This window comes from Ostrinia furnacalis, unplaced genomic scaffold (assembly GCF_004193835.3).
Source record: "Ostrinia furnacalis isolate ACB-3 unplaced genomic scaffold, ASM419383v2 OfSCF1726, whole genome shotgun sequence".
Lineage (NCBI taxonomy): Eukaryota > Metazoa > Arthropoda > Insecta > Lepidoptera > Crambidae > Ostrinia > Ostrinia furnacalis.
Genome location: NW_021131965.1, coordinates 154,974 through 299,152, shown reverse-complemented (window position 1 = coordinate 299,152; position 144,179 = coordinate 154,974). Strand labels below are relative to the sequence as shown.

Below are 144,179 nucleotides of genomic sequence, written 5' to 3'. Positions count from 1 at the left end.
GCGGTGAGCGTGACGGGGACGGGACGGGGCATGGTCCCCCCGCGGCGGCCATCTTGCTGCCGTGCCGAGCCACCGACTCTCGCCCGTGGCGGGCGCGTAGCGGGAATTCTTATGGCGCAAGTATACTATGCGTGACGTAACAATGTGAACAGCATCTCGCTTACTTTCTCCTTCCCACACCCGTGCGTCGCCCATACTACCCGTTCGCGCTAAGTTTGCCGGTCCGTGGAATGCGCTTCCCTTCCTCCAACCGCGATTAAACGCAATTTGTTAGTGTTTAAACGCAATTAAGTGTTTTATTTTACACAAATACACAATTTTTATCAATATTAATTAATAAAAAATATTTTCAATATAGTTTGCTAAAGTTATAGACGCATTCCTTCGAGTGACGTCATAATTATCGCCAGCGGCAAACTTATCGCGAACGGATAGTACTTTGGTGTGCGGGCTCGCGCTTCGTCTCGGTTACTTTTCTGCATAGTGTACTTGCGCCATTAACCTATTTATTGCTAGGTATAGTATGCCGTGATGTTTTAGTAGTGGTAGTGATTTGTTTGATCGTCGCGGGTTCTAGTCCCAGTTGAGTCAGTTTATGGTATTTATGGTACGCTCGATTAAGTGAGAGAAGTGAGATAATGAATTTATTATTTTGTTTTGTCATGCGTTGTTTGCAATGCAAGTATTCTTACCTAGTACTGAAGTATTTAGGTTATAAAAATAGTTATGCAAAAACTTTAAGGATGATTTCGAAAATCCGTATTATAATTATGAGTGATTCTGTATTTATTTACAAAATAAAATCTAATATCGTCTTTTTCCGCGAAATTAAAAACGTTCGCAATGTTCCTAATTAGACGAAGGATAAAGGTGGGAAAAGAAATAAAAATACTCATTAATATCCATTAATTAATATATTATAATATACGTGACTTAACAATAATATTATGTATTTATTCGTTATTGCTCTTTTTATTTATTGTACTTAGTTTTATTATAGTGGATCCGATTTTAGCGTCCCGTGATATGAACAGTTGAGAACTATGATAATCACATTCTGTTACTTTTAAAAAGATTGTTACAAAAAATCTTATTATTGCAGTGATTTATCAACAATATTATTGCTCTGAAAATCTTAACAAACTTAACAACTTTATTATCTGCGCGAATTTTAACTACTAAGCAGATTTAGTAACATTTAACAAATCGAACATTTAAAAGCTACCCGAAATAGCAATTTTGGACCATACTTAAGGACATTAAAAGTAAAATCTATTAAGGAAAATTGTAATTTAATGGATTCCGTAAAATCAAATCATAATATTAAGTACAAAATACCAACGTCTCTATTTTTCTTCAACAACAAACAAACAAGCCTGAAAGATTAATAAAAATTCTATATTTGCTCAAAGCACGGTGTATATTATGTTGTAACATTTCAATAAAGTATTCTTTCTCATTATTATCGATATTGTGTGGATAACATCGTCTAAAAACAATATTATACTAATTAAAAACTAAAGTTACCTATATTGTGTTGTTTTTATAGAGCGATCTGATAGAAGAAACAGCGACTACCAAATAAGCTGGACTAAACAAAAATCTTAAAATTGGTACTTCAATATAGCATGGAAAGTTGTACTAAAAACGAAATATAAAATATTTTTGTACAATCTTTTTAAACCACTGAAAATATGAATTTGTATCGCTAAAATAATGAAGGTAAGCATCTCACTGACAGAATAGGATCTTAGTAGATTGCAATATGAAAGTATATTAAAATTTCCTTACTCTAGTGTCTTAGTAGAGAATTAGCCTAATACACACACAAGTCAACAAGAAGAATATAGAATTATTACTATTAGCATTTAAAATATCTATTATTCCAATAACAATATCACATATAGTAATAACTAGACAATAATAATTATTATAATTAATAATAACAATCAACAATTACATTCGATGATACAATGGTGTAATTATTAAAGTATATCTATTTATTATTAATTCGTATATTATTATTATTTGTATGTGCGTAATGATTATTATTTTGATCACGATAGCACTTTCTAATAATATAAATACACTTAATTTAGTACATTTCTCCTTTTAAGTCACTATTGTATGTTTTTTTTCATTTAGATTTTACTATATTATTTAGTTAGCTTTTCAGAAGTTTAGTATAAATAACGGACCTAATATTATTATATTATTGTGGACACCGATTTCACGTTTTTGACAAAGCAATACCAATTATGATAGACACTATATTCGACCTAATACGATAAAATAGATTAATTTAAGGTAGAGTTTTTTAGAATAAGATCATGTTTACATATAATATAGTAATACACACAGAGTGACATCAAATTTCGCTTTTATAGTCAATACATTATCTAAACCACTCATTTTATATATTTTATTTAAATATATCATTTGTTACGTCTACTGGTCGATTACAAAAAGCCGTGTAAGAGGCGTAGCGCTCTAGGGAATCTTAAAAGTAGTTAACAATAAAAATGTTTTACGAAATATTCTACATGATCAACAAATAATAACATCCATTTGCCTCCTTATATGCATCTAAAAGGGTAAATATAACAAAAATCTCACTATAAACTTGTAAAGGTTTATCAAAAGTGCATTTTCCTTTTAAGTGACAAAACCCAAGTGTTTATTGATTTAACGGAATAAAATAACAGAAAACCAAATATATTTATTTATTAAAACGATCGACAGCAGGATCGGTACAAGGCAGTGATTTTATAGATATTTACTAAAATACAATGACATCTAAAGTGACCGTTTTAATCATCTTAAAATTTTAATAAGACATTAAAACATCTTTGTTACTTCAAAGAAAAAATATTCAAAATTGAAAAAATATTCAAAATTGAAAATATATTAAAAAGGGTTATGCATTTAATTTCGCAAATTTTGTGTTAAGTAGAGTTCATAATATTATTATTATTAACAATACGAAACGAATTTAAAACAACAATTAAATAAAATTATATTTTGTAAAATATGAATAATATTTTTAGGATTTCATCATAAAATCTGTAACCTGGACAAAAAATGTAAATATTATTTTGATATATTTTTATTTAAGTACGCAGTTAATTAGTTAGCAACTCATTATTTAAGTACAACAATATGAACTCTTCATAACTAAATAGCGGTAACGCTTTAGACAAATGCGTGACAGCTTTTTGGTTTGAATAAAATTAAATAGAGTTTGACCAATTAAATAGATAATTTCTGGTAGGCGTAGTTTAGAATATGTCAAAAGCTTTTGTTATATTACAAGTCGTTGTATAGAAATAAGGAAGCCCCCATTTAAACTACCCGCCGAAGAATAGTGCATATAAAGGTAGATTCAGACTTTTGAGGCATACACCGTACACGGTGTAAAACGAATGCCTCTGTTAAAGGTGCTTTTGTAAGCATACCAGCATTATCCTTTGCGTGAAAAGCAAGCAAATACAATCTATCTACCTGTATGTCATTCACGTAAATAACTATGTTCCAAAGAGCATGCTGATCAGATACTCTACTACTGCATAGTTATGCACAGCTCACACCGAGGCATTTTGATTGTGAAGCATTTGCTGAAATAATAATGTAGGTTCGTTTCACAAAGTATGTATCTGTCACCGGAAAATAATAAGACTCGTAAGTTGATCAATTTTCTAGGTAGTTGATCAACTCTCGGAAAATAATAAACGGCATTTGAAATGTACTATTTAACGTATGTATTTTAGTAAGTTGATTAATTTACGGCGTCTTGCCGTTAAATCATCTGACAAAGGCAAGGTGCACGTTGATTGGTTAAAAGACTCGCGTGCTTTTATACCGCTCCCCGCCACCCGGCCGCCGCCATTACCGGTTTAAACGTAAACAAATCTATCTATTTTCTTTATTTAAAGTAGTAAAATTAGCAATTGTTGTTTTGTGTGGTAATAATTTTAATTATAGCGCGTCATTTTATTTATGATGAGTGAAATGCAGTCTGTAGTAGTAGAAATAAACAAACTTAGTTACTTGTTATTCATATAACTTACAATAATAAAACTCTAAGCTCCAATTTTTTTTTTTAAACATTTTTCATTTATTTAACTATACAGGGTGTTACTTTGCATTCTTGCCATATATACAGAGGTTACTATATTACTGATACTGAACACAAATCCGTAAAAAAATAATGCCCGAAAATTTTTTTTTTTAATCTTGAGTATTTTATTTTATCGACAATGTGTTAAACACACCACTAATTATCGTAACGCATGCACATCACTTGTTGGCGATGGCGATGGAGACTTTTTTACTTTTTATTGTATTTTTAAATATCTATTGCAATCTATTGTCTTTAAAATGTCTTTTTGACATTTGTAAAAAACTGAGAAATCCATCAAACACAAATCACGTTATAAATAATACAAAAATGACTGAAGTGTATTCAAACAACGAATAATTTAATCAAAATGGTGCTTGGAGTGTCTGCAAGACGTCTTAGACGAAATGCTTGATGACGTACCCTTAGCGTTACACCAAATGCTCTACTACCAGCAGGATGGTGCTCCCCCACAATAAGGACGTCAAGTGCGCGAATAATACGTTTGGTGAACAGTGGATTGGACGAGGGGTCCAGTAGCTTGGCCACCACGATCCTCGGACCTGACACCAATGGAATTTTTGGAGTGACTTGAAACGACTGGTATGCGCAGAAGAGATAAACAGTGTAAACGCGTTACATGAAAGGATTGTTTTAGTGAAACTGTGATACAAAACGTTTATGTGTTGCGAAAACTAAAGCGAAAAACCTACGCTTCGCCGTGCTAGACTGTGCCTTCATCAGAACGGAGGACACTTTGAACACTTGCTTCGCAGTACGTAAACTTTGTAAGTAGGAACTTATGAATAAATAATTAATTGTGAATAAGGTCAAAGGTGATTTCATTTCATACTTAATTTATTAATTTGTAAAAATAGGGTAGGTACAATGTTGTAAATTAATTGAAACCCTAATAATTATTACGTATTTTTGACGGTCCTAAGCCCGTAAAGTAGAAAGGAAAATCTGAAATCAACTGAAAAGTATTTTAAAATAGTTATTATGACTGGATAAAAAGGCTGGTACCCAAAGCCATAAAATTAAGAACTAGGCCACGCCCACTAGGTTTATTCCACTTGCACCTGTAGAACGTGCGAGATAAAATTGGTTTATTCCAATTTGTACTGAAAAACCAAATTTACTAAAATCTTAGTGTACTTTCTTTATGGGAGTCTCTTGTTTATCTTAAATAATAGGTACTGCTACCTACTTTTATCTCTGTGAATATGGCAAGAATGCAAAGTAACACGGTGTATAGCATAGACGAACTTTAATATCCCTATCTGTAAAATGTAAATATTAAAACAATATAATCTAAGTGTTTGTAACTCAATGAATAAACACTTGCTAAATGCTTATAATTAATGCTGTCGACCAATCAGAGAAAAGTGTATTAAGTGACGGATAATAGTGTACCGTCAAATAGTACTCTGGGCAACGATTGGTCCATTTGTGGATGATTTTACTTGTAGCAATATAGTTAATTATTAAATTACGGCTAGGTACCGTAAGTTGACCAATTAGCTAAAATTCGATGCGTTAAATAGTACATTTCAACTGCCGTTTGTTATTTTCCGAGAGTTGATCAACTTCCTAGAAAATTGATCAACTTACGAGTCTTGTTATTTTCCGGTGACATATCCACCTTAATAATTATAGGTACCATCGAGATTTAGAAATAGAATTTGAACAACAACATGAATGTTAAGTTTTTTTCGATTGCTTTTTTGTTTTACAATTTGTAAATTAATTAACTACTGAAAAAGTAGTCATTTTAAGCCTTTTAGGTGACAACCATAATATAATTTATTAATCAACTAAGTAATATTGTTAAATTATGATTTATTAATCTTGCTAATAATGATGCTATTTTTAACGGATGACATAACACACAGTTGATATTTAATATCAACATGGTAACAACATTACAATTAAACAGCATACATTCTGCCATTGCGAAATGTAAACAAAAACAAATTGGACGTTCATTCTTCTCAGGATTACCAACTACTCAAAAAGTGTATTTTTTCTTAACAACTTTTGTATATTGTCATCGTCCCTGTATATACATATAAGTATAAATAAATCAGCGGATATTCAGACGGATTTAGATAATATTCTATGAAATAACAAAAATAGAATCAAAGGTGATATTTGCTGGTGTGACTGCTGCTTTTTTTGTTCAAGTATTTTGGTAAACGGATTCAAAAAAATGTTTTTGTTTCAAGTTCTGAACGGCTATATTATATGAAAATTTGAATATTATTAACAGTTTTAGCTAGAAAATAATATAAAGTACGAACAAAATTAAATATATTAATGATAATATAATATAAATGACAGTTTAAGCTATATTTTATTAAAGACGTGTCTGCAAAATTTGACTGCTAATCTAGCGATATCTGAGGAGGGTAGCTTCCCTAATATACTTTTATATTTCTTACACAATTTAGCAACATTTAGATATTCAAAACTTCTGAATCACAACGTTTTCTAAGCCTTTGCTAAAAGATATAGGAGTGATCCACTTACACAGAATATAGACATAGATTACACTATATTACTTACCTTAGTATTTTTCCTAATATAGTTTAGAGTAATATTGTCTAAATTACATCATTTTAATTTCACGAATCTAATATATCTAGCGAGAGATTATATACAAGACAAGTTATACAAAAAATAATATACTATAGCATAGTGATTAATTATCCGATATGTCAGGCAGTTGTCACTAGGCCACGCAATATTGGTAGAAAAGGCCAATACCATGAATACATATGTTTTTTACTGATATAAACTACTATTATAAAAACATCAAAATAATTACTTTAAGATTCTATATCTTGCATATTATTATTGTAGCTAGAATCATAAATTACCTATAACAAACTCTTATCATGCCATCAATACACGAAATTGATATTTTTTTCCATTTAATACGGAAACTTTACTACTATAATGCTTGTAACAATAATGAGTATTACTAGGTACTTTAAGTTGAATAATATTTAAAGAAATAGTAGAAAAAAGTTGAAGAGAAAAGATAATAATATAAACTCGGCAGTTTAGACAGAATAAAATGAAAAAGTTTTGTTTGTCCTACAAATTTTGCTATTGATACCACATAAAGAAATAGACATACATATTCATGATAGAGACCAAGCAGCGATAAGTGATAGATAGAGTTTCATGCTTAATAATAACCTACAATAGCTCGCATATAAAATATCTTGTACTTCACATAGCACAGAAGAGACTACGAGTTCACAACACTTTGCATCAACAGAACATGCCGAAACATCCATGACATCATGATAGTTATACGACCACAATTAATGGCTATGCTTTCACTTTGCTTTGAAATAATAAAACGACGATTTAACTATACGATAAAATAATACTACTTATGGTGCTTGACCAGGCTGCACACAAAGGCGCATCGCTTTGTTGTACTCAAACATATTATTATGAAATCTTAATCGAGTGTCGATAATGGCGCCCGTACGCGTTATATGTTTGACGCTATGCACCCGTCTGTGCAACCTGGCCAAGCACTTAGATTTCCACTGTGATAATTAAGATAAAATTTATTTTAGAGGATACGGCCATACCATCACATGCTGGCCAGAGAAAAATCCATGCAAGATCAGATGCGACTATTTTTGAGTGTGTACATTCAATTCCATTTACCAAATGCTCCAGTGTCGTTCCTAAAGCAAAGCTCACTAGCCAAGTACTAGCATACATTAAAAGCTGAAAAGAAAGCTTTAATTGTAAGCGCTGTGAAAACATAGCCCAAGTTGCCAAAAGTGTACCAAATAAATAAAACAAAAAAAAAGATAACACCTTGAGCACAAAAGCATCGCAAGATTACATAATATACTAGACTTAGAACTAACAATAATAGTCATAAAAATCCAAAACGACAAATTGACCGCATTTCCAGTAATACTAATCGTATATGATGTAATATAATAATTGAGATAAGCCTTATTACTAAGGGCAGAGCAAGAATTTATTGCTTGTACGAGCAAGCTAGTTCTCGTGATAAAATTTTAATAATACAACACAATTTGGAAATGTTGAAGAGCATCGGCTCTCTAGGTCTACAGGAAACTCTATTAAAGAGCTCTAAAAGTGACGAATATAAAAATTATCAACACCCACTTACAACGAATTTACGTATTAAGAGACTTTGTGACTCACTACTACAGGTGACCATTTGCACGCTTCTGCGAATGTCTTTGGTCCTATTTTTCCGAGTGATAGACAAACGACGTTATTTAAAAATGTGTTGAATCTAAAACTATTAAGTCTTCTAACAAATAAAACTAATGCTACGTTATTGAATATCCCATATCACATCGTTGACGATTTGTGTACTTCGATCCATCAAAACTTGTGGACAACGTAATAACAACTAACATTACACCTAACGTAAAGTAGCCATCAAACTGTCTATAAAATAAACCATGTTGTTTGGTAAATAACGATGAAGCTCAGAAAAACAAGAAAGACATTACAGTGTAACATTTTTAATAGAATTCGATATAACTAATCATATTAATAAGCGTTCCTGACTTTGCAATTAGTCTTATGAGAACTATAACATCCTGGTCATCTATTTATTTACCAAACAAGCAAATAACAACGTCAAAAGGATTATTAACACTGCAACAACTATTGTATATCCGAAACAAAGTTCTTATCGTCGTCTTTTCAACAAACATTCATGTGTAGAAATATAAACATCAAATACACCACAGACATCTGCTAAAAGAATTAAGTTTCAATGTTTACATGCCTTCACATTTGGACCCCAGATTTAATAAAGTGACAATCAACAACATGTAAAAACTAAATTTATTAAAAAATAGGTTTATATCTCTGTCTATGTCAATTGCTTTCGAAAACAACCTTACACTAAGGTAAACGAAACTCCTTTTCAAGGATAACAAGCTAATACAACAAATATGTCTTTTTCCACGGAGGTAACGTCTTCTACATCTAGCAACATAGCCGTTTTGTGCTATGAATCGTTGTGCTCACTTTGCACTTTATTATCTAACACCCATCTTTCATAGATACATAAAATCACTTACTTCATGTTTTCTTTTGCCACAAAATTCCACTTCAAAATGACCAATTTCTTCAATGATTTTCGAATTTGAAATTAATTTTAGAAATTAATCATCTTGTGGTACATGGACTTGCTAAGAACAACTCTGCACATGGTGACAGATAAAATTCTCTTGCAAATAGAAAATTTCCGTCAAGTAAAGAAGTTAAAATGATTTTATATATCTATTATCATTGCACATTATTATAGTACTGATAGCACACGAACCCACAGTTTTTACACCGATTGTACAGCTAACACTTAAGTCTAAAAATAAAAGCAACCAGACTACGTACAGGAGACAAAACGGTCAAAACACACCAGAAAGTTATACCTACCATGAACACTTTCAACACCAGATCTTTCACGTTTCCCAATCAATTCGAAATTCTATAAATAGGGTAATGGAGGAATTTCTTCAGGCAATTTTCTTGTGGCATTAGGGACACCTTTGTATTGAATAACATCAAGTAACTTTCCTCCACTAAAGTGGAGTCCAGCAGTAGACTGTAAAGGGCTGTTGGTGATGATGATGATATTAACTTCATTGAAATATTTCACACTTCATTAGCAAGATGATAAAACATCAGGACTCAGGATCATCATTATAAGAAGAATACAGATCACCTGATGTTTCTTTCGAAGAAGTTTGCTCTATAATTATTTCAAATACAGCAAGATTTAATATTACAGCTAGTTTTACTCTAATAACACAACAAAATCGCCTGATTACAATGGCTTGAACTAATGGAAGTGAAACAACTTGAGCATGATAAAGTTGGAAGACTTGAGCAAAAGGAACAATTTGGGAACAACCTTCAAATGAAACTAACCTAAGAAACCAAACCTTAAGGAGAGGAACCATGTTTAATTACCAATGGGGGAGTGGTGATAGACAATATGGAATTGGGGTATTTAGGAAGCTTGCAGACGATGGAAAATTTCCCATCGATTACGTTAAAATTCACGTCATTTTTATTCGTCTTCTGATAAAATTAACGAGGATGCTCTCACTGCACCAACCAGTTCTAGTTTCTGATGACGATCCCCTAAATACACACTTAAATATCTACTTAGATTAGTTTCCAAAAGTGTACGTCATCGTTCTCAAATATCAAAGCCAGTGACTGGAACATTATGCGATAGATATAAAACGCATAGTGAACAGGAAACTGGTCTACTTGAGAACTAACGAAAAGGTTCTGGATTCTGGGAGCATTGATTTTACAAGGCTTGAGTGCTTATTTCCTGAATTTCCAAGAACTTTCAAGAGGCATTTTGTCCTTTACTTCCTTAGCATTACTTCTTCCAATCTACTTAACCTGAGAATTTATTGCTTTTAATTAGTCTACTTCCTTAACAATTCATTCATCAACAGTCCTATCCTTTGCATTCGGTTACTTTTCCTTTACGTCCAACGAATCAAAGCCTCTTGAAAACTTCACTTTGCTATCGACGAAATCATAACTTTCATCAACAACCTTATCCTTTGCAGTCGTATTTCTTCATCTTCAAAGGAATCAAAGCCTCCTGAAAAGTTTACTTTATAGAAACCTGGAAATTCCAAAGCAAAAACCTTACCAGCTCCCAGACCCAGGCTTTCAGAAGACACACTTCTGGAAACTAATGGCCCTGGCCTAGTAGATGAATGCGGGATGCAGAGGCGGCGGCGGGATACGGGGCTGCTTGTCGAGGGGTGCACAGCAGGCTGGCTCGCAGCAGGGAGCCGAGTAGGGGGCCGGGACTAGCGTGTACTGCGCTGGGGGGCCGTATATTGCTGGAGTGGCTGGAAGAGACGAAGTTGGTGAAGATTTATAGAATGATTTGGTTAGTACCTTTAAGAGGAGTTTTCTTAATATTAATCTAAAACAAAGCTAGATCTTCTAATCAGAACTTGTCAAATTAAGTACATTAATTCTAGGCATTCGTATGACATAAATGCTCCTTGTGAATAAAGGTGCAAGTTTGTAGCCAACGACACAGCAGCAGAAGATGACGTCGCTAATAATGGTTGTTTTTTCATAGAAATACATAGAAACCAGTAGTGTCGCGACGCAAAGTGGTGCTGCTGTGAACAATAGAACAGCGGCACCTATTGGGGCGCTGCCTCCGAGCCCAGGAATGGAGACTCAACGACTGACTGAATGAATTACTATCAAATGGCAGAGGGTACACCACAACATACGGCAGGAGCGCTAATGGTGGCGCGCACAGCAACTGGTAGCACAGAGGCGCTTGCAGTGACGCTGCTTCTCAGCCCAGAACTATAGAGGAGCCTAAACGACCTGATGATGAAGACTTACTGTCAAATGGCAGAGGGTACACAGCATATGGCGGGGGCGGCAGCTCGCACGGCGCGCAGGCTGGCAGTGGCGCAAGCGGCGGTGCACATAGCAGCTGGTAGCACAGCGGCGCCTGCAGTGGCGCTGCTTCTGAGCCCAGCACTATAGAGGAGCCTAAACAGCCTGATGATGACGACTTACTGTCAAATGGCAGAGGGTACACAGCATATGGTGGGGGCGGCAGCTCGCATGGCGCACAGGCTGGCAGTGGCGCTAGCGGAGGTGCACATAGCAGCTGATAGCACAGCGGCGCTTGTAGCGGCGCTGCCTCCGAGCCTAGCAGCATTGTAGTGGAGACTAAAGGACCTGATGAAGACTTACTGTCAAATGGCAGAGGGTACACAGCATATGGCGGGGGCGGCAGCTCGCATGGCGCACAGGCTGGCAGTGGCGCTAGCGGAGGTGCACATAGCAGCTGATAGCACAGCGGCGCTTGTAGCGGCGCTGCCTCCGAGCCTAGCAGCATTGTAGTGGAGACTAAAGGACCTGATGAAGACTTACTGTCAAATGGCAGAGGGTACACAGCATATGGCGGGGGCGGCAGCTCGCAGGGCGCGCAGTTTGGCAAGGGTGCCAATGGTGGCGCGCACAGCAACTGGTAGCACAGCGGCGCTTGTAGCGGCTCTGCCTCCGAGCCTAGCAGCATTGTAGTGGTCTCCGTTCAATGCGGTCCAGAGGGAGAAGCTGGTACTGTAGTACAGGCCAAATGACCTGATAATTATTACCTAGCAGACCGCACAACGGCACCTGCAGTGGTCTTAAACACCTGATGAAGACTTACTGTCAAATGGCAGAGGGTACACAGTATATGACGGGGGCGGCAGCTCGCGTGGCTCGCAGTCCGACAGCGGCGCCTACAGTAAAGGCCAAAGGACCTGATGAATACTTACTGTCAAATGGCAGAGGGTACACAGCATATGGCGGGGGCGGCAGCTCGCATGGCTCGCAGTCCGACAGCGGCGCCTACAGTAGAGGCCAAAGGACCTGATGAATACTTACTGTCAAATGGCAGAGGGTACACAGCATATGGCGGGGGCGGCAGCTCGCATGGCGCACAGGCTGGCAGTGGCGCAAGCGGCGGTGCACAAAGCAGCTGGTAGCACAGCGGCGCTTGTAGCGGCGCCGCTCCCGAGTCCAGCACTGGTAACTGGGTCATCTGGAAGGAGAATACCTGGAGATTAGGTAAGATTTTATCTCTTTGTGAACCGAGGCTGTGGAGGTTAGATTAGATTTTACCTGTTTGACTTGGGACCGTAAGAAACCCTACGTCATTTGATACTAAGATAACTCATAATAATGGTGCTTTTTCTAAACTTTCAAGGAAAACTATAACCGTTAATATAGATCAGTCAGTTTAAGAGTAATAGTAGTTTAACTCTTGTATTATAAAATTTTATATCTAATAAAAATTCCTTAGAAGAAAATATTAAAAGTGACTCTAAATGAAGTAATTGCTTGCTTCTAAAATATATTGTGATGACGACGGACAACTAACGGAACCCTACACTGCGCGTGGCACGACACGCACTTGGCCAATTTTTGTACTTTCGGCCAAATCGGAATTTTATAATTGTTTTTTCCAAGCTTAGCACAACTTATCTGAACGTGCGCTATGGAACTTATCTTAGTATCAAATGACGTAGGGTTTCTTACGGTCACCTCTCAGAGTAATAGGCTTTCTTTTCTTTCTTTCAGACATTCAAGTTTAAATTCAAGCTTCCAATCTTCTAATAAAACGGGTAAAATACACACTGTGTATGTCCTAACCAGGAATCGAAATCAGAATCTACGAAACGAGAGAGTTTTATTCTCATGACACTGGATCATAGAGGCTTTACAGGCACAGAATATGACTAAAAATCTGTATTTTTCTGCTAAAAGTTCGTCTTATTTACGAATAAAATACCCTTTTAAAACGATCGCCATTTTAACTGTCCATCGTTCAAACTCTGCTGCAATTTGTCAATGCATGTCAGCATCATCAATCAAGTCGGCCGTACAAAATTGATAGGCGGTCAGCAGCCCTCATGCCTCTCGTATCGGTTGTCGGTTTGAATCCAGATTTTTTCCAACGTTAAAGTACTGTGAACGTGCAATAAGGTTTAACTGTGGAACTGGCAATAATAACGAATTTAGTATACATTTATCATATTCTAGCTAGACACCATAAAATATACTGTGCATTAAAGTAGTAAACTAACTAAAATAATAGTTGGATGGTTCAAACCAAATCATTTTATTATGATTAAGATGAAAATAATACCTGACTTACGAGTACGTCGCTAACTTTATTCTTAAAACGTTATCATAGGATTTATCAATTTTGGTGATAAGCAATCAACACTTCTTCGTTATCACACACCAGCTGATTTCATACGCAACAAAAAGTTTATCACAATAACATAAGAAAAAGATAAGATTTTTATGTAAAGAATTACGAAAGATTCGAGATTATGAACACTTCATTTAAAACATACCCCATTGACGGGGCCAATAAATTAAAGATAATCTTGCAAACAAAATTAAATGAGATGATGAGATAAAGTAGCCTAGCCAGTATGTAAAACACCTAATACTCTTACGCCCGTATTCACAAACATTACTATGAGGTCTCACAGTGCGCGTGGACGCACAGGGTGACACACGAACCAATCACAGAGCTCTATTTAACGCTGTGCGTTCGAGTTGCGTATTCACAAACATTACTATGAGGTCTCACAGTGCGCGTGGACGCACAGGGTGACACACTAACCAATCACAGAGCTCTATTTAACGCTGTGCGTTCGAGTTGCTGCTTCACTTAAGCAAGTATATTTTGTAAATACAGGCGTTACTTAGCTATAAATGCTAGAGTCACCACAATTTTTAGTATTAATCCACACGATTAAATAGCTAAAGCTGAAATGCTACTGGGCTGTTCATATTTGCCACAGATAATAACCATTATCCGATAGGACTGAAGGACTATCGAGTTAAGACCGCGACTTGGCAAGCACAGTGTGAAGCGCCCTTTAGCTCGATAGAGCTGAAAATGTATACAGTGCACACAGTAAGAGAACGTAGTTTGTAGGGTAGGCCTACGTATAGCGGTTGTGATGTGAAACAAACCGTCTCGACCCAAAGGTCGACCAAAGTCGAGGGGCTTGGTTCCCGCTTTTCGACATGACGTTTGTGCCATGTCGCGATTTTTGCTGAGCAGGCGCCTTTCCAGCATATTTTTAAGAAATCATGTCTACTCTTGTCTTGTCCGCCACATTGTTATGATGAATAAAGATTTTTTTATTCTTGTTCTTATTAAAATGATGGTGGACGAGGATTGAGATGGTGTGTCTATGGTCTAGTCACTAAAACCCAGGAACTAAGCACTAAGTGGTATCTTGATTTGACAAACATAGAAGAATAATCAGAGCGCTAAAAGAAATACATAGAAACTTATTTCAGCTAATGATGATGATGGATAGTATTTACCTGCTTTCTGACCGCCTGTGCTACTCGGAGACGTCCCAACGGGGAGAACATGACTCCGCCACTCTGAAAATGTAAAATATTCAATTAATTTACACAATAAATTATACCGCCTGGCCTATGAAAGTCGTTTATTTTTGCAATTAAGACTTAAAACAGTTTCACACGCTCCTAATCTAGGTACGTTTAAAGACAACAAAATTAAAAGGTCCAGTGCTGAGAAAAAAGAAAGAAACTGGGTCACCTTCTCAACATAATGGGGTTGTTAATCCCACCTTTCGATTTATGGGGGAACATCTAAACCCGATTTCCCCATGGATTTTCTACGGATGGATCTTAAAGGAAGAATCGGCCATTACTTGTTTGCTAACTCCAATACTTAAACTTTATATAATAATATGTACTTGAGTATATCAAGAGTTTACCCTAAATGCAAAAACCTTACTGATTCCAATTAAAACGATCTTAAAATATACATCTAATATATGTATTCATGTGTACTCTAAACATAACCGGGTTAAATTCGCATCTCTCATCATTAAGGGATTCCACTCGCACCAGCGGAACCCTAAAAACCCATTATACGCCACAAACGACGTTAACAGCGAAAACCAACAGCGCTCATTTATAATTTGATTTCGCCCCACCTGAACCGACCGATAATACAACAAAAGCGCTTCCCTAGTGAGGTGAATTGTGAAAATATTAGTGATGCAACGAATACGAATACGAATATTCGTATTCGCCGAATAGTAGACATTTACCGAATATTCGGTGAAATAATCTTACTTTTTTTAAATTTTGTCACACACGTGTGTGTCTTCGAACACTATAACCACAACGACATGACGGGAAACCCCCGGTCAGTATGTAACAAAGTAGTAAGCAAGTTCTCTTCCGGAATTTGACAGACAATAGCAAGTCGATTGTACAAGTATTATTTTGTTTTGTGATTAGTTACAAAGTAAAGTGATACAATACCAAAAAAATGCCAATTTAATTACTAAAACTAATTATGGTTAATATAATAAAAATATTTAAATTTATGAGTACCTTCATCATGACTATGTAGAGATATTCGTTTTCGTATTCGCCGAATAGTAATATTCGTATTCGTAAAAGTAGTATTCGTTGCATCACTAGAAAATATTCGAAAATACTCGAGAATGTGAACGGAATGTTTTCAAATCATTGTTGTGAATACGAATAGGTTTCCGAATTTAGGCACCAAGGTTGTGATTTACCCAGTCGTGCTTTTGATTTATAAAAGAAAGTGAGTTACTGTTGCTTTCGCAGACTGGTAGAATAGATCCTAACTAGGATTACGATTAACATCGCAACTGCAACGAATTGAAAGAAAGAAAGAAGAATTAATGTTTATTCAGTACCTACCTATCATCGACAATACACTTGGTAGGAATTGCTTAGTTTTTCCGTCTATTTTCTTCTCTGTTTTACATGTTAAACATGAATGCTAATACTAAAACGTTTATTTTTATTTGTATAGAGAACAATAGTGTCTAAACAAACCTCAAGAGGATTTAAGACACTATTTAAATCAAAGATGTAATGGCTAAATAATGTAATAATAAATATAAAAAAAATAAATGTACCAATGTCCGTATGTCATGTATTTCGCTGTTTGTGTTGTCCGAATTTAATAACTAAACTTTCCTTTTTTGAAGCACTTGTACGAGTAAAAGCACTTTTGAAAGCTTATTTGCAGAAAATTCATAACTTTCCCTCTAATATTGCTGTTAGCGGTTAAGTTCAATCTTCTACTTGTCGTGTCGACAACAAACCTACACAGTGTCAGCCTAGAACTCCGCTACAAAATGGCGTTGTCAACAGCATTAATTAAAATCCTCCTGTGTGCAGTTGCTTGGGCAATCAGGGTACGACATCAATGCTTCATCGACTGGGCAACAAAACCCAATGTTAAGTTCAATGTTTGTATACACATAATGCCTGTCCTGCTCTCAGATTATTATACGAAAAAGGAAATAAAAATTGGAATGCGAATATTCGCCACATCACTACCACCTGTACGTGTGTTGGAACCTTGCCGTTTAACAGCCTTGACCGGAAGCTTTCAATGGGACCTCAGATTTAGGAAGGTGAAATAGCAAATTCTAGTATGTTTGCGGAGAAAATGTTCTTTAATGCGTTTTTACTTTGCCATTGCATATTTGGTTTGAAAAGCCGTAAGTTTTTGGAGAGTCTAGGTTAAAAGTGCTACAGGAAATGTGTATTTTTCAGGCATTCGCATTCTATTTGAAAACGCATTCGCAAACTTCACATGTTATGAAAAGACTGTGTATTTTATTCTACCAGTGGGGGCCTCGAAAAGAAGATTTTGATGAAAAAATATGCCAGGAAAGCCTTATGACTATAACTTTTTATCATTAAAAGCCTAAGGCAACAGCTGTTGATGTTACACATCCCATATTCAATGAAATCATTTGAAAATCTTATAGGGATCAAATTAAGTAGAAGCAGTATAACTGCTTCTAACAAAACTTTGTGAAGCAGCCGCTTACTATCTACTCTGTAAAAAGTAGCACATCAGACCATAGCTACATCATTATCGTTGCAAAATAGAATATTTGCTGTCTACCTTGTGTTTGTCTCCGCCCAAGATTTCAAGATTCAATTCCAAGCTCCAAGATCCGTCCCATTTTTCATTCGAAGACGGATGGATATTTTTATCAGGAGGGAAGTTCGCAAATACCTTCACATTCTTAGAGCAAGCACACAGAGTGGAATATTATACGAAAATAGGGAATTGTAATATCGGGCGACGTGACGTCACCTTATTGGACGGTCTTTGTGGGGGATTAACATTCGAGGAAAGGCAGACGAGTTTGTATTATTTGAGATTCACGTACATTCATTTTGGGACATTTTTGCGTGAAAGAGTGATCTGGAGGTACCTTTAACCGTGTCCATTAACACCCTTGCAAAATAGGCTGACAATAGTGACTGGGTTTCTTGCGCTACTTCTTCTCAGCACTGGCCCATTTATTGTCCCAGAGCAGTGGTAGGGTTAATACTGGGTGGGACATGTAAAAGAGCTACATAAAAGCCTATACAGGGTGGAATTTTGTAATGCCACCTGGAGGGAAAGTACTCTAAATATTGTAGATAGAAATTTTTTCTCAAATAAAACATTCCTTTATTTTTGAAAAGAAATAGAACTGCATTCAAAGATTTCCAAAAATTTGCTTGTCACATCCGGAAATCGAATCAACTAAAATCTGTTAAAAATTACACCCTGTATTTTTATTACATCGATCGTTAGGGTTAAGTAAAAGGATGAAAATCTCTCTAACAAACTTGATAAATAAAATGAAAGGAAAACCATGAACTTTTAAATTATTTTAATTATGTTACAGATAATTGTATGGTATGGTAGTGAATTTTCGAATTTTTTTCGAAAATCTTTGAATGCAGTTCTATTTCTTTTCAAAAATAAAGGAATGTTTTCTTTCAGTAAAATTTTCTATCTACAGTATTAAGAGTACTTACCCTCCAGGTGGCATTACAAAATTCCACCCTGTATACTTGCAATAATAAAATTAATATCATGAGTTTTTATACTAAGCCAAAAGATCATCCTAGAGGCAGGTCACGGTTAATTCAAAGCTAATTTCTATGTAAGAAATTTGTCACTTGTGCTCTCCAGTCAGTTATGAAAGCGAGTCATTTTAGTAAAGTTCTGTGAACATTAGTCGCCCATATTATAAATCATGCATAGATACATTTTCTTAACGCGTTTCTTCGCTATGCTATTTTATCTTTATTATGTCTACATAGTTCACAGACTTACTACTAAAAGCTATAATTTTGCTAGATATCGGTAACATAAATCAGCTGATAAGTAAGACAATAAAAATTTGAATTTCTACCTCCCTTATGTACACGTAAGTTGGGGATTTTTTTTTCTTTTCTATCCCTATCTGGAGTGTATTCTTCAGCTAAAACTGCATTCATTAAATCAACTTTAAAATCTTTCAAAGCCTTACAACCAGCTCCTTTATACAGGGTGTGTCTAAGGCAGCCTCATGGTATTTATGGCTCGTGTCGCCGCCATGCAAGCGGCGGCCATGTTGCCATTACAACGATTGATGGTGAGTCTGTGCCAAATGACATAGTGTTGTGGCTGTGGTCGATGATGTGTCGATAGTATTTGGGTGGTTAGTAACATGGTCTAACCTCGTGAGGTAGGCTGGTATACGCACGGTGTGTGATGCGTAAGAAATCAAGTAATAACCTTGGTACCTACCTGTCTTGAAAAGGGTAGGTACTGTAATCAATCACGAGTTTGAAATGTCTGATTCTTTGTTTATGTAGGTTGGTACTGCCTGTTTAATACCGACTCTATTTTTGTAATGATTTTTATTTTGTAGCCTGTTAAAAAGTATTTCGTAAATCAACCTTACCAAACCTTAAACGATTATCATAATTTAGAAAAAAACTCTAAACAGTTCACTAGTCATTGATTACCTACTGTAATTTCTCTGAGTTAAACGTAGAGAGAGGTTTCATTTCTTTATCGATAAAATGTTAAACAGCCTACCACAACCCTAAACCGTGTGTATAATAGGGCATTTCCCTTTAAATGCGTAATTAAATCATTTTAACTGACGTAATGTGGCAGTTATTAGTTAAATTTACTTAGGAATGTAATAATATTGTTTGCCGAAAGTTATTTACTTCTAAATAAAGTTCTGATACACAGCGTGATTACCTGTGCGTGATATTTCCATAAAAACGGGAATTATTTGTACTTAGGTCTCAACAATGGAAAGCTTTTTTAACTTATCTAAATGACTTCGAAAATGTTATTTATTTGCATAGATCCAATCTTCAAAGTAAACAAGGTTAAGCCTGCAATAAAAATAGATGATTCGACAGTTTTCCATGGGTTTTACACAATGCCCTTACAATATCACACTTTTAAATGGCAATATCAAACAGCGATTACATCTATACTAATATTATAAATAAATAAAAATAAAATAAAAGGTATTTATTTCAGGCACAGCCCATAAAAGTGTTAGTAACAAAGTTCTTATAAACTATGTTTAGTAAATCACACAGTAGGTAACCTAAACACAATTAACGAACGACAATTTGTAAAGCTGAAGAGTTTGTTTGTTTATTTAAACGCGCTAAGCCCAGGAACTACTGGTGCGATTTGAAAAAATATGTTTGTGTTGGATAGCCCATTTGAATTTGAAGGCTTGAGGCTATATAACATCACCTATAGCCAATAGGGATTGCACATATTATTCAAACTATTTTCACGCGTACGAAGTCGCGGGCAGAGCTAGTTTTCAAAAACCGAATTTTCAATGGTGTTTGTAGTTCTAGGGCGGTTACACTTCCTTTGATTGATAACATCTAATTGTGGGGTTGATTGATTGCCCAATTGCTACCCACCCTTAGGTAATCAAAAGGTTTAAGGGCCACTTTCAGTGGAGCAATAAAATCCATCAGTTTTCCGCCGGTAAGGTATAAGGCTTTTTTCGAGCAATTCGTAACCTTTTAACTTTAAAGTTGACCAACGATTTTGATACCAGCACACACTTAAGTAAGAATAAGAAATGAATATAAAAGTAAATAAAGTAGATTTAAAAGATTATTACTTACAACAGTTTAGTGTGACTCTACAAAATAAAACATGAAATTGTTGTGTTTTTACTTAAGTAGCAAACTACACTAAACATCAAATAAATCGCACCTTTCGCAACACGAACTTTACTTTAGCAGTGCGATTTTCTCTGACACAATCATGGCGCCCCAACAACATTGAAATCCCAATAAATAAATAAACTTAAAGAAAACCACATTTAATTCAAAACGATTAACATACGAGTAGATATACCATAAATGTGACTTGAGAAAAGACCTCACTTGGGGCTCAACTCTGGGATCAATTAGACCAATTTTTATGGTTATAAAACCAAATAATGATCTCACGTGTCCTCTTTAACAGATGGATAGCGATTAATCCCAATTTAACAGTTTTATAGCCATAAAATTTGGCTCAAGCGTAACTACCTATATGTATTTTGAAGAAGTGACTCGGAATCCTTCTAAAGACACATTTTCGGGGTAACCTTTCCTTTAATTAAATGAAGTTTAGATCTTGGCTTTTAAATGGTGCCAATATTGGTGGGAAGTGGGGATGTATAATATGTTTGAAAGTGCTTGTCGCGGGAGGTGCGATTTATTTGATGTCGAGTGTAGATTTTAATCCAACTAAATGTACATAATAGTGGGCCACAGTTCTAGCTATCCATTTCTGTTTTTTCTCTCGATCACATCAAATGGTGATTTTTTACGATAGAACGAGACGAAATGACTGAAAATGGGTAGCTGGAACTGTGGCCCATAGTACTATATTAATTGTATTAATAAGTATTTGGACCCAAATAGAAAGTGATTTTAGGCATGATCCGTTCAATACTCGGCGCCTAGTATAACGATAATAGACCAAACTTTACTAAATAGAGCGTTGACTTCCACAAACAACATAAATCAGCCTTTGACATAGGATGTAACGCTAGTCTGGCCCAGCTATTCGAATCTATCATAGCAGGTACAGTCTGCACTAAAAATATTTGCTTATGTCAAGTTTTGCGCAAAATATAACAGTTAAAAAGTCTCAGTGTGCTAACTCTACATTCCAGTTTACACCACATCACAACTAAATACTTATCTTTCAGTATTCTTGGTGCATTTTTATGTTTTCTTTTACTAATTAGAGTTGGGTTTTGGATTTTATAATAAAAAGCCTAAAGGGAAAGTAAGAGCAAAAAGTTACTTTTTTAATTATTATTATTATCCAGTTCGAATGTCTATAAAAGCTCAAGGAAAGAATGGCAAGCGAAAATGCAGCTCAAAAAAATCTGTTTTCGCGAACAAAAAAATATTTTCAGCTAACAAAATTAATTAAATTATAGCAGCAATAGTTCTAATTATGGAACACGTTGTTCTAATCATAGAAAAAAAAAGTTAGAAACTGAAAATTTTTATTTTTCACTATTGCCGCTGACTGTACCCGCAGTCAAATGACGTCGGACACCATCCATCACAAATATTAAACAGGACAGGGTATCAATCTGTATCGATTCGCGAAACGTGCGGTGGGGACCATCAGGGATATTATAAGGGTGTGGGTAAGGATCAGCGGGTACCTAATATATTTGATGACGGGTGTCATGGACGAGATCAGGGTATAGATCGTTTCATCCACGAAGACGCGCCCCACCATTCTTCTGCTAATGTTTGAGTGTTATCGGTACACGCTAAATCATTCATTAGTGCACACGCACACTACAATAATGACGCTCGGATTGCTCGGATCAAACTCCCCGCACCCCGCGCTTTCCTCGACCAAAAATTGGTGGGGCGCGTCTTCGTGGACGAAACGACCTCGTAATTCGTATACCTACTTGGTGAAGGATTTGGCTGTCGCAGAGCACCTATAACTAAACAGTCAGAGCTATAATATATTCACTCGACCCTCTAAATCCAGATTTAATTGTTAATTAAGTCCGTCTCCCATTCTGTTGACCACTAGCGCCACTAGCGCTTTAGAAGAGCCACGGTGAAAGAAAAACGCACAAAGAATCAATGACATTTTCCTACTACTTACTATAATTAAAACGCAAGCTGGAGGTCAAGCAAGAGATCATCAACCTTCAAGTTCAGTGTCAAGTTTAAAAGTATAATTTACAATTTTGGCACGATGTAAATACGTAGTGCTATACATAATGTTATTCTTCATATTATATGACAGCGGCTTTCCCCTTATGAATATCGTCCTGTCGCAGAAAAACTTTCATCAAGCGCAAGCGCACGTTACCACAGAATAAGTAATAGTACAGGTAGCGTTACCCTCCTTTCAAAATCCGGGATTAAAAACTATTCTTTGATTTTCCTTGGGTGTCAAACTATGTCTTTACCAAATTCTATTTAAATCAGTTCAGGATTCTCCATTAGGGCAAAAAGAAGACTATTATTATTTTTATGCTTATTTTGTTCACCAGAGAATAGTAGTATTTTCACTATGTTACAGTAATATTTCCAATCGGCCGTGACTTCTTATTATAGGGAGCTGTTTTCAGTATTAAGCTCTCTACATTAACGTTTTCATATATCGTGAATAAAAAATTAAACAAAATTTTCCATGTTACTCGTCGTAACAGTAAAACAGACAATAATTATGTATAGTTGTAGGAGGCCTAACTGTAAATCCTGACTGTACAGGAGTTTCAGACTTCATTAGTGGAAACGAGATTAATGTGGATAGGATAATCAACAGCTTTATTTTGTAATAGAAATATAATTTACCTGAGTACTAAAAGCACTAAAATGCTAGGTAGAGCAAGTACAAGCCTTTAATATTACTTGTGGGACACTATTTGAATTTCATGAAAATTTTTAATGTTGAACTTTATGATGAGCCAACTACAGCCTTTTCTCTTGTGTTAGGTAATATTCCAGTGTAGCCATTCAGACAGGAGCTTGTGTTGGTTATTTTATACTTCCCTTCGTTGGGAATTAATGGGCGAGAAAAACTAGCTGGAAATAAACTGAAGTAGCTAAAGTATCTCTACAATAACCTAACTTACTCGCAAAAAGTATTTAACGGAAGCGTTGTCGGTTTCAGACATGTACTCATAAGTAATACGGAGCTCGTTCGTTGTTTCAGCCAAATGACGTCCACTGCTGAACATAGGCCTCCCCCAATGCTTTCCATGTTGCCCGGTTGGTAGTGGCCTGCGTCCAGCGCCTTCCTGCTACCTTTGTGATGTCGTCGGTCCACCTTGTGGGTGGATGTCCCACGCCGCGTTTTCCGGCAAGCGGACGCGGTTGCGGTTTCAGACATACTCATAAGTAAGTCTCAGCTAAATGACGTCCACAGCTGGACAAAGGCGTCCTCCAAGGATTTCAATAACGACCGAAAATTTAATTAATTGAATTCTCTTACGTAGTTTAAAACATTGAGCCTTTAGTTAGACAGTCGGAGATACTTTTATTTAACTATGTATAGTAAAATGTACTAACGGCTATTGACACCCTTATTCCCCTTGCTATGTTACTCCTAATAATTCTGGTATTGCCAAAATATCAAGTCAAAGTTTAACCAACCAATCCAACAAATAATAGGGATATAGGTAGCTAGTAAAGTACTCGTATAATACGTAGCGCTTATCAGATTATATCACATAACATTCCACTCACTTTTTTCATATCAAAAGTATGCTCCATTAACAGAAAACTCCAACTGGCTGAAAAAGGCTGTACAAAGGCCCAGTTTTCATCGAAAGCCCACGCGCACGAGCTGTGTCGCAGACGAAATATTTTTAATAATGTACAATCACTCCCCTTATAATTAGGGACCCTTTCACTGTCGGATCTGGGTCAACGCATAGCCGGGGTTGTACAGCCTGCACATTGTGTGAAATGCTTAAAACTAAATTACGATTTTTCCTGTCGAGTCTGATGGTTAAATGGCCTTAAAGCGAAAGGTCACTGACTGACTCACTCATCACGAAATCTCGGAAAGTACAAGTACTAGGAGTCGCAAATTTTGCATGGGGGTTCCTTTTAAAACGTAGGTGCTCACTAAGACGCGATTTTACAAAATTCAACCTCTAAGGGGGTAAAACAGGGGTTAAAAGTTTCTACGCGTACGAAGTCGCGGAGCGCGTCTAGTCATAAAAATAGTTATAAATAAATAACTGAAAACTATTATTTTTATTTTGTTAAAATGATAAAAAGTAAATACTGTTAATCTCTTCAAAATGGCGGAGCGATATTCTCATGTTATGTTTACCAGCCATCCGGGAACGGAGGGGTTGCTGAAAATCAATGTCATAGCGTTTGCCACAATAGTATGTCACTATTAATAAATTAATGCTAAGTAACAACACAATGATTTCTGTTTAGCAACTATTTTCAACCGACTTCAAAAAAGGAGGAGGTTCTCAATTCGACCCGTATGTTTTTTTTTAATTGCGTGAAAACCGCGCGTGACTATAACACTTTGATTTGACTCATTATAAGAAGGAAATGGTTTGTTGCTTCTATTAGTGCTATGGCATTACCAAAATGTTGTGGGGATGGAAGTACGGGGTTGGATCAGAATGTTTAGATAAATTGCTTTTATGTATACGAGTTATATTATGTATAGGTTAGGGTATTACATTAACTATTCAAATGTGTCCCAAATCCAGCACGTAGGTACCTTGTGGTCACTGAAGATATTCCTTCTGGCAAATTCTATGGTTTTGGTCAATGATGACGATATATTTATTTAACTGGGCCAGGGGATGTAGTAGAACGGACCCTTTGAAACGCTATTATAAACCTTTGGTACACACCCGGTATGTATAAGATATACCTACTGAGGTTTACTGCTGGACAATGGCCTCCCCTAAGGATTTCCACAAAGACCGGTCCTGCGCCGCTCGCATCCAGGCACCTCCCGCGACCCTCACCAGATCATCGGTCCACCTAGTGGGAGGCCCACGCTACGTCTTCGTGGTCGTAAATATTAATCTCAGAATAAATCGTCAGTTTCGACATATTTCCCATACTGAAACCGTCAATGTGCCAGTTATACCAGGAGTTATTCTCGGATAAAAATTTGGTCGAATCGGGCCTTAAACCTGTACAAAAAAACGTTTTTATATTTCTCCTATTAATAAAATACCTTGCAACGAGAATTCTATTCCGTTTCGAGATTATTTCCATCAGGATATTAGGCATCGTTTTTCCTTATCAGCATCAAGCGCCGCCGTTCAACATCAAACTTTATGGCGTAGACTTAAAGTCATTTTTTGTGGAACATCCGCGTTTCGAATCAGGGTGTGTTGGCACGCGAACTAATAACAAAACGTTTTCATTTTGTCTGGACGTATCGAGCTCGTATCGAGTACAGTCGGAGTGGTAAAGTTGATGAACTTGGAAGGAAGATATTATTAGTTAGTAAATTGTTACCAGGAAAACTACCCAAGTCGGGGATATTCCAGGAAGTGTTCCCCAATAATTCCACTCAATGGTAAGATTCGGAATTATTATTCCCAAAATCCTGACCCACCGAATATTATCTAGAAATGAACTATTAGGTAAATTATGTAGGTATACCTACTCACAAACTTTTAATATGGTACTTTGTATTTTGTAGATGTAGTATCCTACGATGTACCTATTAAGAACAAAAGAAACCTTGTTCTTGTTGCAGCTATTACAGAGAGAAGGGGACTACAATAATATTCTAAAACACAAGTTTACATCAGAAAGTTGGATTACCTACTATCTAAACTCGACACAATCTTGTAAAACGATTGCCTAACGACGACTTACGATTCTTTAGGTATCAGTTAAGTCCTTTTCAGGGCACTTCACACGTCCCAATAAAGCTTGCCCTACCACAATTTCAGGCCAACATATCGGTTGGTGCTGAGAAGTGGCGAAAGAAACTCACGCTCGTATTCACAAACATTACTATGAGGTCTCACAGTCCACGTTGACGCACAGAGTCACACACGAATCAATAGAGCTCTATTCAACGCTGTGCGTTCGATTTGCTGCTTTTGTTTGTGAATACGGGTGTAAGTCACCAATTGAACTCACTTATCCGCGGCTGACTGTACATTCCGGTGTCATGTCGATGAATTATGGACTGAAATAAAAAGGAATGTTATGAAAGTGTCGACGGCATTATTAAATCCAACGTCCCCACTTCATGCTCTGAATGTAGGTCGGGCATTATCCCTTAATAGTGTGATGTGTGTGGGAGGAGAAAAAGTCGAAGTTCGCTGCCTGCTGTGTCTTTCCTGAACACCATAATCCGGGCCTTTTCAAGGCGAGAGTGAATAGGCACTTACAGGGCAGATAGTACCATCCTGGACGGCATCTTACTTAACATCAGGTGCGATTGCGGTCAAATACAATATGCCTATTGTGAGTCAGAAAAAAAAGTGAACGGCACATCCGGAGAGTATTTAATTTTATTCTTATCTATGATCCGGAGTGATTCCTATCCAGACTTGGAAAATAATATAAATTACTCTACCTATATTATGGGAGCCCTAATTTCCTATGCCTGATAAGTATATTTTTGTATTTGGCTGTTTATATTCCAAAATTCATTCCAGGTCAACGATAAATTGGATTACCTATTATGATTTAATTTTACGGAAAATATTAACCGTCGGAACATTTTCGGAACATAAAGAGTGGTGATAGCAATATTTATCCTCTAGATTTGTCCATATTCCTTCATGTTTAAATTACAAAAAATACTTACCTAAATCTAGATCGCACGATAAAACCTGAAAATCTTTCTACATGTATGAAATCTTCGATCTTTTATTTCCATTTTTCCATTGTAAAAAGTCGACGTATATAGCCTTTTGAAATCGTAATGTCAGGTAGAATCTGAGAACAAGGAACACGTCGCCGCTATAACTCATGGGATCCTGTGTGGAACCATTTGTCCGCTTGAGAGGGTTCTTAAGGATTTATTGCACCCCCGATACATGGGAATCAAACGGAAAGCTAGAGGTGTGGACATGTGAGCATTTACATTTGGTCCTTCGAGGCTGGATAAAATTTTAGTGGCATGCGTTGTGCTCTGGGACTGGTGCGATATTGTTTGCGGCAAAAAATCGACGTCAGCACATAATTTGAAGTAGCGATATTCGTAATAAAGTCATAAAAACTAGTAGTTATAGGTCTAGTAGCTACTACACTAGGTCACTGTGGTTTAAAGCGTAGAAATAGTTTTTATTTATTTAGCTGGCATGTAAAATTAAAGTCCCAAACCTAAGTAAGTCGAATTTTCAGAAAAAAAGTCGTGATAGCAAAAATCGTTCGCAGTAAAATCTAACTAAAAAACCACAGTGACTTTTCACGTAAAGTGAAAAAAACTCTGTCGAAAACCTTCCTAAAAATGTCATTGGAACCCGCGCGCCTCTCAGAGGTTTTGCAAAGAAACACGAGTGCTCTTGGCGAGAGGGGCTATCGAACCGCCCTCACTGGGTAGGGTTCCCATTCGTACTTAGAAAAAATAAAGAAATTTTTGGTAATTTAATGCTTTAAAAAATATGGCATTGTCTTATTGGTCTCAAGCTTTAGGTAAGCAAAGAGTCCATGGCCAAAAAATAACACTTTTTAGTAATTTAAAAACCACTCTACTTTCGAGAGAATGAGTAAATTCTAGCTTTGTACAAGATATCGTTTGCGTATTAGTTTGTCGCAAGTTTCATGAAAAAAAAGGAGAATGAAGTTAACTAGTTTTATTAAATAAACACTTATAAATTAGGTACAAAATGTGAATAGCTCTCAACTGGTGTTACTGATTTTTAAAATTCTTTCACCAGTAACCACGAGTGGCAATAGGCAATATCTTTCTGTGGCTATAGCAGACCGAAATTCACGTGGACCAAGCCGCGGTCTAATTGAAGTTGTCAAGAAACATTCCGTTTTTAAATCAGTTGTTTAGTTTTTGGTCATTTTGCACGGCCCTAGCAGGGTCTTGGGATCCCGAGCAACACTCCATTCGAGAGCTTTAGACAGTAGCACAAAGTTGTCAAAGCTCCGAAGCTCCGAGGATTCGGATTGTTTGGCCGGGGAAAGGGCGGAAGCACTTTTTAGAAGAGAGGATAAGAGTTATTAAACTCGGCTATACCGAGTTCGACCCGCAACTTCGTACAGTCGACCGACTAAACACAATTCTTGGAAAATCGCCCCTATAACTAACACATAAAATGCCGCAGGGTTAATGTTGGCTGTACCGTTTATACATTTAGGCATTATCTCCTCTTTTATTTAATTTGATCACTTTTTTGTTGAAGAAATTTTTGGCGCTTTACATTTTCAGTGTAGGTAACTAAGTAGGACGTCAACAGAATCATCAAGATAAACATTGCATTGGTACCTATGTTATTCAGTAGTAATAAGTAGCTATGCTATTTTCAATAGAAAATCGTGTAACTACCTACCTACTTATTGACATAAAAGTTGTTTTATTTTTATTAAAAAACAACTTGGAATCAAACCCGGAACCCCCTACGCACAGGTAAGTCCCTCCCCACTACGCCAACGTGAGCTTACGTTATATTATTGTTTATTGTTTGAATAACATTGAAATTTTACGACGTAAATGTGTAGCATTCAGTTCATTGTATTTTGTGCATATTTCCCATAAATTGCCGGTGGATTCCACGAAATGTGGCAGCGAGGTATTCACTGAGGTCCGACCTCACACTGTTTGAAATTTTTGACCCAATACCGAAACTGTGTCAAGGTTGCCGAGCGATTTTCCAAACTACGAGTAAGTAAGTATGTTCCTCTATTCGAAAACCATTGATGGATGTTTTTCTTATGGAATTTCACTATCTATGACGAGAGGAAAGATAAAAGATGTGAAATCTTATCTAAGTTGTGATACCCGGGTGTGTTGGTTAAAATTAACATGATAATAATAGCGCTTGAGATGAAAAAAGATTTTTCCTGTTTAATAAACGTGGGGTTTCTGTCATGTTTCATTGTTATTATCATTCAAATTAATTTTATGAATAACGTCTAATTATGATGCATAAATAATTAACTAAATCGTATATAAATACTACCTATTTTCATATAGCTTGAAACACTTTAAATCTCAGCAGCAACAAAAGGGCCTCATAAATGTCAAAGGTCCTCAACCAAACAAAGGACTAACCTGTTTCACGATCAGCCTGGCGACCCGGGGACTCGCGAACGTCACGAACCCGTAGCACTTGGAGACTCCAGCTCTGTCGTAGATCACCCTCGCCGCCGTCACCGTCGAGAACCCAGAGAAGAACTTCCACAGGTCTTCATCAGTCGTCGTCAACGAGAAACCCCCCACAAAAATTCTATTATGTATCACAGTTCCGAACTTCGGGGCATCCGTCGGCGGCAACGAGTCGTCCGTGTCCTCCTCAGGCGAGTTCAGCAGCGCTTTCAATTTCTCGTGGGGATCCACCACTTTTCTACAACTCGCTGCACTCTCCTCAACCATATGCGCGCAGTTCGCTGAATCACTCCTAATGTACCTCTTTACTGACGATTCCATTATTAATTTAACATGATACTTCTAACAAAAACGCTAGCGGACTAAGCGAGCACTAAATTCGATGGAAAACAAGTCGACACTGAGACGGACGCTGAGCTATCGATTTTGCGAGGTGTACATGGGTGCGCGGAGCGGCCTTACGCACTCCACATCTGTCGCCGAAACAACAACCAGATAAGACTGTATGCTTTCAGATTTAAAGATACGCACTAAAAATAGTGTTTGAGCTATTGTCGACGGCTATTTTTAATGTACGAGGGATTTAGGTCATGCGTTCACATCGGTGTATCCTATGGTTCGTTTCTGAGTTTAGTTCCGATTTTAGGATGCGGGCGGCGCTGCCGATCGCTGTGCGCGGCGCGGCGAAATAAAACTTCCAATAAAGTACGATTTTTTATAGGTTCAAACTTGGTTAAACATCAAACATCTCCGTATGACTAATAATGGAGTAGTTAAATAGGATTTATGTGATTCAATGTTAAAATTAAATAAGCTAACAATACTGCATATACTGTAGTGTGTTGTACCTAGGCAAGTTTGTTATCTTGTTTTCTTTGAATTATGATAAATCATTCAGCATCTAAAGCCTTAAAAGTGAGTAAAAGGTGGCACACAATATTATTTTGTAACCATCAAAATACTTTCACTTATTAAGTAAATGGGTATGGGTAGGTCTGTTTATATTTTGGATTCATTTCAGCTTTTTAGGTCTAGTAGATAAAATTAATAAAATTCAAAATAACGTAGGTAATAATAATTAGGTACTACTAACTTGTTGATGCTTTGCGATCTTGGTTTATGGGTTTTGCAACTGAGTCTTCTTATAACTCTATTCCAGTATTCTTTATCAAATAAACCAGCCAAAACTTTTATCTTACACCAGCACATATTCAAATAATTATGATAAATACATTCACTCCTCTGAAAACTGAAATTAATTCTATATTTTCACATAAACTTTCACTTTGACAAGTTCACAACAACAAGATACACATTTTTTTCCCGCCTTTTTTTTTGTTTTTCTTCTTCTTCTTCTTTGGTTTATGGCGATGAACTTGCGTTTTTTCGCCACTGAGGGCACACTATTCCGCCAATGTCACGTGCGCAGCTTTTACACAGTGTGGTTATAAAAATAAATAATTTTGTAGCTGCAATTTAAGCAAATTTAAATACCTAAAACAAACAGACATCACAAATAAGACAACACAATACATGAAAATAAAATATCAACAGAACAAACAATAAAATTATGGGAGACAAAAAAGGGATGTTGTTGTGTCAATTTAGGGGAAAAAAAAAAAAAAAAAAAAAAAAGGAGTCTCTAATCTGTTTGATTTTTGTTTTTCGCAATAACAAAACGCCTTTGACGTGAGGTCATAATGTTGCCAACAATAAGACTTTACTACTATTATTTCAAATTATTTATTCGACGTATCTTTTAATGTGATAGACAACATTGAAATAATATTGTTTTGTTTGTAATTTAAAATAAGTTATTTATTAAAATCATAATTTTAGTTTAATACGTGTTATCTGACATACCAAAATAAAACAAAAGAAATCATATAAATTAAACCAAATACATTTTTAGATACTGCAATATAAATTACAAGAAAAAATTTGCTTTCATTTTGAAAAAGTAATTTAACTCATTGCAAAATGGCACGATAAAAATTAGGTAGTATCTTTTACAGTAACTAGGCTGGTATTATAGTTTCCAGCTGCCACTTGTCACTGTCACTGTCATGATCGGCCCAAATGACAGCAGCTGTCAGACGTGTTTGCTTAAACAACTGGAGGACCGTGATTGACCGTGATACTTTTTGTTTTCCACTCCTTGTGCTAATTTCGTTTATCCATTACAATGTATTGTGCACTGCAAAAACAATAATTCATTCTTAAACAAAACATTCCACTGGAATGCGTTCGGAAAGTTCTTGTGAAATTGTGTCGAAAGTACAAGTGTAATTCAAGGAGTTTTTAATTTAATTAGTTTTCATATTCATTGGTGAGTATTTCAGTAATAATCCTCATTATTTTAGCACCAGGAAGCAATTAGTTGGTAAGTTTAATGTTTGTGTTACTTGTTTTACGGGTACCTGCAGTTTCGTAACTATATTATGTCGGCTAGTGTAGGTATGCGTATGTTACTGAATTGGGACGTAAATAGTGTAATAACTGGTTTGAAGACGAGCCTTCCCAACGTCTGTGTTGTTCTACTATATTTGCACCGGATATGCACCGGCCAGATGGCGTTGCATGAATATATTAATGAAAGAGAAACTGGATTTGGATATTTATATTTTAACAAAACAAGTAACAGGCCTTTGAAGGGTTTTGGAGGGAATATAAATAGTTATGTTAGGCTTATTTGCTATTATTTTTATAATAAGCAATGTTAAATAACTTATAAATCTTAACAGAAGTAAAATAAATCATACATAAGTTATTTCCAATAAGATAATGTATGAGATAGATTAAAAATATTAAAAAAACCTGATTATTTCAAGACTGATTATTTATTAACTTAAGAAGATCTGTAAAAAAATATTTAAAGTTAATGCTGGACAATTTTTATACGATCATTGCCAGTTCAAATACAATCTGGAGTAGTTTAACACATTGAACGCCAACGCGGTCAATGTTGTCCGACACTGCACTTTCCTACCAGGCCAAGTAAAAATTTCAATTTTTTTCAATTTTCGTCGATTGTTTTTTTTTGTTAAATCGTTACATTATAAACATAAATAAAGGATTTTATTAACATATAGTTGTTTTTGAGTCTCTACATCGAATTATTAAGCGTCGGACATCATTGATCCCCATGGCCCCAGCGAGCGAAAATTCGAAAATCCGTTCCGTAGGGCCGCGCGGTCATGTTGTCGACCATCCCCGCTCGCATCCAAAAAAAAAAGGAGAACAACCAAAAAAATAAAGAGTTGTACATTGGTAGGTTTTTGATATATTATATTACGCATAAATAGGAATATTATAAGGTATAAAATGAGAAACGAAACTAGCAGGATAAGTCTTAAATAGTGATTAAAAATAATAATAAATAAATCGATGATACCGTAAAAGGAACGCTAAAAGTGATTTTTTTCAAATTGTTTTAATTAAAAAAGGTTTAAATTTTATTTAAAAAATTGAATTTATCAATAATTCGTATAAAAGTTGTCCAAAACTGAGCCGTCCCAGCTATGGCATTGCCAGGAAGGCGCTACTATCAATACTGAACTATTAGTTCCCATTTTTGTCTCGTTGGACAGCCATAAAATTATGAAATTTACAGGAAGGTGCTACTAACAACTGGGTTATTAAACCAATTTTTGCGACTTGACGTTTTAGAAATTGTTTAGACTTTATTTTGAATTTTTCATCCATCACTGTAGTGTCACTTTCGATCGGTTCTTTTTTCAAAACAATATTGAATTGTCAATATATCTACAAATAATATTTAAAAATATACTTAAAATTAAAAATAATTATAATGACATAGCTGATTTAACATGCCAATACTTTGACCAACATGAATAATAAAAAAAAGTTCTAGAATAGAGTATTGATAAGAGAAAAAATGTTTTTTTCATACATTAAACAAATCTATTTTTCTCGACAATCCTGCTAGGTGTAAGCATATAATAAGTACAATAATTTATGCCACTAATAAGGTTTTAAATGGCATAATTTTTGTAGCTGTACAAAGAACTTAGTACCTGTACCAACCCTTCATACAAAGTGGTTGTTCAACAATGAAAGTGATTTTTTTTATTGTCCTGCATATTATAAATTTTATAAAATAAGTAAACGATATGTTTTAATTAATAAACCGTTATTATCTTGCTAAAAAGTTGATAAATTTGCAAAAATGCATTGTATAATTACCATGTTTCATTGCGCTACCGTTATCCACATTTTTTTTTTTCTAAGTCCGAGCTTTACCTGAGAACCAAGTGACGTACACTAATCTTGGGAGCCGCGCGGGTCAGCTTATATGAGAATTATTGAAGAAATGCTGTCCATCGGCTCAATACAGAGGTTTAAACATAGGTCTGACTCGCGGTCATCATTGTCCGACGCGGCCCGAACGGAAAGTTAAAGTGTCGCCCATCATTGTCCCCCATGGCCCGAACGGAACAGTGCCATTTTTAGGATGGCAGCGAAGGTGTTAAGAACTGGTTGTTTACACAGTAGATCCAATATTTGTCATTTGATTTCTGGAGTTATTTTTTTAAGATATTTTGGCAGTTATTTTTTAGATATGTCAATATTTTTACGGGTTCGAATTGGTTTAGAATACATAGTGCAAAACCTCATCGATTATTCACTTAATTATCTATCATGCTGATTTTGAGAGTCCTTGTTAATACAATTGGAATAAGGTTGTGTTGTGATTTTTTTGGGCAACTTTGGGTGTTACAAACTATTCAGTGCTTACTGTTACTTACCTATTTATTGACTCAAAAATATGGCTGATCACCATCGGGTCATGTAAAAATATAATATTATGTCATAGATATTTTGTATGGATATGGTCACATCGAGCTATGCATATCATCTTACCTATTATGTGATTTATTTTATTTATTTTATTTTATTTGTTTAACAATGTTTCAACAGCATTAAATTGTACATAAATGTGCAGGAAGATACAACTTGAATATTGATAGCTGCTATTTTACAGCAAAAAATTATTGTCCATAAAATTTTAAAAAATTAACAACTACAAAGTACTAATTGTTGTCATCTCTAAAGCTATAAATAGTAAACTTTATGGTAGATCATTATGCACAGTTGAACCACTGTTAGAACATTATCAATGGGAAAACCCCATACTCTGTGTCTGTATGTAAATTAATGTGATAATTATTCTATTCTAATAAGTTGCAAGTTATAAATTTTCTTAATGAATGTTGAATAGTTTTGAAGTACGAGTATGTTAGTGATCATAAGCATGATGTCATGTCCTGCATGCCCAAACAACTGCACACAGGAAGATTTAATGAAGACTACTGACAACGCCATTCTTGTGGCGGAGTTTTGGGCTGACGCTGTGTAGGTGTGTTGTCGACACGGTAAGTGTGTTGTCGACACGACAAGAAGAAGAAGAAGCAGATAAATATAATTATTTAGTTAGAAAAAAACAAGTACATTATTTCAAAAACATTTAATGATTCACATTAATTTAAAAATTATGAGTAATTAGTATTAGATCTGTATTTAAACTCCATTATTTACTATCATAATCTTTTGCAGAATAAATATTTTTCTAAACAGCATTGTTATCTTTGCTCCTAATTGCTAATTTTGTCATCAAATATTGATAATGACTAAAAAAGATTCTAAAAGTGCATCTTATCTGTGTTTGTATACTTAGCAATCACTTGCCACAACCGTCACCTACATTACCGACAATGGGCATATAAATAAGTAAATAAATATTTTATTATTTATAATGCTGACGCATGTTTACTGGCAATACCAAGGTAATTGCCCTTAGGGTTATCACGGGTCTTTGCGGATGCAACTTTTTAGCACGGACTACTTTCCTTGGGTTGCTGTTGCTATTCTAAATAGAACTCAAAGGTGACTGACTGACATAGTGGTCAATCAACGCACAGCCCAAACCACTGGACGGATCGGGCTGAAACTTGGCATGCAGGTAGATATTATGACGTAGGCATCTGCTAAGAAAGGATTTTACGAAACTCCACGGGGTAAAACGGGATCCACGCGCACGAAGTCGCGGGCGGCCGCTAGTTGTAGGAATATGGTAAAAGACTTTTCACGTGTAAAACTCATAAAAGTAATTTTATTTTGCAAGTACGCTTTTCAAAAGCACTTTTACACGTCCCAGTATCTGCTTCGAGACAATAAATGATAGATCATGATGTGTATGTCCACCTACAAGGTGGACCAACGTATTGTAAAGGTAGCGGGGAAGCGGTGGACGCAGGCCGCGACCAATCGATCAACATGGAAAGCATTGAGGGAGGCCTATGTTCAGCAGTGGATGTCCTATGGCTGAAATGATGATGATGATGATGAGGATGTGTGTGTGAGTGTGAGAATTAAGCGAAATACCGAACAATCGGACCTTCAAGACCCCTGTCCCCGCCGGCTCAAGAGCTATGGCGCGGACTTTTGATATGTTCACCTCCTAACTAGTTTAAATAAAGTCACGAAGTCAGAAATTGTGTTCCACACATTTCCCTCTTAATACTTTATTGACTGGACTATTAGGCGCAGAACAGACGGTGAAACGCAACTGCAACGAAACTGCAACTTTCTGATGATTCTTATGAATGATACTGAAACTGAAAGTTTCAAACTGGTCGCGTCATGTGTGGTCTCTCAACGGACGCTATGGCAAAAGTAACTAGCAGTTGCAGTTTCGTTGCAGTTGCGTTTCACCGTCTGTTCTGGGCCTTAGTGTTAGTTCTTACTCATAATTCTTTGTTAGAACAGATAAGATAAACTAGAGAGCAGCCAGCATCGTCATATCACTGGATTGAAAGATTTTGATAAAGAACTGGCACAACCAAAAAAATAAGCGAATGGTCAAAAAACCAAGTATTCCTAGGCATTTTGAACTTTCGCGTTCCATTTCAATTAAAATAGTAAGACACCGCTCAAGCAGACTGCCTGTGACCACGGCTGCAGCATCGCAGCCGAAACGTCAAGCCGTGAGTACATAATGTAACTCATTAGTAAACGTCGCGTTAAGACCCGTGTCTTACTATTTTAATATTCCTAGGCAGATGCAGAACACATTATTTTACAAGTGACATATATGGACATCCGATAAAATGCCTTTCCTATTGACCAATAGATCAGAGTGTCAGTACTACCAATAAAAAATGGACGCACTATAGTTCAGTCGGAAGACACTGGCATAATATCTTATTTACTTTGTAATAGGCACTATTTTGCGATAAATTTGCTGATCTGGGGTGCTCTCGGGTCTATTGTGGAGCTATCACAGTCCTTGATAACGATTTCACATCGTCATTACGTATAAAACGCCGGGATGTTTAGTAAACTAGTAATTCGTCGTAGGCACGCCATTATCATTCTAATATGTGGGCGGGAAAGACGAAAATTGCACGAAAAAATTGTCTAGCATAAAGGTTGACTTCTAGTCAAAGCATTTTTTCTTTTGATAAAAAGAGCAAACGGCCTTGTTATAATAGAAAGGTCTCCCTCAATGTCGTATAATCCCGTTGACTCCCACCATTTCTCCCCGACTGGTAAAAATTTTATCGTTGGACTAATTTTCCCCGTTGTCCGCCAGTAGGGCCAACACAAATGGTGAAAGACAATCAAATGAGAATACACCCTCAATGTTATTGATAAAATGAGTACCTATGTATTTGGTACCTATGGCAACTATGTTTCATGATATGCCTAGATAATAATATTTTCTTGTAGGTTAAAGCCTAGGTTAGCTGATAATCAATTTTATCGTTAAGTCAGAGTTTAGATATAATATACAAATATGCGGCATGTGACTCCCCTCCATGACCTTTGGATAATCGTTAACGGCCAGATAAAGTAGCTGTTTAATTAGTATATTTACGGAACTAGCTAATAGATCTCTAATTGTCTTAGTTTCGAAGTCCTGCGAGGCTACAAGGACGTATTTTGGAACTGCTATAAAGTCATAAACGAAATGGCATATAAATTCGTGGCACATAATTTGAAATTATTAATGTTTTTCATTTTACGGGGCAGTAGGAGAATACTTCGAACTAAAAAGGTAAGAAATATTATATCATTTACTAATTTGATCCAACCAGGAAATGAAATTGAAACCCAATAATTTCAAGGCGATTCAACCCTCCAAGTCACAATGACATCGAATCGTTGAAAACCTATAAAAGTTACGTTATGTTTTGACCTTGTTGATTTTAAGGTAACATTTTTATCTGAAACTAGCGGCCGCCCGCGACTTCGTACGCGTGAATCCCGTTTTAACCCATTAGGAGTTGAATTTTGCAAAATCCCGTCTTAGTGAGCACCTACATTCTGAAATTTGAAACTCCTAGCACTTGTAGTTTCTGAGATTTCGTGATGAGTGAGTGAGTCAGTCAATCAGTGACCTTTCGCTTTTATAGATATAGATTTTCGCTATCGCTTCGCTTTTTATCGAATATCACCTAATAATTGCGTCTTTACATAATATGCGTTTGATAATGCCACAATAATGCGTAGTTGGTGTGCTGCGAGCTGTGACTCAAAGTGACGTCATGGTGAACCTCTTTTTGAGTATTTTAATAATTATGGTAAATACCCTGATGATTTTAAATAAATATTCGCGTTTCTTGCGAGGCTTATGTTATGTAGGGTGGAGTTCAGAGAAGCCCTAAGCACAGGATTTAGTACTTCAATTGAATTGCGGATCCCATATTATGCTAAAAGTTTATTTTTATGCTAAAAGCAGTTTAAAATTTGGCTTTAAAACCAGTTACAATCTCCCAACGTAGTACAAGTCACCGTTTATTTTTTGTTGAACCGATGTCGCACTTTTGTATCTTTTGACAGTTTGATAAAAATGATTATTTACTTGCGAAACAGGATTTTTGGCTAATAGTCACTATGGGTAGGTTTAGTTTTAACATTTTAACCCTCCAGTGCGTTTGTAACAAACTTGCTGAAGAATGTATTTAATTTTACTCGTACGTGATTCAGTAGAACCTTAGAAATGTCGTCACGTGTCACGGTTTTCTAATGCATTGTACAGTCGACCACACTGTACTATACTTTTTTGTAGCAAAATAACCTCTATTACGACTACATAAAGATGCGGTGTTTAGTTTGATGTCTTCTACTATTTCTAAGCTCAACAAAATGACTAACGCTCGTATTCACAAACGATGCTTGCTTATGAAGTGAGTGAGTAAAAAGTGCAAGTGAACCAGCAAATCGAACGCACAGTGTTGAATAGAGCTTTGTGATTGGTCCGTGTGTCACCCTGTGCGAGAGATCTCATAGTAAAGTTTGTGAATACGTTACGGGCCTAACCGGTGAGGTCACCGGTCCGCTAACAATGCATCGGCGGCTCGGCGCCCGCGCATTCGACGTAGTTGTGACAAGCTGTTGCAATCTGATTTACGTTTGATATCAAGATAATATTATCCTGTTATTCGCCAAGTTGGGAATGGGGTGGGAATAGTCCCGTATGAAGAGATTAACAAGATGTTGCCCGCGGGTTCGCTTCCATTAAATAAATCTATTTTTCACGATTTCATTCATACTAACTTTGTACCCCCGTTTCTCCCCTTTTGGGGTGGAATTTAAAAAACGTTCAAGAAATGTATTGTTAGCATTAATTAAAACTAAATTTCATATCACCGGCTTCAAAAATGACGGACTTCCATACATTTTTCTTCCCCTTTTTCACCCCTATAAGTTTGCATTTAACAAGTGTCATTTTTTATAGTTACTTTTGTGAAGCCTCAATGTAACCTTGTTGGTGATCAAATAAATAAATAAAAATAAATAAGGGATTAATCTCGAAAAATCAGTTCTAATCCCTTCGCTAGTCTAAGTACGTCATAAAAAAAGAGCTTCATAGGTCCAAGGGTTTAGACTGGATGTTGAAAAGTCAGTGAGTCGCGACTCGATGTTGAGCTAATGAGTCAGAGATTTAAAATTAGTTTTCCTCAAACTACTATTTATTATATTTATATTTACTTAAGGACCTCTAAAAACTCTTGTGGGTCCTTATTTACGAGCAAATAATCTGAGGCATATCGCCAATAGGTCACGGCCATTTTGCAGTTAAATAACTACTACTTTCTTTTATCTTTCTCTACTATCTTGTTGTTTTGCTCCAGTGTTTGATATTATGTAAGTTTTATTATTTACCCTTGAATAAATGTAATTATCTTGCATTTCTCAACCGACTTCAAAAAAAGGAGGAGGTTCTCAATTCGACCCGTATGTTTTTTTTCTATGTTTGTTACGCGATAACTCCGTCAATTATGAACCGATTTGAACAAATCTTTTTTCGGCGTATAGGTAATACCTCAAGGAGAGGGTGGTCCCATTTAAATTTAATAATAAAAAAACAACCCCCAAGGGTGGAAAATTAGGGATGAACTTTTTATACGCAATATCTCCGCCGATTATGAACCAATTTTAACGATTATTTTTTTTTGTTGAATAGGTATTATTCAATTTTTTTTAATTTTTAGTTTTTTTTGTGTTCACGCATTTGAAGTCGGTTATATTTTTTTTTAAAGTTAATTATTCTTCTCAGCACGGGCCCATTTATTGTCCCGAAGTAGTTTTTTTTTATCCACAACGAGGAAGCTCTTGGCCTGATGGTAAGTGACGATCAGGCCGAAGGTGGAAGCGAATTTCACCCGGAATCTTCAACCACGGAGGAACTGGTTATCTTACCTCTAACTGCCGGAACACAACAATGCTGTTAACATTGTTGTTTTAGTGACAGACTTAGGTAAGATGGTGGTAGCTAGCCAGGCGGACTTAGAACAAGCCCTACCACCAAACAAACCCAACAGAAAAATCTGCCCCCACTGGGAATCGAACCCGGGACCTCTGCGTCTGAAGCAGGTGATCTTCACTAGACCACAGAGGTAGTTAAAGTTAGTGGTAGAGTTAAAGTACTAATACTGCACTGGGGCGTGTAAAACTTCCTAGTATTGATAAGCCTACTTACAAAATAAATGAATTGAAAAATGATATCGGACCTGCGTGGTGGTCAGACGACCTAATTTATTGAAGCCATTGAAGTGTGTGCAGTGATCCGTTCATACTTATCCAATGTGACACCAAAAATCGATCATGGTCAGCTATGGACTTTTCCTTACAAAGTAGGTACTCGTAATTGTTTGTTATATTTTGGTATAAGTTCAAAATACGGTTCTTCTAAAAACATCCATTTTGTTCAGGCTTTCTGTGTGTTAGATATACATACAGGGTGAAATTTTGCAAACATTGCTAGAATGCAGTTGTCTTTCTTTTCAAAAATAAAGGAATGTTTTCATTGAGTAAAATTTTCTATTTACGAAGAGTACTTTCCCTCCGGGTGGCATTACAAAATTCCACCATGTATTGCAGAGTTATATTACAGATACCACTGGCCTATTTTCGACCGCAAAACTTTCTACAGACAGAGTGTCGATGACATTATCGTTGTAATTAATTTGCGATGCTTTATACGCTTGATCATTGAACTCACAAGTCGGGCCTAGTGATAAAATTGAATAACAATTACTCGTATGTAGAATGGAAAAGTTAGAAGCTGTGGTAGAAGGACAAAAAAGGCTACTCATGTCCATTCGATGATTTGACACGCGGTCAAACAAATACAGGTTGCTGGTTAGTTTTTGAGCGTCCGCAAGTTTTTTTGTGGAATTTTAAATCTAAATACAAGGACATAGAATTCAAATGAAATCAGTTTATTCAGTACATAGGCCCTAATCCAGGGCACTTATACACGTCCCAAATAGTCGTATAGCAATAATTCAAAATAACGTGGTTACTTACTATCTTTGCATATTTTATGACTGTTTGAGTGTACTTAGATATACATTCCTAACTTACGATATTAACGATACTTCCTACTGTAAAGTTTCATCTTAATCCGTTCAGTAGTTTTTGCGTGAAAGAGTAGGTAACAAACATTAAAGAGTAACAAAGTTTGGATGTCTGGCATCCACACATCCAAACTTTCGCATTTATAATATTAGTAAGATTTCAGCCACGAAGACGCGGCCCACCATTATTCCGATAATGTTTGAGTGTGATCGGTACACGCTAAATTATCCATGAGTGCACACGCTCACTACAATAATGGCGCTCGGATTGCTCGGATCAAACTTGCCGCACCCCGCGCTTCCCTCGACCAAAAATTGGTGGGGCGCATCTTCGTGGATGAAACTGGACAGCTCGAGCAGTTAGCCAGGGAGTGATCAACATATACGGACCGCTCTTGCAGTCATAGTCAATTAGCTAAATTAATTTCTCTATAAACGGGTATTCCTTGCTGCTAACCGCCCGAAGTAGTCACAACTGCTCGAGTCGCAGCTTGAAGTTGTCGTCACTAGCTGCTTCAATCTGACCGTGTATGGCGGACCATAGGATATCGGAGATTTCATCACGTTGTGAAATAGGCCTCTGTAAGCTCTTGTTGGTTGGCAGGTTAAATCGCATGGTGACGTCATGGCAGGCGGCGGCGCGTGGTCGCGGCGCGTGGCGGGGCGCGCGCGCACGCTACGGGGGCTGGTGCGCGACACGCAACGCGCGTTGCACGACGTGGCAGACATACTGCACTATGGTGGGTACAAGCACAGAATAATAATAAGTACTACGTACAGAAGTTTTACTTCGCGAAGGTATTTAAAAAAATGAATGCTCAATGTCATTAACAATATGGTGTAATTTAGCCTGTCTCAAGAGTCAAGCACCATTTTGTTGACAAACGTCAGTGATCGGCACTGCGCCGAAGCTAGGGCTGACTTCGGTAAGATGATGTGACGTGGGTGCCAAACGGAACTACGGAAAATGGCGGAGGAAATACATGATTTAGCATGAATTATCATGAATAATATTAACTACTTATTTACCTCTCAGTGTCTTAAGGCAACTTAAAAAAGTACATTCTGTGTTTTTATTATTATTTAGGCAGTTAAATACTGCACAGTATTTCGTACACCATTTTCTTTATTTTCTTCCATCATACACAAGAATACGCGTGCGTGAGTCAATGTTCGCTCGTATGTGAGGCCTTGTCGAATAGTATCCTGTAGGTGGGGCCATCGTGCGTGTTTTGTTTTCGATGTAAACTCGCGGAGATAGAGGCAGAAGAAGAGGCCTGGTACAAGATTGACTTACTTGACTTAAGGTCCTATGTCCCCTAGATGGGGCAGAGGGTGTCCACAACAGTCCTCCATCCCGTTCGGTCTTGAGCTTCTCGCTTGAACTCGCTCCAGGTCTTGCCGATTTTCTTCGACTCGTCTGCTACAGTGCGCCGCCAAGTTTGCTTGGGGCGACCACGTTTCCGTCATCCTTGGGGGTTCCATTCCAGAGCCTGCTTAGGGATGTGATCGGGGTCCCTTCGGAGAGTGTGGCCAATCTAGTTCCACTTGCGGCGCTTGATCTGCTGGTCGATTGGAATTTCGTGGCTGAGTTACAATAGCTCGACGTCGGTACAAGTCGGGTACATGATTACCCTTTTGTAATGACGTCCACTGCTGGACAAAAGCCTCCCCCAAGGATTTTCACAACGACCGGTCCTGCTCTGCTCACATCCAAGTGTTTCTTGCGACCTTCATCAGATTGTCAGTCCACCAAGTGTCACCTGTCTCACTACGTTACGATTTGTCCCTCAGCACTGCAAAGAAGAACAGATTAACTTTTAGTTTTGTTTTTTATGCAAGACAAAGCAGGTATTTGACCGCAATCGCACCTGGTGTTAAGTAAGATGCAGTCTAGGATGGTACATAATATCTGCCCTGTAAGTGCCTATTCACTCTCGCTTTAAAAAGGACCGGATTATGGTGCTGTTTGGTTGTAGTGTAGTTGTTCTGATTTGTACACATTTTTGTACCTGGTGTGAATTAGTCTGAACATAGTAATATACAGTACTGGTAATTTTTCAACCTTTAATATCTTTATTGCGTTCATAATGTACAGTTATTATGAAATCAAAAAGATACTATGAATCGTCAATATATGCATGCACTTTCTTCTTGATATTGATTCTACGACGTATTCAACACACATATTTTCCCATCCAGATCCAGAAATCTTAACAGCAGTGCAAGAGATCGGGCAGCTGTCCAGCCGGTTGACAGCGCTGGTGGTGCTCGGAACAACTGCAGAGGCGCGGGCGCGGCTGCTGCACTGCTTGCTGGGCAGACGACTGCTGCCGGATCGACCTCCCATTGGATGCAGATGGGTAAGTCAAAGCCTGACTAAGTTCCTTATTTTCCAATTAGGAGTTCCATATGATTTTCGTTGCTATGGACAATTAATAAAATCATCAACATCAGCGACGCTTTCGCCCATCTGATAATGCAATCGGACTGAACTCTCGGTCTCCAGAAGGGTGTAAATGGGTAAGATCTTTATTTCTACCACTGCCAATGCTGGATGTAAACCTTCCCTAAGGATTTCCACAAAACACGAGCTCTTTTAATCTTTTTGAGATTATTGGTCTATCGAGCAGGTAAAATGAGAAAGTCCTTGATGTTACCTTCTTTAACTGGTTGCGCAGTTTGTTTGGGAGTTCCGACTCCAGTTGTTTTAGACGAAATTAGGATTACAGCGAGGCAAACTTTGGCGTTTGGGGACTTAGTGATCTTACCCAGGAACAAAATAAATACACCCTGTCCTCCAACTTGTCACAGATCAATTTGATAATCAGTTTAAACTTTTTTTTTTATATTTCCAGTTGCGTATCCAATACGGGGCCACGACCCAAGTTCACCTTACCCTTGGGAACTCCGAATTCGAGCTGGTTGAGGACTTGGAGTGTAATAAGAGACCTTGGGAGACGCTGCCGATCCAGGTGAGAAAAACTAATAAAAATGACTCTGATGAGTTACCTAAATATGCAGAATACCAGCGTTATGTTCTAGGTTCTACATATACCCTAGCTAGAGCATCATGACACAATGCTTCGTTCGTTTCAGCCGAATGACGTCCACTGCTGGACAAAGGCCTCCCCCAAGGATTTCCACAAATACCGGTCCTGCGCCGCCCGCATCCAAACACCTTCCGCGACCTTCACCAGATCGTCGGTCCACCTAGTAAGAGGCCTGTCCACACTATGTCTTCCGGCTCATGGTCGCCACTCGAGAACTCGGCGAGCTATGTGCCCCGCCCACTACCATTTGATTTTAACGATTCTGCGGGCAATGTCAGTCACTGGCTCTCCTGCGGATCTCCTCCTGATGATTTTGAACTAAACAAACAATTTTTATTTCAAAACAAGGTTTTGAGAAGGCCGATAAACCAAGCGCTTTACAAGAAAATTCTTAAAAGATTGTCTTTCTTTTAAGATCGAGTTTGACAGATATTGGACCTTGGAACTTGCTTAACCTCTGTATGCCCCCGCTTATCAGCATCACACCTGTACTCTCGCATTATCTTAGACCATTACATCATTAATTCAATTTAACTATTTCAATTATAAACATCATTAAGGCCTGGTTCAGACAGCGATAATCGCGCGGTTGCTGGGCTGTTCTCGTACATTTGCACCAAACCGTAACCGCACGGTTACCGCATCAGTGCCTCGCCAAAGAACCACCCAAAAACTGCGCGGTCATCCCGCGTGTATGAACAAGGCCTTATGCCCGTTTTCACCATCAATCCCTAATTTTTAAGTGACCCCATTAAAAACAATATTCCTGTTGAATTACCATAGGGGTCACTTAAAAATTATGGATTGATTGTGAAAACGGGCCTAAGACTAACAGTTTTTACCATCCCTCTAATTTTCTGTTAGGGACCATAGATCTAGCGGTACTCAGTCAGTGCATGAGGTATGGCAGCGGCAAAGGAGGGTGTTTATAAGACGTCAAACGTCCGCTTCAGATTTGTATAGATGTCCTACACTGAACTGTCCCACCCCCGACATTAACAGGGGGGCGCCACCGTCTATACCGGATCGCTGGTTCCGATTTTTTCCACGTTGGACAACCAAATATAATGTAGTATGCGCGTCACGCACGCACACACTCACATCCCTTACATAGTATATAAGGTTATACACTATTAATAAATGGGCTCTTAATACGCAGTCAGTCTACTTATTTAATCGTCCCAACGCCCAACGTTGCAATAATATGACATTATTGGAGGGCGCTAATATCAGTACTGGGTTAGGTTTTTTATTTTTGCCACATGACGTTACAGAATCGTGGGACTATAATGCTCTGTCACGTCATATTATGTCAATGTCACCCCTCCCGTGCCGCTTCCATACCTCAGACACTTGAATTTAGCGCTAGCCCTATAACTATGCCCTAAAATCTACTTTGTTTTTTCCAGGACCTCGTCCGCCAAGACCACACAGACTTAGCCACGATGCTGGAAATAGAACTGAACAACCCCTTCCTAAAAGACGGTCTTCGCATCATAGTGCCTCCAGACATCGACCACGACACCTGCCACAACCTACAGACTTTAAAACACTTACATTCCGAATTATACTCGAAAAGGGACTTAATACTTAAGAATTTCAATCCAGTGTACCTTTACGCGGTGGATAGAATCGGCAAGAATGTGTTCAGTGATAGTTTTGTGTCGAATATGGTGACGTCACGGAGTGAAGAGGACTTTTGGAGTTCGTTCAACTTGTATAATATGACCCGGTCGAGTTGTGACAGTGGGGAGAACGGGGAGGGTGGCGAAAGTGATAAAAGTGAGGTGGTGGAGGAACGGCCGTGGAAGGGGGGCGGGGAGCCGGCTGTGTTTACGTCAGAGGTATGTATAGTGTTGCCAGACTAAAGTATTTTAACTTTACGGTTTTAAAAGGTACGATTTTACAACAAACATTTGTAGATTTTGGTGGTGGTCCGATTGTACTTTTTTCCTGTTGGTTCGATTAATCGTACTACAAGTAATAGCAATTCCCTTTTAATTAAAATTAGCAGTTCTCTAATCTCTGATGGCCTAATAATAAGGTCTAATACCCGTGCAAAGCCGCAACGGGTTGCAAGTTACAATACAATTTTGACAACCATGACACCAGGACTTAAAAGTCCTGGGAATCGAGATAACTTTTTCCAAAAGTCCCGGGATTCGAGACTCGACACGTCCCAAGACGGGACGTGTCGAGTCTCGAATCCCAAACCCTATTAGCACATAAAAGGGACCCAAACCCTATTAGCACATAAATATTAATTTACAAGACTAAGTGATTGTTCCACTCCTCCTACATTCAATAAAAATACTTTATTGAAAACAAAATATACTTTTATTATTAGACACAATGTAAAGGAATTACTACGTTAGATCTAGTGATTAACTCAGTGCCTAAGATATGAAGGCGGCAAGGAAGGGGTGACATTGACATATTATGACGTGACAGGGCATACAAAACTTTTTTTTTTAAACAGATTTAATGGCTTCGGATAGTATCCTTAAGGCCAAATCTTTAGTGAGATATTTCTTTCTTTGTATTTTCACCCATGAGTACTTTCTGAGTGTTTTCAATGGATTTGGAGTTTCGCTGACGTTTGACCTTCACAAAATCACTCCCGTGCCGCTCCCATATCTTAGGCGCTAAATAAGTTAAGTCCGGTCACCGAGCAAGTAGAATTTTGTCCAATGACCCCAAGCTACCCATCCTTATTGCTCGCGCGTATATTGCTGTCGCGACTGTGCGACGGGCGGCCGCAGTGAGTGTGCGAGCGTGACAGCAACATAATTACGCGCGAGCGATAAGTATGGATAGCTTGGGGTCATTGGACGAAATTCTACGTGCTCGGCGACCGGACTTTAGACCTATTGTAATCATTCTATTCTTTTTTTCCCCAGAACTGCCTAGACCTCCACCAAGTGAAAGACATCAACCCGCACTCCCAAGTTCTGTTCGTGCTGTTCTCTGACAGCAGAGACATCAGAGAAGGGAACAGAATGGAAGACAGAGTGAGGGTGTGCATAGAAGCCACGGAGTCCACGGAAGACGCCGTGTACTCCGCTGAGGAGTTGCCCGAGTCAGACCAGGAGCTTATAAGGTATGGGGTAGAATATTACATATGTTAATTTTTTTGAATATTTAATTGTATTTCAAAAGCGGAGCGTAGGACTTCCGGATACCTAAATAGACAAAAGCGTATATCCTTTGTCTGAGTAGTGTAGTGTCGAAGTAAAGTCATGTCGATATTCAGTAGTGTCGGAGTAACGTAATGTCGAAGTAACGTTTTTCGGGGTAAAAATTTCCACCCAGGACTTCCACCCACAAGGTGGACCGACGATCTCATAAAAGTAGCAGGATGGCGCTAAACGCAGGCCGCTACCAACCGGTCAACATGGAAATCATCGGGGGAGGCCTAAATGCTGTGACGTCCTATGACAGAAAAGATGATGATTGCATCCATGTTAAAATTAAAGGATTGTTTTTATCCCGGTTTTTGAAATAGGGACCTTCGTGATCTTTTTTTCTGTGACAGACAAAGTAAACGCGGGTGTAGCCACGGGCAAAAGCTAGTAAAAAAAAGAATAACAATGGATGCCTATTTATTTATTTATTACAGACATTCCGAAGAATCTCCGCGGCCAAAGAAGAAATCGACTGACAGCAGAAGACTGAACGAAGAACAAAACGCATTCATGAATGATTTACTTGATCAATGGGAATTAATGTGTGAGTATTTTTATAGAAACACTTGACTGGCAATAGAAATAATATACAATTGGGAATTAATCTATACTTATAATAAATCTGTAGAGAGGTCAATTCTGTACATGAAATATATTTTCAAAATAACTATCAGGGGGTGACAAGTGATCGATACTGATGCCAAAAATGCAATCAGTAAAATTTTTGTCTGTCTGTCTGTCTGTCTGTCTGTCTGTATGTTCCTTATAGAAACAAAAACTACTTGACGGATTTTAACGAAACTTGGTACAATTATTCTTCATACTCCTGGGCAGGTTATAGGATACTTAAAAATTCCCACGGGAACGGGCATTAGCGGGAAAATCCTATTGTATGAAAAATCTAAACCGCTTAAGTTAGACGCTTGAAATTTGGCATGTAGGTACCTTATTAAACTTAGAGCTTAGTTACAACAAGGAATTCCCGAAATTCTCACGGAAACGGGAACAAGAGGGAAAATCCTTTTGTATGAAAAATCTAAACCGCTTAAGTTAGACGCTTGAAATTTAGCAAGCAGGTACCTTAGTAAACTTAAAGCTTAGTTATAACAGGATATTGCAAAATTCCTACGGGAACGGGAGTTAGCGGGAAAAAACATTTGTATGAAAAAATCTAAGCCACTTAAGATAGACGCTTGAAATTTGGCATGCAGGTACCTTAGTAAACTTAAAGCTTAGTTACAACAGGATATTGCGAAATTCCAACGGGAACGGGAGTTAGCAGGAAAAAACATTAGTATGAAAAAATCTAAACCGCGTAAGATAGATGAAGGGGGTAAAACGGGTTCCACGCGTACGAAGTCGCGGGCGGCCGCTAGTACAGTATAAAATTATTTATTGATCAACGATTTAGTATAAGGATACTAAATACTTCATATTTTGCCGATATTGACGGAAAAGTTGGTTAAAACATCAGTACCTCTAGTAGGAAAAACTTTCGAGTTCGTTTCGTTGCGTATTCAAAGTGTCATCGAAAAATTTTGTATGAAAAATTAAACAGCGCCCCCTACATTATAGCCGCCCTAGGGGGCGCTGTTTAATTTTTCATACAAAATTTTTCGATGACACTTTGAATACGCAACGAAACGAACTCGAAAGTTTTTCCTACTAGAGGTACTTGTATTAGATGGGACTCACTGATACAAGTTCTTGTCATCGCAGGCATTGAAAATTTGATTTGAATCAAAAATATTTGTTCAAGTTTGACTACTATTTTGGCACTTATGTATTTCCACGTTAATAAAAAAGCGTAGCCTTAAGGGGCACTTATCAATTAACAACCACAATCCTTTCTCTTTACAGCCAACCCCACCCCAAAACACTACGTAAAGAGCCAATCCCTAATAATAGACGACAGTGAAATCCTGCGCACATCAGAACAACGGCCTTTAGCGCCGCCGATCGCAAACGCCATACTCAACGCCGACTCCAGGAGTAAGCGGGACGGAGAGAGCGATCGGATAGTGAAGAGCAGGACGGCGCTACTGAATAACACCGTGAAGTTTGCCACGGATTGTTTGCAAAGTTATTTGCTGGAGTATTGCACCAGGTTGAGTGAGGTTTGTAGATCTGTTTTATAGCTTTAATACTGTACGAATACTAGCGAAGTAACTAGCCAATTTTAAAATGAAATGAAACTAACTGATTTCTTGCTGTGACATAATAATAAAAAGGATCTCCCTGTATCTATGTAGTACTTAAACACCCTACCCAGACATGAGTTAAAATCAGTCAACAACAACAATGTAAAGTTCTAAATAAATTAGAAAAGGTGGCCGGCTGTCATACGGCTGTGTTAGAAAATAGTTATCTTACTTTACGCGATTTTAAATTAACAACTTGAAAAAAATCGAACTGCCTAAGGCGGGAATCGCACGACCTTTCGCTTGCCAGTTGACGCTTGCTTTACGCGATTAAAATAATTAAAAAAATCTTCAGTTAGTCAACTTAAAAATTGGTAACTGCTTTACATAACCCTCATGTACATTCCAGAACCACGTCAAACTGCTCCAGCAGTTCATCCTAGCATCTTTCGACATGGCCCGCGAGTTGCAAGTCGTTCCCAAGAAGATACAATACGTGGCCACTCAAGAACAGCAGTTATACGAGACTATCAACGAGAAGTTCTCTGATGGGGATAAGAAACAGGAATTGCTGCAAATTATGCAGGAGGTTCTGCAGGAGATGAGAGCGGAGGTCAACAATATGGACTGGAGTGTCGATGGTAAGTAATGAGTAGCATGGAGTAGACTATAGCCCGCTTAGGTGGACCGAGGGTCCTGTTTCACCAGGATCGCGAGGAGAAAACCTCTATTCAAACAACTGGACTTGAGTTTATTGGGACCCTCGAATCCGGAGAGGCTCATTCAAGAGCGAGCTATCTATATCTGATAATCCCTACTGTAGGAAGGCGATCTTAGGCGAACACAGTTTCCTGTTTCACCAGGACCGCGAGGAGAAAACCTCTATAAAAACAACTGGAGGGATGAGTAGGCCCCTCGAAGCCGGAGAGGCTCATTCGAGAGCGAAATAGCCTGAGACGGAGCTGCGGACGAATGTCCAAGTTAGGACAGTAATTCGCGGCTCTATTTCTTTAGGCTCCAGTGGACACCATCAGGTTTTAGTAGACCGTCCTTTTGGCGATGACCCTACCACATAACAGACATAATTTTTTGACGTAAAAAAGATAAGGTTAAGATCCAATACGTGGCCACTCAAGAACAGCAGTTGTACGAGACTATTAATGAGAAGTTCTCTGACGGGGATAAGAAGCAGGAGTTACTGCAGATTATGCAGGAAGTCCTGCAGGAGATGAGAGCTGAAGTTAATAATATGGACTGGAGTGTCGATGGTAAGTAATGAGTAGCATGGAGTAGACTATAACCCGCTTAAGTGGACCGAGGGTCCTGTTTCACCAGGACCGCGAGGAGAAACCTTTTTTTAAACAACTGGACTTGAGGTTGGTGGGACCCTCGAATCCGGAGAGACTCATTCAAGAGCGAGCTATATCTATCTATATCTGATAATCCCTACTGTAGGAAGGCGACCTTAGGCGAACACAGTTTCCTGTTTCACCAGGGCTGCGAAGAGAAACCCTCTATAAAAACAACACAGTTTCCTGTTTCACCAGGGCTGCGAAGAGAAACCCTCTATAAAAACAACCGGAGGGATTAGGAGGCCCCTCGAAGCCGGAGAGGCTAATTCGAGAGCGAAATAGCCTAAGACGGAGTTGCGGACGAATGTCCAAGTTAGGACAGTAATTCGCGGCTCCATTTCTTTAGGCTCCAGTGGACACCATCAGGTTTTAGTAGACCGTCCTTCTGGCGAAGACACTACCACAAACATACATAATTTTTTACCTTGCCCCACCCTAACCAGATGGTTTAGTAATAGAATTATCGTCACTCTTTTCACCATCAGGTCATCTAGTTTCGGTTACTGGAAGACGCCTTTCTAATTTATCAGAGATAAAAGGGAGGATACCAATCGATCAACGTGGAAAGCATTAGGGGAGGCCTATGTTCAGTAGTGGACGTCCTATGGCTGAAATGATGATGATGATGAAAAGGGAGGATTTGGCCTGCAGTCCCCACGCTCTGTCCAGACGAGTGGAGGAAACCTAAGGTATGCATAGTTATCGTTTAGTCGGCTCTTATGAGATCCACGTAAAGAAGAGTGGGAGTATAACTATTCCATTCTGCTCGAAGCACACGGTTATTTTGGAAATTGTCGGTAAAAAAGATATCCCCTAAAAACTCTTTGTAATGTCTTCTTATGGTATCTTTAATTTCTTATGACCTCGACTCACTGAGTCATACATAAAAGACATGCATGAAAATAGTACGTGCCCCTGTAAAATGCTTAAAATATCTTATATCAATTCAACAAAACCATTAATGTATACTTCCAGACCTGCCCTGCCACCAAGACCGTCGCTTCGTGATATCAAACTCGGTGTTCTACTCGTGGTCTCCCACCAGTCCGGGCCGCGTCCGCCTGACCGAACCAGCGGATGCCGCAACATCCGCATCCGCATCCGATGGGGAGGAGGCGGTCTCTTGCGACAGCTATAATTTTGAAGACTATGAGATTATACAGGAGACTGATGAAAGCTTGAGCGTCAGCGAGTCTTTTAGGAAGGTGAGTGACACTCCTGGTCTCTTAGTCCAGGCCACGTCCGCCTGACCGAACCAGCGGATGTTGCTGCATCCGTATCCGCATCTGATGGCGAGGAGACGGTCTCTTGTGATAGCTACAACTTTGAGGATTATGAGATCATACAGGAGACCGATGAAAGCTTGAGCGTCAGCGAGTCTTTTAGGAAGGTGAGTGATACTCCTGGTAAAGGAGTGCAAGATAAACTTAAACTGTCATAATTACTCACCATAGGTAGTTTTTGTGCATCTTTACTAACATTTTGCCACGTGTCTGTGACTAGCATCTATGGAAGATTCCCGTTTTGTCAACTCAATAAGGACTATCATTTTAGCGTTGGTGCCACTTGTAGAGTAACGCCATGTCACTTGCTTAGTGCCTAAGACGCACTCACCAAGATCGCGACACTGTAGAGTATGGTACTGTCACTGGGCAGTGGTGCCAACTTTCAAGCGAGAGTGAATAGGCACTTAGATATGTGCCATTGGGCAGATATGTACCATCCTAGACAGCATCTCACTGAACACCAGGTGCGATTGCGGTCAAATACCTGTCTTGTTATGCATAAAAAAACTGTAGTGCTCTTTGACTTGAGTGTCAACTACCCTATTCTAAACAACACTTTATCCTTACAGTCCAAGCAAGACGACTCGAGCCCAGTCTCGTCCCAGATCGGCTCCATCCGCATCGAGAATGAATCGTCCAGCTGGGGCTCGCCGCGTTGGAGCGCCGGTGCCGTCTGCAACAACGACAGCAACATGTCGCTGAAACAGGCCTCTTTAGACGTGCAGCAGACTGGTAAGCAGCATACAACAGTATCTTTGGGTTGTCTACAGGAGTGTAGCGAGGTAAAAATGAACCAATATGGAAGCAAAAACTTGCATTTCTCTTCAGTAAACAGAGAGTTGCAAACTAATTTAATAATTCACACAAAAGGGAGGATCGTAGGCGGGGAAATCAAATGATAATTGGGCGCTCGAGGCCTCACAAAACAGTTTGCAACTACTCTGCTCCGCATACTTCTCCGTTCCGCTACCTAGCTCCGCGGCTATGGACAGACACAGTCCGCAACTCCGCTCCGCTTGACTCCTTTAAGCTGTCATAGGAATGGAATGAGATGATGCAGTGGAGAAGCGGAGCGGAGAAATCGTGAGACGAAAACACAACTAGCCTCCGCACACTTTTTTGCTCAACGACAGCAACATGTCGCTGAAACAGGCCTCTTTAGACGTGCAGCAGACTGGTAAGAACAAACAACAGTATTTTTAGGTTGTCCACAGGAAAGTAGCGAGGTAAAAATGAACCAATATGGAAGCAAAAATCTGCATTCCTCTTCAGTAAACAACGAGTTGCAAACTAGTCTAATAATTCATACCAAAGCAAAGGGAGGAGCGTAGGCGGGGAAATCAAATGATAATTGGGCGTTCGAGGCCTCACAAAAACAGTTTGCAACTACTCTGCTCCGCATACTTCTCCGTTCCGCTACCTAGCTCCGCGTTTGGATAACCAGTCCGCAACTCCGCTCCGCTTGACTCCTTTAAGCTGTCATAGGAATGGAATGAGATGATATAGTAGGGAAGCGGAGCGGAGAAATCGTGAGACGAAAACACAACTAGCCTCCGCACACTTTTTCGCTCCGCATACTTTCTCGCTCCGCTCCGCTACCTAGCTCCGCGTTTGGATAGACATTCCGCAACTCCGCTTGACTCCTTCCATCCGCATCGAGAATGAGTCGTCCAGCTGGGGCTCGTCGCGCTGGAGCGCCGGCGCCGTCTGCAACAATGACAGCAACATGTCGCTGAAACAGGCCTCTTTAGATGTGCAACAGACTGGTAAGTCGTTTCAACTAAAAGACGTCCATCGTTAGACCAAAGCCTCCCCTAAGGATGCATCCAGGTCGTAGAAATTCACCAGATTGTCGGCCCACCTAGAGGGAAGTTTGCCCACTTCCTTGATCGTCGGTCCACCTAGACTAGCCTAGAGGAAAGTTTGCCCACACTACGTCTTGCAGCCCGTAGTCGCCACTCGAGAACTTTTCTGCCTCAACGGCCTGATGGCCCTGATAGGCACTGATGTGCCTACTACAAGCTAGCGGCTCTCCGCTACCTAGCTCTGCGTTTACGGACAGACACAGTCCGCAATTCCGCCCCGTATTTCTCCCTTGTTCTGCTTCAGTAGACAGGCGGCTTTAAGATGCTTTTCCGAAGCGGGCTTCAGAACGCAGCGATAGCACGTGCAGTCGTGTCCACTGCTTCACAAAAGCCTCCCCTAAGGGTTTACTTAACCAACGGTCCTGCGCTACTCACGTCCAGGCGAGTCCCGTGACCTTCAATAGATCCTCGGTCTACAGAGTGGGGAGGCATGCCCAGGCCCACACCACATCTCAACTGTGACGTCACTTTTTTAAATTATTAATATTTTGTCCACAGTTCTGTCGAAATTGAGTCGCAAGATCAGCCTGAAGTTAGTGAAATTCGTCGACTGCCTCAAGGATACGTATTTTGGAACGTTGCAAAGGTAAGCTAAATTTTTAGTTATCCAATAGAAATTGTTATTCTACCTTCTTCAATATTTTTTGACTGCGTATGTTGTTACGAGTTATAAAGTTATGTTAATTAAATAACGCACGTATGCGCTGTGACATAAAGTTTGTTTTCGAATGGTTCCACTGAGAAGTGTAAATAATAAACAATTTTGTACAAAATCAACGATCAAACGAAGATATGCGTATGCTTCTCATTGACTATTTCAGCTTCTTCAAGATCTTTTGCGTCTGTATTTTGATACGAGGTATGAAGTTATGTTAAGTAACTGATGCACGCCCGCGTTGTAACACAAGTTTACTCTAAACGGCTTGTTTTTTACACTAGTAAGAATATCTGATGGTTGCAGATGCCTGGATTCTCTGGAGTCTTCATGCCGCCAAGAGTTAGGCGGGCGGCCGGCCAGCGAGGCCATGCGACAGTTACTGTCAGTGGCGCGCCAAGTGGACTTGCAGCCATGTGCTTCCTTCTCACTGCTGCGTTCGATGCTGGATTCGCTTCGACGGCTGTTCTCCAGGTGAGTAGACCCTGAGTGAGGTTGGGATACAATCAGTAGGCCGTCTACCAGGCTGGTAGACCCTGGGCGGGGTTGGGCTACCATCAGGAGGCTGTTCTCTAGGTGGGCGGCCGGCCAGCGAGGCCATGAGTGAGGTTGGTCTACCATCAGTAGGCCGTCTACCATGTTGATAGACTCTGGGTAGGGTTAGGCTACTATCAGGAGTTTTCTAGGTGGGTAGACCCTAGCAGGGTTGGGCTACCTTCAGGTTTCTTCAGGCGGGCGGCCGGCCAGCGAGGCCATGCGACAGTTACTGTCAGTGGCGCGCCAGGTGGACCTGCAGCCCTGTGCTTCCTTCTCACTGCTGCGTTCGATGCTGGATTCGCTTCGACGGCTGTTCTCCAGGTGAAAAGACCTATCGTAATCTCCAAAGATATGTTTAAGACTTAAAATTAGCTTTAACCTCAGGCGAGGTTGGACAATAACTCGCAGTTCCGTACCAAAGACTTTGTAGGACACCGTCAGGTATAGTGAGTAAGCTTTGCCCATCTGGCAGGGAGAGCCTCATAATCCACTGGTTCCCCGGGCCAGTGGGTATGCAATATCATGCATTTCCTGACGAAAAAAAAGGTTAAGCTACCATCATGAGGCTGTCCTCCAGGTCGGTAGACCATGGGCGGGGTTGGTCTACTATCAGGTTTCTCTAGGTGGGTGGATCCTTAGAAGCGAGGATGCGCCAGCTGCTATTGGCGCGCCAAGTGGACTTGCAGCCCTGTGCTTCCTTCTCGCTGCTGCGTTCCCTACTGGACTCACTTCAGCGGGTGTTCTCCAGGTGAGTAGACCCTGAGTGAGGTTGGGCTACCATCAGAGGGCTATTCTCCAGGTGGTTAGACTCTGGGTGGGGTTAAGCTACCATCATGAGGCTGTCCTCCAGGTCGGTAGACCATGGGCGGGGTTGGTCTACTATCAGGTTTTTCTAGGTGGGTGGATCCTTAGAAGCGAGGATGCGCCAGCTGCTATTGGCGCGCCAGGTGGACTTGCAGCCCTGTGCTTCCTTCTCGTTGCTGCGTTCGATGCTGGACTCGCTTCGGCGACTGTTCTCCAGGTGGGTAAACCCTGAGTGAGGTTGGGCTACCATCAGAAAGCTATTCTCCAAGTGGTTAGACTCTGGGTGGGGTTGGGCTACCATCAGAGGGCTAATCTCCAGGTGGGTAGACCCTGAGTGAGGTTGGGCTACCATCAGAGGGCTATTCTCCAGGTGGGTAGACCCTGGGTGAGGTTGGGCTACTATCAGGAGGTTTCTAGGTGGGTAGACCCTGGCAGGGTTGGGCTACCATCAGGTTTCTTCGTGGGTGGACTCAGCGAGGCCATGCGGCAGTTATTGTCAGTGGCGCGCCAGGTGGACCTGCAGCCCTGTGCTTCCTTCTCACTGCTGCGTTCGATGCTGGACTCACTACGGCGGCTGTTCTCCAGGTGGGCAACCATCAGAAGGCCGTCCTGCAAATTGGATGGAGCCTTAATGTGACATGTCCCTTACTATGTCCCTTACTAAAGCTTCAGCCAAACTAAGGAGCTCAGCCTGAGTTCGCGTTGGCATATGGCGATCAGACGTGTTCACATCGACGCATCCTCTGATTGGCCGCGGCGTTCGGTGCAGCGTCTGCATGTGGTGGTGGCTATCAGTTCGCACTTATCATTTTTACATTTCTACTTTTCAAAATGGCGGCTTTTTTCCTGTGAACGTCTGGAATGGGAACGCGACAATTGTAAACCAGTGATCGCCATCGTGCACGCTATCGCGGACGCAGACTGAACGCGTTGGTTTGGCCGAACCTTAAATCAGCTTCCTCCAGCTTATGTGTTATCCCACTGACACCCTGATATCCAGCAGTTGAAGATCCTGCTATAGCACGGCCTTTGTCAATCCTAATAGCAGACATTTGACGTCAAATCTCTATATTCCTCCAGCTTATGCAGCAACTTATGTGTATTATGTATTGTTCTAGACTGCGGATAGTGGGCAGCGAGGGCGAGGAAGCATGCTGCGTGCTGAGTCCCGTGTGGCGCCGCCAGGTGGCACTACACACGGCGCACTCGCTCGGCCCGCAGCGCCTGGCCCGGGTCATCTCTGCACAGGTGAGACACGAGACTGCTACCTCTCTCGCTCACTCATGTCTCACCCGGTTGGATAGTACCGCGCCGAGGGCGGAACAGTCACCCGGTTGGATAGTACCGCGCCGAGGGCGGAACAGTATTGTCAAAGTTGTGCCAGGCCTGTTCTCCCCTAGTAGTCATCGAAAACAAAACACGCGCGGCGGCCACGCCGGCATGGCTAATCCGGAATTCACGATCGAGCAGTTACTGATCGCTGAATTGGTTTAGTGTATTTTGAATCGAGTTCTCGACTAATAACAGTGAAAGGACATCATCCACGTTTCATATATTTTTGGTCCAAATTCAAAAGTGCCGGCCAACAAAAAAAAGTGCTGTATTCTGACAGAATACGTCTGCCTTAGCATTTGTTACTATGGCACCAAAGCCGTAGCTCCACTCTGCGTCGAGTATTTGAGATCTAAGAGTCATCGACTATTCATACATTACGATGCACAGTGGTGCTACAGCTTTGGTGCCATAGTAATAAATGCTAAGGCGGACGTATTCTATCAGAATACAGCACTTTTATTTTTTGGCCGGCACTTTTGATTTTGGACCAAAATGGATGATGTCCTTTGCTTGCAATGGATTACTCTAGTGTGTAAACGAGACGGTACTAGACTCTGAGGCAAGCTACATTACACCATGTTGACGGTGTTGAGTAGACATTTTTTTAAATACCTTTGCGAAGAAATTCGACGAAGATCTTCTTGTCATCAGAGAACACGTTTTTGGGATGTTAGACATCTTCGGTAGTGTCTTCGATTGAATGCGTAAGCGGAAATAATCGGTTTGCTTTAGACGCCTAAAACAGAACTTTATTTTTGACCTTGAAAAAAAACTAATAATTTTCTCGATTAAAAATCTTCATTGGGCTCTACGACTACCGATATAATAACAGCTTCCATCCTCCATTTTCATCATCACTTTCCATCAGATGAAATGCAGGCCAAAAGTTTCCCAGTCTTTTTGTGGTCTCCTAATCGAAACCATTATTTGTGAATCCATGTCTCTCCACTAGCGCAGATCTTTTTCTCACTTTTCCAGCTGTATCAGTTTATTAAAGTGCTAATAATAATATATTTCTGTCCAGATATTAGAGAGGTTGAGCGATGCCCACGAGAGGTACCAGTCAGCTCTCACGTCTCTGGAGTCGGCGCTGGCCAACCGGCTGCATCACACCGAAGATATTAAGCTAGCTATTAGGAAAAAGTAAGTCTACCCTCATTTCAGATTTCATGAAATATTTTAATGGCTTAGAAAAATATTTGTGGAAGGCCAAATATTTACCTTGTCCTGCTTAAGAAAATCAACTTAAAATGTTTTGAAGGTAGAAACGTAAATTGTGTTTGTTTTTAAGAGCAAAACTGTATTTTTTAAAGTCTTATTAAATTTTTTTTCCTCAATATTTAGCGATTTGTAATTACTATTTAAATTTGCAAAATAAAGACATTTTTTTACTTTGTCTTTTAATATTTTAGAGTAGTTACATGAAATAACATTGTATAGCATTTGTGTTGCTGTCATTTCAGATACGCTCCGTCCTTTGCGCGTTTATGCCTCGAGAGCACATCGATGTGTGATTTGCTCATGTACGGGACTCCAGAGTTGGGAAGAGAAATTGGTAATCTAACTTAGTGTTCTTTGTGATAGCGAATCAAGCTTATTATACATACATAGACTATTAATACAAATACAGTTCGTTTTTAAGGCTTCGCCAAATACAACGCGTATCTATCGAAGCTCATAGCGTTGCGTACTGCTAGCGCTGTATTTGACACAAAACTAAACATTTTACCGACACAATTCGGCGCTATAGCGCGACGTCAGGCTCACGCTTTAGCGCGCGATAGGTACCCGTTCTATTTCGGAAAGCCTTTATTATTATTTATCTGAACGTCTGCTCGCTTCGGGAAGCTGTGTCTTTAAAGCGTTATAGTGCTCGAAGCAACGAGCACTCATTCGCCTGATCTGAACATCTCTAGAGCTTAAATTGTAGAATCCTAGTTCTTGGGTCTGTTATCAACATATTCGCGTGGTGTAAGCGCTGAAAGCTAATATTAGTACGTGTTGAAGCCAAACTAAAACCCACGTAAAACGGAACGCAGTGACGTCACTCAGCGGCGCTCTTATTGGCTACTTTATAAAACGTATCGTTGTCAAAATTTGAATTTCATGCATATCATTACTATTTGGTCTACGCATTACAACCTTTGAACCTGTCACTGTCTTTTTTCTGCTCATCATCTACTGCAACTGAAATCTTCAATTCTCATACGAAACAGTACGTTTAAAGATCAAGAATGAATTCTCTACTCTGATTCTAGCTCTTTGTTTAGTCTAAATCCACCTTAACACGCGTGGTAATTCTAGGGCGCGGCCAGTACGGCGTGGTGTACGCGGTCCGCGGCGGCTGGGGCGGGCGCAGCCCCGCCGCCGTCAAGTCCGTGCTGCCGGCCGATGAGAGGCACTACCACGAGCTGGCCATGGAGTTCTTCTACACCAGGTGAGGAGCACAGGTTCATAGGCGAGGCAAGGACAGTAGTGAAGGCTGGATGGGAGACGAAAAAGTCAAACAAAAACCATTGACTATACATGTCAAGAAAGGGACGCTGCCGGCCGACGAGAGGCACTACCATGAGTTGGCCATGGAGTTCTTCTACACCAGGTGAGGACTAGTATAGGTTCAGAGACAAGGCTAAGACAGAAGCAGCAGAGGCAGGAAAAGAGGAAAAAGTCAAACAAAAACTATTGACTATACAGTCATGTCAAAAAAGGGATGCTGCCGGCCGACGAGCGGCATAAACACGAGCTGGCCATGGAGTTCTTCTACACCAGGTGAGGACTGATGACGTTAGCATAGGTTCAGAGACAAGACTAGGACAGAAGAGGCTGGAAGCGACGCGCAAAAGTCAAACAATAACTGTATAGTCAAGAAAGAGGTGCTGCTTGCGAATGAGAGGCACTACCACTAGCTGGCCATTGAGTTCTTTTACACCAAGTGAGCGGCTTTAAGAAAAGAAAAGGTCCAGAGACGGCACCGACAGAAGCAGCGGAGTAAAATAAAAAAGAAACAAAAACTGGTTTTTGACTATAAATGTCAAGAATGGGGTACCACCGGATGAGAGGCACTACCATGAGCTGGCCATGAAGTTCTTCTACACCAGGTGAGGACTGAGGACTAGTATAGGTTTAAAGTAGTGATGAAAATGATATCCGGCGGCCGGATAGTTGGCCCAAGTCTCGTTGCATGTCGTGACGAGTTTAGCGCCGCACAGGTGTTTCGAACGCGATCAGTGGGTCTATTAGTAGACTAGACTAGTCACACTTTTCGAAAATCGAATTCATCCGAATAGAATGTCAGATTTTGCCACTTGTCTAGGGGGCAGATTAATTCGGGCGATTTTGGTTGCCATCGTGAGTGTGTGATTGAATAGCGAAAATTTATTTGGCAATATTTTGACATTAACAGATATTTACCATTTATGTATTCGTCATTAGAGATAATAGCCCAGAAAAAGAAATTAGTTTTTTGAAAGGCCTTAATATGGCTTTTTTGTAACTTTTTGGACTTTTAATAAAAGCCGTCATTATTATAAGCCATTTTATTGATATTTATTTACCCCAAAGATTTAATGTATGGAGCATTCCACGCGAAGCGGACAGGTAAAAAAAGTCGATGTTTCCGATTTCAGTAATATTTGAGTATGTTCTACCTATACATATTATTGATACGTGTACCAAATATTTTTGTAATATAATGACTAGTTTAAGAGTTATGGGTCTTCGAAGTTTTCGGCAACCGGTTGGCATGCAGTACTTCAAAGCCGATTATGGAGTCATAAAATTATATATTAAAATAATTAAACCACGGGATTTATTACTTCATTTACCGTGCTTTTTAACTGTATTTTTGGAAACGAAAAAAAAAGTATTTCATTTTATTAATAGGAAATTGTCGTAGTTTTTTAATATCCGGTATCCGGCCGGATAGTGAGTTACTATCCGGTATCCGGCCGGATAGTAAATTTAGGCCGGATATCCGGCCTACCGGATAGTTACCGGATATCCGTTTCATCTCTAGTTTAAAGATAAGGACAGCAGAGGCTGGAAGCGACGCGCAAAAGTCAAATCTACTGGTTTTTTACACAAAGGTTGCAGCGAGAACGAGGTGTGGTGTGGGATTAGTCCCGTTAACCTTTCCCACGCTAGTCCGGCTTGTGTTCGCATATTTCTTCACATCCACGATAAGAGTGGGGGTGGTCCTATTTTACTCTGCAAGCACGTAAGAAATAGCCAGTCAGTGGCAGTGGGCGGGACCTCGCAAATGTGGCAGGAATTTAGTCGGCGCAAGACGTAACGTAAACTGGCGAAGGTTGCAGGAAGAGATTATTTGAAAAGTCTGTCTACGCTCTGAAGAATGGGGATGTTGCCTGGGTCNAAACGTCCGGAAGTTGTAATAGTATTATAGAATAAACGTTAAAAGACTTATTTATTTAATTTTTCAATGCTTAAGTGTCCATTAGAATGAATGGGTGCTTAATGTATTTAAAAAAATAGAAAATAATTATGATGGGTTAATGTTTTTGGGCGGTTTTTAGGCGGTTTCTGACAATGTCCTTCAGACGTATTGCTATGAGACATTTTTTTTGTCTCATTTTTAATTTTTTTAAGTGATTTTACGGGTTTGCGCTACACCACTAACGTCTGAAAATAATGTTTCCGGTATCTCAGAACTATCATTCAACTACAGTCTGCAAATCAGACATATTGCTATGATGCAGTTCGGTAAAATTCTTTGACAATTTTGAAAATTTGGTCAGATCAAACGCTACGCGGAAAATGTCTGATATTGGTATTTTCGAGTTCAGGATAATCGTATCTATCGATTTGATGCGGTTTTGGCCGTATTGCTATGAGACAAAAATTTTGGTCGTGGGCTCTCGTATTAGAGGTCTTGAGTTTAAAAGCGGTTTGATAATAATTAACGCGTTGTCGCCTGGGATCTTTGGGCGGGAGCGGGCGCGGACTTCGCGGTGTTAATTAATGTGTAAAAAAAAAATATTTCAGAAAGAAAGAAATATTTTTATTATTTAGTGACTTTTTCCTGTGATACGGATCTGCGGGGCTACTCCGAACAACGTTATTCGATGTTTCGAATGTTGCCATTCTTCTCACACATAGCGAGATGCCAGCATGAGCGATGGTGACAGCAGACCCGAAACTACGTAAACAACGTTTCGTAGTAGCCTTCTCTAGTCCGCTGCGTGTAAAATCACGCTGCTGGTTGCACGCAGGACAAAGACACGGTAATACTATCTATACAGTATTCCAACTCGGCCATATTTTTGAAATAAATGTCAACAGTCGCGCGGTACGTCACAGTATGACAACATGCGATAGGGCTGTCTACCTACAGTACCCAGTTTAATTACATCTGCCTACTTAGAATTTCTATACAGGGTGTTAGGTAAATGGGTATATGAGCCGACACTAGCCCATGTTAACATGGGCATATAAATGGTATGGTGAAGTCAAAAATTTGATATCAACATTTTAATTTTTAAAATTTTCATACAAAATAAATTTTATAAAATCCGATTTGTATGAAAATTAAAATAATTAAAACGAAGATATCAATTTTCTGACTAATGACATAATAGGTACTAGTAGATTTAATTTAGTAAAATCTACTTAAATAATTTTGAAACTTTAATAATCATAATGATCTGTTACGTTAATTTCGGGCGGGCGAAGTCGTGGGCAAAAGCTGGTTTAATACAATATAATTTTCATTTCAAATCAAACTGACTGAAAATGTCAATTTGACTAATTTTTGACCAATTTGACCGTAAATGACGGTCAGTCAAATTCAATCAGTTTTGTCATTTTTAACACGGCCACCGACGTCCATTCGGCACATTCGCATTCGCGACACCCCCGACTTTTGCATACCGAGCGCATACCGAGATTTGAATTTCGAAAGAAAGTTCTCGTTTCATCTGTTTATATGAAGTTACAATACTGTATGATATTATTACCGTGACAAAGATTTGTATTGTATCCCCGCAGCCAATCCGGAACAACATGTTATGGCAAGTGTCAGGATTAGGGAAGATAGTGGTAGCTAGCCAGGCAGCCTTAGAAAAAGCCTTACCACCAACCAAACCCAGCATATATTTATTTTAATATTTTACGAGAAAAGAGAATGTAAGATTCTAAATCGCCATCGCGTTTCCCTTAAACGACTTTAACTTCAAAATACCCAACCTTGCGCTTTATCCTAAATTAATTTTATTTCGCGTAGTATCATTTAGTATTCAATCAATGATGGGTTCAAGTCCCATCGGGGTCGGTTTAGATTAAAAAAAATAGGAATACATTTCTTAATACTTCGAACCTATGTTTCGAACTCACACAAATTGTATTTTTAATGTAATGCCTAAATTCATTAGGATGGTTCATCAATAATTGGCATAGCATTTACGTAAAATTTAATTTCTATTAATTAAAGTTAAAATTAATTTCTATGAATTTTAACTTTTATCTTTACTTTTATTTGGTTTCTATTTTATTGTTTATTGAATATATTAGCGCCTAAGAATAAGCAAAAAATATTAGTAACTATTTAGTTTATTATCCTCGTTACAATGATCGTGCTATTTGTTTGTAGTTTACTGTTCACAAATAAAAGTTATGAGCCCGTAAGTAAAACACCACATCAAACTAAATATTTTGTTGCAAAATCACTCCTATTACAACTACAAAAGGAGCCACAATGTGTAGCTTGAAGTGCCGCCGTACGTAGAATTGCACAACAATAAACATCTTATCAAGATTTTTATTTAGAACGCGATTATGAATTATGATCCATTATAATTATCAAAGTATTAAATTATTTGGGTACAAGCGCGCTGATGTCGTGTCGCTGCCGCGCCGACAAGTTACAAAACTGCCTTATATTTTTTCGTCTTCTTCTACTTTTTTGTTGTTGATTGCCAGTCGAAGCCGACTTGATGTGTGCCAGTGTCAAGTATAAAAAATATTTCAATTAAAAATAGGATTCAATTGATGAAATAATGAATGTTAATAACCCTACCCATTGATTTTCAGCATTTCAGTAACCTCCTAAGACCTTACATTTTAGAAAAAATAAATTAACACCTTGAGTCCTGAACCTTCATGTCCTTGTGATTAGATTCATGATGATTTTGGTATATTTTTGCTCTAAGAAAGTTCTTTTGGGACTTCGGAATACTAGATTAAATAATTTAAAATTACAGGTGAAAAAAACATTTTGTTCCATTTCTGGAACATTCGGTCACAATCAAAAAAGGTCGTGTTTCAAAAATGTCAGGACGCAGTAACATTGTTGCAATTTGTCCCAAAAAAAGAACGCCAGGTCTCACGAGGGTAAAGATGTACGATGTGCACTTTACTGAAACCAGACGCGGACTTCTTGAGGGAACTTGAAAATTGATGTTGCACTGTTTCGTTACATTTGCCTACACTCACGCACGTTCACGAACACTTAATGGTTAATTTAATCCACCATTATTACACATTAATACTCGGCCAAACACGAATTTTAGAAGATAAAACAAAACTGCTAACACGACGCTTCACTTCCCCGCAAAGAAGTCTCCTATAATATTTTTATGGCGCAATAATGTATATGATGCGGTATTATTGGATTGGATACACAATAAAAATATTAACTTTGTTTATTGAAATAAAATCAGAAGCCTTTAGAATAGTGTGTGTTATCTTCTAAATTAACCCTTAATTCGACGACGTGCGATATACTTCCCATTGAACGAAATAATATCTATATAAAAAAATTGACCGTATATCTTGAACTCAAGGTGTTCATTGGCTCACTAAACTATCTAACTATGCTGTCAAAAATCAGCAAGGCACCAATATCGATGGGACACGAGCAATCCCCAATTGTATGACGGGGGGGATGGACCCGCTATGCGGGCTCTTGGTAAATTGCATTTTATTCATTATTTTATAGCTTATATTCTTATAATATTATTGAAAACTATAGATAGCATACCTACGAAGCTACTTACAATGTATTTATTGTCATACAGAGTTTTGTTTTCTTTTTACGACACCCATAACTTGCATGTCCAGTATACTTCCCGTTGTCGAATTACTAGTAAAGTAACTACTAAATACTATGTCCAGTATTCTTCCCGTTGCCAAATTACTAAAGAATTAAGTTTTGTGGTTTTTCCTAATATTATTTTAGGGATCCACACATAAAATGTTTTCTGCCTCACTATGTATCGTTTTTCAGAGTTTCAAGTCTTAAAAACAAGCCTTAGTAGCATTGGTGCCGCCTAAAACTACTCTTTTTCATTATAGATATTGGTTCTGAGGAGAAAATTGTCCTTCTCACTCTGCTCTTCCATCAGTTCACGCACAGAACGCATGGATGTAGACAGCTAAATCTTTAAATCTGTCTTACTCGAGGAAATAACCCCAGAGGCATGGAACAGAAGCGTGGTGGTACCCTTCTTCAAGAAAGGGGATAGCACTTTACTGAAGAATTACAGTCCCATGTCGCTTCTGAGCCATATCTACAAGCTTTTTTGCGAGGGTTATTACATGTCGGTGTCCAAGAAGTCTTTGTAACCATAAACCGCATCCATACGCTGCGGCAGGGTTATACAGAAGACCAAGGAGTGTAACTTGCCATAACTTTGGCGTACGTGGACTATGAGAGGGCTTTCGATTTGATTGAAGCTTGAGCAGTGCTTCAGTCTTTTCGGAGAAGTGCCGTATTGACCCTTGGTGCTGAAGTACTTGCACAAACGCCACCTTGATGGCGGTCCAAGTACAGGAAAAGAAATCAGCAGCAGGTCCAAATGTGTTACCAGTAATCACATAATGGTGCCTATTGAAACGTTGCCTCTCAACATAAGCCCTCTATATCACGCTGGGATATGGAGAGGGCTGTGCTTGGTGTTTCTTTACGACATCTAATGAGGAAATCCGTAAAAGAACTAAAATTGCTGATATATCCTTATGGATTAGCATGCTAAAGTGGCAATGGGCAGGGCACATATCACGCAGATCTGATGGATGATGGCCACAGCAAGGTTCTAGCATGGAAGCAACGTGCCCATAAGCGCAGCGTGGGAGGTCCACCCACGAGGTGGACAGATGACCCCATAAAGGTAGCAGGAAGGCGCAGGATACAGGATGACTATCAGATTGGCCGGTTGTTCGCCCTCTTGCCACCCTGATAAATCATTGGGGGAGGACAATGTTAATTATTGGATGTCATAAGGCTGAAATTATGATGATAATAATTAATATTTTATTACGGAACCACTTGTTTCTTTTTTCTGTCTCTTCGACAACGGGAAGTATACTGGACATGGTTGGAGAGAGTCACTTTCTTAAGAACTTGGCAACGTCCAGTATAATGGACATAGGTTTTTCAGGAAACTGAAATAGGTAGATTTTTTTGGTTATTTTTTCTAGGGTCCTATACAAGCTAAGAAACGAAATCAGTAACTGTTTTATAAATTTGACCAAAAAAAAATTCCGTCGAATGAAGGGTTAACACCTAGGCATTGCGATATGCGGGGTTATTCCACAACGAAATTGCTTGTGTAGAGTCCGCCATTACGAGACTGGTGAAATGTTCCCATTCGGCCGTACTATTCTAGTTTAAACTCTACTATTATATCCGTATATTATACGTTGTTGGGATGTCCCAAGTGCTTATTGAGGCAATTTATGAGAAATATTCACCTAATTAAAAATTAATTCAGCAATCGCACAATCGAGATTAAAAAGTTGAATGCATACTACTACTACTCAACAAAACTAGAGTTAATCTGATTATGATTAGCCAAAATTACGGTGCATCAGAGCAGACGATAACCCCTGTATATATAAACCACATCATTTCAATTCATTCCAATTTCCCACGTGCACCCGAGACGTAACGACTAGTTTTTATACTGAGTTTGTTGCGGCGCTTCTTCTCGGCACTTGCCAAATGTTGGTCTCGAAATGCTGGTAGGGTAAAAAGATTATGAGACATGTAGAGGCTCCTTAAGCGCAAAATATTTGACGACTTGTAAGTACTATTATTAGTCTATACAAATAAAGAAATTTGACTTTGAATTAGACTTTATAAAAGTTTGGGTGCCTCTGCTCTAGTCTACCCAGTTTGGGGCCGTCTCTTCCGCCATTTTCCTTTTCTAAAATTCCGCAATTCTCCTCGAGTCTGGCGGATTGTCCCCAGCGCTCGCGCCGGGGACGTTCCGTCGCGGGGCAGCTCTAAGTTATTTACTGCTGTTTAATCCCCAGCTCCTCTGCCGGGAAAATATTTGCCGAGAGCGTCTAAATTACTTATTTTTCCACCTTTTAAAATCTTTTTCTCGCCTGTTTTATTACATTGTAAGGGTTTTATTACGCGATAAACTCATTGAATCGCGCGGGACTTTCGTAAAGGGTTTCCAATGTTTCATGAAGAGACGCAAATAAAAATATTATTACACCAATGACTAGACTAGACATTACAATATTCTATTGAATGTAATGACATTCATTTATGAAGATTCAACATTTACTATTCTAGTAGATTTCTGTTTATTTGTTTATGGTATTGGCATTTTTGTTACCTGCTGTAATTAGATGTTTATTGAAAAGCCTTAGATAAAGATAACCATAAACAAATAGAAGTAACTACATTGAAAACCAGTTCGTGTTTAAATTAAATTTATTTACAACTACTCTAATGAATCCTTATATTTACATGTCATAAGCTTATTTATCACACCTACTTCTTCTTCTTCTTCCCTTTTCCCTTCTTCTTCTCAGGCTCCGGCGGTGGCGGCGGCGTCGGCGGCAACTGCTTCTCAGGCCACAGCCTTCGGACGAACTCTACCACCTCTGGAAAATATTGCAAGAATGATAATTAGTCCACATTCAACAAAGGTGTCAAAGCAATAGTAATCGTTGATCAGCTATTCTCTAAGGCTGAGTTGCACCACCTAACTTTAACTGTAGCTATAATTTATTCTGTGCTATAACGATAGCCGGCGTTTTTGTATGAAATTTGACAGATTTTTAAAGTAAGATGTACTATCGCCAACAGTGTTAACTGCCCATTGAAAGTCATGTCATCTCGTTCTATTGGAAAGAATCACCATTTGATTAGAGCGAGAGCAAAAACGGAAATGGATAGTTAACAAACAGTGTGGGCGTGTGTACAACCCAGCCTAAGAACCGATACGAGACTCCTTGGTCTATTACCATCGCTCCATCTTGCTATTGAACTTCTCACTATTTGTTTTATTTTAAGTAAAATAGTACGGGTCAAGTCAATTTTTTTTTTGTAAGATCTGTAATTCAAACAGTCTTTTGTTTATTTGAAAGAGTCAAATTGACATTTCCTTACTGCTTAGCGTGACAGTCTTCCCTCCCTTCTCAAGCTTGGGTCCCGGGAAGGCGTTCGAGAACTCCTCAATCAGTCCCTCGTCCAGCGGAGCCCCCGACACCTTCAGAGCCTTCATCAGCTCACGAGGCTGCAGTAGTTCCTTTTCTTTGTACATTTTCAGGAAATATAATCTGGTTAAAAGTTAAAATACCTAAAAGCTGTGCAAAATAACAAGCTATAGGAAAGGGGTAACATGCAAACAAATAATTTGAATTTGAATATTAATTGGTGCTTGGTACCTAATCCAATTAATATTTGAGAGATAAGTATGTCGTTCTGAAAGCCAAATAAACTGCGCTCAAAGTACCTATCTGAAAACCTGTGTCAAAATCCATCAAGCCAAAAGAAATTGTCAAATATTCTTTCATTAAATTTTTCAAGCTCCTTCTGGTCCAGTGTTTGCCCACTTTTTTAAACGATGATACATGCAATAAGCAAACCCTTTAATAAGCAATATACACTAACGCTATATCCAAGTCACACTTCTCGGTGGCGTCAGTCAAGTAGAACAGCCTCCTCATCACGATTTCCCTCATGTCCGGGATCATCAGCGCGTAGTCCCGGATCACCTTCCCGTGGGTGATCTTTGTCTTTGATCGGTATTTGAGGGATAGAACTTCTCTTAGCAGCTGAAAAGTTATCATGCTTTAGACTCTTTCAAACAGGAGTTATTTAGGATCACGTTTTATACGAAAATAGGGTAAAGGAAAACTAAAGTCCTATGATCACAGACAAAATAAATTAAAAGAACACTTATTCAAGTATGTGTATCTCTCAATTGTTTTTAAATTCAAGGCAATGACGTCACAGTGACAATCTAAAAATTTCTTCTTCTTCTTTTTTGATGATGTTGGCAATACACGTCGAGGTCGACTTGATTTGTGCCATTTTCATGTATACAGGGTGTCCCAAAAACAATGGATAACCCTGTAACCATCGATAGGCCTCGCCATGGTCTCTCTAACGTCCAATTTTGACCTCAGTAAAAATATCACCGTTTTCAAGATTTTTAAGTTTTTGTGCATTTTTAGAAAATTGCCACCTGCGATTACTTTTTCTCATGCCATTTCTACAAATGAGGATACTTTTCAATCTAGTTTTTTTCCTTATCACAAGGGATAGTTGGGCTATCAAAAGAAAATATTAAATTTCAACAAACTAGTTTAAAAGTATGAAAATTTTAAGAAATTGCAGAGAAGAAGGAAAAATTAATTCATTGTCTTGCACTTTTGATCAGCCATCGTGTAAAAAAAATGTAGGAAGACCATCGTGCCCATTACCTTAAAAACTTCCTTGGTTAATTAAGATTCTAAAAAGGTATCACAAGCCTATGTATTCTGTATTATTTTTATCTTATGGCTACTTGAATAGCAACTATTAACTGCAAAAATTAGTTTTTCTCGTAATAGTTAAACTAGGACTGCATAGTGGCATTAAATACAAATGGATAATTTTTAGCGTAGGAATTTTAATAAAGCAACATTTTTATCATCATCATCATCATCATTTCAGCCATAGGACGTCCACTGCTGAACATAGGCCTGAACCCCAATGATTTTCATGATGACCGCTTGGTAGCGGCCTGCATCCAGCACCTTCCTGCTTACCTTTATGAGGTCGTCGGTCCACTTTGTAGGTGGACGTCCTACGATGCGCTTTCCGCTACGTGGCCTCCACTTGAACCCTGTTGTCCCATTGACTGCCCGTTCTGCGTTTTTGTGGTTACTTAATTTTGTTTTAAACCTTATAAATGTGCCTATAGACAGATACCCGTGATAATACACGGCTCGGAAACGTGGGTTTTTTGGACAGCGTGCTATGGAAGGGGTTATGCTCGGGTTTCTTTACGAAACCGTATCAGAAATTAGGAGATCCGTAAACAAACTAAAGTCGCTGACATAGCTCGACGGATCAGCAAGCTGAAGTGGCAATGGGCAGGGCACAGTAGTTTGTAGAACTGAGGCAGCAGGGTTAAAGAGGAGACTACGTACCGGAAAGCGCATCGTAGGACGTCCACGTATAAAGTGGACCGACGACCTCATAAAGGTAAGCAGGAAGGTGCTGGATGCAGGCCGCTACCAAGCGGTCATTATGAAAATCATTGGGGTATAGGCCTATGTTCAGCAGTGGACGTCCTATGGCTGAAATGATGATGATGATGATGATAAAATGTTGCTTTATTAAAATTCCTACGCTAAAAATTATCCATTTGTATTTAATGCCACTATGCAGTCCTAGTTTAACTATTACGAGAAAAACTATTTTTTGCAGTTTTCATACTAGTTGCTATTCAAGTAGCCATAAGATAAAAATAATACAGAAAACATAGGCTTGTGATACCTTTTTAGAATCTCAATTAACCAAGGAAGTTTTTAAAGTAATGGGCACGATGGTCTTCCTACATTTTTTTTACACGATGGCTGATCAAAAGTGCAAGACAATGAATTAATTTTTCCTTCTTCTCTGTAATTTCTTAAAATTTTCATACTTTTAAACTAGTTTGTTGAACTTTAATGTTTTCTTTTGATAGCCCAACTATCCCTTGTGATAAGGAAAAAAACTAGATTGAAAAGTATCCTCATTTGTAGAAATGGCATGAGAAAAAGTAATCGCAGGTGGCAATTTTCTAAAAATGCACAAAAGCTTAAAAATCTTGAAAACGGTGATATTTTTACTGGGGTCAAAATTGGACGTTAGGGAGACCATGGCGAGGCCTATCGATGGTTACAGGGTTATCCATTGTTTTTGGGACACCCTGTATAAGTTATACGAGTTACAAAGATCAAGTAATGATACAATGAAGGATGATAGATGATACTCCTTCCCACCCTTTGAGTCTCAGTAAAGTTGTGGTGCTTTACTGAGACCTCCTATGGACAACTTGAGAGAACCAGAAGAATCACGATGCACTGTTTTGCTTCACTTGCCCACACTCATGCACATTCACGAACACTCAATGGTTACTCTCAATGGAACACTCAATCCACCATTATTACACATTAATAGTCACCCAAACACGAATTTGAGGAAATAAAACAAAACCGCTAACATGACGCTTCAGATTCCCGCCAAGAAGTCCATCTGAAAATTTATTACGTCACAAAAGAATGACAAGAAACTACATTCATTCTTACAGCTGCAAACTCCTTATTAACGACAATATCGTCCATGAGCAAGTTCTGCAATTTGACAGCTCTCTCTGTCATCTTCTGGAGGATGAGCAGCGCGTCCGCTGGGTTGATGGGGTTATGTGACAGGTCTAAGGTGTGCAGTTTCTCAGCCATGTGCAGTCTGGCACAGATGGCTTTCGCTGCTGCTGTTGATAACCTGCAATACAAACATGCATTAGATAAATCAATCCCATCAGATCCGCTGATAAGATTGGGTATTTAACTGACAGAGGTGTCAAGTTTTTTAGAATTTGCATTGATGTTCTTTGAGCTGGTGATTACCAGCCTGGAAGCCGAACAAGGTATACATCTACACGAAGTGTGAAAAAAACGTATTGCATTTGCCATGAGTTCATCTTCTTTCTAGTTGGTATATGTGTTAGGTAGGTACTTATACATTAATGAATGTATTTTACATATTTTGGTACAAAATTCCGTTCGGGTACTCGTACATACAAAACTTTATATCTTTGAACTGCTGTTACAAAGTTCCTCAAACTTATAAAATAGATGTTAAAAGAATAGAGCGCTTTCAATCACTTTCGTCTAAAACTCTTAAAATGATTGAAACCTAATAGCTAGGGGTTAACTAGGTTACGTTCGTGGTCTGAGTACATCAACTTTACTACCCAGCATTAAGTGAGCAAATGGAATTTGATCAAACTTATCAACGTATCAAAATTCAGAGCGCTACGTGAAGGATTTACTACCACATTGCTGAGTCGAGAAGCCATTTGCGTGTTTTAGTTGAGGGATGAGCAAATAAATATGCATCAGGCTACTCTCCAATTGATATATCTTTTATACATAAAAGGAATTCAACCTTTTGCTACAAGGTCGGATGTTTTTGTTAGCGCGTATCTACCCAAGACCCTCTTTTTTATTATTTCTTAAATGGACAGCCAATTTTATTTTTAGAGAATCAAAATTCAGATAACTTTGCCAATTTGATCTGTGATCGCTTGTCACGAAGATGGCTGTATGTATACTCGTACCTTGACAATACTGTTGTGCATCAATAAAGACAACAAGGGGCAATTTTAGTTACAATTGAATGACACATTGTAAACGAAGGAAGTCGGCGCCGGTGGAATCGTTATACTGGTTTCCGAAACTTAAACTAATTTCAGGCAATTTCAACTATGGAAGTAAGGGTAATTTGAAAATATCACATGACGTCGCCTACTGCGTGTATTAATGTATCAAGTTCCTGCATTAAATGAGGTGGAGGATGACTTCATTGGTGATTAAACTACTTTATAAACTCAAACAAAGAAGCTATTCTCGTAGAAAATGAAAAATGAAAATGAAAATGTTTTTATTTGATAAATAAAGTGGATTACAAGATATTTTGGTAACCATCCTTTTAAGTATAGGAATACCTGTAGTAGGAGGTAGAAGCACGATGTACAGTTGACAACACGTCACAGATCACATGGTTGAAAAATCGCACTTATTACAACAAAATTTGATGCATAGTTAGATGTCACCCCAACGCGTCTCCAGGGTGGAGAGTGTAGGCCAAATCCTCCATTTGCCTAAAGTAAATCAGAGAGGGTCATCTTCCTGAAGTCACACTGCAGTGGAGACTGTGGCCTGTTGATGATGAACAGGTCAAAGTAACCTGATATCTGTACAGTAAGGTTGAAGAGTGAGTATTAAAGCAGCAGCAATCACCATCCATGTTAGTTGCAAAGTCGCACATATTATTACAAAACTACATAAGTCACATTATACATATAACTAACTAGCTTTCCGCCCGCGGTTTCGCGCGCGTGGACTACATTAGTACACAACACACAACAACCCTATTTTTTTCCAAAATAAAATTTAGCCTATGTTACTCCTGAATAATATAGCTTTCGAATGGTGAAAGAATTTTTAAAAACGGTCCAGTAGTTTATGAGCCTATTCATTACAACCAAACAAACAAACAAAGTTTTCCTCTTTATAATATTAGTGTAGACTATACCTGTTATTGCTAAGGTCGAGGAGTCGTAGTGTGGGTATCATGAGCACCTTCCTCAAGGGCATGCCCACCGTGAGGCCGTTCCAGGACAAATACAGCTCCGTCAGGACCCTGCTGTCTCCCAGCTGCCGGAGAAGGTCACTGGCACCTGCGGGAATACTGATTTGTATTCTGGAACTGGATATACTCTGCTTATCTTAGCTTAAGTTCTAACATTACCCAAGCAGGTTTTAAAATATCGACAATACATCCTTCCGACGACCTGATAAAGGTAGCGGGAGCCGGGAAGGCGATGGATGCAGGCCGCTACCAACCGTGCGATATGGAAGTCATTGGGGGAGGCCTATGTTCAGCAGTGGACGTCCTGTGGCTGAAATGATGATGATGATGATGATCCTTCTAGAGGAAATCAAGAGAAGAAGAATCAAACGAAACAAGAATCAGGATAGCATCGATAGCTCCAAAGATTACAAACATTTTCAAAAACCTGTCCAAATAATCGTCACTTCATAGCAGACAGCTAACCTCAACGCTAAAATTTCTTTAGGCATAAATAAAACGACATAAAACTGGCTTTAGTCTTAAACTAACGTGCGAAGGTAATTCCAACCGGCATTCAAATGCGAAAGTTCGTCACACACGTCGCAAATAAAACGGGCCAAGTCGAACTCGTGTCCTGTTTAATATTTATGAGTTCAAATAGCCGCTGAAAAGTTTTCAGCTGCTAAACGGTCCACGGACAATTTTATTATTTCATTTCGCCATTCGAAACTGGATTCGGCCAGAGACGCGGAGTGCATCTAGAAATGTTATTACGTTTTTAAATGCACTCGGAAATTTGGCAGTGAAGAGAGCACGAAAGCAGCCAGTATCAGGTGAGTCGAGAATTTTCAACTTTACGATGTCTCATAAACAAGTCTTACATGAGTTTTGAATGTTGGAAATCGTTTGACCGGTTGTTTTATGTTTGCAATATTTTGTCCGGTGCTACAGCGGGGAAACCATCTGGTTTTGATATTGATAGAGCAACCAATGTTTTTGTAGTACAACTTTATGATTGAATCAAAATCATAAAAAGAAAAGCTTGGAAATAGCTAGATAGGCAAGAATAGGTGGAGCTAGCATGAGATTGATAATGTGAACCTATTTACTGCTGTTATAAGAAGAAGAAGATTTATGAAGAGCTAAGTATGTGATTCAGCAGCTATGGCATTCAGCTGCTGTCACTCTGTCACATACTTAGCTCTTCATAAAACTCATAACAACTCAAAGAAACCTAACCAATAAAGTTTTAAATGTAACCCTTTCACAGTTTCAATATTTCGTTTTCCCTAATCTGCCTGGGATTTATACGTGAAACGCCGCTCCTGCGCATAAAACATGCAGCGGCCATCGCGAAAACCTTTTGCCGTAGACCGGGGTACACACGGGTGGACTCATTAAAAATATGCAACAAAACTGCGAGTGAGCACTGTCTGGTGCTACAAATTTTGTACCTTGTGTGCACTGGGATTTATCTTGTTTGACTAAGAGAAGAGTTGGTTTTTGTGCGGCTTTCCTTTTTTTATTTGCGTATGTATAAAATAAATGAAGTTTCTCATTGTCTGATTTTAAAAATATGACTATAATTATGAGCTAAGTCAGTCATCTATCGGGCCAAATTGTACCTAACAAAAGCTGAGTGAGTTTTAAGGGTTTATAAAGTTAAACTGAAAGCGAAATTAGTCTGATGAAAAACGGGAAAAGTTCAAAAGATCGGCTTCCCTTCAGTGCAAATAAAGACTTAGGTATTAAAAAGAACCTTAAAAAATATGTAAGTAACTAGGATGTTTCTGTATAACACAGCTAGACAACGAAACCTTAATTTATTTTAATGAATAACCATATAAAATTACATCTTTCCTACTTAATAATAAATAACACAAATACTTTGCTTATTACCGCAAATTACTTTAAAGCTAGCATTTATCAAAATTAAGATAATTTCTTGTTACATTACGCCACTAATTAAAATCCATAATAGCCATGCGAAGCCGGGTCGAGTATATCTTACATTTTTCACATTAATTTCCCGGCAGGCATAAAACTTTATCTCTGTCGGCCGAACGTCCTGGCTATTCATAAAAAAGTGGTCAAGACCGAGACTGAGGTAGAAAAAAATACAGATTAATAAACCTAGTTTCTCTACAAGCAACAGATTTTACGAACAAAATCGAAACCGCGCGCGGTATCAAACAATGTCGCTTAAGTTGAAACACCACGTAAGTAAAAATTATCAATTTTACAGAAGAGCAAATATAAGTTTCATTTCAACGTCTCTGTTTCTTAATAGCAACCTTACATTTATAGCTAATACCGCATTTAATAAAGTACAAAAGCCTTGAAAAGAAAATAAACGGAAGAACAAAAAGCTAGATTAATGAAATATAGAGGCAAACTATAGAAAAAATACATTACATAAAAATACTGAAATTTACGCGATGAATATTAAAGGGATACAAAAGGTTCTTGCCAAACGCCTGTTGGACCCTAAAAACTACTAAGCTATGCTGCACTAATTAGCCTTCAGCTATTACAACTCTAAGCCGGTAATTATAACCGGGACCTGCGACATCAAACCAGGGCCGCCATTTAATTCTTTGTTTAATTTTCCCAACTTCCTCGTGGAGTTTGTTAGGGTTCCGTAGCCAAAATGGCAAAAACGGAACCCTTATAGTTTCGTCATGTCCGTCTGTCCGTCTGTCCGTCTGTCCGTCTGTCCGTCTGTCCGTCTGTCCGTCTGTCCGTCTGTCACAGCCGATTTACTCGGAAACTATAAGTACTACAGTGATGAAATTTGATGGGAATATGTGTTGTATGAACCGCTACAAAATTATGACACTAAATAGTAAAAAAAAGAATTGGGGGTGGGGCCCCCCATACATGTAACTGAGGGATGAAAATTTTTTTTCGATGTACATACCCGTGTGGGGTATCAATGGAAAGGTCTTTTAAAATGATATAAAGTTTTCTAAAAAACATTTTTCTTAAAGTGAACGGTTTTTGAGATATCAGCTCTCAAAGTCGTAAAAAGTATGTCCCCCCCCCTCTATTTTTATAACTACGGGGTATAAAATTCTAAAAAAAATAGAGGTGATGCATGCTAATTAACTCTTTCAACGATTTTTGGTTTGATCAAAGTATCTCTTATAGTTTTTGAGATAGGTTGATTAAATTGACATAATAAGTTTATTATATTTGCTGCTACGGAACCCTTTGTGCGCGAGCCCGACTCGCACTTGTTTTTATTTCAATTACGATGAAGCAGTTTCGACGTTTTTTGTTTAAGTCCACAGAGTATTGCCATGCGCTGGAAAACAACGAACGTGTTTTTTGCCGTTTAAGTTCCAACCACAAACGTAAAAAGAAAACTTTATGGTAAGGATCTCATGCTACGAATCCATTTTTTTACTCCTAAAACAGAAAAATTTGAAATGAACAGAACTAATGGATGGAAAAGTATATTACCTTTAACCGGGTAGAATTTATTCCAAGACAGGTCCAGGTGTGTGGTGCTCTTGTTCCCTTCGATGGCGGCTGCAAACGCCACAGCCGTATCCACCCCCAAGTGGTTGTAGCTTAGACTCAACCTTAAAATATCGTAAAAATTTTTAAAAGAGAACTTATTATATTACGATCTGTTGCAGATGTCTTACTACATTACTAGCTTAGAATACTTTCTGGCCATTTCGGAGGTTAACCAGTCCAACAGACTCAGAAACTTGACTTTAAAAAGAATAAAGTGAAATATGCGAACATAGGCCTCCGAACCCGACTGGTACAGTATAGGGAAAATGGTCAATCCTCCTTTTTGTCTCTCATTAATTCCTTCTCCTGCAGTTGATGGGGACTAAATTACCTAATGATGATGATGATGATGTGTCCTATTACAATACAAAATGTAATATTTTAAAAGTTACCTCTTGATGACGGCGCCTCTAATGATTTGTGCAGCAAGGTACTCAAAACCCTGATCTCCAAAATCATTCCTGGACAGATCCAGTAGATCCATACTGCGATAGGCAAGTCGTACCACTATTCTTCTTAGGCCTTCTGGTTTTAATCTATAAAATCATCATGAATTTTAGCCTATGGCAGTCCATGACGTAAACTAGCTAGACGTAAGCCTCCCCATAGAGCGCCACAAAAAGCACAATCTTCAGCTTTTTTCCTCCGCCCTAAGTATGGCTGGTTATTTTTCTTAAGGTGAGTCCACACCGGGCATGAGCAGGGTGAGCAGGATATCGGGCGTGCCTCGCGATCCCATGTGACGCACCTGTAGTCGTAGGTCATTTGACACCTGCCCTACTCTACATTTGTCAAGAATGGGAACAATTAATACGGCAGTACACTTTCGTCAGTCTCGTCCGAAAGCTCTCGCCTGAATGCCTCGCGAGATAGACCCATGTGCGAACACGGGAGCGAGAGCGAACGAACGATAGCGAGACACCCCGAGAGATAGCGAGAGCTACCTGTATACTCTCGTACTCGGTCTGACTCGTGGTGTCTCAGCGAGAGTGTACTGCTGGCATAAAAGTCACAAACAATAACTGATGAGAACGTGTTAATATCAATCAGCAACGTACTTGCAACCAGACAGTATCAGTTCCTGAAGCGTCGCGTTTTCTCCGAGCAGAACACCGAGGTGGTAACACGCGTCGTTGTCCAAGAAGTTGGAGGTGAGGTCCAGCCTCCTCACGTGGTTGTTGTAGGAGAGGGACAGGCACATCGCTCTGATCCCCACTGGATTCACGCCGTAGTACTGGGAGCATGCCAAATATTTTAACACTATAAGAGGTATAGCATGTTTCTTTTATGGTGGACCTTTTGACCTATTTACATATACTGTTAGGTCTGTGGGGCACGGCCCTACTGAAACCTATGGTGTTCCTCCTTCTACTTAGTGAGCTAGGTGCCTTGGTAGTGATGTCCAAGATGCTCGATGTTGGATCTTAAGATAAATGGAAGAAAACTACTTTTAATAATTTCGCAGTAGGTACCTGTTAAAAAGTAAATAGCTGGCACACTACACTATAACTATGCAATTTATGTATTTGTAAGCTGTTTGTTTTCTGAATAAAACAAAAATAAAATAAAATAAAACAATAAAGGAGGTAAGTTTCGGCTTTCTAGTGTTTTTTTAGTTATCTAAAAAGTCCAACAATACACCAATCTCTTTGTATAAGTTTAAACAGAGTTTTGAACAGCGTTAGTGACGAACTAGTCTATTTCGAGAGGCTTTCACTGGCGGTACAATACCTATCTTTTGTAACACAACTTGTACTGTGTAACTTTGTTCCTCATTATGCCCGTTCCTATTCACGGGCACATAATTAAGGTGCGGGGCAACAACAACAATACAGCGAATATTGGGAAATTCAAACATCACGCACGTAACAATGGTGCAGTTCTGATGCGGATCTAAAATACACGGACATGCGAAAACTATGTCCAGACATCATTAAATTGCAGAGTGATCTGCTAATAGTTATGCAGAGATGGAAAATCGTAACTGGAATGATTGATTTTGAATATTGATCAGCCTACTTTTTCTGAACCGCTGGATGCAAGGTGCGATTGCGATCAATCAAATCAAATACCTGCCTTGTCATGCATAAAACACTATTAGTTACAAAGAGAGCTAAAGATTCCGGAGAAAACTGATCAAGTACAAGTGAAATTTTTCTAGTAACTGAAAGGTCGAAGTGGTATGCAGCTTTACCACTAAGACCTGTCTTGTAAAACATTGAATTGGTTCCAATAAACTCCATTCCAAGTTAAACACGGATAGATGTTCCCTTAAAAACTGAAGACTTACCCTTAGATTTATAGCGTCTTCCAATAACCCTCGATGGAACCCTCTGATAGGAATAATGTGCATCTCCTCACATAAATCTAGGTATAACTCTTGCCCATTGGTGTTATACACTTTCTTTTTCTCTGAAATCAATTAGTCTTATTTAAACTTACCTACCTACCATCATAACTACTTTCGTCCACAAGCCAATTAGTTATGTAGGTGCTGGAAGAGAAGAGACTTAGTCTCGAACTTACATTCTTATTTCCATAAAATAAGACTAGGGTCCAGGACTCCAGAGTACCTACAGTTAGCCAGCGTCAAATAGTTCGTGACATCCAAAGTGACCATAAAGTTGATAACACAACCTTATTCCAATTTGTAACAAAGCCGTGTAGCGAACTCTTTGGCTACCTTACAAAAAAAAAACATTACATTCATCAATAATAAAACATGCAAACCTGGTCCAAATAGAGCCTCCTCAATCCCTGGGTCTTTAATACCCGGGTACGCATAGTACGGATGCCTCAGCACATCGCTGTCAGACAACGGTATATACTTCGCGCAGACCTCCCCACTGCCTGGGTCAAATAGGCCCTGCTTGAATAGCACCATCTTCGGGGAGTCTGGAGGTACGATGTCGAAGAGAGAAGACCACTCCTCCATTGGTGGGTCGGAAGATGATGAAGAGATCACTGCTTGGTAGATCCGCTCAACCATAACTGGACCTTGGGTTACTTCTGAATCGCTTGAAGACATTTTAGGAATCAGCAGGCAACACTTGAATAAATAAAATAGATTGTTATTTTCACTTAACAACAAAATAATATTGACCGAATCCGTCGATTTGACGAATGTCAATGAGAACTTTAAATAAAACGTCAATCATAGATTTTTTTAAACTTATGCCTGCAATAACAAATTTGAAAAGAGGGCAATAACCATAGAAGCACTACTTAAGACAAAATAAACTTTATCATTCCCTACCGTGTATGTTAAACAGAAGATCACAGGTTTATTACCCACTACAATTTTCGTAGTTGACTTCATCCTGTCTTATGAAATATCCCAAAGGTTTTCTACATTTGTGTTTCCTCAGCAGTCAGGCACATCGATTGAAAATGTTCTGTATTTAATGAGAGCCCAGGACCGCGGGCCAACACTCGCTAATGTAACCAATCTGCCACCCGGGAGTTATCTCTGAACACATACAGCGGCTGACCACACGATCGCAACTATCGGGATATTTTCCCAAAACATACGATCTTATCAACTTCAAAAGCTAAAGGTCGTCTACTGTCGGACAGAGGTGAAAGCGACCATAGCTGATCAGTGAAGGTATCGGACTGAAAGACTCATGATCCGAGTAACGCAGGTTCGAACCTTGCCACCGCTAGCCTATTGTGGTAAACCCACTCATAACACAAACATATTTATTTAGCCTAGAACTAAAATCTCAGAGTTATTCACCTTCATCACCAAGCCACTTGCAAAAGCAAGTAATTTTCCCAAACGCCGTAGGAAAACATTTAAACTGAAGATCAGCTACAATGACGTAATAATTATGTTGATCGAAGACTATGACCAGTAGTAGACTGGGGTACGCTGACGATATGATGAAACTAATTCCTGTTTTGTCCCACAAATTCACCAGCATGGTGTCCCCATCCGCACGGGACAAGCCCACAGCCGGCAGCGCAAAAAGCGTCATGTGGCGCGCAATATCGCGCCGCGCAAACATTTGCGGACGCCTGTACAAACGGCGCGCCTTTATAGCTATTGAAACTGACATAGCTGGGCACCGTTAATCAAATAGTTAACTTCGTTAATCGTTAAACCGTTAATAAAAAAATTAACTTCGTTAAACGTTAAAACGTTACATTTCGCAAGATTTAACGCAAGTTAACGTTAATCGTTAATCCGTTAACACATGATTATAAAAGGAAAAAAAATAATTGTATGCAAGGTTCAAATAATTTCGACAGCNGAACGCGTTTTTCTAGAGTTTTTCATCGTGCCTGCTGTATCTTTTTGGTAAATAGTAGTACTGGATTAACGATTAACGGACTTAGGATAATTTAACGGAAGTTAACGAGTCCGTTAACAATTTTTAAAGTTAACTTAAAAGTTAATCCGTTAATAGAAATGTTAACTTCGTTAATTAACGATTAACGGATTAACGAGTTAATGCCCAGCTATGGAAACTGACGGAGATGCCGTGTTCAATCAGCAACATTTGACAATTCAGATTTGTTGTGTATTTTTATGAGATGCCCTATTTATAAGGTCAAAGTGGCTAAAGTGTTCGGAAGACAGTTGCTGAAGATCGGCTTCACCAGCGCGTGCAGATCGCCATCGTCAGCGCGATCATAGGCCAACGACAGGTCGCGCGGACTGTCATGGGTCGCGCGACAGGGCCTAGCAGTGGACTGGGGCTGACGATGATTAGGTCGCAAAGTTCTCCTTATAGGTCCCTTGACCACTTTTGGTTTATAACGATCACCACGCAAATAAAAACCAGAGTACCAATCGTGAGTATAATTTCACTGTCTTGGTAGGAATTTCCTACAATCATATTTCATAGGCTCTCCCTTGTGTATCGGATATGTGGAAGCGTTTTTCCCGGTGAGACAATACTGGCTCTATGATACAATATTATGGGACAATATTCGCTCTATGATACAATATGGCGCAGCTTGAGAGCATTGCGACAATCACAAGATCGATTACTAGGCACTAATACAACAACTCTAATTACAGATAGTCAGATAAGCATCTCTATATGCTAAATCACTATATCTGCAGTCGATAATACTTCACAAAATACCTACTAACTTAAGAAATACGATCCTAGACTGCATCTCACATAACACCAGGTGCGATTGCGGTCAAATGCCTGCCTTGTCTTGCATTTAAAAAATAGTCAATTTAGATAATGTACAAAATGTTATTTATATTAGAATGATCTTAAATGTGGAAATGTGTGTGGAAATCCTTGGGGAAGGCCTTTGTCCAGCAGTGGACGTCTTTCGGCTGAAACGAACGAACGATCGATCTTAAATGTGCCATAGTTACGCCAGTACCTGTGGTATAGCTGTTCTATACAGGATCTTTTAATTGAGTGTCACGGTGCAATGACTGAACACGCGGGGACTCGCTAATTGACACAGGCTGAATAGTGGCTGTAATAGCGGCCGTAATAGCGAGCAATATCGCAGCTCGCAAACATTTGCCAGCTCGGCAGCGCGCGCCTTTTAAAATATTCCGCGAACATTCGCATTTCCACGGGAAACTAATGAAAAATCGGTGTTCAATCGATCCCTGAATGGAATAGGGGGAGGTGAGAGACGATGTTAGTTTTCATTCAACAAAACTGAGTCTATGAAATCAAAACCTTTATTAAATTGTGGTTACTAACTTGAACTTTGAACTGAAGAGGGTTTCAATCCAAGTGAATTAAACTTATTAGGTACTCTCGTACCTACTCGTAAGTAAAAGATAAGCTAGGCTTTTTACTTATAATGTTAAGTATAGGTAGTAGGTATCTATTAGGTCAGGGTTTCTCAAACTATGGGTCGCAACACTCGCAACCCAGTGGTGGGTCGCGAGCGACCATTGAGTGCTGGGCTCTGCCTGTAGAACAACACACCACCCTACAGATCCGAGTCCTTTATTTAGGCATATTGGTAACGGTTAATTCTAATTTCCTATAGGTGGGTCCCGAGTTTGGGAACTTGTATTACATGAGTCGTAGCCCAGACAACTTTGGGAACCACTGTATTAGGTAATAGGTGTGACCTGGAAAAATACTTACCTAAAACAGACGCAGGTAAGTAGATACTTAACAATACTTTTTACTTTCCCGTCGACCCTTCGTAGACTCGTCGCCCAACAAAAGAAATAAATAAATTGTATCGTAGTAATTTTGTTTAGTATTACGGAGATTTATAAACTTTTTATGTTCAGTGCCGTCTGTTTTTATGCCGTTTTATTAAGAGTTCCCGGGCATGCGAGTAATAAAGTTTTACAAGGACATCACGAGAGCTCCGATCGTATATCATTTGAGTATTGGCTACATGTTGCGTATAAAAAGTATAATCTAGGGAATACAACCACTTTGGTAGTGATAAGCTTACATATTTATTTGCTACAGTAGGGATATAACAGGTAATATTATTATTACCCACTTTTTGTGATCGTTCCCCTTCGCAAAAGTATATAAGAATAACTATTTTCAGGGAAATTAATCTTATCCACGTGGATTTTATTATTATTAGCCCGTATAAAGGTGCTTACTAAAAAGATGTTTATAAATATAGAGAGATTAAATGTACCTAAGTACTATCTAAATCAGAATTTTGTCCGTACCTATTCTCAAAATAATAACTATGCATCAATCACAGATACCTACTCGTATTTTGTCATACTTTTTTCGAGTTGGATTTAAAAATCTTTCCTCATCGCAAACTAGGTCATCACTAGGACATCTATCACAAAATTCACGAACAAACATTCGATTCCCCAACCCAAAACACGTTAACCACTAGCAAAGCTCGGAGAAAAGAAAAAACAAACCGTTTAACCCACATGCATCTTTATTACCACAACACACACGCCTCCAACCTCAAGAAAACCGTATTATTGCGCCATAAAAAGCGGGACCCTTCGGTAAACACCTGAAACTCGGCTCCTAAACACCTAATACATCTTCAGCGAGAGAATAAATCACTAGCGAGAAACAATAGGCAGCGTGCTGATGGCGAATCATAAAAACACCATTATGGAGCCGTTAACGCATTCAAAGGTTCTACTCGTGGGAGACGTTCCGATGACGGCTTACTAACGGGCACAGGTTAAAGGGAGCAGACAGGCCACTCTCCGCACTACAGGTTACTAACTCTATGTCCTTCCTATCTGTCTGATAATGTAGAGCCGCACTACAGATTACTTAACTCCATGTCATGGATATTACAGTCGCAACAAAGATTATTTAACTCTATGTAATTGTATGAAAGAACCGTCCATTTGCATCTGGTAAGTTAGAGGGATCATTCTCCCGCAGATACTTTATGGTTATGATGATGTCGTAGGTTTTCAATCCTTCTTAACGCGAAAATAATGTAAGCTTACCTATGCCTTGGATGAATGATGAACATTATGAAGATTGTTCAAGAAAGTATTTTTGTCGCCTCGCTCATCAACCTGAAAAAGTTACAGCTACTTGACAACCTACAGCTTAACATGGAAAATATGAAGTTTAAAACTATGTATTAACTACCTAGTAGGTAGTACCTACTTAAGTTTTAGTTAGGTAACTACAATGTAGGGGCTGTTCTCGTTTACCACGCTAACAGTAGACGGAATAACGCTCCTTTTTACGTATTTTAATATCGATACTGAGCCCGAGATTGCCTTATGAAGATATTAGACGGAGCCAGAAGGGAAATCTGGGCTTACTGACGTTTAGCAGCTCATTTTGAGCCGAGTTAGGAGATAATGCTTAGCATGTTTTCGCAGTAAATTCATTTTGTTGTTATCTTTATAGAGGTCTGACGGTTTTTTGTATTAATATTAAGGTGGAAAGTATCTTTAGTGAAACTGTAAGGGTAATTTCGTCAAGAATGAAAATTAAAATGTAGGTAGACAGTTGAAGCACTCCTTGATTTTTTTACTGTGCAATGAAATATATTTTCTTACAAAAAAGGACAATAGCTTTATTTTTCAGACACCGGGACGAATAAAAGTAAGTAGTGTTAATTATGAAAAATCTAAAACGTTAAAATAGCGGTATCGTTATAGCCAATGAGATGCTGTCATAGTGACATTGACAATACGTCAATGACACACGAGAATCAAACGTCAGAATAGAGGGACGCGCGGAGACGACTCCGCGCGCTTTTGTGCTAAGTGATGAATTGTATCTAAAATAAGGCAATATAATGTGAAAGATGAGTATCCAGTGTTTTATTTATGAGAATAGATCGACCGGCCTTTAATAGTTCAGAAGTGGCTTCGGGCAGCAGCGCGGTCAGCGCGCGCGCTTCGGGCAGCAGCGCGCACAGCGCGGGCGCTTCGGGCAGCAGCGCGGTCAGCGCGCGCGCTTCGGGCAGCAGCGCGCACAGCGCGGGCGCTTCGGGCAGCAGCGCGGTCAGCGCGCGCGCTTCGGGCAGCAGCGCGCACAGCGCGGGCGCTTCGGGCAGCAGCGCGCACAGCGCGGGCGCTTCGGGCAGCAGCGCGGGCGGAGCCGGTGCGCGCGTGGTGGAGCAGCAGGGCGCGCGTGTGGTGCGCGAATGGTGGTGGAGATGGCAGAGTGGACCTAGCAAGGTGCACAGCGGATCCCAATACGAGGCGTCAAGTGTGCCTTGGGTAGAGAAGACCTTCGAGGGCGAAGGAATTGCAGGAAGGCCGAACTGTTAATTATGAAAAATCTAAAACGTTAAAATAGCGGTATCGTTATAGCCAATGAGATGCTTTCATAGTGACATTGACAATACGTCAATGACACACGAGAATCAAACGTCAGAATAGAGGGACGCGCGGAGACGACTCCGCGCGCTTTTGTGCTAAGTGATGAATTGTATCTAAAATAAGGCAATATAATGTGAAAGATGAGTATCCAGTGTTTTATTTATGAGAATAGATCGACCGGCCTTTAATAGTAGTAACAAAAATGTCCAGTATGATGAAAAAATCAATATTAAACGTATAAAATCAATAAAACTAACTAACTAAGAACATAGCTGCTCGTAGGAGGTCCTATTCTGAACCACTAGAGTGTTAAGACACCCGACTCAACCACAAATCCTGTCTACGAAGCACCAAATTGAGCTGAATTACTCTATTAACCCTGCGATATCCTACATTATGCAAAAGAGGCCGTTAAGACATCGTAAAGCAGTTATCAGAATATTACCGCGGCCAGTAGTTTAAATCACTTAGGTACACTCGCCCGTAAGTGGTAGGTGCGCCATGAAAGTCAATGATAGGGCTCTACTATCGAACAAGACTTTTGCACTGCACGGATTTTTTTTTAAGTGAACTATTAGCATTTTGTATTCCACAAATTACTAATAGTCTCGTTAGCCCCTCGTGTTAAGCTAAATGAGCTTGTGTTATGAGTGGGCTCACCACAATAGTCGAGCGGCAGTGGGATTCGAACCCGCGTTCCTCGCATCTCGAGTCAATCAAGTCAAAAATTGTATCATAACTGCGTTGGAATAAAAGTTGCAAACCAATTTAGTGTTTTGGTTAGGTTAAAGTTTATGTAGTCAGTTTAGATATAGAAGTTTCTATGTATGTCAGATGCCTAATGGTTTATTAAATCTTTCAATATACCTACTCGTAGTTGCTTGATGGAGTGCGTACCCGTACGTCCCGCCAATACCTTTCTGAGGAAATATGCGGAGGTTTTTAGTGGGTAAGGAATTTTCTTCCGCGAAATACATGTCCGCGTTAGTCGGTAACAGGCGTGATACGTAACGACGCATAATTTTTGTCAAGTAAACGAACGTTTGTCACTCAATATGAGCTTTTATGCTATCTTCTTTCCGATGGAAATTGCCGCATCCTACAAACAACAGGTGCCAGATTACACCCAAATACGTCTTAATTTGCAAAGGTTGTCCACTTTAAACCTTACCGAATTTATTCGCGATTAAAATCCGTAACTTATTTATCCCTTTTGCGCAAATTCAATCGTCAATTTGTTGGATTGATGTAATTTATTTCTGTTCGCTCCGAACGTTTGTTTCCGTTTGCCCAATATTTATTTTTGAAATTTTCATTTACCGTAACGCTCGCTGAATTGGTAGAGTCAACGTGTAAATTATAAAATTATTCGCTTTTTTATTATCTTTGCGGTTTGTCGAACAAATTAACATATGAATGTTTGTGGCTGAAACAAACGTGTATTTATTACGGGACATTTTGAACGGCGGTTAACAATGTTTTAATAAATTCACAGAATAGATGCGGAAAAACACTACGCGAAATTTCATAGTTTTGAGTAGGTAGTAGAATAATATTTTTGTAACATTTAATACGTGCACGACTCCACGTGCATTAATATTAGCTAATTAACTACCTTTTGTTATACATGTCATAAATAATTTAGCAAACTCTATGGTGTAGCGATGATGTTATGACAAATGAACACCAGTGGGTCTAGACAAAGTGCCATTATAATCGCAAACCAGTCGAAAAGTGGTCGAAAAGCCCCTTTTTTGTATGGAATTTGACGGATTCGATTTTCGATTCGATCAAAAAGTGCGTTTTGTCTAGGGGGGCTGTGGGTCTAGTGCAAATTATAATCGCAAACCAGTCGCAAAGCCCCTTTTTTGTATGGAGTTTTGACGGATTCGATTTTCGATTCGATCAAAAAGTGCGTTTTGTCTAGGGGGGCTGGAAGAAAGTCAAGTTGAAACCAAATTGCGCCCATAGATCGACATGACGTAAGTCTAGTAAAATAGAAATTTTAAAGTAAATTAAAAAAGTTATTGCCTCTACTTTACGTGGGAACAAATGTCGATATAAACCCACGGTAGAGTGAATGTAAATCAAAGCTCGATCCCACATTCCGACATCCGAAGCGTCAATCTACATCGAATCGCTATTTCAGCAGCGCTGATAGCCCGATAGGTCCTTACCTCACTTGGCTACCGTCAGAGTAAATACAAATGAGTAGGTCATCTTCATAGAAACGCACCGAGCGCGGTTTGTATGTGCACCTCACCGCTAATCCACGCTAAATTTTGTCAGTGTGTGCGTGCGCGCCGCATACGTATTGGCGCGCTCACATACAAACCGCGCTCGGGCGTTTCTATGAAGATGACCTACTCATTTGTATTTACTCTGCTGCTGTGCCTGAATGACTATCTGAACACCACAAAATAAAAACAGACTGGGGATAGTATACGTACTGCAATAGTAGCTTACAGTAGTTTTTCGTAGCTCTCTTCTTGATTGATTTTTCTCGATTGTTCTCGATCGATTTACATAACGAAGTAATAATATTTGCAGTTCTCTGCAGTAATTAAGTGAAAAAAGGGTTTCCAAAGTTTTAGTAATTTGGCCATCCATGCAGTTAAGGGTTAAAACCAAGGTATGTTAACTATCAATTACCATTTTTTGGTTTCTTCTTACGACTTACAACTCTAAGTCCAAAAAGCTGTACTTTTGGCCAGGATCTGCAGTTGGAAAAATCGTGCAACTAAATATTTTTCTAAAGCATCCTTTTTTCCGTCGATGGGGACGGCCAGTGGATATTGTGGGACTCTCTCTAAAATCCGAAAGTGTCAGCCGCCGCAAGTTATTATCCTAACCTGGTCATTCGTCCGTGGCTCTTTTCAAAGTATCTCAGTGCAACTGGGCCTCACCAGGCCGCCGGCAAAGGCAATGCAAAACACTTAGCGGTCAGGCCATATTTGTCGCCGCTCAGCGGATATAGGCGTCATTTCCCTGAGCTGATGCCAGTTGCCTCTGTCACGTAACACACACGGTTTATTTGATGCTGTGTATCGACAGTTTTATTTTATTTAACAGTTTAAATACAGTACCTAGTACCTACCTTGTTAGTTCACACTCGTTTTATTGTTCTACTGTGTTTGCTAGCTTTTGGTAGCTAAGTTGTAGTAAGGTGTGATTTTCCAATAAAACGTAGAGCTTAAGCATCTCACGCATGTCCATAAACGCCTTTGTAAATAATTCCTAAAAACACTTTCATTTACCGCTAAATTTTTAAAAATCAGTATGCCTCTACCGTGCCACCTCACCTCTACCCACCTCAACCACAGCTTATCTCGTGGTATTAATTAAATAAAATAGTTTCGTTTACCTTCAGCCGTACGCCTTCCAACCTTTATTGTGCTATAAACCTCTGTACAAGTGCATAAAACTAAATTGAGTGAGCGCACCCCATCGCTTTTTAAACGGGTTGTATGGTTCCCAAGGCAGCCACAAGCCATCGGTGGGTTTCCGGAATATCTGCAAATGGCTGGTTTTATTTCCAGCCAGTATCGATAATGGGCGGTCGCTATTCGCTCCCAGAACACCGCTTCCGTAGCCCGTGAATACTGGAATTCCTGTTTTACACGGTACACCTTCAGAGAAATTGAGTCACCAAAAATAAATTTCAAGTTTATATTCAGCAAATGTATTTTCTTATCCTCTCACGACGAAAATCATTATCACCACAGCTACATAAGATAATACAGTATTTAGCTTGACGTGCCGGTCGTCTCTACATACTACATAAGAATTTACATCTTTCCCAATCTGAAATATTCCCTGAAGAGTGTTTTAAGTGTGTAGGTACCCAAGCTAACGCGTCTGTATGAGAACAATACTCGCACAAACTTAAGAAAATATGCAGTATACGTGAGCAATTCTCACAACGGCACGCGGCTCATCACCGTTACGCGGGTAGTAAAACCATTATTACGTGCATTCGATCTTATACTACCGCGCACTCCGCCGAGAGAAATACAAACACAGTCAACGGTTTTTACGTTCTATTTTTAAAACGTGAGGTTTTCAACGAATCCTTCGTTTTATTCAGGATTACTGAAGTGTAAGGTCAACAGCACGGGCGGTTTTATGGCCCTCAATAGCCTGTATCTCTTAATTAATCTTTTGTAAGGGGAACTCAATCACAGTTTCGGAGCATTTTCGTTTCAAAGGAGATTGGCATAGCCCGATGGCGTAGTGGCGCAGGGAATCGACTCACACAATAGTCAAACAATGAGTGTTATACAACATAGAGCACCACTAGAAAATAAGAAAGTAAAACTAGTAATTAATTTATATTTGCTTTTCATCCTTAAACAATTATGAATTATTGACATACACATCTAGCCCAGAGTGCTTTGTTTCCGAATATTTACGAAAATTTCTAACCGTTTAAGTAACAATGATCCAACAGAATCTTAAGTTCATCAAAACAGTGATTCACTCGTACGAATTCCATGTAGACTCCCAACTTCAATTTAATCCGAAGTCTATTTAACAAATGATTAATTGATGGAGCTAGAGACCCCGCTCGCTCGTATTATTCACTTACTGAATTACTTAGATATCGAACGTTTCTCAATGTGAATGCACCACGCATTTATCGCAGAGGAATTAATTAAACCGTCCTGTTACAATAGACTATTAATGAGGATCTCCACGTCATCTAGTTATTAATGTTAATAACACTAATTAGATACAAAATATTATACTGTTTGGTAAACCTTTACTAATAAGTTCTTTTAGGAATACTCGTATATGTATATAGGATCTAGTTTTGTTTAAAATCGTGTGGTAAAAACCTGCCTATATTTGTATCATCTATTTATTTTAATATGTTAAGTAAATTTTTGGAAATGCCTTGGAATTCAGAGCCAAAAAAGGCATTCAGGACTACTTTAATAATGTAATTTTGTTTCTTGTAATTCCTTTTATGTATAAAAAGCAATAAACGTTTTTATTGCTATTATTACTTATCCCGGAACCGGAAGGCCCGGTTCTAAGCAAAGCTTTTCGCAGATGGCGCTAACGGCGGCAGTTTTGTGTTAGGTAGTTTAGTTTGGTTTTATAGGGAGTCGAGTGGGCTGGAACGGACGTTAAAGCACTGAGCAAGTAATTTATAGTAATATTTTCTCAACAAACTTCTTCGTCATCGTCAACCACTTTTATTGGCATTGGAATATCAAGGCTTAACTAACTCAGAGCCGTAAAACATCAAAATTAAAAAAAAACTTTTTGACATTGACGTTTCAATGACAGCAAAACTTCAATGAAATTGACAAGTTCGATCTGTAATTTTCTTCCATTATTTCGTCGTTCAAAATGAAAATCATGTGATAAATGTTGAATATTCATGCTTTAACTGATTGTGAAGAAGATAATAAAGAAGGACGCAAACAAACAACTAGAAGAACTGCAACCTTTTGACCTGTAAATAGGTTAGTATCTGTTGCACTACTATACACGTTACATGCGTCATAATTTTGTGAAAAATGTCTATTTTCCGCGAGTTTTTTCGTAAAATGAGTTCCTCGAGTCAACCTTCGTTGGCGCCGGTCGGTGTGCGCGGGATGAAAGTGCTAGACCGTGAGAAATTCTTGCGTAATATTCAAGTGCCCGTCCTGTACTTGAAGGAGGAGAATCTTTCAATAATATTTAAACAGTGCAGACCGTATATCTTGAAAATAGAAAACTTCAAGCCGATAATGGACTTACAAGCAAATTCGTCATTCAACAAATGCATATACTTGCATCCTGAAAAGGTTACTCAATGGAAGGACATAGATGAAGAATCCCGAAACGTTCTGCAACAGTTTGGCGTAACTGAAAAGAATCTTACTTCGGAGGAAGTGCAATTGGGTTATGAAAATTGGAGCTATGACACCATATTTAAGGCTGTCCTGCCAGAAGATGAAGAGGTCATCAGTGGCTACTCCCAAATTGGCCACATTATACATCTCAATCTCCGAGAACATCTGCTGGAGTACCGGCAAGTAATCGGTCAAGTGCTGCTGGACAAGATAAAGACATGCCGCACCGTTGTGAACAAGAGCAACATCATTGACAATACATACCGTAACTTCAGTATGGAAGTGATAGCAGGAAAAGAAGACTATTTGGTGTCCGTCAAAGAAAATCGGTGCAAATTCGAGTTTGACTTTTCAAAAGTGTACTGGAATCCACGCCTCGGTAAAGAACACGAAAGAATCTTGGGCTTCTTGAAACCTGGTGATGTGCTATTCGATGTATTTTGTGGGGTGGGACCGTTTTCAATACCTGCTGCTAAACGTAAGTGTACAGTGTATGCTAACGACCTAAACCCCGATTCATTCAAGTGGTTGAAACACAATGCTGAAATTAATAAAGTAGATAAGAGATTATTCCAACCATACAACTTGGATGGAAAAGACTTTATTTGTTATGTATTCAAAGACCACTTAACAAAACTTTGCAAGCGTAATACTCAATTCAGTGGAAAGATCCATGTCACAATGAACTTGCCGGCTATGGCTGTTAAATTTCTAAAGAATTTCAAAGGCCTCCTCAAAGATGAGGAACTAACAGATAAGTTTAATTATGATATAGTTGTGTATGTTTACTGTTTTGCTATCGGTGATGATTCTGTAGCTGAAGCAAGACAAATGGTGAATGAGAATATGAAGTTTGATCTCTCTAGTTTCATAACTGACATATTCGATGTAAGGAATGTCTCCCCTAAAAAAGAGATGATGCGTGTGACGTTCAATCTTACAAAACAGATCCTTTTCGATGGCCATAAGTCCTGCGCTCCAGTCGAGCCTCCAGCTAAAAAGACGCGCACCACCCCTCAAACTACTATGACAGCCCTCTGACATAACATTATGCATTTTCTTTTCTTCATTATGTGTAACATTTTCTTTTACTTTCTGTTTGCATTGCTGTATCCGAGCAAAGATGTTTATGATTATTCTAAAAATTTTAAAAAGCAACTTGAAACTTTTTAAGTGTAATTCGCTGTTATGGCCACGTTTTATTTAATCAATGTGAATTCATCAATTCTTGTGAATGAATCGATCAATTCTAAATGATGAATATTAAGATTAGAGATCATACAGATCTGCTGAGTTCCAGGGTTACGTAGTATTTCAGTCTATTGTAAAAATCTTTTTTTTTATTGCTCTATGAAAACTTATTTATAAGATATCAAAATTATGCTTAATATTTAGTAAATAGTGTCTATCTATGTAGTAAATGGAATAAAATACTTTGTTTTATTATTAATAATGCATTTATTGATGTATTTTAGTAATGACACAACTTAATAGAGTAAGAGAAAGAATACTAGAAGGCAATGTTAAGTTATATAGTTTATGTATGTATGTTCATATCCATAAAAATACATGTAAAATAGTGTCACAGCTGGCTATTCTAATAATCAAAATTACTTGCAGATCTTAAACTTATCTATTTCTGCTGATTTAATAATTACATTGTAAGTAGTGTAAATTACATAACATCAATGTTTATTGTTAACAAAGTTATAGATATTGCATTGACCTCAGATGTTTATCAATATTACATAAAATACATTACATTTGGTGTTAATGATTACAAATTTTACTTAGAATGTTGTATAAAATACTATGGAAACGAAAGTTTATTCTTCTATGTAAACAAGATATATTCTTCTACATGTTGTAATAAGTTTTTAGTGTCTAATTTAAGTGATGTATAAATGTATGTATATTTTTGTGAATGTTCAAAATAAATTGAATGTGGAAAATAAATAATGTCCTTGATTAATTTTATTTTCGTTAGTACCTACTTATTTTATTATTTCCTAGATAATTAAAAAAAAAGAATATACATTTTTTCCATTTCAGTATATTATTATTATGCTGTTCCCATATTTAAAGACATGAAAATGTACGCAAATTTAATATTTCCGTTAAACTTCTGTGAGGTATTTGTATATTATCACACTTGATTACTAACAAACCATTTAAAATTCGTTTAACTTAATCATCTGTGAACAAGTTTGAAATGGCAAGAACGGAAATAATTTGAATATAATTAAGTTTCCCTCCAAAACTAATAATAGCACTCGGCTTTTCCCCAAAAAACGTCGCTCATCTACTATGAAATATTTTTGGGAAAATAGCAACTTGCAGTCCTAGACCTAACTTGCAGACCAATGTCACAGAATAAGTAATAGTACCCCAATGTGGAGGAATGTGGCCAATTTGGCCACACAAAAGTTACTTCGAAGGCACGGCTATAGGGGTAAACTGGGCACCAATTGGAAAGAAGGGGGTAGTTTGTGAAAAAAAAAATATTTTTCACTTCACGAAGCGCAAGAATTCTATTTTTTTTTTGCATCTCAATCGCTAGTAGGGGCGCCACAATAAAATTTGGCCCCAGTTAAAAAATCGTAGATCTGTGGCTGATTAACTTTAGTATACCTTCATACTGTAGCTACTGTTCATTAAGAAGTACACAGTATAATTATAATCAAATGTTTTATTGGTGAAACCTGCACGTTTGTAGTTCAAGGTCCCTCTACAATACCACTCTATGTGGACGATGTAATGATAGTACAGCCAATACGCAGGCTCATAGCAAAACTTAGTTTACCGAAGCGTTTCGTGCGTGACGAACCAACAAACAAGCGACAGCCGTGTAGCGTTTATAATGCAAATTTCGTTATACACACCTGATTAATTAATTACGTGTATGTTTGGTACAGAATACCTACACAACAGTAGTAAAGATGCCGCGGAAAAGAGAGAACGTCTGCGCCGAGCTGCCTGCCATTGATGACGTGTTAGAAGAATCGGAACAGGTAAAGTACTATCCGTTCGCGATAAGTTTGCCGCTGGCGATGTGACGTCACTCGAAGGGAAGCGTCTATAACTATAACAAACTATACTTAAAATATTTTTTATTTATTATTATTTGATAAAAATTGTGTATTTGCGTAAAATAAGACACATTAATTGCGTTTAATCACTAAATAATTGCGTTTAATCGCGGTTGGGGGAGGGGACGCGCATTCCACGGACCTGCAAACTTAGCGCGAACGGGTAGTATATGTAGTTTTTACTTTACTACTGGCTATAGGTACTTCTGTAGCCTTTACTAGTTCGGTGTTTGGGTGGTAAAGCTGTTAGTCTTAGCTACACAGTATTTACAGTGGTGGTTCTAATCCGCTTAGATTTTTTTTCTGTACATTTTAGCAGTCATTGACCTGCGTGGATGGCCGTCACAGATGCGCGTGAATCCTATGAACTACTAACTTTTATTAATTACAAAAAGTATATAAAAATAGTATTATAATGCTTCTTAATGATGATTGCATGAAGAAAACCCAATTGAAAAATGCATCATGGGAAGGACCAGCAACATTAAAATTGACTCTTAAATAGATGTAAAAACTTTAAAATATTAAGTATGATTATGTACCACACATAATCCCAACTAATATTATAAATGCGAAAGTAACTCTGTCTGTCTGTCTGTCTGTCTGTCTGTCTGTCTGTCTGTCTGTCTGTCTGTCTGTCTGTCTGTTACGCTTTCCCGCTTAAACCTCGCAACCGATTTTGATGAAATTTGGCATAGAGATAGTTTGAGTCCCGGGAAAGAACATAGGATAGTTTTTATCCCGGTTTTTGAAAAAGGGACGCGCGCGATAAAGTTTTTCTGTGACAGACAAAATTCCACGCGGGCGAAGCCGCGGGCGGAAAGCTAGTTTGAAATAAAGCAAATTAAATACTTGCATACATCGGCATTGAAATAAAGCAAATTAAATACTTGCATATGTTTTAATCTTATAAACGTGACATAGATTGTTTTGGCTTCAACGCTCCGAAATGAATTTTATTGGATCAAAAGTTCAAAGTCGTGACTGCGAAGTACTGAAGATATCTATAGATACGTACTTACTTACCTTATACAGTTTGAACGAGACATGGGAAGAAAAACTTAATAACATAATTATGGCTCAAGAATCGCAAATTACAGCCTGTATAAAAAACTAATTACAATTATTGATATAACTAGCTTTTGCCCGCGGCTTCACCCGCGTGAAATTTAATATGTCATAGATTGTCATAATTTATAGCTATTATAATTATGTTATTCTGGGTTATAAACAATAATACTGTAAAGTTTCATTAAAATCCGTTCAGCAGTTTTTGCGTGAAAGAGTAAAAAACATCCAGACATCCACACAAACTTTGGATGCGTCATCGTGGGTCAAAGACCTTTTTTTTTTAATGAAGCTCATTAATTTATCATTCTCTTTTGTAACCGATTAACTGTCGCTTTACAATCTTGTGTTTACCTCTTTTCCAGATACTCAGACAATGCTTCCAAGAATACCAACCTGAAGAGGTGTTTCTCTCGTTCAACGGCGGCAAAGACTGCACCGTTCTCCTAGACCTAACAATAAACATTCTACGTGAAATACATAAGACAGAAAACATAGAGAAACGACTAAAAGTAGTGTACTTCCGAACGAAAGATCCGTTTGTTGAAATAGAAGAGTTTGTGAATGAGATGCAACGACGGTATGGTGTGACGTTGATGGTGACAGAGGTGGGGGAAATGAAGGCTACACTTCAGAGGATATTAGACAGAGATGGACAATTGAAAGCCTGTCTTATGGGAACGAGACGGACAGATCCGTATAGCCAAGACTTACGTTTTATGCAGGTAATTTTTTTAGTTTTACTAGCATAGAGACGACTTTACTGCAGCCTTCCATACAATTTGACAGTCTACGTCTTATAGATGACCCACGCTGAACTGTCCCACCAAACTCATTAACAGGGGGGCGCTACCATCGTTCAACTATATGGCAACATGGCAAAAATCGGAACCAGCGATCCAGCATTGACGGTGGCGCCCCACTGTCAATGTCATGGATAGGACAGTTCAGTATTTTGGAACTATACGCAAGCTACAAACTCTTACTACATACACACACCGTCACCGGCTCTCAATTTGAACCTTGGAAACGTTACGCCTCATGAGCTGTAGGCAGTTGCCACACTTGACGGAAATGCCGTCGCGGATCTTCCGCAAAGTAAATTAAGCATATAAATCGGAGCGACCGATTATCCGCGTAGTGTGCCCGTTTTAGTCATTTATAAGCAATGAGCTATCNCCTCAATCTCAGAGCCTTGATTTAATTACAATACAATTTAGCACCAAAGTGCTTGAAAAGACAAATCCAACGAACCCAAACTCGATAAGTTTCCACCGTTTCGTTTTGGAATTCCTATGGCCACCTCCAGACTCCATCATCAGGACCCTGGACATCATCTAGTACTAAAGTGCTCGAAAAGACAAATCTAACGAACCCAAATTCGATGCGATGCCGCCGTTTCATTTAGGAGTTCCTATGGCCACCTCATGACTCCATCATCAGACCAGCTCAATTGTACCATAACATTGCATTGTCATCATACTTACATAAGTATACCAAAGGACAATGACCAAAAATGTATGGAGTGTGGTCCAAATGTCCACCACTAACAAGACCTATGTAGTAAAATAGTCTACTAAATACTGATTCATTATAAGCAAACCGCAATAAAAAATATGCTGTCGCACACTGGTTCAAGAAACGATAAAAATGGAATTAGCGATTTATTCACTTTTTTCGATGGTATCATGTGTAGAATGTTATAAAAAACGTTTTGTTTAAGTTCTATTTTTCTGAGAAATGTGTAGTTTTTGCTACATTACATGTTTTGTGTTTTATTTGTATGAAACGTTTCCTTCACGAGGCTCTTATTCGAAATGTTAAAATTTGTTAAAGATGACTACTTATAGGTTTTAAAGAGTTATGCTAATAGAAGCTAATACAGTAACAACTTTGTCCCAGTGCGTCCCCGTTTAGGATATAAGTGATATTTTCTAAGGTACGAAAAAGTATACAAAATATATGGATATAAGGCAACTTAATGATAATTTTTTTAATTTCTAAAATAAAAAGAAGCTAACAATCATTCCAATCTTAATCATTTATTATTCAACATCATCATCAACATCTATAAATTCAAAAGTTTCATCATTATTTGAAGCTAGTAAATTTTTAACTTCATTAGGAAGAGGATATTTTGGACTCGCACTCATTTTTGGTCTCATTGTTGACAAAAAATGATCCGAAGAAATAAGTTTATTATTTAAAATATCACGATTGGTCACTTTTCGGTTAAATTTACGCGTATGATTCTCTCTGATTTTTCTAAATCTTTATTCCGCGATTCTGCAGCTTCTTATTGGCATAATATCTAAGTGCAAAGCAAAACCAACTGACATGAATAATTTAACAAAATTAAAACTGATCTTTAAATATCGATATGTACACGAATGGCCTATCTTCATTGCACGCATGGATACGGGCTATGGAGACTATATTACACATTGCTTATAGACTAGAATTTAAAACTTGGAGAGCAAGAGGAAATAAAAAAGCAATTATGGAGAAACGAAAAGCTGAAATACGCGCAAACAACGGAAATACTGCGCGTAGATTTTTTGCAGATCCAGAAAAAACATCCAACGTCACTGGAGTTAGTCAAGATCTGATCGCTATTTTGTCTGTATTATTATGGGCTATGGCTTCCGGTGAGCAAATAAACCACCAAAACCTCACTCAATATGGATGGGAAACCGCTGAGTTGTTCGTCAGTTTATACGGTTGGTATTACATACCATCCAGCATGCATAAGCTTCTTATACATGGAGGTGACATCATAAAGCACTTAGATATTATGCCAATAGGAGCACTATCGGAAGAAGCTGCAGAATCGCAGAACAAAGATTTTAGAAAGATCAGAGAGAATCATACGCGTAAGTTTAACCGAAAAGTGACCAATCGTGATATTTTAAATGATAAACTTATTTCTTCGGATCATTTTTTGTCAACAATAAGACCAAAAATGAGTGCGAGTCCAAAATATCCTCTTTCCAATGAAGTTAAAAATTTATTAGCTTCAAATAATGATGAAACTTTTGAGTTTATAGATGTTGATGATGATGTTGAATAATAAATGATTAATATTGGAATGATTGTTAGCTTCTTTTTATTTTAGAAATTAAAAAAATTATCATTAAGTTGCCTTATATCCATATATTTTGTATACTTTTTCGTACCTTAGAAAATATCACTTATATCCTAAACGGGGACGCACTGGGACAAAGTTGTTACTGTATTAGCTTCTATTAGTATAACTCTTTAAAACCTATAAGTAGTCATCTTTAACAAATTTTAACATTTTGAATAAGAGCCTCGTGAAGGAAACGTTTCATACAAATAAAACACAAAACATGTATTATAGCAAAAACTACGCATTTCTCAGAAAAATAGAACTTAAACAAAACGTTTTTTATAACATTCTACACATGATTCCATCGAAAAAAGTGAATAAATCGCTAATTCCATTTTTATCGTTTCTTGAACCAGTGTGTGTCGGTAGAAAGTTATGACTGAATGAAAAGTCATGTTTTTTACCTTTTCATCTGAAAAATGTTCTTGATATCATTCTATCCATCGTGCGATGTTATGTTATGTCGCTTAGTGTGCCGTGTTAGATTCTCGCTAAAAGAAAAAAAAATAAGCTCAGAAGAAAGACAACAATATTGGAATTGTGGTAGGGTGGTCGCTGCTCCGCCCCTATTGGTTGTAGGGTGATGAAATATAACCTAAAACCATCCTTGATAAATGGGCTATCCATAACAAAAATATTTTTTCAAATCGGACCAGTAGTTCCTGAGATTAGCGCGTAAACTACTACAATTTTTTCATACGGTCATAACTTTTTTCGTNGTATTATTATACTTAACAGTTGGCACCCCTGGCGATTGACAGGACCTTACTCTACAGTGGCGCCATCTTGATGGGTGCAAATGCGATAGTCCTCCTACCACTTAAGCACTCACCAGTTGGTGCTACTGTCTTCGCTACTAGCAAGTGACAGGACCTTACTCTACAGTGGCGCTAACCGGACTGTCAGTGCGGATCGCTCCGCACAGCCGATTTGTATGAACTGCTAGGGAGCGGAGAGGTTCCTCCGGACCGCATTACTCTAAAACGCTCCCTAGAAGTTCATACAGATTGGCCGTGCGGTGCGGGTCCGCACCGGACGGTCCGCATGACACTAAAACCAGCCTCATGTGTGGCGACTCCCTACAGCCCATGAGGCTCAACGTTTACCTTAGGTACAAATTGTGAGCCGATGACGGTAACGAATGAGAGGATTTCTCTCATGCGTTTTTCAATCCATATGTGATGCTGACATGAACGAAAAAATAAAATAAAATAAAAATTATGTAACCTTTTTTCAGAAAACCGACTCAAACTGGCCACAAGTGATGCGGGTGTCGCCACTGCTCAACTGGTCCTACCACCAAATTTGGAGCTACATCATTATACGGAACGTGCCTTACTGCAGCCTCTATGACAGAGGGTAAGTTAATTAATTCTTTATAGGGCAGTGGAATGTCCACCAAGGTCGCCGCTACCAATAGATCAACATAAAAATCATTGAGGGAGGCCTATGTTCCGCACTGGACGTCCTATGGCTGAAATGATGATGATGATGATGTTAAAGGCAGTGGGAATATAGTTCCCACCATATTTTGAACATTATTCGCTTGTCTTAACGTCCAAAAACAATGACAAAGATTATGGTATGGCTGTTAAAGCGTTTAAGTGGAAAAACCAATGATTATGAAGAAGATTAAAACAACTTGTGCGAAACAAACGTTTGATTTTGTACTGAATGTGTACATTACTCATGCTACTTCAGTTCAAATTACTCAATATTGTTACATCACAATATTGTTCATTATCATGATTTAGCTCAATATCAGCATTACACAGCACTACGTGTGTGATTCGATGATGATAGTTTTGTAGATAACGAAGATTTAAATACATAATAAGATCAGCATTGCTACTTGTAGGTACTCAATGTATAATAATGGGTGGCAATCTGAAAATACATATTTTCAAGACATACAATGACTTAGAAAAAATGTGACGTCATAGCTAATCTCTACAATCCGATCGAGTAAAGTGCGCACCTGGCGCCCGTGACGTCATATCGACGCTCTGGCAGGCCTGGCTCACTCCGCGCGGTACATCCGATAATTACCTACAGCGAAGCGCCCCGCCGGCGGGTATTATATCAGTCGAGTGTCACGCGCGCGCCCGTCAGGACGCTGGCGTGCGTTGTAGTATGATTATAATTCTATGATCGAAGTATTATTTAAAAATGGACATGAAGAGAAAGAAAATAATATTGTGCGGCGTTCGGGTGTTTAAATTCAAAAAGAAATCTACCGGATTTATCTTTTAATCAATAATTCTTAGGATAGTATAGGAACCTAACCTACCATGACTATTGCTCAGAATGCGTTCGTTCGTTTCAGCCAAATGACGTCCACTGCTGGACAAAGGCCTCTCCCAAGGTTTTCCATAATGAATGCGTACTTACATACATACGTGTCATGAGGTACGTACCTCATGACATGTAAGTAGATTAATTATTTTTTTCACTAGACAGCAACCCTAACAGCGTAGGAAGAGTTCAGAGGCACGCGATAGAAAGAGACAAAACTTGTAGGTGAATAAAATTGTAGGTACGTAGTGCTGTGCGAGCTGAATTCCACTGTATCGCGTCGCAGCAAGACTCGCATTTATTTAAATCGTCTTGCGGAGTAATCCTTCTGTACCTGTACTATTACTTATTCTGTGGCTCTGGTACGGACGGACACGGGTAGGTGTGCAGGTGATTGGAAGGGAGACTCGCATTCCAGCGAGGTGAGAAGTTAGCACGATCTGGTTGTACTATACAAAATCTATAGAATCTAGTTTTGACTGCTCGTCAAAATATTTCGATTAAGGCCCGATTCGACCAAACTTTTATCCGAAAATAACTCCTGGTATAACTGGCACATTGACAGTTTCAGTATGGGAAATATGTCAAAACTGACGATTTATTCTATGAATAATATTTACTCGTCTGGTCGAATCCACCCTAACAGTCACCCCAGCATAAAGACCACAGTTTTACATTAATAAACCTTTATATCCTCAGATACACCTCAATAGGCAGCACCCGTAACACCTGGCCGAACCCAGCCCTAGCTATCAAGGACAGCAATGGCTACCTTTCCTACCTTCCAGCATGGCGGCTCTCAGACGCGTCCCTCGAACGAGCCGGGAGGACCCCTCCTGTGGTCAACGGACACGCCAGCAATGGACACGTGGATAATGCACACGGTTTAGAATCCAATGGTGATACACTTGTGGCGTGATAGGAAATTTTAATGTAGTTAAGTTCGGTTGGGTAAATACTAAATACTGATGCAGAGATAGGTGTCATCTATAGGCAATTGAAAGGTACAGCCCGGACAAGTTAACGCACCTGTAGCTGAATCCACGTAACAAAACTTAAACGACATGCAAGCGATTTGATTGCTAGAGTCACTTTTCGTATTGACGCGTTTTTGTTTCGATTTCGTTTTTACGCGTATTCAATCGTTGCCTCCGCGGTATTAACCTATTTTGAAGTTTGGTTCAAGTGATTAAACGTCAAATGACAAATCGCTGAGTTATAGTTCCAAAATACTGTGGGTCTAGACAAAGTGCAAATTATAATCGCAAACCAGTCGAAAAGTGGTCGAAAAGCCCCTTTTTTGTATGGAGTTTTGACGGATTCGATTTTCGATTCGATCAAAAAGTGCGTTTTGTCTAGGGGGGCTGAACTGTCCTGTGCATGACATTGACAGTGGGGCGCCACCGTCAATACCGAATCGCTAGTTCCGATTTTTGCCATGTTGGAAACCATATAGTTGAACGATGGTAGCGCCCCCCTGTCATTGAGTTTGGCGGGACAGTTCAGCGTGGGTCATCTATACGATCCTATCAAGTAATCGTTCTATCGAAATGACATGTGAATAGGGATTTAGGACTGTTTTTCAATAGGACGACTTCTAAACGTCAACCAGATTTTGAATGTGTCAAAATACGTGAATTAGGCCCCTGGCTGGAATGCAACTCACCCGCGCACCTTCCCGCGTTCACACTGTTCGTACCAGAGCATCGATGTGACGTCACGGCTGCCTGGTGCCCGCGCAGTTAACTCGACCGGGCTGTATACTGTAGCATAACTACTTAATATACAAAAGGTAAGGCAAATTCAGGATTTGCTTCAATAATTTTATTTGTCTCTCTAAACTTCAATGTGCTTACAGTAATTTTTATAATGAGTAAATTAAAATATTGGTGGGAAATCCCAACTAATATTATAAATGCGAAAGTAACTCTGTCTGTCTGTCTGTCTGTCTGTCTGTCTGTCTGTCTGTCTGTTACGCTTTCCCGCTTAAACCTCGCAACCGATTTTGATGAAATTTGGCATAGAGATAGTTTGAGTCCCGGGAAAGAACATAGGATAGTTTTTATCCCGGTTTTTGAAACAGGGACGCGCGCGATAAAGTTTTTCTGTGACAGACAAAATTCCACGCGGGCGAAGCCGCGGGCGGAAAGCTAGTATAATATAGAAGAAAGAAATTTAATGTAATTGTACTTCAGTGTGATGATGCTACCGTTTTTAAATAATATCTGCCTGTCATGAAAATTGGTATAAAAATTTAAGGTTGCTAATAAACTCGGTCGCTGCTAATCATTTAAAATCATTATCTTAGATAGGTAGTCAATTTAAAGATCAAAATAATAATATTTTATACATATTTTTGAAACTAATATTACTAAAATTTTATTGTATAACTGAAATAAGTTATCTATTATTCGTTGGCCAATAAATAGGTGAATTTACGAAAGATGTTCAATTACTAGTACTTATTATTACTGTTAATTTGTGGTGTTTACTGCCTAAATGTGATAAAAATTCCGCAATTTTTAATTGAGAATGTTACTAGGTATGCAAAATCACTTGAAACCTATGTTACAGTTAAGCTTTTACATTTACAAATACATTAGTTTTTATTTCATTCAAAAATACCCAGTAGTTATGATTTTATAGGCATTCAAAGTTCGCTTAAATATTGAGTCCCGCCGACGGTCACGTGACCCCGTGTGACGTACATTCACAGCGTCCGCTCACTAGAAAAGGGATATAAACATACTTAAATATTTTTTTTTTTTTAAATACAAACTTATTATACATATTAACACCCAGACCCATCACAGAAATTAAAATTGAACCAAACCCAAACTTGATGCGATTGTGTCGTTTTATTGCGAATTACCTTCCAGCTCCATCATTAGACCCTGATTACTATATAGAATTAAAATACTCATCAATACAAAACGAACGAGCCCAAACTCGATGCATTTAAGTCGTTTTATTATAGAGTTCCTATGGCCACCTTCCAGCTCCATCATCAGATCAGCTCCATGTCATCATAATATTGCATGGTCATCGAAATCACATGTGTTTGCGAAATTTCAGCTTAATCGGTTGCCTGGAAGTGGGTCTTAATTCAGTTTGCAAGATTCCACCCATACAAATATGAGCCAGTCGTTGTAATATGACGTCACGCGCATAAAATGGCGGGCCGGCCGCCGCCCGCACTTTTAAAATTCAATATCTTGGAAACTAATTGACGTATCGAAATAATTCTTTCACGTGTATTTTTTATTTTTAACAGAGAATACAGAAAGCTGAAAAACAAAATTAGTGAACATTCTTCATTTCGCTCGTTTTATAAAGCAGTGTGTTCAATTAATTTTAAGTTCATGCCGAAATACTGATGTATGTTAATTGTTATTCACATTGTCATTATCACGCGTCATGCGTTAATACCGTACAATACAAAGGAAAATGTAACCTTTAAACATATCTAGAAAGTAGCAGTCTTTTTAACTGTTTGCTTTAATAATAATTTTACAAGATATTACTTAGGGAATGTTTACTTACGTTTATTTAGCATAATTTACACGTTTTATTTACAATCACCAGTGTTAATAAGCACCAAAATACGAATTGATATATTGAGCAATACAAACTTAGTAATCTCAGTTTATTTATTATTCCAGTAAGATGTTTTATTCATATTTATTTTGTAGCTAAATAACGTAACATTATCACAAATACTTTACTTTCACGTAATTTTGTTGTCCAATTAAAATTGTTTTGTTCTACAAATATATTCATGTTTATTTTAAATCGAATATTCCACTGTGATGAGTCTTTGAAAAACATTGACTTAATAAATAAAAATATGTACTTAAATAATGAACACAATAAAATATAATACTACTTATGTAAAAAAAATTATACCCAGTCCCTCATAGTGGAATACCGATAATAATGTACTTTACATTGTTTAAATAAAAAACTTGTCTTTTAGATTGTCTTTTATTAGAAACTTAACTATATTTACAGATGGAAGAGATTAGTTTCATCACGTCTTGTTTCCCGAATCGTTTGGCTTCACGTGCTTTCTGATAAACTCTTGGAATGCAGCGACATCCTCCGGTTTGTCGTCATCTAGGAGAAAATATTTTATTTGTTTGTAAGGGGCCGTTCAAGTATTACGTAAGCAGATTTCTTACCATTTTTACCCCTCCGCCCCCCTTGTCATCAAAAGTAAGCAAAGTACTAACCCCCTCCCCCTATGCTTACGTAAACATTTTGTTATAAGTGTTTTTTATATTGTCATTTTTAAAATAGGAAAATTCATGAAAATATTAGGTTTAAATGATAGTACTGATACACATAGAGTAAGGAACAAAAAAATATTATCAGAAAAAAAGAACATAACAAACATAATTGCATCAATTATGCATCAACATAAACACAAATGATAACTTTCAATGCTTACAATACGTTTAGTATCCAAACAACAAAACACGCGCGCGGGAGGCCAGCCTCGCGTATAATAATATTTTATGCGGACTACGACTCTCAAATTTCAATGGGCAGTGTCGGCACGAGAGTTAATTATTAGACAAGTGAATAGCGCACGGTAATTTCCCTAATGTGCGGTAATTCCCCTAATCAGTTCTCAAAGCGAGTGCCTGCCTACGCATATGTATTATTTGCGGGAATCCCCGAAAAAACGTAAATAACTAACGGTGACGTAATCATCATCTAGATCCCCCTACCCCCCTATGTCATCAAAATAAGCAAAACAGAGACCCCCCCACCCCCCCTTGGTGCTTACGTAATACTTGAACGGCCCCTAATTTATCGGAACTACTTATTTATTAAGTCGCATAAAATATAAATGAATGATTCCGGAAAAAAAAACGATTCTAATGTTTTTGAAATACCGATTTTGTAAATGGCCGATTCCATCGAGCAATGACCAGCTGGTTTTTTTTCTTTCGTATAGGGTCTAAAATATATTGAGAAGTAAGTGCACAACAGCTGAAATAAGTTTCGGGACCCGTTTGTCCACATTTTCAAGGCAAACTGGGATCAGGAGGATTTTTAAGTCTGACTACCGAGACACTACGTCTGGTCTGTGAGCACGTAGAATTTTGTCCAATGACCCCAAGCTACCCATCCTTATCGTTCGCGCGTAATTATATTGAGTGTGCGAGCGCGACAGCAACATAATTACGCGCGAGCGATAAGGATGGGTATCTTGGGGTCATTGGACAAAATTCTACGTGCTCACAGACCGGGCTTTAGACACAACAGTATATTGTTCAATCGAGGCTCACCGGGGAGCCGCGTGGCGTCCACGGTGTTAAAAATTAATAGACAACAAACTTCACGTACCAATTTCGTGTGCGGGCGCCTCGCTGCCCTCGTCGTCGCTGGAACTATCGTTGCCGGGATGTTTCAGGTACATGTCGCTGATTTCGCGGCCGGCCGGCACCGCATCGATGAGACTCTTCTTGCCGATCACTGTGTCGGACTCCTCTGAAATTGGAGTGGAAGTTGTCAATAGAATGTGGTTAATGCAAAAATATCCTGGGTACTCTGTCTAAAAAAATCTAATTTGCATAATGCATAAACTCAAAAAAACAACAAATTATACATACCCATTTTGCCTGCTTTCAATTCCTCTTCTGCTTTTTTCTGTTGTTCCAATTTTTCAGCGCGCATTTTTAACCAGTCTGCTTTATACTCCCTATGAAGAAAGATTAAATGTTATCAAAAGATCTTTCCAACAAGTATCAAATGCTTTAATTTCAATTATCAACTTACTTTTCGTACTCTTCGGCAGCTTCATCAACTAATTTGAAGAATTCAGTTATACCCTGAAAAGCAGATACACTAATTAGCATATTTAACGATGTAATTTATTTTGCTAAAGTCAAAGCGTTTCTTGCTGGCGACCATGCACCGAAAGACTAAGGCAGGTCTCGGTGGTGAGCGATAATACCATAAGACAGGTAAATTTAAGATGAATAGCGCCAGCGCCGTAGAACGCATGAGGTTGCATGCACACACACATCCATAAGCGGCATGGCATAGCATAGCTACTGTATATCAGGATACTCACGTTGCCGGTATGGGCGCTGACTCCGCAACACTTCAAATCTGTGTAGAAGGTGTCGAGCGCCAGCGCCATAGAGCGGGTAAGATTGCCGATGTATGTTGCGCCGCCCTCGCCGTCACCTTCGGCGTCCAAAGCCTCCTGGAATGCTTCGAAGTCGCGCATCCATTCTACTGCGTATGCGTTGTCCACTACATCTGTCTGCAAACAGCGAATTAACAGTTTAACAAACCATGTATACCATTTTTTAATTTACCTACTGCCAAACGATTTTTTTTTATTCAGCCCTTTGGGCATAAATAAGTAACTGGCATAGAATTAAAAAAATGGCAACAAGTTCGCCTGATGTACAAACACAAACTAAGGTAACAGTGAATGGGTAAGACGAAAATATTTGTACTACAAACTCAATCTAAAAGGAAATGGTTTTGATCTCAGAAAAATCAACCTGTAATGCTGTAGTCATCTATAAATTCATTGTCTTTTATTTATAGTGTAGTAAAAATATACAAAACATAGCTTGTATGTTCAGTGACATACATACCTTATTCATAACAATGATGAAAGGCAGCCTAGTCTTGTACAGTATTGAGCAGGCATACAGCATGTTAGACATGAAGGTGCTCGGAGCTACGCTGCGTACGGTGTCCATTACATACACCACCACTGTAGGACATGTAGATGCCAGAGCTTCAGTCACTATGGTACCCGACGCTGACCATGTGAATACCTCTATCTGGCCTACAAATTATTAAGAGTTTAATAGATTAAGATCCCTGTACACAGAAAAAAATTAATACAAATGACGGACGTTCATAGTCCTAGACGTCCCAGTACAATAAATACTTATGGTATGTTTCACAATAAATAATTTTGAAGGTAAGGTTACCTGGTGTATCAATAATACAGTATTTGTGTTTCTTTCCAGCCTTTTCGATCAAATCCACCACCTGGCCAAACTTTGTAGAGAACAAGTTCAGAGCTGTGACGATACCTCCATTCGGCCCCAGGCCGTATTGCTTCATTACTTGTTTGTAGTCTACAGTATCTCTTATATCTGAAATAAGCAAGCAATATCTTTCAATTAGGAGCTACAATAGGCTAGTTTCCTAAAAAAATTTTTTTAGTCCGTCATGTTTCATATCAAAAAATATTGGACACATATATTTTTATTTGTCAATCTAACAAATAATTACGTTGACGACGCACGACGTCACAACGTGCACAGCACTTTTATGCACGCATTGACGTCACGAGCCTCTTCTTATGAACTTTGGCGCGCTTTATCTCTTTAAATTTTCATTAGTTTGAAAAATTTAAAAATACGTGTAGAGTATTTTTTGATAAGTTAACTGACGGACTAATTAAAACTCTTGCTTTTTGACCCAGGAAACATCCCTATTGTTGCCAAATACTTATGCAAAGAGAACTTGTGAGGTTCAATATCTGTAACTGTATTTAAAAAAAATATTTATGGCAATAAGTATAAAATGCTATTCAACAAATAATATTCTTTTACTCTAGTCATAATGCTCTCTGAAATACTCAGGCTGGGTTGCACCATCATACTTTAACTAATGTGTCAGGTGATGTAACTCAGCCTAAATAAGTGAAGATTTGTTGCAAAAAGCACCTTTGTAGCATCTTTGTGCAGCTGAGTAAAATCTGTTTTAGTTTAGTTAACTTGTTTTTTTTTTTCTCACAATACACTTACCAATATTTGCTGGATAAGGCACCTCTCTGCAGGCTGGATCCAAATTAATCAAATATGGTCGCGAGCTTTCAACGACCTGGCTCGCTAGACGTCTGGTGAAGGAGGTCTTACCTGCACCAGCCATACCTTTCAAATGCACAACAAAGTAAGTACAGTGTTCAATTCTTAATTTATTTAATACACCTGCATAGTTGTAAGTTGTAAATGATATACGATAAAACTCCTTCCTTCCTTGTAGTCGAGAAGTAGGTAAATTAGCAATTTACTAAGACATCTTGTGAAAGAGTATGGAAATTTAGCAATTTAAAGTAGTAAAATTCATCATTCTGCCACCCAATCGGAAGATGTAGATACTAGTTATGTATTTTATTATGTTTCCATTGAAATAATTTTGAAACAACTTAATTCTAACCTAAAATGATCAAGCACACGGGTTTCCTTGCGTCCTCTTCCATCGGTTCTGGTTTTGCTGCAGCCGTTGCCATTTCAAGGTTTAGCACTCTAACTAGCAAATTAAATGTTATTTTACTTAGTTACACTTGAAACACTTGTTAATTTAATAAATTCCCCAACCTTCACAAATCACAACAAATGAAATAATGAAAACAAACGAACTGTCAATGTCAACAGACTAAACTGTCAACTGTCATGTTGTAATGGCGGAAGTACACTATGCGGGAAATTGGTCATGTCGATATAGTGTGAACACCATCTCGATAATTTTCTCGTTCCCCCATCCCATCTGCATCCGTTCGCGTTCGTCTCCCATACTTCAGTGAGCGGGCTTGCGCTTCGACTTGAACAATTTTCCGTATAGTGTACTTTTGCCATAACTTTTTTTTTAAATTCGTTTCGTTCGTCTTGCACATAAAAAGCTGGCAGGTAGCAATGAATAATTATTTCCTTTCCATGACGTATTATGGTTAATCCACGGCAGTAGGTCATTTACGCACAGTAGAAATAATTCGCCACATTGATCACCACAAGCTATATACCATTAAACAAAAACAAAATAAATTGGTTAACTTTAACTAAATGTTGTTCACGGTGGTGGTTGAACTTGACACACATGGGTTTTATGAATAGGGTAGCCTTTAAAAAATACTCCCAGAAATATGAGAAACTTGATTTATTATAAAACTATTTACATTATGTACAATTAATAATAATTAATCATCCTTATAAATCTACTGCGCGTCTTTCTCCAGATTCAAGAACATGGTAGGATAGAGATGGCCCAGGCGCCCGATCCTCTTTTGTAAGATGAGTCGCAGCGTGTCAGTGTACGTGGTTGAAGGCTTACAGCTCACCGGGTCTCGCCAGTGCAGGCCTGGGAAACATTTGCACGATAAATAAATTGGTCAGTTATAAATAATAGGCTCCTCCTCTAAAATAACACGTAAAAAAGTGGACCATATTCTAACTAAAACACGGAGAAATAACATGTTGTAAAAGTTTATAGCAGATGACACTAGTTTTGATTTAGATGTTCTATTTCTTAATTTACTTTTTAAATACATTATCGGCCTATATTTGGAGAATCTTCACCAAATAAAAAAAAATAGCTTGCATCGTCTGGTGGGAACAAAATCGGATAATGCTCTCATGTCACCGAAAAACTATAAAAGTTGGAATTCTTACCCGTGGAATCGCATGGAAACAGGGCGGGCGAGGGCACATTATCTCTGGTGTAATTCCATAGGCAATCTCTGATCACTTGCACAATCTGAAACAAAAGTTACAAATGCATTAAATATTGTTGTTAGACAGACTATACTTTTTACGCCCGATTCGACCAAACTTATTCGCGAATAACTCCTGGTATAACTGGCACATTGACAGTTTCAGTATGAGAAATATGTCAAAATGTCGAATAACTGACGATTCATTCTGAGATTTACTCTTGTTTGGTCGAATTCACTCTTAATGTTTCAACATTTTTTTTTCTTTTTATCATCTAAGCTTAGAAACCCAATAAATCCCCATTTACCGTCGTGGGCTCCCCTACTAATATCGCAGTTTTAAACATCAATTTCATCTCACTTAACACCAGGTGCGATTGTGGTCAAATACCTGCCTTGTCTAGCATAAAAAAAAATTACCTCGTTAGCAGTGAGTTCGGGCGCCATTTCGAGCATATGCGAGAGCGGGTGCGGCAGCAGTTGGCCCAACGTCATCGTGGTGAGAAGATCGCATAACGCCGCTCGCTCGCGGGATATCTCTGCCGCGTGGGTATGGCGATCTATAGGAAGAAATAAAATAAAATTATACGGTTTATTTATTTAAACTTTAGCACACATAGAAACAATGCACTGTGGCGGACTTAATGCCGGATGGCATTCTCTGCCAGTCAACCACAGGTCATGCAGAGTAAGTATCATGGTTTCTTATAAGATGATTGAAATATAGGCTGACAAAAGTGACTGCTGCTTCTTTATGCATTTAATCAGGAATGTTAAAAGCAGATGGCGATGGTTGAAAGTTAGGTTGGCGGTTTGTCCACTATAGTTTAAGATTTTGTTTGTTCTATTTAAAAATTTTTTTCTATTCCATAGCACGGCTAGCGTCTGACTGCCGTATAGATTTGGCTAAAGAAGAAATATGGTAACATCCGGCCTCCCCAAAGTGTGGTCAGCATAGGGAGTATAGGCCAATTTGTCCATTTGTAAATTGGAGGGGCATGTCGTGTTCCTGCAGTGAAACGTGGCGTGTTTCTAAATAACCTGATGATGTGTCATATGGGTCCACGATCCCCATGTGAGAGCGGTTGTACTCACCAGCAGCGACGAGGCCAGGCACAGCGAGGGCCGCACCAGGCCTGTTCATCTCCGCGAGTTTACATCGAAAACAAAACACGCACGATGGCCCACCTACAGGATACTATTCGACAAGGCCTCACATACGAGCGAACATTGACTCACGCACGCGTATTCTTATGTATGAGGAAGAAAATAAAGAAAATGGAGTATTAAATACTGTGCAGTATTTTAACTGCCTAAATAATAATAAAAACACAGAATGTACTTTTTTAAGTTGCCTCAAGACACTGAGAGGTAAATAAGTCTATATATATAAAAGAAAGTCGTGTTAGTTACTCCACTTATAACTCAAGAACGGCTGAACCGATTTAGCTGAAAATTGTCAGGGAGGTAGTTTAGAGCCAGGAGAAGGACAAGGGATTTTTAATCCCGTTCGAAATAAAAAAAAAGTCTGCTTATTTATTGCCATTAAGGCGGAACAAAGTTCGCCGGGTCAGCTAGTAGTTAATATTATTCATGATAATTCATGCTAAATCATGTATTTCCTCCGCCATTTTCCGCAGTTTGGCACCTCACGTCACATCATTTTACCGATGTCAGCCCTATAGCTTCGGCGCAGTGCCGATCACTGACGTTTGTCAACAAAATGGTGCTTGACTCTTGAGACAGGCTAAATTGTAATTTAATATTGTTAATGACATTGAGCATACATTTTTTAAAATACTTTCGCGAAGTAAAACTTCTGTACGTAGTACTTATTATTATACTGTGGCCGCACCGCGTGTATACACTCACCCAGCAGCGCCTTGAGGCGGTGCAGCAGCGTGGCGGCGACGGCGCGCAGCAGCGACGAGGCCAGGCACAGCGAGGGCCGCGCGCCCGCGCACCGCCGAAGCGCGCTGCGTGCTACCACGCACGCTTCGAGCGCGCACCGCATGTACAACTCGCGCTCGATGCTCACTTGCTGAAAAAGAGAGCTTCTATAGTCATGTCAATATGATTTAACAGAAGACGATGACGACACAACTTTGCTACTGGACAAAGCCACGCGCCACTAAGCACGCTTCTAGCGCGCAACGCATGTATAGCTCGCGCTCGATGCTCACTTGCTGAAGGACAACAAATGGTAACTTCAATAGTCATGTCGATACAAATTAACAAAAGACGACCACTACTGGACCACACTGGACAAAGCCACGCGCCATCACACACGTTTCTAACGCGCAACGCATGTATAACTGACGCTCAATGCTCACCTGCTGAAGAACAACAGATGATAACTTTAATAGTCATTCAGTCATAAGTGCACAAAAGATCCTCCCCCAAAAGATTTCCACAACACACAACCGCCTCCAAACCGCTACTCGCGCTCGATTGTCACTTGCTGAAGGAGAGAAACAGATGATCCGTGCAACTTTTAGCGTAAGCCCTCAGACGTTTCCCGAGACCTTAACCAGATCGCCTATCCAAAAAGTGGAGAACCTGTCTACACATACTCAAGGCTACATACTCGTACATTACATACACAATTGGTAGAACTAATGGCCGTTTGGAAAAAAGTCGAGTGGGATAAAGTCGCCACCAGACATAGTGTATGTTTTTTGACAAGGTGCTCAAACAAAGATTGATTCTACTACTCTTACAAGGAATGTCAATGCTTACCTTAGTAAAGTCTTCGTCAGGCCAGGGTAGGCCGTTATACATGACATCGGGAGCCACCAGCTCGACTAGAAGCAACGAGACTGACGTCATTCCTTCCACTATACCGCTATTGCCGTCCTGCGAAAAAAAGTAAAAAACAAATCACGAATCAGAAATGTATGTTGTAAAGTCTACCGCTTATCTAATTCTATGCCTGGGGTATGGGAGCGGCACGGAGGGTGATTTTGTCATGTCAAAAGTCAGCGAGACTTCAAATTCGATGGGGCCCACTGTAAACAAGCGTCGTGGCCTTCCCCACCGTGGGCCACTGCATATACTGAGTGGAGTCCCATTGCGATGGGCATTCACTTCACTTTTTATTTCCTTGTAATATTTATGTGCTATTTTTGTCTTTTTTCTGTATACGTTCTCTGTCCATAACTAAGTGATGTTCATCGTAATAAATGTTTCTTTCTTTCTTTCAAATGGCAATGCCGGATTTTGTATGGAAAGTGGCGTCTTTTTTTTTGCGCAAGTTTTGTAAGAAATTGCAACAAAATATTGCGCTATTTTTTTATTGCGCTGATTCTGCTCCATACTGATGTCTGGAGCCTTTAATGGATGGTATTGTTTGTTTACACATACAATCTCACTATTTTGTTGCAATTTCTTACAAAACTTTGCGCGCAAAAAAAAGAGATACGGATATTACCCCTATTTGTACCCGTCCTTGTTTGTCTCCGGCATGGTTGATTTGGAAACCCTTAAGTTTAGGAGGATAATGTCAAGTATAATATACTATTTGTCGATTATACATGGCAAAATTGATAGTCCACAAATATTAGCGAAAGTAGGCTTATCAGTGCCCACGCGCATACCACGGGATGTTACCGGGATGGTTGAACCGCGTCGCCGCCCTAGGCTGCTACACCGGCCGGTCACGCGCACCACTCGCGCAGCGAGCGCGCCTTCTACCCGCGCATTACGTTTAATCGGGGACTTAGTTGCTCAGCACGATATCGACATATTTGCCGACCGCTTAGGTACAATAATGGTATTAATTCATAGATTTTTGTGTAAGTAATAACTTTGAATAACTTTGACATTGATCTCTGGACATAAATGTATTTATCTCTTATTCTTATTAGTAGTCTTAGGTATGACATTCTATTTTGGACTTAATTATTTTATGTATTTAATTTTAATGTTATTTGACTATTATTTAATTTATCGTTTTAATTATTTGACAATTTTACATATTGAAATTGATATTATAAATTATCTGTATTGTATAACTTGTTGGCGCGTTGGACTTTCTGTAAGCCTTCAAGCAGATTATAAATAAATAAATAAATAAATAAATAAATAAATCTAGTATCAAAATCATCAAACTTCTAATGCTCGTAACTCAGTTTAGACTGAGTTTAGAGGTATACATGTCATAGTAAGTTTGGTTTATTACACTATTTTGTAATCAAAAAACAAAGTTTGGTCGATGGCCGCGCGAAAAAAAAAAGACGCCAATTTCCGGCATTGTCTTTTGTATCCTCTGTCACGTCATTATATTATGTCAATGTCACCCCTCACGTGTCGGTCCCATACCTCAGGCACTCAGTTATTCGCTAGTAGACCTTATAGCATAGTCTATAGCAGTCTTTCCCAAAGTGGGCGATAACGACCCCTTGTGGGCGCTGCAGGCTTAAAGGGGGGCGGTAAGAGACCTAGAAAAAAAATCGGGACGTTGTGTAGAGGCTTGGGAGGCGTCATCTACTAGGAGGACTCTTAGACACCGACTGAGCTCGACTCTTGACTACAAAAATAGGGGGCGCTAAAAATAATTTATTCTCAAAGTAGGCAGTAGACTAAGTAAGTTTGGGAACCGCTGGTCTATAGCGTATTATTCTCACCATGCAAGACATAAGGGCGCCCATCAACAACTCGTTATTAGCGGTGAGCACGGGCGGCAAATAGTCTTCGATCTCGTCGAGTTTGCGCACGCCTTTACCGATGATTCCAGCGTGGAATACCGACGTGTGGCTCTGAGTCAGCTGAGTTATCGGACCCTGCAAGGAAAATGTATTTGAAGCACGGAAGATACACATGAGGTTATTTAGTGTCCACTGCAGGAATACCGGATATACATAATCATCAGGAAATTCAATCTCCTTTGCAGGACGACACGACTCTCCAAATTACCCGGAGCAAATGGACGATAATGGCTTATACTTCCCAAGCTGGATAGGGACGCATGTTGGGACGTTCAGATGATCGCATATTTTGTCCCTTAGTCGCTCCTTAGTAATCCAAGGAAAAAGTGGAGATGGTCCTGATCTACTATTTGAACTACTACCCTAATAGTATGTTAAAACTTTCATTTTGCTCGATGTTTACTATAAATACCACTCTAATAAACACGTAAGGAACGTGGTTCAGGAAATTACATTATTGCTTTTCCGCTTGATGTTTCATACTGTGTTTCGCCGTTGGCACTGTAAAAGATTGTTAGCTGTCCTAGATATTTATTTCTGCTCTACTTACGCGTTTCCGGTTCAAGTGTATCAGCAGGTCTGGAGTCGTCCAGTCCTTGGAGGCGGCACAGAGAACATAGCACTAATACAGACGCGTCAACACATATAAAATACGTGAGCATCCTAAGCTGGGTTCATCAGGTAAGCAACTTTTTTTACCCAAAAGCGCTAGGATAAGCTAAGATTTTACCGAAACTCAAGTAGTTCGGGCATTTATTTAAGTTTATTTATTGTACATAGATGGCGCTATAGTCAATATGTGATTAATGAATGGTTTAGGGTAGTGGAGTGGATATTTGCTCAAGCTGGAAAAAGAAATAAGTAGATAAAAAGAAGCGCAAGCTATTGTGTGTGTACGTACTCTAATAATAATGATGTGAAATAGCTCTGTTTTTTAATGGCTAGTCATTACAATTATGGTAACTCTACGTTTCACTAAGAACACTCCGTCAGTTACTCGTTTGTTCGTCCGTTCGATCCAACCAAGACATCCACTGCTGGACAAAGACCTCCTCAATTATTTCCGCAACAACCGGTCCTGTGTTGTCAGCGTCAAGGTGCTACGCAACTTGATTGTTAATTTGTATTATTTTATTAAGCGAACCTATTTGTAGCTAAGCTAAGTTCTATTGAGAAATAAATGTGTGGCTTTTAATTATTGTCTTGTTTTTTTAACAGTATAAACTTACATGCTTCTGGTTCAAATTGATCAGCAAGTCATCTTGCGGCCAGTCCTTGCTCGCAGCGACCGTATTGGCCACGACTGGTCGGCTGCCGAATGCCTTCTCTTCTCTAAACATGGCGGTTTCCAACAAGTCTCGTAACGCGACGGAGCGCGCCATCTTGCTGTGGATGCAAAGCTTGCGCAGGAGTCGACACGCAGTTTGTACGCCGCGAAGCTTGTCCATTATATCTGCCGATGCAATTCAATGTCATTTTAACCCTATTGCGCAAGTTCCCAGTGTATGTTTCTTTGGCACACTCTGTAGCATAAAATCTAGATGGATTTTAGCTTGAGAGGTGTTTTTGATTGGCATGTATTTAAATGATCTTTTTAAATTAGCAAAAACGGCAAATAAAAAAATCTAAATGGTCATCTATTTTAATGATTGATCCTCTTTCTTCGAGACATAAAATAAACTAGCTTTCCGCCCGCGGCTTCGCCCGCGTGGAATTTTGTCTGTCACAGAAAAACTTTATCGCGCGCGTCCCTGTTTCAAAAACCGGGATAAAAACTATCCTATGTTCTTTCCCGGGACTCAAACTATCTCTATGCCAAATTTCATCAAAATCGGTTGCGAGGTTTAAGCGGGAAAGCGTAACAGACAGACAGACAGACAGACAAAGTACCGCGTAAATTAAAAGATATTTTTTAATTAAAAATATTAACCAATAATATTTTTTGTTAGATCAAATATATTTTAAAGTTAAGTTATACATAGATCGAAATGTATTTATTAGGTGATCAATATTAAAAGGCAAACTTGATATAAAAATCATCAAATTGACAAAATTAAAGATCAATAACTAAAAAAGAGGATCAAATATTATTTTTGTTTACCAAATATTAAAAGAGTATGTTAAACATAAATATTATGTTACCTTTAATGAAGATCATTCATAATTTATCCGTAGATCAACTAATATAGACCCAATAATTAATATAAAGATAAAATATAATAAAAAACATCATTTATTTTTAAAAGTGCACATACAAAAAAGATCAATTAGTTTTTAGAGGATCAAATAATATTGTCCCTTTTTGATTCGTCACAATGGAGATACAATTTACTTAAAATGTTGCTACAGAAATTACTGCCTAACATAGAAATGATTTTTAGATTCCGTTTGGAGGCGACCTGCATCCAGCGCCTTCTAACCTTCTTTTCCACCTCGTGAATAAAACTTGTTTGATAAGCTTGCAAAATAAAATTAGGTGCTAATATAATTTTCTTACCTTTCTCGTGAAGGCACCTAAAGAAATATTTGACGGTGGACTGGACCACTTTTATTAGCACCTCCACACTGGGTGGCGGGGATTTGGTGCCTGACATGTCCACTCTATCAAGTACCTGAAACAAAGAATATTACGTCATCTATGTGATATTATTTTATGGGCCACAGAAGGCATGTAAAAAATATTTGCTGAAGTAAACTATACCAACATCAACAACTATACTCAAAATAAGCTGAATATATGGTTGTTAGGAGTGGGTTTAACACAAGCGGTGAACGGGTATAGAAGTATTCCTCGAATCCACGGCGATCCGTTGCGGACTCCGTTCCGATGCCACATTTTTTTTTATGTATGTTATGGCAGGTACATATTTCACCGCAGTCAAAACTGATGATGGTACTAATAGGGTAGGGTAGGGTCAATTTCACATACCTCAGCTAGAGCATGACAAGTGGGCATTTCATCCAGCGACGCCATAGTGCAAGGGGGGCGTGGCCTCAGCAAAGAGGTGTACTCTTTCAAAGCTCCGCCTATGCCGTAAAGGTTGGCTTCCACTGCTCGACCGATCGGCCGCGTTCGTAAGTGAGACACCTGGTTGGAGTTCTCCCATCTATTAGAAAGAATCAGGTATGTAATAAAAACCATGAAGTTATAAAAGTACACGGGAAGTAAGTTATATTATAGCCTGACCAGGAACATAAAAACCCTGGCATAGAGGCGCGTCAATTGCATTTGATAGTGCAACACTGAGTACAGTCGTACCTGTGTTAGATAATAGGCTAACTTTATGTATCAGGATTTAGGATTACGGGCTAATTTGATATTTTCATAAATTAACGAAAAAATATTATTATAGGTAACCTGGTTTAAATAAATTAAATGAAACCATCAATCGAGCTAGTAGAATTTATTTTATTATTCTCTTATTTTAAACTCGGTACTTCTTTCCCAATTCCATAAAATTCAACACTTAGAAAGTGACAAAAAAAATTAAAATAGGTAGTTGAAACAAACCACAGCTATTTTTCATAGTGGACTGTACTATACGATACACATGTCAGTCAATTTGACAACCTTTGTCGGAAACATTATTCAATGAAAATATTGTCCGAACCCTTAGTATTTCTCTTCGACAAATCCTTTAACACATTGTGAACCACTTTTCTTTCACGACTATAAAAAGATTTTAGCAATTTAATTCACAAAATCAATTGCGCACATTTAATATAAAGTTTGTTTACACTTTGACAGCAATAGACTGACATGCAAGGTGACATGTCAATGAAGTTTTCAGTTACTGTTGCCATTAAAATAAATTAGTACCATTAGTTTTCCGCAACATGGCGAGGGTTTTTATGTTCCTGGTCAGGCTATAGTTAGTTTTCGAAAATAAACACTGGAACTGGAATCAAACTCTGCATACAATGAATTGATCAGATTCAATACAACAAAATATTTTTAAATAGGGGCACAAGCAGTTAATAATTGTCCTCTTGTTTATTTCTCTCAAATAAAAAGTTTTCTATTCTATTCTAAATTAATAAAAAAGACAAAGGAACATAGTTAAAAAAGAAATGAAAACATTAAAATGTCAAGGGGCCTAACCTGACACAAAACCTTGATTGAGGATTTCTCATTTTCGTGAAAGATTTTTTTTTAGTTTGAATAAAAAAAATACTATAAAGGATATTCAGCAAGCAACTCACCTCAACAATTTAATAATGTTCAAACAGTAATAATGCACATAAGTCTTCTGGTCTTTAGGCACATTATCCTCTATGAAGCACCTTTTAATCTCCGTGTCTGCCAAGACAGCGTCTCTCAATGCATGCTCAACGGCCGTCTTTATGAAGCCCTGGTATCTGTCCGAATCCATGATGACGTCAGGGCCGTCGTTAGGCACGTGCATAGTGATGGTGCCAGATATGATTCGCACGAGAAGCGCGAGAGTTGAGTCGTCGCGGGCGTATTGGAGGAGGTAGCTGACGGTACTGATGAATTCTGAAGGTTGGTTGTAGCCTGTGGAGTTTTTGTTTGTTAAAAAAGTAGTATTACTGGTATATCAACTGTGTAAGTTGCAACTTCGGTGGGTAAGTATAATATTTTAAACTATTATATTGCTTTTTTTTTACTATAAATCGCGCCAGAGCAGACGACGCCGCATCTCTTCAGTCTGCCCGCGACCATGACTCGTACAACCGAGTTGAAACGTCGGGAGGGTAAATATCTAATTTACCGTTATAAAAGTTTCGGTGGGTAAGGATTTGTGCCATCGACTGTACTAAACAGGCTGGCCAGTGCCACGCCGCAATGACCTTAAGGTCCAGTTTCCACCAAGGCGGAGCGTGCGGAAAGATGTGCGGCGAAGCTTGCAGGCTATTTCCACCAAAGCGGAGCGGAGAAGAGCGGAGGGATGGGGAGACGAGAAATGTGTGAGCTGTCAGTCTATTGCTATCTATGAAACACCGCAACGCTCCGCACCAGTCCATGATGACGTCAGGCCCGTCGTTAAGCACGTGCATAGTGATGGTGCCTGATATGATTCGCACGAGTAGCGCGAGGGTCGAATCGTCGCGGGCGTATTGGAGGAGGTAGCTGACGGTACTGATGAATTCTGAGGGTTGGTTGTAGCCTGTGGAGTTTTTGTTTGTTAAAAAAGTAGTATTACAGGTATATCAACTGTGTGTAAGTTGCAACTTCGGTGAGCAAGTATAATATTTTAAACTATTATATTGCTTTTTTTACTATAAATCGCGCCAGAGCAGACGACGCCGCATCTCTTCAGTCTGCCCGCGACCATGACTCGTACAACCGAGTTGAAACGTCGGGAGGGTAAATATCTAATTTACCGTTATAAAAGTTTCGGTGGGTAAGGATTTGTGCCATCGACTGTCCTAAAGAAGCTGGCCAGTGCCAAGCCGCAATGACCTTAAGGCCCAGTTTCCACCAAGGCGGAGCGTGCGGAAAGATGTGCGGCGAAGCTTGCAGGCTATTTCCACCAAAGCGGAGCGGAGAAGATTGGAGCGATGGGGAGACGAGAAATGTGTGAGCTGTCAGTCTATTGCTATCTATGAATCACCGCACATCTCCGCACCAGTCCATGATGACGTCAGAGCCGTCGTTAGGCACGTGCATAGTGATGGTGCCAGATATGATTCGCACGAGTAGCGCGAGAGTTGAGTCGTCGCGGGCGTATTGGAGGAGGTAGCTGACGGTGCTGATGAATTCTGAGGGTTGGTTGTAGCCTGCAGGGATACGATTTGATAAAAACGTATGTGTATTTGAAATATGTTTTTCACAAACTTGGCCTTAACTGGTTGAATTTTTATTAGTGGTCAAGCTGTATATCCTGGCTACACAGGACACAGCGGTGGGAACGAGAGATGGGAATAGTCCCGCCCGTGCACATAAGTCTCACGGTCATTGGGGTAGCTCAGGCCATTCTCCACATTTATGTCCCAGTGGCGTTGGTTGGAGGAGTGGTCTAATTAGGCGTAATAGCTATCATACCAAGTAATATCAAGATGCCATTTTTCTAATTGGTCATCAATCAAATCGAATACAAAGATCTTACAACGAAACTTATAAGATATGAAAGAACTATGCCACTAAGTACATACAGAATGGTCACCGAAAAATTCACGCATTTTAAGATAGTGTCCCTCTGTATATAAAGTTTTTTTTTTACGTGTCGATAGAGCTAGCCAGCAAAATATAGTTACGTCAAAATATGCTACAAAATATTACTTACTGACTAAAATCAGTATCCTAGCGAGGGAATACTGCTCCAACTTGTTGCCGATCAGCAACTTCTCCCGGACTATGTTGATCTCTTCCGCGGCGCTCGTCAGCAGAGGTATTGGCTTGTCCGGGAACAAGCTCTCGAATTCTAACTTTTGGAGCAAATATTCTGCAATTGAAAAATAATAAACATAAAATATTGAGATTCTAAAAAGATTAGTGTCTAGATTCAATACCTCAGACCATAGCAGGAGCAGGTCAGGTTGTGTTGAGCATAGGGTTGTCATCTCTAAAATTTGGCAACAAGGACTAGACGCGTAAAAACCCCGGATTTTGGATTTGAAGCCTAGAATCCAGACATCAGGTTTTTTTTAAACTTAGTCGCATCGCCCGGCATCGACCTGAGAATGAAAATTTTAAACCCGGACTACAAATGAAACCCCGCCCGGACGCACACCGGACGCTCTAAACTAGGACATAACGGGGGAAACCCGGACGAATGGGAACCCAGGGTCCGGGTTGAGCATAACATAGAGGCAATCTCTTACTTCGATCTCTTTTACCTCTGGAGAATGTCCTGCCATGAGCATTATGAAACAAAAGACTACCAATTTACAAGTCTCACCTAGAAGTTGCCTGCAGAACAGATTCTTCTGTGCATATTTCAGCAGCAGCAGCAGACATCTGACGTCACACCGCATTAGCAAGGCGACGAGTGAAGCTGGTCCCACGCCTTCCCAAGCGGGCGTGTGGCGCTGGGTCGAACAAATCACACAGAGGCGGTCCATGACCTCATCGGTTACTAGGAAACAATAACAATGGTATTATTATGAAGAAATAAATAGAAGAATGGATAGAGGAAGATACATACGTGTTAACGCGATGTCTTGTGTGAGAGCTTTCAGAACTATGTCTGATTTGGACGCGAGGTTCAGAAGGTAGGGTATCACGTCACGTTTTTTATCTATTTTACTGTCTTCTTTGATGGCCTCCTAAAACAAAATTGAAATCATTATTACAGTTGTAATATAGATGCAACAATATCATTTATTTACTAGATTCTAGGTGAGAACGGCTGATCTAGATATAACTCAGGCACACCACTTGCTCTTCGACGATCACGCGATGCCTCAAATAGCAGTCAGCCCCACGCATCGGGACCGTGCCTTGGCAATACCACTGCTGTAGCGAGACCCAAGCAAGAAGCTAGACGTGGAGCCATACAAGGGGCCAGACGGTACTGCTGCAGCCAGAGCAAGGCGAGGGGTCAAGCAGTGCAGCTGCAGTGAGAGCCAGGCGAGAAGGGCCAGGCCCGGGACAAGGCGATGGGCCAAAAGCAGTTACAGCAAAAGCCTGCGAGAGGCCAGCCTCGGGTCTAAACAGTGCAACTGCAGTGAGTCAGGCTAGGGGAAAGGTCTGAGACAAGGCAGAAGAGCCAGCCGCGGGTCTCGGGCCAGATGAGGGGCCAGGCGGTGAAGCTGCAGCGAGAGCAAGGCGACGGGCCAGCTGCTGGTCTACCGTGGGGCCAGACGGCGCAGTTGCAGCGGCAAGGGGCCAGGCGCGGGTCCAGACAATGGCTGGACAGTGGAGCTGCAGACAGTGCAAGCTAGGGGCCAGGCCCGGGACAAGACTACGGGCCAGAATAGGGTCCACAATCGGAACCAGACAGCCTGCTGTAACTACTCACGTGGAACAGGTCAGCCAATGCCGCGCGCACGTGCAGCAGCGCTGGCGGGTGCTGCGCCAGGTGCGCCAGGACCGCGCGCGCCGCGTCCACGCCGAGAGCCAGCGCCCGCGGCGCCACCAGCGCCGGCTCCGCGCGACCCACCCAGCCTACCGCCCATGAACACGCCCAGGAACCTACGATGTATGATTGGGAAGCTTATACAGGGTGTTAATTTCAACCCTCGCCATATTTAGGGAGTTGATTAAGTAGCTTATTCTGATCACGAATCAGTAAATAAATTGACTTCGAAAAAAATTTAAAACGAACTTTAACTTTAGTTATTGTATTTTATTTTGATGGATTATAAACTACTATATGTGTATAAAAATCTATAACAAAATTCCAGATAGATTTAAGAAGGGGTCAACCACTGTCATGACACGGAACTTAATAGTGTAAAGGAATTCCTAGACACAAAATTTGCATGCTGATATTGTTAAGCAGAATAGTAACACTCTACCTAAATGTAACACCTAAACCATTGTACCTATTCTTTGCAAATAAATACTTTGACTTTGACTTTAATATGGCGAGGATTGAAATCAACACCCTGTATAAGATAATTTTCAACATCGTGGGATGGGATGGGACCTAAGGCTCGGCGCAAATGGGCCACCGACCACAGCCACCGGTGGCCAGCGACAGCGACTTAAGAGCGCTTTCACATTACGGCGTTAGAAGCGCGACAGCAGCGGGGCAGCGACGATTTATAATGTGAAGGCATGCATCCGCTGTCACATAGCATGACATTTTCAGCAGCGCGTCTGTCGCGCGTTTGCTGCGCTGCTAAATCGCCTAAATGTGAAAGCGCTCTAACACACTTTTTAATATATTTTATATCTAGACGCGCCGCACACGTGTATCCGGAGGCGGACACTCGCAACAGTAGGTAGTGTACATGCGTGCGACAGCCACCGGTAGCTGTGGTCGGTGGCCCATTTGCGCCGAGCCTTATTTAAAACTGTGCGGACGTTAGACGCGGGCTCACGCAGCGGGTGCCCATAAATGCACACTAGCGGCGTACGCCCGACCCCGTCCAGCGCCACTACGCTGCTAATCGGAAAGGATGCTTTTCAGTACCGGTCCCAGGACAGCCCAGGAATGAGAGGGAAGGGCATAGCATACTGTGTCGCCACTACAATGGCCTAACTCAGTGGTTCCCAAAGTTGTCTGGGCTACTACGACTCATCTAAACTACTAATAAAAGTTCCCAAACTCGGGACCCACCTATAGGAAATTGCGCCCACTGCCCAGCGGTTGTATTGGTAAGGGTGGTGTGTCGTTCTACAGGCAGGGCCCACTCAATGTTCGCTGACGACCCACCACTGTGCACTGGGTCGTTTGAGAAACAACCCCATAGTTTGAGAAACCCTGGCCTAACTAATATGTTATTATTCTCACAAACTATCATTATGTCACTCAAGGAGTACACCATTCATACACATCTTTGAATAGACATTGCTAGGCTAGACCAAACTCATACTCTGCATACAAAACTCATGCTCAAAGAGAAACGTAAGATGAAGATGACATCAAGCAATAAGTGCTACTTAAAAAATCTTCTACTGCATCAAAGATCATAAAGAAAATAAAAAATAATAATCATATCGCAAGCTTACAATAAATAAGCAATAAATGTTTTCAATAAATTATTAATACATTACCCAACATCATGTCAATGCATTTGGCCCTCTCCTCAGAGTTGAGTAGTGTCAAGTTCTGTGTTGTCATATCTAGTAAAGTCCGGACTGTCTCAAGGCTCTGTAATGTTGCATCTGAAACAAAATCAAGGCTAAGGAAATATCCAAATGTTCAATCTTAATTTGTTAAAAACTCTTTTACAAAGATTTTAATAAAACATCTCCTTATCTGTCGAGTCTGGTTCAAAGAAAAACCAAAAATCTTCTTTCTATAAAAAAGCAATGAATTGTATTATTTCACCATGGTCATGCTGTTTGTTTACTATAATGTGTTTTTAACTTTCTTCTTCCTCGGTCCCTCACTGATGAGGATCGCGACCACAGATAGTGTTCCTCCACAGACTGCGGTCATAAGCTGTGTGAACCGCACGAAGTTATGATGACGCTTTAAACTTACTTGGTACATTTGATTTCTTCGTAGCAATGTCCATGATCAAGTTGATGCACCAGGGGGTAATAAACGGAGCCCATGAGGGGCCCAAGCTGCACAGCTCGGGCCCAATCATGCTCACACTTTCCAGAGATCCGTTAGTGCTCAAATCAGGCTGGAAAGAAGACCCAAGAGATTATCACACCACATTTTCAGCATAGTAGTATTAACAACCATCCTACTCATATAACAATGTTTTGTTTGTTACCCTTTCAAAGCCAAATCTAAAGAACCTATATGAATTAAACTTAAGAGCAATGAAGCTTAAACATCAAAATAATATATAGGCTTTTTAATATAATGTAAAACAAGAGTTTTGATAAAATTAAGATGTTTTGAATTTAGGTTATAATTTAAGTTCTCCAAAAACTAAAATATTTACCTCATAATCAGACTGGTTGAGAGAAACATTAACCGCATCGTGGAACACCATCGCAAAAAATTCCAACACAGCATCCCTAGCAGCTGGGAAGTTCTTCAGAAGGGAAATGCCGATCTTTGTGAGCTCTGGTGCATTCTGAGAGTTTCTACGTGATACGCCATAAATAAAACTGTTCAGGTCGGCAGATAAGGCCGTTGAATTAGTTTGAGGGTTCATGACGAAACTGCAGTGTAATGAAATTAATTAAAATCGCAGAAAAACATTTACACCAAAATACGGCATCATCAAAAAGTAACGTCAAGTTTGACAGCTGGAACAACTGACATTAATATTTTTAATTCCACTTGGACGATAGAATCTATGCTTATGCTTATACCTCGTAATTTATTTTTATTATCGATATTATTGTAGATATTTGAATTGTGGTTAATCTTGGACTCGTATTTATTTAATTAATAAACTGTTTAATCCATAAACCTTGAATTTTTTTATTCATCTTCATCATTACGCACCACCTACACTACAAGTCTACAATACAAGTGCCTACAACTTGTACAAGCAGCATTTTTGTTAATCATATTCTACTTTCGTCCCAGAAATTAACCAACCAGTTGTTTAAAATAAAAGGTTAAAGGTTTATTTTAACCATAGTTTATAAGATGGTAAAGATAGATATAACAGCCTGTATCAAAAAGCGCAATCCGCAAACATATTGGCGCAAAACTTGGACCTCTATCACGGACATAAGTAGGTGCATTTCGAATTTTCGAATCGACTTCTTCTTACTGGCATAGAAATCTTCAAAGAAGAACCTCTACAGAAAACGAAGCGAAATAAAAAACGGAGCTCACCCATCGCAGTTTTCAGTAGGAATCGAACTGGTACAGTAGAATCTCGATTATCCGGACCTCGATTATCCGGACATCCGATTTTCCGGACTCGTTCTTCACGGTTTCTAATTACCGATTTAGGGTCTGGACCCATAAAAACGGAAGGCGCTGCCACCGTAACACGGTCCGGACTTCGTCTTAGTTCATTGTTAAAAGAAATGGATTCATCCAATGTTCTAAAATTTTGATTTTTGACTCTAAATAATGTATTGAAAACTCTTTCTATTGTAAAAACTTCATTATTGTTTGATTTTACTTTGAAATCGATTATCCGGATTTACGATTATCCGGAACACCCCTGGTTTTAATTGATCCGGATAATCGGGATTCTACTGTACTAAAGTTGCTATCCTAAAATTTTACTTAGCCTAGTCTCTATGTAGTAAATGAACTGCCCAATTAAGTAAATACTCATTTGAAAATTATAAATAACTTGAAAAAATCGAACTGTCTAAGGCGGGAATTGAACCCACGACCTTCCGCTTGCCGGGCGACTGCTCTTTCTTAGGCAGTTCGATTTTTTCAAGTTATCTATAATTTTCAAATTAGTTTGAGATGCGACTCTTAACGCTAAAAATTAAATAACTAAGTAAATACTCTTCGACGTCTTCATCAACGGCTTCCACCTCGCAGTGAGTTTTTAGTAAAAACAAGGCTGATTAAAATACGTCATAATGTTAACAATTTAATAGTCATCCGATCCTCCCTTCCAGATCCTACACACTGCATCAAATCTATACTCGTTTGTACGATCGATGAAGCTATTAACTTATGTACTAGTATTTACTTTTACATAGCAAACACATAGACAGAGGGATGAAATGCGTAGCGGGGTGCGCTAAAAATCAATAACAAGTGAACTGCGCACGCGATGCGCAGCACCGCAGTCCGCGACGAAGCCGACGAGCGTAACCGAGGGGAGTGGGTCTATGAACTATGTATAAATACGTATTCACTGGCCCAAGTCCGGTGTTTTATAAGCTTTGTACTTTATGAACCGATTATATCATACCATCTATGCGAAACAAACGTAAAATTATGATTACTTTAGACATCATTTGGTCGTTGTCTTTCATTGATAGTAACTTTATTGATTACTTCCCGCAGGCAGCCATTACCACTGAGCAAGTAATTAACAAGAAAATAGTTATAACTTCCTACTTATCTCTAGCATACTACAGCACTAAGACACGCGGAATACACTTTACTTAGTTAAGTACCTATCTCTAAGTGCTAAAATGGTTTATCTGACCTTTCACTAAATTGAAAATGTCGGATGAATTTATTGACTCTAAATAACTACATTAAATACTTATTATATACGTAATGTATATAAAGGAAGGAAGTCAAAAGTTTTCTGCACCGAAATGTGGTCGTAATCGGGTGATGGTTGTAATCGGTGTGATAAAGCTCTTACGTGATTTGTAATTTTGTACCACCATGTTAGATGATGGGATGCTAATTTGAACTTGACTACATTAAATCCAAGGTGCAGGCTGGTTAACAAATCAAATAAATACACCTTAAGAAACCCATTGCAAGGTTGCAAATCGATACCGCGACACAACTGTCCATTCTAGGGTAGGTATAGCCGCCCATGCACTTTGATTACGCCTCCCTCGTATAAAAAGGGATGTTATGATGGGGTACAGTTACTCTAATCAAAATCTATAGTTTCAATTAAGTCATGCTTACCTAGTTTTTATCATATAAATAACGTAAATAGTTACCTAGCAAGGGTAGGGTAGAGTGTATGCGAAAAGGAAAACCCAGAAAATTTATTTTAAACATTCTGTATAAATTAGTCTGTTTTTAACTGTATATAATTTCATATTATGAAACATCTATACTTATTTCAAGTCATTAACAAACCATATCATTTCATTATTTACCGAATCGTAGGTAGGTACTTTACATAAAACAACTTTAATTAACAAAACAAACACTCAAATGATGAATATTATGATGATTGAAATCACAGAATTGGATTGTAATAATTATTACCTAATTAAACTACTTAGGTCGCTACTCGTAAAACTTGTGAACTCCAGTGCTACCTCCTTTTTTTTAAGTTTTTGAGTGGGTTACAAAATTAGCCCGACTAGGTAATCTAGGTAAAATAGATAATTTTAAATGATTTCATACAAAAATGACGCAACAAAGCTGCGTAGGCGTGGTTTCAAATGTTAATAGAACTACTTATTTATTGCGTCACTGAAATGCTGCCTGCTGCTGCCTACGCTCGTCATGTACCTAGCCTACGAAGTAGGTATGTATAGAGCTAGCTTTGTGAGACGGGCTCTCGGTATTTGCGCGTGAACAGGGTGGCGTTGGTGCAGGGCGGGCGCCGCCGGGCCGAGCGCCCCTCGACGCACGCGCGCCGCGAGCCGACGCTCTCCGGCGTGGATCGATCTGATAAACGCGCAACCCCGCTTTTCGAGTTAAATCAATACGAATTCCATCGATTTTCGCAGCCGCAGCCGCCGCACACCCGGCTGGAGGGTCGCACGCGGTGGTTGCGCGTATTACTTCTATATTTTATTTGCTTAGTAATTTGATAAATAATGACCATTTGAAAGTATGGGAAGATCACGGAAAACATTTTTATCGCATTTTATAAGTCGCGCTTTTTCAAGGTAATGTTTTATTATTATTGAATTCTTTTTTCAATTAAAAAAGTATTTCAATCGTTAATTTCCTGTTGCATTGTGCATTTATTGTACCAATTTCAATACTATTTCCGTTTCCTTTTTTCCGAAATAATTTTCTATTTCCGTATTTTTTTTTCATTCATACCATTTGTTCTCACTCGTATGTCGCGGACATTTTGTGAGTACGCGGACTCGCTCTAACTTTAGAAATTTTAACCAATTAGAAAGAGATAGAGCATTAGTGATTTCGTGAAGTGAGAAAGTGGTGAATCAGTGACGCTTCTTTTGTAAACATGTCGGTGTTTGAAGATGGAGGTTATAAAGTTTGTTTTTGATTTAGAAATGAGTGGTGAACGATGATGCGGGAAGAATGACGTCGACGGACACGTACCAGTTGAAATGGCACTCGCACAGCTCGCACCTGAACGGCTCCGTGGCGTCTTTGCTGCGCTCGGAGCGGTTTACGGATGTGGTGCTGTGCACCATGGATGGGTCTCAGATCCCGGCGCACAAGTTCATCCTGAGCTCGTGCAGTGTGTATTTGAGCTCGCTGTTCGAGGGCCAGCGCGCAGTGACCCGGATGGGCGGCATGCTGTACGTGGTGCTCCCTTCGGAGATATCTACGAAAGCGCTGAAGATTCTCGTGGAATACATGTATAAAGGTCAGTGTTTTAAGATTTCTAATTAGAAAGTACTGTGTTACAATTGCCGTTAATGTGTTACTTATTGTCTTTTAAAATTGTTTGTTTAAACTTGAAAAACTAACAAAACATGTCATCTTTATGAATGAACAGACAAATTCCAAATTGCTGCAATACAGTTTTAGGTCAAGTAGGTACTTTATATTCTTATTCTTCCTCAGTCCCTCATTAATGAGGATCACGCCCACTTTATGGTACTTTATAGTCATTAAAAATAATAGATTTGCCTAAATAATTAATAATGTATTTCATTGTTATAGGTGAAACAACCGTATCGAATGAAGTTTTAGACACTGTACTTAAAGCGGGCGAGGTGTTAAAGATCCGAGGCCTATGGAGGCAGACGGACGAGGCGGGCGGGGACTCTACCCCTGCAGAGAGGACCACAGCCCCCGCTGAGAGGACGGCCACTCCGACCAGCATGGCCTCTGCGAATAAACCAGCAGTCGCTAAGAAAGCAGACGAGTTGCAGCCGAAGATTACGGTGAAGAGGGATGACAAGCTGCTCAAGACCTTCACTCCTCTACAGAATCAGGGTGGTACTAGGTAAGTTTAATGACTATTCAATGATTATAATTCCGGTTTCCAGTTTTGTAATTTATTTTTGTCGTTTAATGTTGGTATTGTTGTAAAATTGGTCCACACAGCATCTACAAGAACTTCATTGAACCATTGATTGAACCAATAAAAATAATAAACATTAAAAATAACAGGCCATCTGGGCCAAACATAGATACTTTTTTTTTGTTACAAGAAATTATTATTTTTGATTCCTGTTTGATTTACCATTTAATATTTATTTGAGGAAATTGGGGAAGAGATTTTAGTAATTTATCTGAAGTTAGAAAAATTTTTTTGTTTAACTGTTTTTGCTCATTCAGAAAAAATATTTCACACAGGCCCATGTTCATCGGCCCGCCTAAGCTGGTATTTATCAAAACAACCGAAGGCGGCACCCAAGCGACATTACGTCCCGGCGGACCCAAAGGCCAGACTATACTAGTGGCACCGGCTCCTACGTCGTCTTCTGACGTGTCCACACTGACCACTGTCACGGCTACCACCACACCAGCCACTATGACTGTAGCGACCACAACTATAGCTGATGACTCCCCCGATGAAGCGCCTCCGCCGAGGATATTAAGAAGGCATGTAGCGGAACGGAAATATGGGAAGAAACAAAAGACTGCAAGCAATACGGACAACGAGGAAGCCAAGGAGGAGGACGCTCAGGACAATGTTTCGGTATCGTCAAGTGAGTATTGAATATCATTTAGTTTTTGAACGTTTTTTAAGTAAATATTGTTACTTGTGTATTTCTGTATTTATTTAAAGTCTTAATGCTAGAGATGAAACGGATATCCGGTAACTATCCGGTAGGCCGGATATCCGGCCTAAATTTACTATCCGGCCGGATACCGGATAGTAGCTCACTATCCGGCCTGATACCGGATATTAAAAAACTACGACAATTTCCTATTAATAAAATGAAATACATTAATCTTTGAGGTAAATATCAATAAAATGGCTTATAATAATGACGGCTTTTATTTAAAGTCCAAAAAGTTACAAAAAAGCCATATTAAGGCCTTTCAAAAAACTAATTTCTTTTTCTGGACTATTCAGTATTCACTCTAATGACGAATACATAAATAAGTAAATATCTGTTTGTCGAAATATTGCCAAGGCGATCTTTTTTTCACTGATGGTCTGATGACATGATGCATGCGTTATTCTTATTATTATTAGTAGTTCGCTATTCAACCACACACTCACGATAGCAACCGAAATCGCCCGAATTGATCTGCCCCCTAGACAAGTGGCAAAATCTGACATTCTACTCGGACGGATTCGATTTTCGAAAAGTGTGACTAGTCTACTAAAATAGACCCACTGATCGCGTTCGAAGCACCTGTGCGGCGCTAAACTCGTCACGACATGAAACGAGACAATGGGCCAACTATCCGGCCGCCGGATATCCGGCTATCCGGCCTACCAGCTGGCCGGATATCCGGTATCCGGTATCCGGCCAAACAACTATCCGTTTCATCTCTACTTAATGCCCACAATATCATAGTACAAAAAGCGAACCTGAAGCCATATTTTGGCATTCTCTTCCAGTCAAACTTTGATCCAACTAGCCAAAAAAAATATGATTATATTCGAATAAAAAGGGTTATGCCCACTTAGTATGGGACCTTTGGCCTGAGGTGGACAGACATTACAGCATGTAATTTGTTATTTATTAAATAGTCTATACCAGTAAGAAACAGAATATAAATATCATTTTGTATCCAAGTCCTTAAAAAAATTTTTTTTGGCTAAGACTAGAAAGGTCAGAAGCAAAATAAAACACCATTTTTTTTATTATTATTATTTTAATCTGACTCATGGGTCAATAAAATATTGTCTAGGAACTAGGCAGGTGGAAATACATGTTCCTGATACCTTGCCCAGCTCAAAAACCACTAAATTGTCATAACATGAGCACAGCGACCTACTGTTATTCGGCCAATATAAGGGCAAATGAATCCTCGTCCCATCATGTGTTTGTTGGGGCTCCACAGCATATGTAGCAGCTCGATCAGCTCACTGCCATCAGGGATGACATATTTGGTCAGATCCCCGCAGCTGAAACAAAGAAATTAATTATGGTATCATTCAAAATTCATTCTTTAAGATATTGAGATGTGANGCCATCGGGAAGGGAAGCATCGAGGACCATGGTCAAAAAAATAAAGTCGTCAAAAGGGAAACTTATTACAACACTCTTCTGCTTTTATTTTGGCAAAGACTTGGTTTTGAGAACTAAACAACACACGATGAAAAATACAAAACAAAGCGAATGACAGATTACAGCTGTGACAATATTTTCAGTGTTGCCATGCTAATAATGTGGTGATGAATAAAAATAATCGATATAAAAATCGATTGTATTTTTTCATGACTCGAAATAAGGAGTATAATAAGGTGTGTGTGAAATAAGGTTTCATTTAGTTATTTAAATATTTTTGGTAGTGTTATTGGAATATTAAAAAGGTTTTTTAAATGTCATTTTAATGAATACGTATTTAAAAAAATACTAATTGTCATAGTCGAAAAACAATCGATATGAATCGATTCTTACCGATAAGATTCATTTTGGCAACACTGAATTGAGTGTTAAAGACAGGAAGTTGTAATTATCACATAAAGTACTATTTAAATTGGATTTTTATAAAGGCAAATTGATACAAAGTTACACTAAGTGAATACTTTAAAAATTAATTAAAAAATTTTGGCAAATTCATATTTTCATTAGCAGCTTGTCCATGCCAGGCCAGAAATGAACATTGTCCTTTGTGTTTCGCTCCTGAACTTTAAATCTTTAGTTTTATCAGCATAATATAAATGTGGATTGACATATAAAAATATTTTTTCTGCAGAAAAATCATCTCAAAGCACCATAGAAACAACAACGGAGGTGCAAATCAAAGACGAGCCAGACTGGGACGCCAGCAGCATAGAGGAGGAAGAACGCTCCATCGCCGAGATGTTCCAGGCAGAGATGAGCGTCAAGACTGAACCCGTTGAGGAAATGGACATTGAGGAAGAGAGCTTGGTAAGTTCAAATTCAAATAGTACATAGGCCCTTTCCAGGGTTCTTATTAAGGTGGTAGATGGATTTATTACTTGCTCTTGACTGCAATTTGTGCCCTGAAGACTATAATATTTTAGGAATACTGACATAGACAGGTGCACATTCCTTGCAATGAGAGGTATTTTTTGCAAAGTTCAGCAGAGTCGTATATGACCACCCCTACTCTTCACTACAAAGGCGACTAAGGAACAAAATACGCGAAAATCAATCCACTCCAACACTCAACCAGCATGGGTAGTGTAGGCCAAGCCATCTATTTGCTTCTGGTAGAGATCAGAAACTAAATTACCTGATGATAATGGCTGTTTTATTTTGATGAAGTAATTTTTTTTTTCGACCTAAGTGAGCGTTACGTGAGTGCGTTAAAACAATGTGCTTGCAGATCTACAGCCCGCTGGCGTGCGAGCTGTGCGCGGAGGTGTTCACGGTGCCGGCCGCGTGGGTGCGCCACGTGCAGGCGCACGCGCGCTCCAGCGAGCCGCACTCGCGCAAGCGCAAGCACCGCTCGCCGGTCAGTATGCTATAAAATAAATCTAATAAAGAATCACGCAAATAAAGAAATTTGATTTGATTCACGGGATTTATCAATATCTATTTTAACGGTAAATAAAATATTTACCCTCCCGACGTTTCGGCTCGGTTGCACGAGTCATGGTCGCGGGCAGACTGAAGAGATGCGTGATGATGAGTATGCTATATTATTTAATTAGAAGAAAATTTAGGCTGAGTTGCACCACCTAACTATGACCGTAACTATAATGATAACCGGTGCTTTTTTTATGGAGTTTGACAGATTTTTGACGTTTGTCAAAGTTAAAGTAAGATGGTGCAACCCAGCCATAATGAAGGCTACTGACAACGCCACACTTGTAGCGGAGTTTTGGGCTGACACTGTATAATGTTTGTTGTCGACGCTACAAGAAGAAGAAGTATGCAACAATTTTTCGATCCCACAGCTCCCTGTCTTACTATACGACTCCTCAACCTTCCTGCATATTTGGAAAATCTCCTGCCTGATTGTATAATCTTCTGTTACGTTTAACAGCAACACTACAGGATTGATCAGCTAGTCTCTGAGAGCTCTTTTCCGATTAACAGCTCCTCCCTGACAGTTGCTGTCCGATTAAACAGCTCTTATTTGATTGAATAGCCCTCCTCAACAGCTCTTGTCCGAATAGACAATTCTTCTCTGACTGTTCTTTTCCGATTGAACAGCTTCTTCCTATATGATGTCTTTTGTTTTAGGTATTTTGCTCAGATTACCTTTAAATACAAATTTCTCAAAAGACCTACATTGTGTAAAAGCTGCGCACGTGATATTAGCAGAACAGTGTGCCCTGTGGCGAAAATACACAAATTCATCGCCATTAATAAAAGAAGAACTTGGAATCAACCAAAAAGAAGAAGATTCTTCCTAAGAACACTATCCTACTAATCCCACCAATACCTTTTCCAAGACATTCAAGACTAGTAGCTAACGTCTTCTAATCTTCCAGAGCGATGACACCGAAGAGACAATGGCATTACTTCGCTGCGACCTCTGCCAGAAACACTTCCCCAACCCCGGCGAGTGGGTGCGACATATCCAGAGCACGCACACAGAATCAGGTTAGTACATACTGCAGTTTTACTTCTGATTGTACTATACTCACTCTTATTACAAACTAGCTTTCCGCCCGCGGCTTCGTACGCGTGGATCCCGTTTTACCCCCTTAGGGGTGGAGTTTCGTAAAATCCTTTCTTAGCGGATGCCTACGTCATAACATTCTACCTGCATGCCAAATTTCAGCCCAATCCGTCCAGTGGTTTGGGCTGTGCGTTGATAGATCACTATGTCAGTCACCTTTGAGTTTTATACACCACTACATTTTTATCACCGAAAAAAAAATTCTGGGTAATGAGTTATTGATACTGATCCTATTTATGCAAAAAAAAAGTAAAATAAAGCTACTCAAAATTTCATCCCAAAATTGGTAATATTTGGACTTAGAGGTGGGCGCCACGCCGGCGCGCCGCCGCCGCCGCGAATTTTTTCACGCCGCCGCCGCCGACGACCAGCTGTCGGCGCGCCGATACTGATACTGTACCAACTATTTGCAATTTATTCCTCTCCTATACTGTACTAATTTGTGTTTTGAACGCAGAAGAACTAACTATAATATTTATTCTTTAATGCCATATAAATTGGTACACAAGGCGAACTTCATGCCCTTGATATACTAATAAAATAATTGAATATAACTTAATACTAACTATATTAACAGTTAATTAAGTACATTATTCAAGTTGCTGCTTGGTCTAGTAAATAATTGATCGCGAGAGGCGCCGGTCCCTCTTGCTGTCAAGAAAAAAAATCCCCGCCTTCGTCTGGCAGACAACTAACACTATTGAACTATACTTTAAGCGAATCACTCACACAGAGTTTGGCAAATATGTCTCGGAATGCAAATGGGAACCACAACCTCTGGAAGGCAACAAAGTACCTCCCTCAAAGTGTTCTCCGCTCATTAGGTCCGGTATTACATGAGTGCGAACTGACAAGAAAAATCTCAGACCTTTGCTACATGACAAGCCGGTTTATTTAAACCCATTAACACGGATAATCCAAAAAATCCACAATAGGCTACTTTCCTAAAAAAATTTTTTTAGTCCGTCATGTTTACTATAAAAAAATATTGGACACATATATTTTTATTTGTCAATCTAACAAATAATTACATAGTTATGGTGCGTTGAAGTTCCGCACGACGTCACAACGTGCGGCACTTTTATGCACGCATTGACTTCACGGGCCTCTTCTTATGAACTTTGGCGCGCTTTATCTCTTTAAATTTTCATTAGTTTGAAAAAGTGAAAAATACGTGTAGAGTATTTTTTGATAAGTTAACTGACGGACTAATTAAAACTCTTGCTTTTTGACCCAGGAAACATCCCTATTCAATCCAAAAATTTATTTATTTCCAAGCTTAAGCCTATTTTTACAGAAATCCAATACAATAGACAAGCGAAATATGACAGGAACGTAACAATAGTAATATAAGTAAATTAAATGAAAATTATACAAATAAACCTAAGAATAACATAAATTAAAAAGCGTCATCTTTGTGAATTCACCCAGAGTACAATGAAACAAGTCAATCCGTTCAGCTAGTTTATTAAATAAGATCAAGCATTGGACTTGATCCGAGACTTGCAGCTATGCCTGCCTTTGATTCCTATTGATGATGATGATTCATCCGACCGATTTCGGTCATAGTGACCACTTCGACCTCGCGGTCTTAGAGGCGCTGGTGCGCCCGAAGATGGCTTACATAGCTGATCTTCGCCTCTTCGCACATTGAGAGTATCTAAGCCCGCCGCCAACATAATTAAAGTGAATGGTGGCAGATGGACGGGATTTACATGATCGCGTTTCGCGTCGAGTTCAGTTGTCTGCTGCTCCTTGAACTCGCGGACTCGCCTCTACACAATCTCCCGCCATTCTAGGCGCTGTGCTGCCAAACCTTCCCATTGTGATTTGAGAGGGTCCATTTTGCATATTTTCGTATGCTGCTTCTGGACATCTTTGTACCTGACTATCTGAGGAGTTGACCGCCATGTTTCCGCTTACCCTCATTAAGTTAAAAAAAGTAGAAGATTGATTCCTACTACGCTAAGTGAGGACGAAAGAATCAAGTGGCAATGGGCGGGGCACATATCTCATAGAGCTGATGGCCGCTGGGGCAGTAAAGTTCTTGAGTGTCGACCACGAGCCGGAAGACGTAGCGTGGGCAGGCCTCCCACTAGGTGAACCGACGATTTGGGGAGGATCGCAGGAAGAGCCTGAATGCGAGCGGCGCAGGACGTCTTTCGGCTGAAACGAAATAACTAACGCTAAGAGAGCTAAGCTAAAGAAATAGCCAAAATGGACCCTCGTAAAGCACTTGCATTTGATCTGATCACCATGAAGTCCATGGTCTTGACAATGACCACACTGAGTGAGAATCTCGCAAGTCTCTTAACTTTGGAAATGATCCATAATGCTGGCAAATCGCTTAACGAATTCTCCTATCGCTCAATTAATCTGCCATTTGGATTGTTAAAATTATGGAAAAGGATCATTCTTGCACGTTTATTCCCTTGCTTAAGTATGACCCATGTAATATAGTGTACCCGACCATAAATTTTGGCAGAAACCATACCAACCATAATCAGTACAATGTTTGGAAAAGAAAGAATCCTGCACGTCTGCTTTCGCTACGGCTTCAGCTGGGTTTATCATAAAGGACTACTCTATGAAATTAAAAAGTACCTTCCAGCCCACTTCCACTACCTGCTGATGGATTCTTGTCTCAGTGACAGACAATTTTAAATCAAACTCGGTGACAAATTCTTCTTTTTAGCTGCAGAGCTGGAGTACCCCTGGACTCTGTACTTGGTCCGATACTCTATAACATCTACTAGTAAAGTAGCCCAAACACCAGAAAGCTGCGGCCTTCCTAAAATGTAACTGTGATCTTAAAGCGACTAGACTGTTGCAAAGTCAGCTGCTTGGCTGATCAAGTGGCGCGTGTAATTAAGCCCCGAAGTTTCACCATATTATCATTTAAGACGTGAAACTTATCCTCCGGACAATTTAGACCTCTACACATTGCTGCAATCAACCTGCATTAAAATCCTGGACCGTAGGATGACATGGAAAGACCATAAATATAAATTAAACAGATCTGAACAGAATGTTCGACCGAAAGTCAGCAAATCCAACATTAACTATGTGCCTCCAAAGAGCTCAAATATACATGTTAAGGGTACTTTTATCAACACATTGGTACGCTCGCCTTTAGGAAATACACGAGAACCTGATCTCAGCCAAACCCGCTATCCAAATATCAAAGTATCTATGATCAAGAGAGCTAATTTACTAGGGTAAACCACTGCTCCAGTGGCTCAAACCCCAACCAACTGCAAATCACCTGATTAGTCTTGACGACAGATACTAAAAAAGTAGATTTAAAAAAAAACCTAATGAACAAAGGTCAAACAAGGTCACGCCGCCGACGCCGCCGCCGCCGAGGTCAAAAAGTCGGCGCGCCGCCGCCGGCCAATTGTATATCGGCGCCCACCTCTAATTTGGACACACGCGTCGCTAGCACTATTTACGCTCAACGCAAGGCCCGTTACTATGGAGAGAGATGCGACGTTGCCGGCCCGACGCTTCCTAAAGGCGGCGGTGTACGTTTGTTGTGCGGCCATTATCGGGCGAGTGCCCGCGGCCCCGCGCCGCTCTCTCGCTCGCCCGGCCGACGGCCGCGGTCGGTCCGGTCAGTTGCGCGCGCGCGAGCTCTCGATCGGTCGTGAACTGTCTTGTTAACATTGTATCAATCAAGTCAATAGTGTCGTGCAATTATTACGTTGTCTTACCAATTCACCTCACGTTAATACGTGTTAATGATACGTGCATTATTATTCTTGGCGNTACTTTAATCTAGATTTTCCCTGTCTTATATTTTTTTATTATTTTTTTACCTGGATTTACCAAAACAAAAGGCTGTTCTATGTTTTCTTCATTCACCTTCCGATCCATATAAAGTTACACTGGGGTAAAAGCACAAATCTTTGAATAATCAGCTACATTTTCACGGTGAAGTAAATTTGACTATTGTTTGATGTGAACCGGACTAAGAACGAACATTGAAACCATTCCATGCATGATATTGTGCCTTAGTCATGTTTTTGTTATGACCAAATACGTACTGATGTAAACATAAATACACTTGGTCCAGTTACAATTTTAAGTTCATTATTTTAATGTGTTTTATATTTATGTAAATATTTGGATGCGAAAAGCGCAGGAACTAACATTAATAGTGGAAATCATTGGGATATAGACACAGTAATATATTTTTGTCCAGGAAGGGTCGGTATTTGGTTAAGACGAAAATATGTTAAATTGCATTCTACATGCTAAATTTCATTAACTTTTTTAACATTAGGTACCAAAATACTAAGGCTCGGTTGCACCATCACTTTAACTTTGACAAACTTCAAAAATCTGTCAAACTCCATACAAAAAGCACCAGTTATTGTAATAGTGACGGTTAAATTTAAGAAAAGTAGTGCAACTCAGTCTAAAAACAGTGATACATTTTTATGTTTAATCACACTTAGCGTGTTTTATTGTCACCTATTTAACCCTTTACCTACGAGCCCTTGGAAACCAAAGTCGCCTCTCAATACGGGGTATTTTAACCTATAAAATTGTTTGCTCCACTTAACATCAAGATATTTTAAAATTTATGAGACTTACGGCACTGAAATTTGGAATATTATATTCTGCAACTAATGTAGTTTCATAATCACAAGCGCATTTTACACTTAATTTGCAATTTTATTGTTTTTTTTTTCGTAAACCGTGATTTAGTATTGGCTTTGCCAAAATTACAATAGATGCCACCCGTATTGAGAAGTGACTTTTGACTTGGCAACTATAGGTGCCTCCCGTAGGTAAGAGGTTAAATTAAGCAGGTGTCAACTTTGAACTTCAATAAATTGTAATGAACAAACGTATTTTCAACCGACTTCAAAAAAGGAGGAGGTTCTCAATTCGACCCGTATGTTTTTTTATGGGAGAAGTTTGTCGTAAAAAAGTCGTTTTAAACTTTGTAATGTTTCAAACGAAGCTCGTTAAAGTTGTTTAGTATAGTTTTTGTTTATGGATGTTTGTAATTAATATCGGTGCTAACTTCATTGTTGAATGCTATAGTATAAAAAAATAATTTTCGTAGCTGTACCCGCAACTTCATACGCGTGAAAATAGTTTGAATAATTTTCCCGTTTTCGCAACATTTTTCATTGATGTTCTACTCCTATTGGTCGTAGCATAATGATAATAGTCTATAACCATACTCAATAAATAGGCTAACTAATACAAAAATAATGTTTCAAATCGGACCAGTAGTTCCTGAGATTATTGCGTTCAAACAAACTCTTCAGCCTTATAATATTAGTGTAGACGACTAAATTATTACTTAATCTTGTTTCACCCTGTATCCAACAAAGATCGTCCGTCTCTACAGAACTATAATTTACATGTATTTAACCAATATATCAACATGAACCCAGATTAACTAAAGTATTATACATGACAAGGACAAGGATGTAGCTGATTCAATTTATTGTTCTGAAGTTCTGGATTATAGTTGGATTTAGCACTGGTAATAAAGGAATAAACAGTAACTAGCTGTGCCCGCGACTTCGTACGCGTGAAAACCCGTTTTCGCAACATTTTCCATTGTTGCTCTGCTCCTATTGATTGTAGCGTGATTTTGTATAGCATATAGCCTTCCCCAATAAATGGGCTATGTAACACTGAAAGAATTTTTCAATTAAGACCAGTAGTTCCGAAGATACGATAGAGAGAACAAACAAACAAACAAACTCTTCAGCTTTATTATAGATTAGTATAGATATCAACTGTTCTAATGGCTTGATGACAAAGTGGTTAAAGTCTAGCCCTTATTTAAACTATCACAACAAACAGTGCTAAAATTATTGTATACTTTGTTCTAGAGATATCGTAGATGAACTTGTCATTTTTTGGTCACTGGTGACTGAGTTTCTTGCGCTGCTTCATTTCAATACTGGTCTATTTATTGTCTCGAAATAGTGATGGAGTTACAGTCATATTGGGACGGGATAGTCAACTGCGACTTTTACCCGACTGCGCTAGAAGGAGGGTTATGTTTTTAAAAGGCTATTTGCAGAAAGAAAGAATTTAAAGGACTTTTTTGATGCAGGGTGAGGGCACATTATTAAATGATAGTTCTCCTTAATTCAAAAATCCTAGTAACATCAAGACACTACACAAATTCCAGTAAATGATAAATACCAATAATAATAAAGGTGTCTGAATTCATACATAATTGCCTATTACATTAACAATAAGGAAAATTCTGTTACTATATCTCCCAATAAACCATCAATTGACGATTCCAAAGGCGCACTTTTCACCGTTCCTTACGTTTTCTTATTAGACTAATACCAGCCATACATTATTTCCCCAAAATTTATCGACTGGAAAAAAGCCCAGCAAATTAGATCAGTAATTAATTACAAAAAGTCTATTCACACACAATGTTCGCAATTTTAGATAGTCGTGCGTGACCGGGGAATTGTATGGCCTATTCAGCGTTAGGGCGGACGCGCACGATCGATCGGGGCCGATTGGATACGTAACGGTTGGAGGTGACTTTTGACAATGGTGAATGTAGATCAAAATCGCCCTCATTCTTGAGTTGCTTTACGCATCTTGCCTCTACGACTGGCTAAGCTCCGTATTAGCCTTGAATTTGGACAACCTAATACCTAGTTTATAACAGATTTAAATTGGATATAACCGTTAACTATAATTATGTTATGTTATTGCGCTTGCGGGCAACTGCTCTTCAATCTGAACTACTTAGATATTGGATGAATTGAAAAGCGACTCTAAACGCTAAGTTTTACTAACAATTGTAAGAAATTCAATTACATTTTTAACATAGTCACCAAACTTTGATACTATGGCGGTTGAAACGGCACAGTTTATGTAAGCGCAACAAATCATTCATAAACATTTACTATCGGCACGTGTATGTGAGAACTTTACTGTCACGATCGATACCGGCCGTGTGCAATAGACCTTACTCAAGGCCCTTCCGTACAGATAAGTGATTTTATAGGATTTTTATGTCACATATATGTATGCCGGTTTGCTGATAGGCGAGCAATTGTAATAGTATGTTTATCGTAATATATTTCGACAGAAAAAACGTCCTTGGAGAAAAACCAGGCAGGATGCCAAAAAACGAGCCTATATTTTAATCTTAACTTTAGGGAATATAGATAAGTAGTCGTTAGATAAGAAAGCCCTTAATTTATGGGGGATGATTTATTTTTGCGAAAACTTCTGAAGAATCGTTATTAAATTTAAGATTTTATTTATAAGTTGGGCTTTATGAAGACTCTTCGAAAAGCTTAATACGTATTTGATAAAATCCGTATCCTCCATTACAAATCGCTCGTAGTGAATCAAGCATGAAAACTCAATTTTGTTTTGATCAATTTTCATTACATGATTGATATTTTCTTAATACAATCAAGACGTAATTTAGCTTGATACTTGAAGAAGTATACGAGTAATAGAATTTACTTTGTTTTGAAGACGACAGTTGAAACGTATAGTTCAGTTTATAAATCTACAGTTAGACCAGATTATAAAGAGTTTTGTTTATAAATCTACACTTAGACCAGATTATAAAGAGGAAAGATTTGATTGTTTGTATTGAATAGGTTCCGAAACTACTGGACCGATTTGAATTTAATTTTTTTAAGATTATTAGTAGGAATTAGTTATAACACAAATTACTAATAGTCCCGTTAGCCCCTCGTACTAAGCTAA

At 39.0% G+C, this 144,179-nt stretch overlaps 9 protein-coding genes across 12 annotated transcripts in view; 4 read left to right on the top strand and 5 right to left on the bottom strand.

The window, feature by feature from the left end:
* Nucleotides 1–13, bottom strand: part of LOC114353515 (uncharacterized) — a 1,687-nt gene extending 1,674 nt beyond the window's left edge. Inside the window, exon 1 of the mRNA XM_028305544.1 lies at nucleotides 1–13. This exon is cut by the window's left edge and continues 347 nt beyond it. The gene's annotated coding sequence lies outside the window, so the exon portion shown is untranslated.
* Nucleotides 14–7,182: 7,169 nt separating this feature from the next.
* Nucleotides 7,183–30,391, bottom strand: Boule (boule protein). The gene is made up of 4 exons (XM_028305553.1): nucleotides 29,796–30,391; nucleotides 15,050–15,112; nucleotides 12,581–12,737; nucleotides 7,183–11,025 (listed from the first exon to the last, which is right to left on the bottom strand). Exons 1-4 carry the CDS (start codon nucleotides 30,168–30,170, stop codon nucleotides 10,877–10,879), a joined length of 744 nt encoding a protein of 247 aa, XP_028161354.1. The 5' UTR covers nucleotides 30,171–30,391; the 3' UTR covers nucleotides 7,183–10,876.
* A 1,565-nt stretch (nucleotides 30,392–31,956) lies between these two features.
* Nucleotides 31,957–60,426, top strand: LOC114353517 (dual serine/threonine and tyrosine protein kinase). 3 transcript variants are annotated; one of them, XM_028305549.1, is made up of 18 exons: nucleotides 37,782–37,929; nucleotides 42,342–42,477; nucleotides 43,940–44,100; nucleotides 44,596–44,712; nucleotides 46,200–46,634; nucleotides 47,691–47,890; nucleotides 48,410–48,519; nucleotides 49,836–50,092; nucleotides 50,526–50,757; nucleotides 52,444–52,673; nucleotides 53,324–53,486; nucleotides 55,118–55,205; nucleotides 55,581–55,621; nucleotides 56,006–56,132; nucleotides 57,734–57,863; nucleotides 58,975–59,093; nucleotides 59,414–59,505; nucleotides 60,255–60,426. In XM_028305549.1, exons 1-18 carry the CDS (start codon nucleotides 37,843–37,845, stop codon nucleotides 60,389–60,391), a joined length of 2,862 nt encoding a protein of 953 aa, XP_028161350.1. In that variant the 5' UTR covers nucleotides 37,782–37,842; the 3' UTR covers nucleotides 60,392–60,426. The 3 variants fall into 3 exon arrangements, with proteins under 3 accessions (XP_028161351.1, XP_028161350.1, XP_028161349.1); XM_028305550.1 differs by lacking the exons at nucleotides 37,782–37,929; nucleotides 56,006–56,132 and adding an exon at nucleotides 31,957–32,178 and having other exon boundaries at nucleotides 55,581–55,748; XM_028305548.1 differs by lacking the exon at nucleotides 56,006–56,132 and having other exon boundaries at nucleotides 55,581–55,748.
* Nucleotides 60,427–68,617: 8,191 nt separating this feature from the next.
* Nucleotides 68,618–81,514, bottom strand: LOC114353518 (leucine-rich repeat-containing protein 74B). Its single transcript, XM_028305551.1, has 11 exons — nucleotides 81,314–81,514; nucleotides 80,788–81,106; nucleotides 80,348–80,469; nucleotides 79,116–79,291; nucleotides 78,450–78,593; nucleotides 77,998–78,119; nucleotides 74,494–74,638; nucleotides 72,486–72,678; nucleotides 69,817–69,980; nucleotides 69,313–69,482; nucleotides 68,618–68,804 (listed from the first exon to the last, which is right to left on the bottom strand). The coding sequence occupies exons 1-11, from the start codon at nucleotides 81,374–81,376 to the stop codon at nucleotides 68,692–68,694; spliced, it is 1,731 nt and encodes a 576-aa protein (XP_028161352.1). The 5' UTR covers nucleotides 81,377–81,514; the 3' UTR covers nucleotides 68,618–68,691.
* A 10,575-nt stretch (nucleotides 81,515–92,089) lies between these two features.
* On the top strand, nucleotides 92,090–103,434 carry LOC114353514 (probable FAD synthase). The gene is made up of 5 exons (XM_028305543.1): nucleotides 92,090–92,268; nucleotides 95,556–95,651; nucleotides 97,163–97,522; nucleotides 101,165–101,286; nucleotides 102,922–103,434. The coding sequence occupies exons 2-5, from the start codon at nucleotides 95,580–95,582 to the stop codon at nucleotides 103,139–103,141; spliced, it is 774 nt and encodes a 257-aa protein (XP_028161344.1). The 5' UTR covers nucleotides 92,090–92,268; nucleotides 95,556–95,579; the 3' UTR covers nucleotides 103,142–103,434.
* LOC114353512 (tRNA (guanine(37)-N1)-methyltransferase) lies at nucleotides 92,205–94,586 on the top strand. The gene has a single exon (XM_028305542.1). It carries the CDS (start codon nucleotides 92,323–92,325, stop codon nucleotides 93,679–93,681), a length of 1,359 nt encoding a protein of 452 aa, XP_028161343.1. The 5' UTR covers nucleotides 92,205–92,322; the 3' UTR covers nucleotides 93,682–94,586.
* Nucleotides 103,435–105,558: 2,124 nt separating the features above from the next.
* LOC114353519 (GPN-loop GTPase 1) lies at nucleotides 105,559–110,640 on the bottom strand. The gene is made up of 9 exons (XM_028305552.1): nucleotides 110,428–110,640; nucleotides 110,016–110,141; nucleotides 109,191–109,358; nucleotides 108,846–109,042; nucleotides 108,308–108,502; nucleotides 108,010–108,062; nucleotides 107,844–107,932; nucleotides 107,578–107,721; nucleotides 105,559–106,338 (listed from the first exon to the last, which is right to left on the bottom strand). The coding sequence occupies exons 1-9, from the start codon at nucleotides 110,498–110,500 to the stop codon at nucleotides 106,253–106,255; spliced, it is 1,131 nt and encodes a 376-aa protein (XP_028161353.1). The 5' UTR covers nucleotides 110,501–110,640; the 3' UTR covers nucleotides 105,559–106,252.
* A 489-nt stretch (nucleotides 110,641–111,129) lies between these two features.
* omd (integrator complex subunit 5 omd) lies at nucleotides 111,130–127,186 on the bottom strand. Of its 2 annotated transcripts, XM_028305545.1 has the most exons (18): nucleotides 126,880–127,186; nucleotides 126,465–126,612; nucleotides 126,032–126,142; nucleotides 124,329–124,501; nucleotides 123,513–123,633; nucleotides 123,267–123,443; nucleotides 122,652–122,810; nucleotides 122,014–122,145; nucleotides 120,607–120,787; nucleotides 119,333–119,510; nucleotides 118,901–119,015; nucleotides 117,633–117,856; nucleotides 116,323–116,478; nucleotides 114,437–114,553; nucleotides 113,570–113,738; nucleotides 112,118–112,257; nucleotides 111,657–111,741; nucleotides 111,130–111,345 (listed from the first exon to the last, which is right to left on the bottom strand). In XM_028305545.1, exons 1-18 carry the CDS (start codon nucleotides 127,093–127,095, stop codon nucleotides 111,203–111,205), a joined length of 2,745 nt encoding a protein of 914 aa, XP_028161346.1. In that variant the 5' UTR covers nucleotides 127,096–127,186; the 3' UTR covers nucleotides 111,130–111,202. The 2 variants fall into 2 exon arrangements, with proteins under 2 accessions (XP_028161346.1, XP_028161348.1); XM_028305547.1 differs by lacking the exon at nucleotides 122,014–122,145 and having other exon boundaries at nucleotides 120,607–120,919.
* A 3,499-nt stretch (nucleotides 127,187–130,685) lies between these two features.
* Nucleotides 130,686–136,374, top strand: LOC114353511 (protein jim lovell). Its single transcript, XM_028305541.1, has 6 exons — nucleotides 130,686–131,082; nucleotides 131,382–131,667; nucleotides 132,021–132,376; nucleotides 134,547–134,722; nucleotides 135,144–135,272; nucleotides 136,258–136,374. The coding sequence occupies exons 1-6, from the start codon at nucleotides 130,791–130,793 to the stop codon at nucleotides 136,372–136,374; spliced, it is 1,356 nt and encodes a 451-aa protein (XP_028161342.1). The 5' UTR covers nucleotides 130,686–130,790.
* The last annotated feature ends 7,805 nt before the right edge of the window (nucleotides 136,375–144,179 follow it).

Excerpts from the sequence above, each read along its gene's own strand:
- omd (XM_028305545.1), bottom strand. The coding sequence starts at position 127,095 with ATGAACCCTCAAACTAATTCAACGGCCTTATCTGCCGACCTGAACAGT. Across the intron at positions 114,554-116,322 it reads GCGCCCTTATGTCTTGCATG|GACGGCAATAGCGGTATAGT; the intron begins GTGAGAATAATA and ends TTTTTTTCGCAG. Across the intron at positions 112,258-113,569 it reads CCGCCTCAAGGCGCTGCTGG|ATCGCCATACCCACGCGGCA; the intron begins GTGAGTGTATAC and ends TTCTTCCTATAG.
- LOC114353511 (XM_028305541.1), top strand. The coding sequence starts at position 130,791 with ATGACGTCGACGGACACGTACCAGTTGAAATGGCACTCGCACAGCTCG. Across the intron at positions 131,083-131,381 it reads CGTGGAATACATGTATAAAG|GTGAAACAACCGTATCGAAT; the intron begins GTCAGTGTTTTA and ends TCATTGTTATAG. Across the intron at positions 132,377-134,546 it reads CAATGTTTCGGTATCGTCAA|AAAAATCATCTCAAAGCACC; the intron begins GTGAGTATTGAA and ends TTTTTTCTGCAG.
- LOC114353519 (XM_028305552.1), bottom strand. The coding sequence starts at position 110,500 with ATGGCAACGGCTGCAGCAAAACCAGAACCGATGGAAGAGGACGCAAGG. Across the intron at positions 107,933-108,009 it reads GCTGCCGAAGAGTACGAAAA|GGAGTATAAAGCAGACTGGT; the intron begins GTAAGTTGATAA and ends CTTTCTTCATAG. Across the intron at positions 107,722-107,843 it reads ATTGAAAGCAGGCAAAATGG|AGGAGTCCGACACAGTGATC; the intron begins GTATGTATAATT and ends CTCCAATTTCAG.
- LOC114353517 (XM_028305549.1), top strand. The coding sequence starts at position 37,843 with ATGGCATATAAATTCGTGGCACATAATTTGAAATTATTAATGTTTTTC. Across the intron at positions 37,930-42,341 it reads GAATACTTCGAACTAAAAAG|GTTAAATCGCATGGTGACGT; the intron begins GTAAGAAATATT and ends GTTGGTTGGCAG. Across the intron at positions 59,506-60,254 it reads AGAGTTGGGAAGAGAAATTG|GGCGCGGCCAGTACGGCGTG; the intron begins GTAATCTAACTT and ends TGGTAATTCTAG.
- LOC114353514 (XM_028305543.1), top strand. The coding sequence starts at position 95,580 with ATGCCGCGGAAAAGAGAGAACGTCTGCGCCGAGCTGCCTGCCATTGAT. Across the intron at positions 97,523-101,164 it reads AAGACTTACGTTTTATGCAG|AAAACCGACTCAAACTGGCC; the intron begins GTAATTTTTTTA and ends ACCTTTTTTCAG. Across the intron at positions 101,287-102,921 it reads TGCAGCCTCTATGACAGAGG|ATACACCTCAATAGGCAGCA; the intron begins GTAAGTTAATTA and ends TTATATCCTCAG.
- Boule (XM_028305553.1), bottom strand. The coding sequence starts at position 30,170 with ATGGAATCGTCAGTAAAGAGGTACATTAGGAGTGATTCAGCGAACTGC. Across the intron at positions 12,738-15,049 it reads CACAGGCGGTCAGAAAGCAG|ATGACCCAGTTACCAGTGCT; the intron begins GTAAATACTATC and ends TTCTCCTTCCAG. Across the intron at positions 11,026-12,580 it reads GTACCCTCTGCCATTTGACA|CCACTCCAGCAATATACGGC; the intron begins GTAAGTATTCAT and ends CGTCTCTTCCAG.
- LOC114353518 (XM_028305551.1), bottom strand. The coding sequence starts at position 81,376 with ATGAAGTCAACTACGAAAATTGTAGTGGGTAATAAACCTGTGATCTTC. Across the intron at positions 78,120-78,449 it reads AGAGGCGCCGTCATCAAGAG|GTTGAGTCTAAGCTACAACC; the intron begins GTAACTTTTAAA and ends CGATATTTTAAG. Across the intron at positions 69,981-72,485 it reads TTAATAAGGAGTTTGCAGCT|CTGCTAAGAGAAGTTCTATC; the intron begins GTAAGAATGAAT and ends ATAACTTTTCAG.
- LOC114353512 (XM_028305542.1), top strand. The coding sequence starts at position 92,323 with ATGTCTATTTTCCGCGAGTTTTTTCGTAAAATGAGTTCCTCGAGTCAA.